The following is a 144,179-nucleotide window of genomic DNA, read 5'->3' as shown; positions in this document are numbered from 1 at the left end:
TAACGTGTTACATTTTTGGTTTTTGGTTAATGTAATTTTTTTTAATAACAAATATGTCATACCTACCTGCTCTGTACAATGGTTTTGCACAGAGCAGAGCAGCACAGAGCCCCTGCCTGCACTCCTGGTTTTCCCCCCTTGCTGAATGCCCCCATATCAAGCGGTTTGCTGTGGGGGCACTTGTTTGGGCCTGTCCATAGACACACACAGTGTGGCTCAGCCCCACCATTCCACCCTTTGTTTGCAGGATTTGATGGACAGCAGCAGGAGCCAATGGCTTCATGTTCAGGGAGGAGAGAGAAAGCAGAGGGAGCTGTTTGTGTTGGGCATAGTGTTGGATCAAGATCGGGCTCAGATAAGTATTTAGGGGGGCTGAGGGGGATCCTAATCAGAGAAGGTTTTATACCTCAATGCAGAGAACACATTCAGGTGAAAAAAAAGTATACCTTTACAACCACTTTAATACTGCTTTAGGTATGAAATATTCTAGACCAGTGTGGTTGTAAAGGCTGAAGGATTTTACCTCCATGCATTCTAAAAAATCTTCTATGTGCAGCTTCCCCCACAGCCCCCCCCTCTCTAATACGTATTGAGCCCTATTTCAATCCAGTGATGTGCATGAGAGCAGCAGCTCTCCCCGGTCTCTCCTTCCTCACTGACTGAGACACAGCAGCGGGAGTCATTGGCTACGGCTGCTTCAATCGCAACCAGTGAGGAGGTAGTGGGAGGCGGTGCGAGCTGCGCTCTGTATGTCTTATGGACACACAGAGGTGGCTCAAGAGTGAGCGCGCACAAGTGCCACCATAGCAAGCGGCTTGCTATGGGGGCACTCAGAAAAGGGGAGAGGGCAGGAGGGCCAGCGGGAGACCTGAGGAAGATGGTTTTGCACAGAGCAGGTAAGTATGACATGACTGCCTCTGTGATCAATCCCCCGGTGGGTGGGGCGAAACACTTCAGAGGGCATGGCCGGAGCGGTGGCTGAAGCCATCCCATACACCTGAACTCAGGGGTCTGTTGAGCGGAATCCATTTCTTTACCAAATTAGCAATAATGGAATCACTTTAGGACACCTGCTCCCTCCTTTCATCTGCCGGCAGGGTCATTTTTTTTTCCACTACCAGCTTGGAGCGGTGGTGTAATGTATTTTCACAGTTCATAAGTATGACATGATGTTTATTATTTAAAAAAATAATAATAAACACAAGCCTTAAATAACACTTTCACAGAAAAAAATCCCTTCTACTGCTCTCAGCCTCCTATCAATCTGCAAAAACACTTTTTTTCTGCTGTGATCTGACTTCTTTTCAGATCGTTCTCCATGGTCCCACAGTATATAAAAAGGTAACCACCCTCTTTTGCTCCCTCCTGAGATTAACTCTGGGATCTGTGGTGTGCATAGATCAGTGCACATGCTGCAACTAACGTGCACTGACAAACAGGAAGTGAGGGGGAAAAGGAGAAGTTCGGGAGCTCGCGGAGGACTTTACAAGGAGGCAGAAAACCAAAGAAAGAAACAAACAATGTCATGAATAATAGACTGCAGGACCATTGTGGATTTTTTTTTTGTAGAACAGGGACAAGTATGAACAAACTGGGATTTTTGAGTTTATATAATAAAAGAACAAATGTCAAGGAGTGGAAACTGCATTTATTTTTTTACATACTCCCCTACTACATTTATACACTTATCGCAGCGTGTAACTAATGCCTGGAAATCTTCGGCATAGAAAGATATGTCAGTACGCCTGAACCATCCTAAGACAGCCGGCTTCACTTTCTCATCATTGTGTTCACCGTTCCCACAGAAAGATTAATCTCTTGTGCGAATTCAGCACAGGTTCTGCGTCGATTATCCAGGATCAGGCGTTCCATGTACTGAATGTTCACAGGAATGACTGCTGTGGCCTGGGAATCACCACGGCCAGGATTGTCACTGACAGATGTACGGCCATCTTTGAAACATTTACACCGTTCAAATGTCTTAGTGCGGCTGAGCGTCTCATCACCGTACCGTGCTTGAAGTCTAATGTAGATATCTGCGGGTTTACACCTTCGAAACTTCATCACCGCACACTGTTCCATGCACTCACTAATACTGGTGTCTGCCATCTTGATTACCGGTCTCTGGAGTAGCCTGCGATATGTGCTCCACCTATCAGTAATAGGACATACTTGCCACTTACTACTGCATGTAGCAGAATGCCCGCCGCAGCCCCATTATAAGTCGCTGATCGCCGCCATTACTAGTAAAAATAATAATTAAAAAAATTCCAGTATCTATACCGCCATTTATAAACACTATATCTTTCATGTAAACCAATTAATTTACATGGTTTGGGATTTTTTTTTCTAGCAAAGACACAGAGCAGAATACATTTTGGCCTAAATTTATGATGAAATTTGATTTTTTTTATTTTTTTTACTGGACACGTTTAATAGCAAAAAGTCAAAAATATAGTTTTTTTTCTCAAAATTGTTGGTCTTTTTCTTTTATATAGCACAAAAAAATAAAAACTGCACAGGGGATCAAATACCACCAAAAGAAAGCTCTATTCATGGGGAAAAAGGACACAAATTTCATTTGGGTGCAGTGTTGCATGACCGTGCAATTGTCAGTTAAAATAACATAGCGCCATAACGCAAAAAATGGCCTGGTCAGGAAGGGAGGTAAATGCTCAGGAGGGGAAGTCAATACCCTGGATGATAGTATAAAATTAGTATGTGTATGTATGAGTGTGAGTTAGGAACCTTAGATTGTACACCCCTTGAGGGTTAGGGACCTTAGATTGTACACCCCTTGAGGGTGAGGGACCTTAGATTGTACACCCCTTGAGGGTTAGGGACCTTAGATTGTACACCCCTTGAGGGTTAGGGACCTTAGATTGTACGCACCTTGAGGGTTAGGGACCTTAGATTGTACACCCCTTGAGGGTTAGAGTCCTTAGATTGTACACCCCTTGAGGGTTAGGGACTGTTGTGAATGTACAATATATATGTATAAAGTGCGGCGTAAATTGACGGCACTATATAAGTACCTGAAATAAATAAAATAAAAAATTAATTTTATACTATCATCCAGGGTACAATCTAAGGTCCCTAACCCTCAAGGGGCGTACATTCTAAGGTCCCTAACCCTCAAGGGGCGTACAATCTAAGGTCCCTAACCCTCAAGGGGCGTACAATCTCTAGTCCCTAACCCTCAAGGGGCGTACAATCTCTAGTCCCTAACCCTCAAGGGGGGTACAATCTAAGGTCCCTAACCCTCAAGGGTCGTACAATCTAAGGTCCCCAACCCTCAAGGGGCGTACAATCTAAGGTCCCCAACCCTCAAGGGGGGTACAATCTAAGGTCCCTAACCCTCAAGGGGGGTACAATCTAAGGTCCCTAACCCTCAAGGGGGGTACAATCTAAGGTCCCCAACCCTCAAGGGGGGTACAATCTAAGGTCCCTAACCCTCAAGGGGGGTACAATCTAAGGTCCCTAACCCTCAAGGGGCGTACAATCTAAGGTCCCTAACCCACAAGGGGGGTACAATCTAAGGTCCCTAACCCTCAAGGGGCGTACAATCTAAGGTCCCTAACCCTCAAGGGGTGTACAATCTAAGGTCCCTAATTCACATTCATACATACACATACTAGGGACAATTTAGACAGAAATAAGACAATTAACCCTAATTTCACATCTATGCAGGTGGTGCCGCTGCGGATCCGCATGAAAATCTGTTCAGCCGCACCACCCGCACAGAGAATTGTGGACTCGCGGATGGGTGCCATTAGTTCTAATGGCACGCCACCCGCACTGGAAAATGCAACCGTACTGGGAACCGAGGTACCCCTGCGAGCTGAGGTTTCCAAAGAAGTGCAGGGACTTCTTTCCCTGCGTGTCCCGGGGCATGGGAGTCCATTCAAATGAATGGGCTCTCGTGCCCGGGCAAAACACAGCCCGTGCGGCCGCATAGATGTGAACCGGGGGTTAGACAGGATCCAAAATTAATCTACCAGCATGTCTTTGGAGTGTGGGAGGAAACAGAAGTACATGGAGGAAACCCACGCAGGCACAGGGAGAACATGCAAGCTCCAGGCAGGGGGTGCCGTGGCTAAGATTTGAACCAACGACCCGAGTACTGCCAGGCAGAAGTGCTAACCATTAAGCCACTGTGCTGCCCACATTATTATAAAATAATGTCCAGATACTGACAGTTACATCACATCTGCTTTCACAGACTATGGGGAACAAACGCAGAGGCTCAGTCTGTACACATTGTTACACTCTCAGGATCATAGTTTGTCTTTCAGATTGAATGAAATATTTAGACAACAGTGACTTGCGTTTACCTGCTCAGTCCGGTTTGCTCTGACCTTTGATGATGTCACAATATTCCAAACTGCCCAGAAACTCCGTGCAATGACTGAGAATCCCACCAAACCTCTCATTATTCCTCCAGCAGCCATTGTTAACGATCACAATCATCTCAGCAGCTCTTATTCTGCTATTTTTACCTTGTGCACCTTTTTTTTTTGTAGACTGGAGTTCACACTTGTTTCCAATTTAGATGAGGCTGTCAAATGTAAACAACAGCTCCTCTTAAAATAGCATTTTCTGGATCATTGGAAAAAAGTGAATAAAGTTGTCATATGTCTCCTTCCTTGCAGCTGAAACATCTCCAAACCTCACAATCCAAGTCTTGTGTCTTCTGTAAATGACTAAGTCACAAAAATCATTTTATATAAGAAGAATCATTAGTAAATCTGAATCAGTGCAGCACAGGGCTCCGTTAACTGCAGCTATGGGCACGGTATGACCACTCCAAGTCCGCAATGTACCAGTACGTCGGCAAGTGGTTCACTTTTATTTTTGTTGTTTTCTGCGTGACATTTTAATAAAGTTAGTTTACCAAAAATCTGATCTGAATCATACTACCCTCTGTGCTTTCTATATTCTCTCTAACTCTATCTCTCATTATAAAAACTTCAATAAAACAAGTCTGAATTAAAAAAAAAAAGAAAAGGGAACAGTGCGATGGACCAAGATCGGTACAGCAGCACAGCAACAGTCCCAATAGACCGCACTGCACCCCCGCTGCTGTGTTGCAATGCTGCGGCTGGTGTGAATAAGCCCTGGTTCACGCTGAGTGAGACTTTGAAATCTTCACTTGATGTAGTGCGATTTCAAAGCCACAGGTTAGTGCGATTTCATGCGTGACATCTGTGCGACTTCATGCAAATCACGTAATCAAAAAAAATAGTACAGGAACTTTTTTCCCAAATTGGCGAGACACCGCAAGTCGGAGTCGCACCTATTTGAACGGCACAAATAGGGTGTGGCTTGTCATGCGAATTGGAACTGTCATGACAAGTCGCACTAGTGTAACCCAGGGCTAAGCCCCCAGTCACACTGGTGTGAATTGTCATGCAATTTAATAGGTTTCAAATTGCATTACAAGTCGCACCCTATTGTCCGCAATGGAAGCGGTCAAATCATGTGACTTTGAAATCATGTGAATTCAAGTGAAGTCACGCGATTTCAAAGTTGGATCGGGTGTGAGGGTTTATTCCCAACCGGTGCACTGCAGTGTGTTTGTGAACGCATTCCCAACGCATGGCAATAACAAAAAAAGAATGGTTTCCTAGGAATGCAGTTCCCATTGGTGCATTGTGTTGCGCTGCGTTAGACCAGTGCTGAGTGTTTGGGCAGCACAGTGGTTTAATGGTTAGCACTTCCACCTATCAGTATTAGGGTCGTTGGTTCGAATCCCAATCACGGCACCACCTGCCTGTTCTCCCTGTGCCTGCGTGGGTTTCCTCCTACACTCCAAAGACATGCTGGTAGGATAATTGGCTCCTGTCTAAATTGTCCCTAGTATGTGTATGTATAAATGTAAGTTAGGGACCTTAGATTGTACGCCCCTTGAGGGTTAGGGACCTTAGATTGTACGCCCCTTGAGGGTTAGGGACCTTAGATTGTACGCCCCTTGAGGGTTAGGGACCTTAGATTGTACGCCCCTTGAGGGTTAGGGACCTTAGATTGTACCCCCCTTGAGGGTTAGGGACTGATGTGAATGTACAATATATATGTAAAGTGCTGCGTAAATTGACCGCGCTATATACAGTTGCAAGAAAAAGTATGTGAACCCCTTGGGATTACGTGGAGTTTTGCATGAATTGGGCATAAAATGTGCTCTGAACGTCATCTAAGTCACAACAATAGAAGAACACAGTCTGCTGAACATAATACTACACAAACATTAGATGTTGCCATGGTTTAATTGCACATAACATGTAAACATTCACAGTACAGGGAGGAAAAAGTATGTGAGGCCCTAGCTTAATGACTTCTCCCAGAGCTAATTGGAGCCAGGAGTGAGCCAACCTTGACTCCAATCAGTGTGATGATATCGGATGTGTTGCTGACAGCTGTCCTGCCCTTAAAAAACACACACCTGTTTTGGGTTTACTGGTTTCAAGAAGCACTGTCTGTTTTGAACCATGCCTCGCAGAAAAGAGCTCTCAGAAGACCTACGATCAAGAATTGTTGACTTGCATGAAGCTGGAAAGAGCTACAAAAGTATCTCCAAAAGCCTCGATGTTCATGTGTCCACGGTAAGACAGGCTGTCTACAAATGGAGAAAGTTTAGCACTGTTGCTACTCTCCCTAGGCGTGGTCATCCTGTAAAAATGACTGCAAGAGCACAACGCAGAATGCTGCATGAGGTAAGGAAGAATCCCAGAGTATCAGCTAAAGACCTACAGAAATCTCTGGCACATGCTAACATTTTTGTTGACACATCTACAATAAGGAAAACATTAAACAAGAATGGTGTACATGGGAGGACACCACGGAGGAAGCCATTGCTGTCCAAAAAGAATAATGAAGCACGTTTGAAGTTTGCAAAAGAGCACCTGGATGTTCCACAGCACTACTGGCAAAATATACTGTGGACAGATGAAACCAAGATTGAGTTGTTTGGGAAGAACACACAACACTATGTGTGGAGAAAAAAAGGAACAGCACACCAACATCAAAACCTCATCCTCACTGTAAAACATGGCGGAGGGAGCATCATGATTTGGGGCTGCTTTGCTGCCTCAGGGCCTGGATGGATTGTTGTCATTGATGGGAAAATGAATTCCAGCGTTTATCAAGACATTTTGCAGGAAAACGTATGACCATCTGTCCGCCAACTGAAGCTCCGCAGAGGATGGTGATGCAACAGGACAATGACCCAAAGCATACAAGTAATTCAACAAAACAATGGCTGCAACAGCACAGAATACGCCTTCTGGAGTGGCCCAGTCAGAGTCCTGACCTCAACCCGATTGAAATGCTGTGGCATGACCTTAAGAGAGCGATTCACACCAGACATCCCAAGAATATTGCTACACTGAAACAGTTTTGTGAAGAGGAGTGGTCCAAAATTACTCCAGATCATTGTGCAGGTCTGATCTGCAACTACAGGAAACGTTTGGTTGAGGTTATTGCTGCCAAAGGAGGGTCAACCAGTTATTAAGTCCAAAGGTTCACATACTTTTTCCTCCCTGCACTGTGAATGTTTACATGTTACGTGCAAATAAACCATGGCAACATCTAATGTTTGTGTAGTATTATGTTCAGCAGACTGTATTCTTCTATTGTTTTGACTTAGATGACGTTCAGAGCACATTTTATGCCCAATTCATGCAAAACTCCACGTAATCCCAAGGGGTTCACATACTTTTTCTTGCAACTGTAAGTACCTGAAATAAATAATAATAAATAAAAAGTACAGCAGGTATTACTTTTTTTCATCGTAATGAATGCAAATGAGCGCAAACCTGTGCAAACATGCATATACGAAACGCACTGCTGCTTTAAATAAATCATATTCCTTAAAACAAACATGCAAACTATACGAATGCATTTACATAAAATGAAACACAACGCACATATGCTGTGGTGTGAATATACCCTAAATTCATTATCTATGTATCAGTGCACTGATCATTCGAGCACTCGGGCATTGCCCGAGTTCAGTAGGGGGCCCCATGAGATGCCCCAGGTACCTTTCATTGGCTTTTTCATAAGTTTTTTTGGGTATGGGCGAGGATGCAGAGGCCCCATGAACCCCTATTGCCCAAGGGCCCCATGAGTTGTCAGTCTACCCGATTCCAATATATATGTGAAACTACAACAATGTATGTGGTTATCAGAGGGGAATCCTTTACATAAACGATAAAGAAAATTAAAGATACAAAGGGTAAGAAAAGAGTAACTTAAGGCTCGGATTACACTGGTGTGACTTGGGATCCAATTTGTGAGACCTCAAGTCGCATGACATGTGAAATCCCATGTTAGTCCCATGTTGGCCTCAGAGACTCCGCTCTCTCCTGGCTCTCGTCCTACCTATCCCAACGTTCCTTCAGCGTTACCTATAATGCTACCACCTCCCCCTCACTCCCCCTCTCTGTTGGGGTCCCTCAAGGCTCTGTCCTTGGGCCCCTTCTCTTCTCCATCTACACCTCCTCTCTTGGCCAACTCATACACTCTCACGGCTTCAACTACCACCTCTATGCCAACCACACGCAAAACTATCTCTCAACCCCCCACCTCACCCCCTCAGTCCCCGCCTGAATCACAAGCCTACTGAACGACATATCAGACTGCATGTTGCTCCACTTCCTTAAACTGAACCTCTCCAAAACTGAGCTCCTAGTCTTCCCCCCAGCCCGGACCCCACCCCCCACTGACTTCTCCATCACGTCCAACAATGCCACCATCAGTCCCACCCCGCAGGCCAGAGTACTTGGTGTCATTCTTGACTCCAATCTATCCTTCCAGCCCCAAGTCCAATCACTAACAAACTCATACAGACTCCACCTCCGCAACATCGCAAAATCCGCACGTTCCTAACCCCAGAAACCACTAAGCAGCTCATCCACTCCCTCATCATATCACGACTCGACTACTGCAACTCCCTCCTCACTGGCCTGCCTCGCCACAGGCTATCCCCGCTTCAGTCAATCCTGAATACGGCAGCCAGACTCATCCACCTTACCAACAGCTCAGTTTCCTCCACCCCCCTCTGCCAATCCCTCCACTGGCTTCTGATTGCCCAACGGATCTCATTCAAAATGCTAACATTGATGTACAAAGCTGTCCATAATACTGCCCCAAACTACATCACCGACCTAATATCCAAGTACCACCCAACACACACACTCCGCTCCTTCCAAGACCTCCTTCTCTCTAATTCCCTGGTCTCCTCCTCCCATGCCCGCCTCCAGGACTTCTCCAGGGCGTCACCCATACTCTGGAACTCCTTACCCCAATCCATCAGACGATCACCTACTCTCCTCTCCTTTAGGCGCATCCTGAAAACCCATCTCTTCAGGGAAGCCTACCCCACCCCCTGCTAATTCCCGACCTCCTCCACTCTTCCTACCACTCCATCCCCCACAGCTATTTCCTCCTGTACCACTATCCCCTCCCTCCTAGATTGTAAGCTCCAAAGAGCAGGGCCCTCGATCCCCTTGTGTATCGCATTATATTGTTATTGTACTGTCACATGTTCTGTCTCCCATTGTAATGTACAGTGCTGAGCGACCTGTTGGCGCTTTATAAATACTGAATAATAATGATAATAATGTTAATTAGCACGACTGACATCGCTCCAACTTTAGAAAACGTTCCTGTCCTACTATAAAGCGACTTCTATCTGACTTGCGCCCATAGACTTTAATGAAAGTTGCCTCCAAGTTGGATCCTCATCTATATTGATGTGATTTGGATCCAACATTACAGGAAGATTACCCAGGCAAAGTTGCATGGCATGAAAGTCGCTTCAGAGCCATATCAAAAGTCATACTCGAGTCACATCAGGTCATGAGCAAATCACCAGGAAGCCGCCCGACAAAGGCGCGACTTTCAGGTCGCAGTAGTGTGAAAAGTAGTGTATGTGGTTCTCAGAGGTGAATCTTTTCCATAAATACCTCTAAAGATACAAAGTAAAGTGTAAATGTCGTTTTCAGGCATCAGAGGGGAATCTTTCACAACATAAATATAATAAGGATACAAAGTATAACTAAAGTGAAATTAGGTTAAAAGAAAAATGTATGTTGTTATCATAGGGGAATATAATACATATACAAAACTAAAGATACAAAGTATAAGAAAAGTGTAGATTTCTTTGAAAGCGCAGTTATCAAAGGGGAATATTTTGTATCATCATAAATATAATAAAGAAGCAAAGTATAAGAAACGTGTAAATTTTATTGAAAGCGCAGTTATCAGAGGGGAATATTTTGTATTGTCATAAATATAATAAAGATACAAAGTGTAACTAAAGTGTGATTAGTTTTAAAAAAAGCATGTATGTGGGTATCAGAGGGAAATCTTTTCCACATAAAGATATAAATTATAAGAAAAGTTTAACTTTAGTGTTCAGGTATCAGAGAGTATAGTTATCAGAGGGGAGTGTTTGATATCATCTAGATATAATAAAGATACAAAGTATAATAAAAGTACAGATTTTTAGAAAGCGCAGTTATCAGAGGTGAATATTTTATATCATCATAAATATAACAAAGATATAAAGCATAAGAAAAATGTAACTTTAGTTTTCAGGTGGCACTAAGTAATTACCAGAGGTGAATATTTTATATCATCATAAATATAATAAAGATACAAAGTATAAGAGAAGTGTAGATTTTTAGAAAGCGCAGTTATCAGAGGGGAATATTTTATATTTTTATAGATATAATGAAGATACAAAGTATAAGAAAAGTGTAGATTTTTAGAAAGCGCAGTTATCAGAGGTGAATATTTTATATTATCATAAATATAATAAAGGTACAAAGTATAACAAAAGTGTAGATTTTTGGAAAGCGCAGTTATCAGAGGGGAATATTTTATATTTTTATAGATATAATGAAGATACAAAGTATAAGAAAAGTGTAGATTTTTAGAAAGCGCAGTTATCAGAAGGTAATTATTTATATAATCATAAATGAAACTAAAAGATACAAAGTATAAGAAAAGTGTAGATTTTTAGAAAGCGCAGTTATCAGACGGGAATATTTTATATCTTCATAAATATAATAAAGATACAAAGTATAAGAAAAGTGTCGATTTTTAGAAAGCGCAGTTATCAGAGGGGAATATTTTATATCATCATAAATAAAACTAAAGATACAAAGTATAAGAAAAGTGTAAGTGTAGTTTTCAGGTAGCACTGAGTACAGTTATGAGAGGGGAATCTCACATCATCAAAGATATAATAAAGATACAAAATAGAAGTTCACTTTGTAAAGTACAGTCACAGATGAGCTCAGTCATCCATCTGATTACCATTCCCTATTTTCCATTCATTAGCAGACTTGCCTCTCTTTTCACTTGCAATCCACCCATTTCTATTGTGTTTACTTGATATAAAAAGCCATTTCTGGGGGTGGGGGAGGGTGGTGATCCTCTAAAAGTTGATGTTTTGTTCCACTCACAAGCATGCTCTGTGGCCAGCAGACTACATTTCCCATCCTGCCTCACTCCCCCCCCCCCTCCTCCTCTGATCAATAGAGCTTATTTGAATAATCTGTGAGTTTTTTGGACTCAGGCCAATCAGCTGTCAGGAACTGATGATAAATCGCAATGCATTATTGATAATCATAATTACAGCGACATGCGCATTTCCTCCACCTGAAGGGGGGTGATCGGGCGACTCTTGGAATTTGGAGTGAAGAAGGACATAATTGGCACTGTTTGGCTCCTGATGCACGGACCATGTCGAGGAGGAAGCAGCCGAACCCCCAGCACCTCCACTCCGAGGGCCAGCACCAGCCGCTGGAGGCGTGCGGTGAGTACAGGGGCCCCCTCTTTACTTCTAGTTCAGGGAGCCTGACCCCCACCCAGGAGGATGACCATACAATACATGGCTGGGATGTGGGCAGCCATGGACGATGTGCTCGGCACGGCCACCGATCTCTGATTGTTACCTGCCGGCGGCACTTCGGATCTCTCGGCTGCAACAATGTAACAAGTTTTCTGGGGAACTATATCCGCTCCCGGCGGACGAGGAGCACTCGGGTCCGGGGATCGCTGGCTGTCCCATATCAGGACCGCTACAGGCTCCACCTGTACAGGGACTTCTGTGGATGGGGACACCAGACCCCCATGGAGGCTGCCTGTCCCAGCCGGAGACCCCTGCAGCTGATGCCATGTGACCCTGCAGGGATCTAGTAAGCGTGGATGAGTCCCTTGGACCCCCGGATCCCATGTCCTATCCAGCCTGCCTTCTATCCTCGTCGCCGCATCCCCTCTGATCATTAGTTCGTGCACTCCTTTCCCGATTAAATAACTACGACTTTTCATTTTCCTAATTTGGGGTTTTTTGTTTTTTGTTTTTTTTTTTTACTTTTATGTTCAACATTTTAATTGTTTAAAGGTTTGTATGATAAATATGTATTATTTATAATATAATTTTTTATTACATAAACTTTTTATATATATAATTTTGTAAAAAAAAATTTTTTTTTTCTTTTAATATGTTGTATATTTTAAAGTTAAAAAAAAAATTTATATTATCCCCCCTCTTCCTTCGCTTTTTTTTTTTTTTTTCTTGTATTCCTTATATCCCTATCTAATATAATCTAGTATGTACTTTTTTTTTTTTTCTTTTTTTTTTTCTCCAGGGTTGGTTTATTTGTGAACTTTGCACAGTAGGTTAATTTTTGTGAAGTTTTTGGTATTTTTTTTTCTTCCTCTAGACTCTAAGTGCATACATGTTTTCTTATCTTGAGATTGTGTTTAAGGGTCAGTTACTATTAACTCCAGAAAACTGGCTGGCCCAGGAGGTCATAAATGCCAGATTTTTAATGCACGCCTGTTTCCCTTTGTGCATATGGTTTGGGTGGGGGGTGGAGGGTGCTGTTTGCACATGTAAATCTTCTTGCACACTGCTGGGGTCCCACCCCTAATAGCAGTATAATCAAGTATTCTATTGCCAACAATTCTTGCCTGCAGATCCCCCTCTGGAAAGCTGTGTAAAGCTTCTGCTGATTTGAGGTTGCTAATGTGAGTTTTGAAGACCTTTTTTTTTTTTTTTTAATTTTCTTCTTTTTTTTTTTTTCTTTATTGCCTGTTTTTGACATAAGCTTTTAGGAAGAACTTTTTCTATTTTTATGTTCAGGTTTTACTGAGATGACTATTTTGGTGCTGCTGACTACTGAACTGTAAGCTTTGATTTTCTATCTTGTACTCTGGCGCCACCCTCAGGGAGACTTGATGAATAGCTGCAGGTAGTTTGTATTGTGCTTTCTTTGCCTTGTGCTGACCTAGATCCAGTCTATCTGAAATGGTTTACTGTTCAGTAACTGAACTTTTTTCTCATTTTCTGATTTTTCTTTTCACCAACTTTTTTTTTTTTTCTTTATACTCATTTACATTTCCATCTTGGACCCTCCTGTAAGAACAATGGAATCTTATTTACTCTTTTGAGCAGTTCTGGTGAGCAATTAACAGGTCAGGAAATCGGTAGGGGGTATGCAGGGTACAATGGTACATATTATACATTAGCATTTTAACAAAGGAAGGTCAGAAGTGGCTTTTTATAATCCAGCATTGGGCTAGTGTGATGGCCAGGAGTGTCTAGCTGTAAATTCTTTCTACTTTTGTCCAGTTGCATGTCTCCCACATATACAGTCTATCCTGTACTTTTGTCCAGTTGCACGTCTCCCACATATACAGTCTATCCTGTACTTTATGTCCAGTTGCGTGTCTCCCACATATACAGTCTATCCTGTACTTTATGTCCAGTTGCACGTCTCCCACATATACAGTCTATCCTGTACTTTATGTCCAGTTGCGTGCCTCCCACATATACAGGCTATCCTGTACTTTATGTCCAGTTGCATGCCTCCCACATATACAGGCTATCCTGTACTTTTGTCCAGTTGCATGCCTCCCACATATACAGTCTATCCTGTACTTTATGTCCAGTTGCATGTCTCCCACACATGCAGTGTTTTTTTTTTTTTTTTTTAATTTTCTAAAATAAAAAGTAGGATCCTCCCCAAAGGTTGTAGTAATAAGAAGTAAAAGTTGGCTCTGTGTACAGTATGTTGGGTTTAGGCCAATGTGGTCAGATGTTTGCCATCACCCTTCTGATATATTGATGCTTACAGACCAAACCTTTCACAGCAGGAGTTGGAGATCTGATGATAAGACACTTTGTGAACAGATGGCTCAACAGAAGTGTGCAATTCTTGTGTGAAAAGCTGCATTGGGGTGCCTGTACCAGTTCTACAGCTTAATAAAATTTTGGCAAGAATGGCAGACTACTGTAAGGTTGCATCTTTGACTTTTGCAGGTCTTTAAGTTAAATGGTGTATCAGGTCTGTTTTGAATGTGGGTTATGCATGGGCCTATGTCACTTAAAAGTTCTGGAGACTGTTGCGCGCTTGATGGGTAAACATGAGCATTGCTCTTGGGTAGGGTAAGGACCCCCTTGTGGACCAACGAGCCCTTTTTTTTGCTTTTTTTTTTTTTTTTTTTTTTTTTTTTTTTTTTTTTGCACTGAAAGTTTACCGGGAAACCAAATCTTTCTTTTTAGCTGTCCTCCTGTGACAAGGCTTGCTGCTGTAACCTTTGCCTCCTCCTGCCTACTGTGGGTGGTAAGCTGATGTCAAGCTTACAATTAGGGCTCCTGCAATTGACCTTGGCAGCAGGGTTTGTGTCTTAAACACCAGTATTAGTGTGAAGGGTAGTTTGTGACTGCTTTTGTTTATGATCCCCCCCAACTTGCTGGCGGTGATTGATTATATAATTTTTTTTATTTTTTTTTTTTTTTAAGGATTCCCTGATATTTCCTTGTAAGGTTAGTCAGTCAGTATTTTTTTTTTTTTTTCCTTGTAGAGAACAGCCACTTATAGCAACACATCTTTCTACATGATCAGCCCTCATGGGTTACATAGGTGTTTGACTAATCCATCCTAACACCTTAATCTGGACATATATTTATTATACAATTTTCTTCAATTTCCTTTTAGATTTACTTTCAACTATGTAGAGCAAGGGTTAACCTGATGGCATAGAAGTTTGAAATTGTTGGTGCTTGACCTCTTATTCTATGGCGTTGGTAAATCTAAAGCAAAATTGTACAACTTTTATAGTTGCCAAATACAATATGTTCCAAGAGCAAGCCTTGCACGTGTTTAGACGTGTGCATTACCACCATCATTGTGGCTCTGCTATTACTGTCCTAGAATGGCTTAAATTCAGTAAACACATTAGCATAAATAACAATAGCACTGTAAATTTTTTTTTTTTTTTTTTTTTTTTTTTTTTTTTTTTTCCTCCCAAAATCCATTTGGTGGTGTTTTAATCTAAACCCCTGCTGACTTCACTGCATTCTTCTAACTTATTGGATAACTAGATGCTGAGAGATAACATTCCACAAATTCAGGGGTGGAGAGATGGAAAAACAGTTGAACTTTCTGGTTCTCTGCTTTTATCATTAATGAAAAGGCACTACCCCCATCCCCCGTTATTTAATCATAGGCTATAGTTTTCATTCTGCTGTGTAGCCAAACGTTACTGTTCAAAGAGTTGAACAAAAACCCTAAACAACAACATGCATTAATTTCTATAATATAATAGCTGATTTGATTGTATATTTCATTTTATACTGTATTAAATTATATATATCTTTTTTTTTTTTTATTACTAGTTTTATTGTGTAGTTTGTGGGGTTTTTTTTGTTTTAAAAAGTGTGTGTGTGTGTGTGTATGTGTATGTATGTGTATATATATATATATATAATTATTATTATTATATATTTTTTTTTTTTTTGCACATCTTCATTTTGAAAGCATTTGGCAACTGAACTTTAGCTACTTGTGAATATGTGTGTACTGTACATGTAATTTATTTTTATTAGATTTGCAGGCCTCCTTTCCAACGGTAAAAATAATAAAATACTTTTATGCACTTCATAGCATTGGTGCATAAGACAACCTGCTGGCCTTGTGCTGTGTATGTCTTTCCACCTGTTGTGGTTGCATCTGATGAAACATGTCAGCAAGTCTAGTCTCACAATGCTTGCATATGTCTGCTGGCAAGTACACAATGTGGTTAAGCTATCCTTAGCCAGTCAGAGTATAAATGTTAACAGCCTTGTGTAGTTGGACTAATGAAATCTGATTTTTAATTGGATACCCTTTCTGCCAATTAGGCTCCCCCATATTATGGGGTGTTTTTTTTTTTTTTTTTGTTTTGTTTTGTTTTGTCCCCCTAGATTATTTTACCTTTTTCAGGGTTGTTTATCAATGTTGGATTTTTCTTTAGAAAATAGGCAATTAAACTGCTATAGTACCATCTATATGATGCCTACCGATTAACTTTTCAACAACACTGTGGTTAATGAAATGTCACATTTTGTGGTGTATAGTTGGTTGCTGGCTGCACTATCTCTGCTGGGATAACACAAGAACATTGCATTTGTTCATCTTCTATATCTTCTTTTATTTTATTTTTTTTTTTGTAAATATTTTATATTTTCAAAACTCAAATGTATTGATTAAAATAATAGGTTATTATATATATATATATATATATATATATATAAATTTTTTTTTTTTTTTTTTTTTTTTTTTGTCCTTCTCTATACTCTGCCTAATTTTCATTATTTTGTGATCTTACAGCTAAGCAGCAAGATTCAAGTGATGGCGTAGACAGTGAAAAGATTGTGAAGCGATGCAGGATGGAGGAGACTCATGTCTGTGACAAGTGCTGTGCAGAGTTCTTTGAACAATCTGAGTTCGTTGAGCATAAGAAAAATTGCACAAAAAATCCACCTGTCCTGATAATGAACGAGTGTGAAGGAGAATTGCCCTCGGAGGTCTACCCAGGGTCTATCCCCAAGAGCACCGAGGAGGAGATATCTGAGAATAAAGTGGTAAAGGGTGCTGGTGTTCCTGCTGAAAGGATGGAGGGGGAATCTGATTCTGTTAATAAAACAGTCCCTCGAGCAGCTCCGAAGGCTAATGGATTTGGCTTCTTGCCTAAAACAAATGTCTCCAACACTAATGTGACTTTACAAACTATCAATAGTACTAAAGCAGCTGTTAATCAACATGCATCGGATGGAACTAGTGCTCCAGCAAACAATGCAAATGCCATCCCAATGATCCTTGAACAACTAGTGTGCTTACAACAGCAGCAGCTACAGCAGATTCAGCTTACTGAGCAGATCCGTATTCAGATTGCTATGATGGCTCCTAATTCCCTGCATCCATCTCTAGCTGCTGCCACTGACCCATTGAAAGCACTGGGTGCTCACCTATCACAGCAGCTCTCTGCAGCTGTTGCTCTGATTGGACATAAAGCTGGAACGCAAAACCTTACTCTCGAGACACTTAAGCAGTCAAAGCTACCTCACGTCACCCTGCCTATTCCAACTTCTGGCGCTGTGCCGATCGCCCTTTCCAATCCAATGTTAAAATCTGAGGTCAGTAAGGTTATGCCCACTTCTGTGGCCAGGTTTCCAAACCCTGTCCTACCTCATGCTCCTGGGACTGTAATCTTCCAGAATCCACTCAATCTCCTTGACCCTAATAAGAAACTGAAAAGCAAATTTCCAGGTGTCCCTATGTCAGAAACTAAACTGATTGCAGAGGACCAATTCTTTAGACATAAGTGTAAGTTCTGTGGCAAAGTTTTCGGCAATGACAGCGCATTGCAAATACATTTACGTTCACATACCGGTGAAAGGCCTTACAAGTGCAACATCTGTGGCAACAGATTTACAACAAAAGGTAACTTGAAGGTTCACTTCCAGAGGCATAGAGAAAAATATCCACATATACGTATGAATCCCTATCCTGTACCAGAACATCTGGATAATGTTCCTACTACAAGTGGGATTCCATATGGCATGTCTGTTCCATTGGATGAGTCTAATGTAATTGTGGATACCAAGCCTGTGTTGACTAGTCTTCCCAATCCAGGACTAACTATACCAAATGTTTCCAGTATAGGTGAGTCGGGATCAACCTTCCCACTCAACATACAGTCCAAGCTGTCACCAGGCAGTGAAGGAGAGTCTGTGTCATCTGGAGCTGTTGGCCATGAGTCTGGCACTGATCAAAGTCTAAACTCTCCTCCTGCTAGTGGGTCCAGTGAGCAAGGTTCAGAAACGAGCAAGCTACAGCAACTGGTAGAAAACATTGATAAGACTGGTTCAGATCCCAACGAGTGCTTGATTTGTCATAGAGTACTAAGTTGCCCTAGCTCGCTGAAAATGCACTACCGCACCCACACCGGGGAACGACCTTTCAAGTGCAAAATCTGCGGACGAGCGTTCTCCACTAAAAGCAACCTTAAAACGCACTATGGTGTCCATCGTGCAAACACGCCTCAAAAGATGCATTCCTGTCCTATCTGTCAAAAGAAATTTACCAATGCAGTGGTCTTGCAGCAACATATTAGGATGCATATGGGTGGACAGATTCCAAATACACCTTTACCAGAAGATACATGTGAAGATGGGGAACTTGATCCTTTAGTGATTGATGAGAAGAACGGAGATTTGAACAGCTTGACAGATGAAAATGTTGATGACATTGACATGGAGGAAGACCCTGAACTTGCAGATGCTCCTTCAGGTTCTAAGCCCCCAACCCCGCAGAGTGATGGTCAAGTGGAATCTCCAAGCATGCCGCTCTCTGATCTTTCATCTCAGGACAATCAGATGTCTATGCCTCCTGGACTCTGCTTGCAAAGGCAAAACAGTATTAAATCAAGCGAGAATGGGTCAATGGAAAGTGATGGCTTGACAAATGATTCCTCTTCAGTTGGGGATCCAGAATACCAAAATGGTAAAAGTCCAACACAGTCTGAACTAAGGACTCTTTCTCCAACCAATAGCCAAGATGACAGTCTTCCTTCCAAGTCTCCACCTTCTTACAACGGTCACGATGTAATGGGTGTGCCGAACAAAGAGTCGTGTGAAAATGGCTCCGTTGATCCCGATGGTGACGGAGCTCTAGATCTAACAAATGGCAATCTAGTACGCAAAATTAAAGAAGAACCAGGCCTCCTTCCCAATGGAGGAGACTTAAGTAAGTAAAAGTGATGGGTTTGTCTATCTTTTGCTAATGTGGTTTTTATCTTGCTTGGTGTTGATGTTTTCATTTAGAAAGATGCATTACTTAAGAAATTTAATGCAAGCTCCAGAAGAAGACTGTGGTGTGTTTGGGGGGGGGGGGGGACTTTATGTAGAGCAACAACATACATCCCCAGTCTTTGGCACAATTCTGGTCAATCAAAATGGCAAAATTTAAAATGGCATGGCTTTTTTTCTTTTTTTTTTCTTGTAGCCACCTAAAATGCCTGAAATTCTATATGTCAAGAAATACAGTTCTAAAATGGATTTTTTTTTTTCTTTTTTTTTTTTTCTTTTTTTTTCTCCCTAGACAGGAGTCCAAATGTGTACGTTGGTCCTCCACCCACACTAATCAAAGTGGAAATGCCAGGAGATCGTCTTTTGGGCCCCACACAATTCATCAGTCCACCAAATCTTTCCCCCGGCCTAACACCACTCATAGTCCCTCCTCGCCGCACAGCAAAGCAACATATCTGCCCCACGTGTACCAAGAACTTTTCTTCGGCTAGTGCTTTGCAGATCCACGAGAGAACTCATACTGGGGAAAAACCTTTTGCGTGCACGATATGTGGACGAGCTTTCACAACAAAAGGAAACCTCAAAGTAAGCTTTAACCAACTTCTGTTCCCCCTGTTTTTGTTCTTTTTAAAGTCTAAAGGTACACTGACTTATTTCTTAATGTGTATCTATAGTCAAAACTCCTGCTTATTTCTATCTTCAAATAGTGGGAAAAAGCTGTTTTTAAAACCCTTCAATAATGAGGTCATTGAAGCTTGGATGACCAGACCAGTGTCAGCATGACTAGAACTCTAATTTTACAGTTGGGCCTTATTAGGAACACACAGGTGCACATTCTTTAGATCTCTAATCTTGACATCCACTGGGCATTGTGCATGGGAACTTTAAAATTATTGCAATTTCTGGTCTACAAATGTGGTTATTGAACCCATGTAATAACAGTGTTTTTGCTTCAGTGGGTTTTTTAAAAGGGGCTATGTCACTCTTTACTCATTTTAAAACCTAGTAATTTTTCTTTAAAGAGAACCCATTTCTTTTTTAAAATGGACTTAAAAAGTCAAACCTGCAAACTCTGCCCACAGTATTACCACAAATCAAACAATAAATGGGACTTTATTAATACTCACCCTCTGGAAATACTCAAAACAAGAAACCCTTAAAGTATGCATTTTATTAAACTGCTGGGGAGTATACCACTCATAGTCCCTAAAAACATTTATATAGTCAATCAGCTCAGCAACCCCTAGATTCAGACTGTCCATCACATGTATTGTATCTTATTATTTGCATAAGACCTAGCCATAACGGGAGGTGCTTGTACCCAATGTGTTTGGCCAGGTAGGCAGCTTCAGGGGGTCGTGGGGTGCTGCTGGATGTAGAAAATTTAAAAACAAAATGTCACTTACGGTGGTAGAGACCCCAAGATGGGGTAAACTAGCAAGCCCAGCTATGGATCGCAGGGACCATCAGATGGTGGAAGTAATAACCCCCCCATGCTAATTAAGCCTAAATTAGAAGGGGCATCCAATAAGAAAAGAGGTGCATCACATAGTGGCTCTTCTTACAAATTGCCTATACGGGGACATGTGCATCAGTAACACCACATATGACCAGCCACAGTATCTTAGTGTTGCCATTCCCTTGACATCTACTGGTAGGATGCTACATGGCACTGGTACATGGCCAAAGTATTGATGTGGTTTGACCAGATTTTGAAATCTTCTGTCAGTATAGTGTATTTTTTAACAGCCTTTTTTTGCTTTTGAGAATTAAAAATATTTTTTTTTGTTTTGCTCCCTGTGTAGGTTCATGTGGGAACTCACATGTGGAATAACTCTGCCCGTCGTGGGCGGAGACTCTCTGTGGATAACCAAATACCTGCCTTGCCAAATGACAGTAAGAAAGTGCCTGAGATCTTTCCAAAATATTTTGTTCCTCCTGCGGTCAACATTGATGCTACTGTTTGGAATCAGTATGCTACCGCTCTTAGTAGCGGCTTGGCCTTGAAGACTAATGAGATCTCAGTAATCCAGAGTGGTGGCATTCCTACATTGCCAGTCAGTAATGGAGGTCCTTCCATCATCACCACAGCTACTGTCGCTAACCTGGACGTCAGTCAGGCTAGTGCAAGTCAGACTATAGCCAACAGGGAAGAAAAAAGTGCGGAGAGTGTGCCAAAACACCAATTTACACACTTCTTGGAGGAAAATATAGCTGTGAAATGACCTACATGGTAGCAGCCAAAACGCGTAGGTGGACACTTGACAATAGGTGGCTGGAATTTCCTGCACCTTATTTTGGGACCTTTTTGGTGGATTTCTTTTAGTGTGCCCATGAGTACAACCCATCATTGCCTCCTGGCACCAAAATAAGACAAAATGCACCTCCAGAGATGCTGCAAATAATGCAAGGCTAATGTGTGGACAGCATTCCTTTTTTTGGGTTTTTTTTTTTTTTTTTGGTTTTTTTTTTTTCCAAAGGTCAAAAATGTTTACCTTTTTACAAACCAATTTCAAGCAGTTTTTGCATTATGAACTTTAAAATGTGAGAACAGTCCTTCTGCCTATGTCTGGATTTTCAGAAAAAAAAAACGTTAAGTTAAAAAAATAAAATAAAATGCGGGTACAAATTTTGGAATCTGCCATCCTCTTAATTTTAGAAGTAGATTTCAGAAATCTGGAACTGAAACATGAGTTTGCATTGCAGACAATGCGGTTTGGTGACTGCACGTGAGCAGACCATCCAATGTGGGTGACTGCACGTTCTCCGCGTATGCGTTAGGACTCGTTCATGTGGTTGCTGTCTGGGAAGAGTCGTAGGACTTGGAACACCTTATCACAACATTTACAGAGCAGTTGTAACAAATTGCTCTTCCAATCAGCTTTAAATGTTCTCTTTACAGTGAGCAGTATTATGTTTAGTCTACTTTTACAGGTGACCAGTAGTTGTTTGTGTTTTACGGTTGCTGTAAGAGTTGTTTAATTTTAAGTTATCTACCTCATTATTTTATTTCCTCCCTCTTGTTTAAATTCTACTGTAAAACTAACTGGTACTGGAAACACTCCAAGCACTGAAACTAGTTTCATGTTAGTTGGGTTACAAATCTTCCTCTTCAACTACTGTGGGGGGATTTTTTTTTCTTTTTTCTTTAAACTTGTATATGAAATGTTTTTTGGAGACATGTGACAAGGATATCGGACTTTTTTTTTTTTTTTTTTTTTGATCCTTCACTTTCTGAAAGGCCAAAAATACCTGCGCAGAGTACCAAAAATATCTATTGCACCTAGCTTGTCGCTTAAAATCATTGCCATTTTGTGCCTTTCTCAATGGACTAGTAACACTTTGAACATGATAGTTCCTGTTTACATTGTAAAGTTTAATGTTGCAAAGGCATTCCAGTGCCAAGATTCTGCAATGTGAATGTATGCCTTTTTAGGAATACTTTAGTGTTTTCGGCATCTACTGAATGTATTACTTGTTGGTTCCCTTTTTTTTTTTTTTTTTGTTTTTGTCCTTCTTGAAAATAAATTTTGGGATGGCTTTTTCTCATTGCACTGTCTATTAATGACTGGATAGTAAGTCTCTGGATTATTTTTTGTTTTACAGTATATGATGTTATCAATGAAAATGTAACTGGAAACTGTGTGGTGTTTTTGTTTTTTTTCGTTCTGTTTTATTTTTCAGGATGGCCCACAAATGTAATGGCACTTGCCATACCATACTGGAAACATTCTTCCATTAGCCATGTGATAAGGCCCTGTGCACACTGGATGTTTTACAGCTCCTCCTAGGGGTGTCTGGCTTTTTTTTCTTTTTTGGCCTCTAAATTCCCTGTGTCCATGCTCACATAAGCTTTTAGCAGTGTTTTTAGTGGCAGGAAAAACAAAACGCTGCCAGTGCGTCTACGAGCAACAGAGTTATGGGAGAAAAAGTGTTTGCTGCTTGATATTTTTAGCACTTAGGGGTTTATTCAATTTAATAGCCAGAATAAATTAAAATTCTGGTCAATGAGATAAATGAATGCCCAAATACCACTCTGGTTGGAAAGGGGAGGGCAGCTTATGACAAGATTCTAATGCTGGGGTGTGTGTTATGTTTATTATTATGATTTTATTTGTTTCCCCTTTCCCCCTCCTGTTAGGAGTAATGTCATTTTTCTAATATACCAGTGTGCATGAGGCCTAAGAAGAGTCTTAAGGCTATAGTCCTACTATATTCTCGACTAATTGGGACTTTTTTTTTTTTTGTTTGTATGTGAATTTTTAGGTATAATAGCAAAGCAAGGATGTATCTATAGTGTGAATATAGCCCGAAATTGTTTGCATGTTTTTGTGTATAAACTATGCCCTTGTTCTAGAAATTGAGCCAAATTCTCTTAACTGTAATATCTCACATGGTTTAATGTGTCTTGTCTCCTTTAAAGCTAATTGTCTTTTGGTTTTCTGTTTGTAAGAGCAGTGGCTGCTATGCCTCCTATTCCAAAGCCACTGGTCTTTGTATGTCCCTTCTGTAGTTCATTCTCCAGGAAACTGTGTTGCCATTCAACCCCACGGCTACCATTTTAAATTTAAAAAAAAAAAAAAGTACAATCTACAGAACATGCCTCTCACCCCACTGCAAAGCTAAGATAGGTCACATACAAGTTGTTTTTTCTTTTTAGCCTTGCCATAGTCTAGACATAATAGGGTCTGGGGACACACTGAAGAGAATGTGGGGGGATAAAGAAAATGCCATTATTGGTGCCACCAATCATCTCCTGCTGGTGTAGTGAAACAGCTTTTCTCAATTATCTAACTGCATAGTGGAGTATGCACTAATAACTTACAAAATTAGGAAAGCTTTATAACAAGACTTTCAAGAGGAAATAACTGTCTCTATCCTAGTCTTAGGTAGGGACTAAATGAAAAGATATGCTGTTTTTAATTTTATTTTCTTTAACTTTTTGGCCAAATGGGTTCAGAATTTTCATTTCGATGCACTGCTCCTTGTTTAAGTCTAGCGCCTGGGGACCATATGCTGATGTTCTCCTTCTCATGCTATGTATGCCAAGAATCAAACGTGGCTGCGGGAGGTGGAAAAGCTGCTTCACTGTTGCCTCCCTCTTTACTTATCTGGGGCACTGGCTGGGCCTGCGCATGCACCAGCTTCAACAACTGCTGATGGCTGCATTGCAAGAACAGGATCCGTAGAAGTTGGTGGCCAGGAAAAGACACCCACAGGCAGCCCCTGTTGAGATCCAACATGGGAGACTGTCTGTAAGCCATCAGATTTAAGACAGTCTGAATTCCTGGCATTCATCTTTAAAGTTTGGATAGTAAAGGTGAATTTTAAGTAGGGGTACTGTTACAGTTACCTTTTCGACTAATGTAACCATGTATCCACCATACCTGGCTGGCATTAGCTGTCAAAGGCGCCGCTTCTCCAGTGATCACAATTTTCTTCTGGGTCCTGAACGGAGTCACTGCTGCAGCTTACGTAAACACAGGAACTCGCTTGCTCCATATAGCTGCTGTTCCCAAAAACTTTGTTCTCAATTAATGTAAAGCATGCGGTCATTGTTTAAGGTGGAGACTGTGACATCACCATCCTGCCTCTTGACCTAGTCCAATTGGAGAATGCTTTCCATTGGAAAAAAGGCAAAGTGTTCTGTGAATGGTGCCTGGGCCAAGCAAGCAGACTTCTGGATTGGGAAGGCAGAAGGTCTGCCACAGGCAAGGGGTCTTAGAAGCAAGTGCAGATTACTGGAGTTACAGTGCCTTTTTATAGTGCTTTCCAGCATCCAAGTGGCTTGGTCTCATATATGCATAGTTACATTGCTCCAATGGACCCATTTAAAAAGAACTATACCTGAAATTCACCTTTTTACCAAAACGACAGCATGGTAGCAGTTAGCAATTGAGCTGTGACCAGTGGCGGACTGACAACTCATGGGGCCCTCGGGCAATAGGGGATCATGGGACCTATGAAAAAGGTACCAGGGGCATCTCATGGGGCCCCCTACTGATCCTGGGCCCTTGGGCAGTGCCTGAGTTTCCAAATGGTCAGTCCGCCCCTGGCTGTGACTACTTGCTCATGGGTTTCTATGGTTGACATTTATTTTCTGCGATAATGGTTTGTTGAGATCGGTTTCAAGAGATAGGACAGTTTGTCTAATCTTGCTGTAATGCATGACATCTTGGGGTTTATTTACTAAAGCTGGAGAGTGCAAAATCAGACTCACTTCTGCATAGAAACCAATCAGCTTCCAGGTTTCATTGCCAAAGCTTCATTGAACAAGCTGAGGTTAGAAGCTGATTGGTTTCTATGCAGAAGGGAGTCTTATTTTGCACTCTCCAGCTTTAGTAAATAAACCCCCTTGTGTCAAAAAGTACTGAGTAAAATTGGGCTCCATTCCCACTAGTGCAACTCCAAAGTAGAGGGACTTTAAAGAGTAACTTTGGATGGGTGGGACTTGGATGTGACTTCCCTTTTGACTAATGATAATGGACAACTGGTAACTGTATTACTTTCAGATGCATTTTTTTTTTTTAAGGGTTTACATTGCAATCTTGTGGTACGCCAAGTCCCTTGAAAGTCAAACCAAAGTAGTGCAGGAACCTTAATTGAAAGTTGTACATATTTGAACAGTTATCATTGAAAAACATGGGGTGCAACTTGTACAACTTTCCAAAGTCGCATGATAAGCTGCACAAATGTGAATGGAGCCATATAATTTTGACTGTCTTCATTATTATAAACAAATTATTATTTTTTTTCTAATCTAGAGCTATGAACGGAAAATAAAGCCGCAAGGTTTAGCGCTGGTGCATAAAACTTTGAGATTTTAGGTGTGGAAGGACAAGTACCCTTGCGCCATCCAGCCTGGCTGCCAGATGCCTGTTAATCTCTACAAGTGGCTGACTGTTACTGCAGCCCAATGGAGCACCCAGGACCAAATGGCCAGAACACGAGCAGTCTGTGCAGCCGGCAGTCATTCCTAGGCGCATGCTGCCCTGAACATGTGTAGCACTGCAATGCACCATCCTCCCGTGGCAGCTTTCAGCTCTTTTATAAAGTTTAACAGGCTTCTGACAGCAGGGCTGGATGGTGTGCCTGTACCATTGTCTTGCAACAAAACACTGGGCTATCGTGCATTGGGGCTAAACTTCCATTTGCACGAATCTAATAAACCTGAAGTGACATCATAAATTATCTATAGAATCTAATCCAGAGATTGCAACAAAAAAAGAAAATGTCAAGGAAGCACAGAGCTCTCTCCTGCCAACCACACTTTGTTTTTGCCTCCCTGCAAAGCAGGGAATAAAGACTGGCACATTCTTTAGTCAAAGCACCACACAATCAACAGATTAACATTTGCCAGGCACACAGTTAACCCCTTGATCTCTCTAGATGTTAACCCCTTTACCAGTCAATCCCCTAAATACAGTAAAAGTGTCTATTTTTTAGCACTGATCACCATATTAGTGTCACGGGAGATGTCAGTCAGTGCCCACAAAGCATGAGTGACAGATTGCCTTCTGCACTATCACAGTCCCACTATAAGTTGCTGATTGCTGCCATTACTAGTATAAAATAAAAAAAAATTCCAGTTTTTATACCATAGTTTTGTAGATGCTATAAGTTTCATGCAACCCAATTAATATATTATTATTATACAGTGTTTATATAGCGCCAAAAGGTTTGCTCAGCGCTGTACATTAAAGTGGGGGGACAGAACATGAGACAATACAGTAACGATACAATACATGAGGTGTTCGAGGGCCCTGCTCTTTCGAGCTTACAATCTAGGAGGGAGGGGGTAGAGGTACAGGAGGAAGTGGCTGTGGGGGATGGAGTGGTAGGAGGAGTGGAGGAAATCGGCTGTTAGGTGAGGGTGGGGTAGGCTTCCCTGAAGAGATGAGTTTTCAGGGTGCGCCTAAAGGTGAGGACGGTAGGTGACAGTCTGATGGATTGGGGTAGGGAGTTCCAGAGGTTGGGTTAAGTCCTGCAGTCGAGCGTGGGAGGAGGAGACCAGGGGGCTAGAGAGTAGGAGGTCTTGTGAGGAGCGAAGAGTGCGGGTAGGGTGGTATTTGGGTATCAGGTCAGTGAGGTAGTTTGGGGCAGCATTATGAATGGCTTTGTATGTCAGAGTAAGTAATTTGAATTTAATGCGTTGGGCAATCGGGAGCCAGTGAAGGGATTGGCAGAGGGGGGTGGCAGAAGTGGAGCTGTTGGTAAGGTGGATGAGTCTAGCTGCTGAGTGCAGGATAGACTGGAGCGGGGATAGTCTTTGTTGGGGTAGGCCGGTGAGAAGGGAATATACACTTAAGCCTGGTTCACTGGGCACTTAATTTGCGTTTCATGCAAGAAAAGGTGCATGCACCTTTTCAAAAACATACCCACAGGAAAACCGCATGGTCTTTTTGACTCTGCGGTTTTCATACGGTTCCCATACTCTTTCTGCAGGCTGAGATGCATGGGGGTGCAGGGGCGGACTGACCATTTGGAAACTCGGGCACTGCCCGAGGTCAGTAGGGGTCCCCATGAGATGTCCCTGGTACCTTTTTCATAGGCTTTTTTTGAGTTTGGGCAAGGACACAGGGGCTCCATGATCCCCTATTGCCTGTGGGCCCCATGAGTTGTCCGTCCGCCCCTGTGGGGGTGTTATTCCGAATTAATCCAAACCACGTGTATCTCCTAAGAGAAGCGCAATTCGGCTGTAAATGGTTGCAGGTGTGGAAGCATGTGCAATTCCCACACCCGTATCCAGCCCGCAACTTGTGGACTAGTGTGAACCTAGCTTTATTGGGATTTTGTTTACCAAAGACATGTAGTAGAATACATTTTGCCCTGCATTTCAGAAGAAATTAGATTTAAATTTTTTATTGGATAAAATTATAGCAGAAAGTAAAAAATTATTTTTTTTTTTCAAAATTTCCAGCCTTTTTTTGTTTGTATAAATAAAAATAATAAACCCAGTACTGATTAGATACCACCAAAAGAAAAATGACAAATTTCATTTGGGTACAGTGTTGCATAACCATGCAACTGTCAGTTCAATTAGCACAGTGCCGTATAGCAAAAAATGGTCCTTACAAATTAAGGGAATTCCTTGGGGAACCCCAGGTCACCAGAACTAGCGTCCCCATTTGAAAATGTCCTTTCTATCATGGGACAACCTAACATTTGGGGTTTTCTTTAACTTTCAAAGATAATGGTAAACAGAACAAATAGAGAGGGTGAATCTCCCAAATGAGAACACAGACAGCAATAAAAACCTATCCCTCTCCACTCTGTCCAAAACTAACAAAAAGTTCTGTCTTTCATTATACGTTAATGTTTGTAATTTACTATACATATTATCTTGTTGTTCTTTAGTACCCATTTACTCTAATTGTTTATTCACATACTGGACTATATGCCTACAGACTCCTTAGCCACTTAAGCTCTAGTACTGCCAGGCGGAAGTGCTAACCATCTAGCCACTGTGCTGCCCATAGACCGCGCATCTACTGTGCTAAACTTCTGACCGACTGAACTTAAAAAAAAAATAAATAAAAATGGACAAGTGTTCTAATCCCTCTTCACTCTATCCAAAACTCAAAGTTTTTTTTCGTTTAGTTATATTATCAGTCTATCTTCACATCTACAGTCTGCGTTTCTGTTTTCAAGATGTTTAGGCGCATTTCATAGTCTTTGTTCTTAAATGATGTGTTCAGCTTTAGTAATGAGCTCTGGGTATGTTTGGACTAGGATCCCAACCCCCATGTGTGAGCCCACCAGGAAGCTGTCACCTACATGGCCCGATAATCTGCATCCAGAGAATTCCTGCCCCTGCAGCTGTGCTTATACAAGGAGTGTGTATAGAGGTGGGGTGACTGTCCAGTACAGGTGACAATTTTGCGGTGGGTTTGAATCCTAATCCGAACACAGCTGAAGTCATCTCTGCTTAGCGTCTGGGGCGGTGTGATAGAACATAGCCAGGCCAAGTGCACATTGGCCTGTTCAGGGGTGGGTCTTAGAAGGTATACATTTGCAGTGATGATAATATGCATTTTCATGGGCTCCTAATGATTTCTATAGGTCCCTTGATACTTATCAATGGATAACAAAACATACCTAAACTATTCTCTATGATGCACCACAATGCATATGTGGGAAGCGGACCCAACACAAACAACTGGATGTACTTTGATGTGCTGTAACAGGTGTGTTATGACAAGTAGGTGTGAATACAGGGCTTTAATTAAACAGAATCTGCTGGGTAGGAGGAATGATCCCAGGTAAGGAAAAGCTTTGCTAACACTTTTTTTTTTTTAGGCAGGTGCAGGTTTCCTTCCTTCCTGTAGGTGGCACTGTATTATTGCACATGGCGTGGAGTCTGTTAGGGGAATATCCTCCAATCTCTTGGGAGAGAGGTCAATTGTCCAACTGGATGCTGTAATATCTCAGGCAGCCATATTGGGGTGGGACCTATAGGGTGACCCAGGTCATTTGGGTGCACCTGGAGGGAGTGGTAGGTCAGGGACAGAGACCCCACTGGTAAGGGAAAGAGTATAGTGCTGGGAGATTTTCCTGGAGATTAGGGTCAGATCAGGGATGATGCTTGCCTACAGGAAACATCTGGAAGAGTAATGTGGGGCTCTTCCCAGCAACATCACCGTGCCATCCCAGTATCACTGCAAACCACCACCTCTCCACCAGCAACCAGCCTCCAGTAATACAGGCCCAAGCCTGGGGACCCTGTATATACACCAGCTGCTATATTGTCTTATATCAGTGCCTACAAGATATGTCAATATTCATTATCACTAACCCATATCCAAGATAATTACAACAATCAAGGACTGGGCCTGGTCCTTTGCTGATTTGGTACCAGGAGTCTAGGCCCCGCCTACACACTGAAGTTATGAAAAAAATGTTTAACATACAAAATCTTACAAGGCATGGCTGAGTAGGGGGGGCCTTGCTGCATCAAAAAAGTCTCTCCCAAGAAGATATTTTATGGAAGATGGGTGTTTCCAAACTTAATGGTGCTACAATATCATGGTGATCCCCTTTTATTGGGGTGGGAGAGGCAGGTACCATCATCCCTATTCCATTGATGCCATTGCCATTAGCATACATACTGGCACTTTGCAGTAGGACAGGGTGAGAAGACATTGTGTCAAAAGGTCAGGGGAGGGGACAGGGGGATTCATGTGGTAGGATGGGGAGGGGACAGTGGACACCTTGGGATAGGAGATTGGAGGAAGGGACAACAGGCACCTGGTGGTAGAAGGAGCGCAGCTGGTACCTTGTAGTAGAAGAATAGGGGAGGGGACATCTTGTGGTAGGAGCATGGGAGGAGGGTACATCTTGTGGTAGGAGGGTGGGGGAGGGGACATCTTGGGGTAGGAGGATGAGGGAGGGGACATCTTGTGGTAGGGGGGAGGGGACATTTTGTGGTTGGAAGGTGGGTGAAGTTCCATCATGCCTCTGCCTTTGTGAGTCATGCTTGTAACTGTCAATCTTGCAATGCCTCATGGGACTTGTAGTTTGGCAACAGCTGGAGGGCCGCCAGTTTGACACCCATGTTGTAGAACCTCTTCCAGAGGACTGATTGGTTCTCTTTACATCTGACACAACATTTCAGTCTCCTTAGTATACTCCCCATTATACACAGACTATAGAAGTACAGAGATCCCTACAACAATGTCATGGCTTCCTTTATATTCCCTCCTGACAGCTTGGTCTCTGTTCCTGTGTACATTCAGCCAGCCCTGCCCCTGCAGAGCTGGAGAGACCGCCTCCTTCCTGGCAGAGAAAACTAAGCCCTCACCCTCTCAGCTGTGCGTGGCGTTTCCTCACACTTTGGGTGGGAGAACTGGTGGCCACACCCCTTTCAGGCTCACATTCAGTACCAACTAAGCACTGCCCCCAATGCATTGTTGCAGTCTCTGCTAGGAGGGGTCCTCAGGTACTTTTGGGGTGCCCCGCACAGTGCCTGTCTGATACAGTGTGGTGTTTTCTTACATCCTCTAAGACTCTATTATCATCTTAGGTTTTCAGCAGCAATTCCCACTCAGCCTGACAGCAGCACCACCACCCACTCTGGTTACCTCTGTGCACTGCGATAGGAGGGGTCCTTGAGTTCTGTCAGGGTGTCCTTCACAATTCCTGTCTGATGGAGTGTGGTATACCTAAAGGCAAATTTTTTGTTTTGGATAGTATAAAGACAAGGTTTCATTGCGATCTGTACCCCCGTTAGGGGAATTTAGTTTCTCTATTCGTCCTGTTTACTGTTATCACCAAAACTGAAAGAAAATCCCACAAGCAGGAATAGAGGGGAAATCTTCCAGTGCGGACACATTGCATGGGTTTCCTCTCACTTCCTCTTTGGTTATGGGACAGGAAGTAAGGGGAAATCTCCCCAATGGGATGCAGATGGCACAAATATGAATATTATAATTGTTTTTGTTATTATTGTTATTGGTATCATTATCTTTAACAATATTATTGCTTTCATGCTTGCAGGCTGTCTCTGATTTTCAGGATCTGTACCTAGATAGAAGGATTTTTGTCTGGGTTTGGTTCGAAACACCAATCACCTTCACCCTGAAGCCATTTTTCGGTTCTACAAACAACTCCACATTCATGTACTTTGCTCAATTCATTCACATTACAATGCAGTGTAGGCAACCCACGTTCCATGAGCATTTCCTGCTCTGCGTTCAAAATTTCCTGGGTGTGCGATCTGCTGCGGGTGTCAATATATGCCTTGGGTCTGTTCACACTAGAACACCGTGCGGGAATCCTGCGTTCCATTCCAATTTTTCCGAACCGCATTCAAATTGCACTTCCCTTCTGATCTGCAGCAGATATCAGCACAAAGTTAATGACACTCACAAACAGTTTGTTTGCCCACACCGGCTTGCATGGTACAAAAGTGGCATGCGATCCGTTTGCAGTGCATTTCCTACATTACTACATTAGGTACGGTGCAGTGCAGTGCAATGAAATGAATGGGCGGAAAACGCACTGCACAGAACTGCATGTGAATTGCACAGGAATTGCAGCGTGAATCGGACCTTAATAATGCCCCAAATGCAGAGGGGAGCCATAGGAAACCATGATAAATCGATTGTCATGCATTCCTGTGCGTCTGAAAAAATGCTAATAACGCACAGGTATGAACTTAGCCATAGTCAGTAAAGTTTTATTCAGATTCATCCACATGCAGTGCTGATCACCTGCCCATAACCACAGGTAATGGTTCCATGTGCAGATACATTTCTAACTGGAAAACATTTTACATTGGTTCTAAAAGCAGGTTTGTTACCGTAAAGCGATGATATAGGCAATTAAAAAGAAAAAAAATGTTAAATTTATCTGCTCTCTGCAGTAGCAGAGCAGCCCGATCCTTCTTTTCTCTTCTCGGGTCCCCCACTGGCGCTCCAGGCCCCTCCCTCTTGCCAAGTGCCCAGGCACTTGCTAAGGGGGAATCCTAGCAGGCTCGCTCCTGAACTTCTGCTTGGCACGTCCATTCACACACAGAGCTGCAGCTCAGCCCCGCCTCTGCTATCTCCTCATAGGATCACTGGCTGTGGTTGACAGTAGTGGGAAACAATGGCTCCCGCTGCTGTCTTAGCCAATAAGGAGGGAGAGACCCCTGGGATTCAAGTCTTTCCTGCACATCACTGGATCGGGATGGGGCTCAGGTAAGTATTAGAGGGGCCGGGGGCATTGCCGCACACAGAAGTTTTTTGCCTTCATGCATAGGATACAGGAAGGTAAAAAAACTGTTAGCCTTTACAACCACTTTCAGTATTTTTTTTTTTTCATGTTAAAGTGGTAGGTTTAATTTAGGTTTACAATCCCTTTAAATTTTTCACACGTTACAATCAGCATTTTTTTTACTAGAAAATTACCTAAACATTTGCCTTCCAGAAGATTTTAATCCTTTTATGACCAGGCTATTTTCTGCTATTCAGCAAGGCGCTATTTTAACTGGTAATTGCGCGGTCATGCAACACCCAAATTAAATTTATATAATTATTTTTCACAAACAAAGCTTTCTTTTGGTGGTATTTCATCTCCACTTTTTATGTTTTTATTATATACAGTGGAGATCGAAAGTTTGGGCACCCCAGCTAAAAATTTGTATTAATGTGCATAAAGAAGCCAAGGAAAGATGGAAAAATCTCCAAAAGGCATCAAATTACAGATTAGACATTCTTATAATATGTCAACAAAAGTTAGATTTTATTTCCATCATTTACACTTTCAAAATAACAGAAAACAAAAAAATGGCGTCTGCAAAAGTTTGGGCACCCTGCAGAATTTATAGCATGCACTGCCCCCTTTGCCAAGCTGAGACCTGCCAGTGTCATGGATTGTTCTCAATCATCGTCTGGGAAGACCAGGTGATGTCAATCTCAAAGGTTTTAAATGCCCAGATTCATCTGACCTTGCCCCAACAAACAGCACCATGGGTTCTTCTAAGCAGTTGTCTAGAAAACTGAAACTGAAAATAGTTGACGCTCACAAACCTGGAGAAGGCTATAAGAAGATAGCAAAGCGTTTTCAGATGTCAATATCCTATGTTCGGAATGTAATTAAGAAATGGCAGTCATCAGGAACAGTGGAAGTTAAAGCAAGATCTGGAAGACCAAGAAAAATATCAGACAGAACAGCTCACAGGATTGTGAGAAAAACAATTCAAAACCCACGTTTGACTGCACGATCCCTCCAGAAAGATCTGGCAGACACTGGAGTTGTGGTACACTATTCCACTATAAAGAGATACTTGTACAAATATGGTCTTCATGGAAGAGTCATCAGAAGAAAACCTCTTCTACGTCCTCACCACAAAAATCATCGTTTGAACTTTGCAAATGAACATATAGACAAGCCTCATGCATTTTGGAAACAAGTTCTGTGGACCGATGAGGTTAAAATGGAACTTTTTGTCCGGAATGAGCAAAGGTACGTTTGGAGAAGAAGGGGCACAGAATTTAATGAAAAGAACCTCTGTCCAACTGTTAAGCATGGGGTTGGATCAATCATGCTTTGGGGTTGTGTTGCAGCCAGTGGCACAGGGAACATCTCACGAGTAGAAGGAAAAATGGATTCAATACAATTTCAGCAAATTTTGGATGGTAACTTGATGCCATCTGTGAAAAAGCTGAAGTGAAAGAGAGGATGGCTTCTACAAATGGATAATGATCCTAAACACACCTCGAAATCCACGGGGGATTACATCAAGAGGCGTAAACTGAAGGTTTTGCCATGGCCTTCACAATCTCCTGACCTCAACATCATTGAAAATCTATGGATAGACCTTAAAAGAGCAGTGCGTGACAGACAGCCCAGAAATCTCAAAGAACTGGAAGACTTTTGTAAGGAAGAATGGGCAAAGATACCTCAAACAAGAATTGAAAGACTCTTGGCTGGCTACAAAAAGCGTTTACAAGCTGTGATACTTGCCAAAGGGGGCAGTACAAGATATTAACTCTGCAGGGTGCCCAAACTTTTGCAGACGCCATTTTTTTGTTTTCTGTTATTTTGAAAGTGTAAATGATGGAAATAAAATCTAACTTTTGTTGACATATTATAAGAATGTCTAATCTGTAATTTGATGCCTTTTGGAGATTTGTCTATCTTTCCTTGGCTTCTTTATGCACATTAATACAAATTTTTAGCTGGGGTGCCCAAACTTTCGATCCCCACTGTAAATAAAAAAAGACAGGAAATTTTGGAAAAAAAACAATATGTTTTTACTTTCTGCTATAAAACTTATCCAATTAAAAAACAAAATTAAAAAAAAAAATCAAATATCTTGATGCATTTAGGCCAAAAGGAATGCTGCTGCATATTTTTGGTAAAAAAAAAAAAAATCCCAACAAGTGTATATTGATTGGTTTGCACAAAAGTTATAGCGTCTACAAACTATGGTATAGATACTGGAACTTATGCACCTATGACTTTGGCGGGCAATCTTACACTTTGTGGGAACCAGTGACACTAATACAGTGATCAGTGCTAATAATATACACTGACACTGTACTAATGTTGCTGGCTTGGAAGGAGTTAACATCTAGGGGCAATCAAAGGGTTAACTGTGTGTCTAACAGTGCTTAGGGTATTTACTGTGTTGTGATTTTACTAAGGGATGTGCCGGTTTTTAGCCCATGCTTTTCAGGAAAACAAAAACCGGCTCATTCCCGCTGCCAGGACAGAGCTCCACATTGTTTACATTCACAGAGCTCTTTGCTTTCATCCTTGCTGATCAGCGGTCCCAGCCAGCAATCATTGGCCAGGACCCACTGATTAGTCACAGCACAGCCGGGGGTGGAGGGTGAGAACACGCCCCTTACCTGAAACAGCTGGATCACTTATTAGATACATAATCCAGCGAAGGAGAGCCGTCCTGCTGCCATACTCATATGTGTCCGGTCTGGGTATACATTAGTAGAATTGAATTCAACATTTTTCATTGTAAGAACATTAATTTGCTTTTCTAATCATTAGTGCAGAGATCTCCAAACTGTGGCCATGGGGCCAGATGTGGCCCTTTGCTTGCCTTTATCCAGCCCTTGGGACAATATCCCTCCCACTGACACCTACAATGGGGCATCATTTTTGCCACCAACACCAAGAATGTGGCACTACCCCTTCCACTGGCATCAAGGATGAGGCACTATTCCTCCCACTAACCCAAAATATTCCTCCACCTGATACTAAAGATGGCTCATTGTTTACTCTCACTGATGTTCGGTCATTTTCTACTCCAAGTGGCTCCCCAAAAGCCTGAAGGACAGTAAACTGGCCCTTTGTTTAAAAGGTTTGGAGACCCCCGCATTAGTGGGTCAAATTGATATTGTTCTCAACCGCAGTGAGGAGAAAATTAAAAAAGCAGGACAGTAAATGTTTCTAGAAAGTACGAATTTCTTTCAGTGTATGTGGTAAAGTCCATTCCAGGGGTGGACTGACAACTCATGGGGCCCCCGAGCAATAGGGGATCATGGGGCCCCTGTGCCCTTGCCCAAACTCAAAAAAGCCTATGAAAAAGGTACCAGGGGCATCTCATGGGGCCCCCTACTGACCCTGAGCCCTCAGGCAGTGCCCTAGTTTCCAAATGGTCAGTCTGCCCCTGGTCCATTCACTCCCAAAGCTGTTAACAGCAAAGAAAATCTTGAACTACTTTCAAATGACATTTGAATGCACTGAGAATTTTCATACAGATTTTTGAAATTCTAACAAATTCCCAGCTTCAGATCCCCCAATAACTGTATATTTTCTGACAGCAGAACAAAATGGCAGCAGATTGTTATTATTATACAGGATTTATACGGCGTCAACAGTTTGCGCAGCGCTTTATAAAATGAAGGCAGACATTACAGTTACAATACAATTTGGTACCAGAGGAAACAGAGGGCCTGGCTCGTTAGAGCGTACAATCTAGGAGATGCAATTTTTTATGTCGCATGATATTTGCGCACACATAATTTTAGGAAAAATGCGGCTGTGGGGCAGGGAATGATCTGGCCCAGTACAGGTGACAACTTCCTGGCAGGCTTGGACACGTGGGTTCAGGGCTTAGTCCAAACACCCCAGAGCTGACTAATGATGAAAATAGATCACCTTTGACCAAGACATGTCGATTGGCTGGTCTGCAAATTAATCGATCATTTCTTATCAGCTGTATGTACAGTCTGTGTTAAATGTCAGAAAATGGATCATCAGTACCGATCTATCAGTATCTAATCAATCGAATAGTTGATTGATATTGAACATTGATCGGCAGCAAAGAAAGTATCTGCATGTGTTGAGTTGTCTGATAATTCTGTTCATGAGGATGATCACTCTTTTCAAATTGTCAGAGACCTGACTGTAGGTACTGATTTTCCAAAGAAATTTTATTTTATTTATTTTAGATTTTCCAGGGAAATGGTGTATGGACAGAATTGTGTTCTGTAAATGCTGTCGTGTGCTGAGCCATTCAATAATTAATATTAAATTACAGTTTGCGCAGCGCTTTGCAATATGAAGGGAGACAGTACAGTCGCAATACAATACAAGGGGGTTAGAAGGGCCCTGCCCATGAGAACACACAACCAAATAATTTGATTAATAAGGAAATCGCTCATTTGTAATTAATCGATTTAGATTGCTCTTTGCAGCAAGTACGATGCACATTAGGTGCAATGCAAATTCCCTGTAATGCTCCAGGAGGACAGGTTCTCTTTGAGTATGTGCAGCTTGAACAGGTCAGAGGAGGAGCCAGGGAAGGTGCAGCCGCTGTATTGTCTATGAATGAAGGAGACAGGGCTGGCCTGTTCCCCCAGCAGTCCAGCCCCTGCTACTTGTCAGGCTGGAAGAATAGGAGAGAGAGCAGGAAACAGGACAGCACACAGGCCCCACCTTCCTCCTGCAGCCTCTCCATTCCAAGCAACATCCACAGCCTGCCAGCAGCCAAGATGACGGATAATATCCCCCTGCAACCTGTCAGGCAGAAGAAGAGAATGGACAGCAAACACAGGAGAGGGTAAGCAGACCAAGGTGGGTGGGGGTGCTGGGGGAGCCCTGTGTATACACACTGCCCAGCTGACAGGGGGACTGATCTCAGAGCTGCAGGTGTGGTGCTGGGCAGTGGGGACAGCAATCCAGGCTGGGTGGACTGGTACACATCACTGACAGCACACTGATTGCAGCACTGAGGTGGCAGCCCTTCTCATTTACAGGGAAAGCCCTTGTGAGCCTTCACTGTGTTCTGTTTGTATACAATTCTCTTTCTTTCTATGTAGCCATGAGGCCTGTTATTGAGCATGTAACCGGGAATATTTACACTGTAACATCAGGAATATTTACAATGTAACATCGGGAATATTTACAATGTAACATCGGGAATATTTACACTGTAACATCGGGAATATTTACAATGTAACATCAGGAATATTTACACTGTAACATCGGGAATATTTACAATGTAACCAGGAATATTTACACTGTAACCGGGAATATTTACACTGTAACATCAGGAATATTTACACTGTAACATCAGGAATATTTACACTGTAACATCGGGAATATTTACACTGTAACATCAGGAATATTTACACTGTAACATCGGGAATATTTACACTGTAACATCGGGAATATTTACACTGTAACATCAGGAATATTTACACTGTAACATCAGGAATATTTACACTGTAACATCAGGAATATTTACACTGTAACATCGGGAATATTTACACTGTAACATCAGGAATATTTACACTGTAACATCGGGAATATTTACACTGTAACATCAGGAATATTTACAATGTAACATCAGGAATATTTACACTGTAACATCGGGAATATTTACAATGTAACATCAAGAATATTTACACTGTAACCGGGAATATTTACACTGTAACATCGGGAATATTTACACTGTAACATCTGGAATATTTACACTGTAACATCGGGAATATTTACACTGTAACATCGGGAATATTTACACTGTAACATCGGGAATATTTACACTGTAACATCGGGAATATTTACACTGTAACATCGGGAATATTTACAATGTAACATCGGGAATATTTACACTGTAACATCGGGAATATTTACAATGTAACATCGGAATATTTACACTGTAACATCGGGAATATTTACAATGTAACATCGGGAATATTTACACTGTAACATCGGGAATATTTACACTGTAACATCGGGAATATTTACACTGTAACATCGGGAATATTTACAATGTAACCCCGGGAATGTTTACAATGTAACCCCGGGAATGTTTACACTGTAACCCCGGGAATGTTTACACTGTAACCCCGGGAATGTTTACACTGTAACATTGGGAATGTTTACACTGTAACATTGGGAATGTTTACACTGTAACATTGGGAATGTTTACACTGTAACATCGGGAATGTTTACACTGTAACATCGGGAATATTTACACTGTAACATCGGGAATATTTACACTGTAACATCGGGAATATTTACACTGTAACATCGGGAATATTTACACTGTAACATCGGGAATGTTTACAATGTAACATCGGGAATGTTTACAATGCAACATTAGGCGCATTTACAATGTAACATCGGGAATATTTACACTGTAACATCGGGAATGTTTACACTGTAACATCGGGAATATTTACACTGTAACATCGGGAATATTTACACTGTAACATCGGGAATGTTTACAATGCAACATTAGGCGCATTTACAATGTAACATCGGGAATGTTTACAATGTAACATCGGGAATGTTTACAATGTAACATCAAGAATATTTACAATGTGACAATGTAACATTGGGAATATTTAGAAGGTAACATTGGAAACATTTTGAGTGTAACATTTGGGAATATTTAGAGTGCAACAATCTGACTGTATGATCTTTGTACTATCCGCTTCAGATTAATCAAATATAATATGAGGACCTACCTACCGTACCAAATTAGACAGGCCCTTCTGCTACACAGCTGTTGGTAGATATAAAGGATCAGATTGTAACAATCGCATAACAATTTAATCAGATAACATTGTAACGTGTGTGTTGGGATTTATGGGTGGGAACTGAAGCACTCAATTTTTATATCTCTTGGGGACTGAAGTCAAGATCTGTCTTCCTTGATTGTAGAGTCTCACTTCTCCTGTGACGTTATTTTGAATGTGTAATAAGTAAGGGACAGGAAGGAGCAGTAGTAATGGCAGGTGAGCAAAGCTGGAAACTCAGAACTAGAGAACATGCCAGCCGTGAATCTGGTAGAGGTTAGCTTCAATAATGAAAGTTTTGGTGGGGTAATGCTTTAAGATTTACCTTAGAGCTGCATTGTAACTCTTGAGGGATTGGGATCTATAAGGTTGTAAAAGAATCATTCTCTGTCCCCATAAATCCTCAGTGTGTGTGTGTGTGTGTCAGTGTTCAGCGATGCCTGGAATGGGTTAAAGTGAACCTGTCATTACAGAAATGCCAATGCTTTCATTGTTAACTTGTGAAAATGCTAGTCGCCTGGCTGGATTTGGCTTCTGTACTTGAGGCAGAGAGCAGGAATAAGTAAGAGGCAAATGGAAGTCAGAGGTAATGTAGACTAGTCCCATTTCCCATGACAGGTGTGTGTTAATACCCCCAGGGATGAGGTGACTGGGGACAGACCTATCTCTTATTACCGATCACTGATGATCGAAGATTTGCTGTATTGGGGCAGCCCATATCTATGTGTATTGTTTAAAGCTGGTCATACGATAAGCAAAGTTCAGCAGATTCCTGAAGAACCAGGCGAAATCCGATACCTGGGTGGCCCTATCAACCCCCTCCCTATTGATGTTCTGAGCTGGACAGAAAATCTTTAGAAGAACAGCAACTGCATTCCAATGGATACAGCCACTGTTTAGGTACGCTGACAGCTGCTGGTGGCGGCTGTTCGAATTTAATAAAAGTAGACGGGGATTTGTCCATCTACATTGTGTACCATGGCTCAAAAAAGCGTCACCTTTTTCTCAATAAAAGGCCATCCTTGAGCTTCAGAGAGTGACTTTGCCTAGGCTGAGATGATGTCATCAGTCTGCTGCAGGCAGGAGGGAACATTTCCTTAGTCTCCTTTACCCCAGTGATCAGAATTCACCACTGCAGTTTTGTAGCAAATTATTATTATTATACAGGATTTATATCGCGCCAACAGTTTGCTTAGCACTGTACAATATAAAGGGAGACAATACAGCAAGAGGGATAGGAGGGCCCTGCTCCTTGGAGCTTACGCAAGGTAAGAGGAGGCAGCAGAGGCTCACTTATGTCAGACACTTGTGAACATGGGTAAGAACTTCACAGGACTTACATGATCAAACAGGGGAAGTAGGATGGTGATCCTGGATGATGCCTGAACAAAGATGGCTCCGTTGTTCTAGAGAAAAACGCAGAAGACATTGTCAGGTGGAACACTGTGATCTCTATGCACAGAGTAAGGATTGTTTACATTTCTACGGAAACGTAAGACTGCGAGGACCTTGTACTATATATGTTGAAATGGATTGGGATTGGGTCTCTTGCCAGGTTTTTAGTGCTTAATGTGATCGCAGCAGCACGGTTGTAAACTGGATTTTCTCGTTCCCTTCTCACTAAGTGCATTCTCAAGTATTCTATGAAACAATTACCAGAGACAGCCAGGGGCCCTGTGATGTGGTCACCAAGGCTGACCAGACCTTACAGTGACTGTCCTTGTCCCTATAGGATAGTCCCACGATCTATATAGAAGCCTTTATGTTGTGTATGTTAGTTTTTCCAAATTTGTGTTAGCTGTAGTTTGGATTATCTTTGTTTGAGAAGTCTGAAGGCTGGCAAACATACAGAAAGGTCACCTAGATGTCTTTGCTCTTTCTTTGTAATGGTTTTGTTATTAGTATGTTATATAGGTAGGCACAAGGGGTAATCATGGACCTTTAAGTACCACAGTGCTCGGGCTAAAGATTCTGTAATGAAGAACAGAGTCCATCTGGTCATTGTTGGCACAGTACTAAGTAGGGCACGGCTCCTCTGAGCTATATTATGGATATGATTGCAAGGAAGGTACGGACTTGTGTAGTTGGTGTAGTGAATCGGCCCACAGTAGGGATGTACCGATACTGTTTTTTCACCAACGGGTACAAGTACCGATACCTTTGTGGTGCGAATTGAGCCCTAACAAAATGAATGGGCTCCAATCACACTGCAAAGAATTGCATGCTATTTGAAAAAGAATGCTGTGCGATTCCTGTCCAAATCGCATGTGGTTTCCTGCACCGTTCCTGTGTTAACCCAGGCTTGTGATTTGAGTTCATGTAGGAGCGGTGCTGGAAACCTCCCTGATGATGGGTTCCACCAGCTCCCGCTTCCGATCCCATTGTGGACATCAGTGGCTGTGGATTGGGCTCCTCTTGCCTCTCCCATGGCTCTCTCTTCGTAGGCCCCAGCAGTTCCAGCCATCCACTGATAGGTTAAAACAAGTAAATAAACCTTCCTAGCTATGTACTAATGTTAGCAGCATAAGGATTACAAATCGTTAATGCTGATTGAGAGCGTTTAGTTCCACCTTAAGCTTTGGATGGAGTGGGGAAAGGATAAAACGCTTTGCAGGTTTTTAGTGATTCCTGACTCTCCACTGGGGCAATTTTCCTTCCCTATTTGTCCTGTGACCAAAGTCACCAAAAAGTGATGGGAAATCCAAAATCTGACCGTTGTCATTACAACATGTGGTGAGGGGAAGTCTATCAATGGGAACACTTGTTCTATTGAACACTTTCTAATGGGGCTGACACGGTTTCCTACTTTATCCAATCTGAAGAATAGAATAATCATTTGGTCCAGGGCAGGGTTTTCAAACATTTTGAACAAAGGACCAGTTTACTGTCCTTCAGATCTTAGGGGGGGCTGGACTGTGGCTAGTGACTGTAGTAAATGACCCATCGTCAGTGGGAATCCATGAATGATGTGTTTAAAAATATGGCCTAGCAGCTGTGATTAGTTTGTGAAAGAATAACCATTTGTGTCAAAGGAAGGAATAGTGTCCCATCATTAGTATAATTAGGAGGAATAGTGCCCCACCCCATTGGTGTCAGGGGAAGGAATAGTACCTAATTATTGGCGTCAGTGTCAGGAATAGTGCCCCATCATTGGTGTCAGTGGGAGGAATAGTGCCCCATCATTGGCATCAGTGGGAGGAATAGTGCCCCATCATTGGTATCAGTGGGAGGAATAGTGCCCCATCATTGGCATCAGTGGGAGGAATAGTGCCCCATCATTGGCATCAGTGGGAGGAATAGTGCCCCATCATTGGCATCAGTGGGAGGAATAGTGCTCCATCATTGGTGTCAGTGGGAGGAATAGTGCCCCATCATTGGTATCAGTGGGAGGAATAGTGCCCCATTATTGGTATTAATGGGAGGAATAGTGCCCCATTATTGGTATTAATGGGAGGAATAGTGCCCCATCATTGGTGTCAGTGGGAGGAATAGTGCCCCATCATTGGTATCAGTGGGAGGAATAGTGCCCCGTCATTGGTATCAGTGGGAGGAATAGTGCCCCATCATGGGTATCAGTGGGAGGAATAGTGCCCCATCATTGGTATCAGTGGAAGGAATAGTGCCCCATCATTGGTGTCAGTGGGAAGAATAGTGCCCCATCATTGGTATTAATGGGAGGAATAGTGCCCCATCATTGGTATTAGTGGGAGGAATTGTGCCCCATCAATGGTATCGGTGGGAGGAATAGTGCCCCATCATTTGTATCAGTGGGAGGAATAGTGCCCTGTCATTGGTATCAGTGTGAGGTATCAGTGGGAGGAATAGTGTCCCATCTTTGGTGTCAGTGGGAGGAATTGTGCTCCGTCATTGGTATCCGTGGGAGGAATAGTGCCCCATCATTGGTATCAGTGGGAGGAATAGTGCCCCATCATTGGTATCAGTGGGAGGAATAGTGCCCCATCATTGGTATCAGTGGGAGGAATAGTGTCCCATCTTTGGTGTCAGTGGGAGGAATTGTGCTCCGTCATTGGTATCCGTGGGAGGAATAGTGCCCCATCATTGGTATCAGTGGGAGGAATAGTGCCCCATCATTGGTATCAGTAGGAGGAATAGTGCCCCATCATTGGTATCAGTGGGAGGAATAGTGCCCCATCATTGGTATCAGTGGGAGGAATAGTGCCCCATCATTGGTATCAGTGGGAGGAATAGTGCCCCGTCATTGGTATCAGTGGGAGGAATAGTGCCCCGTCATTGGTATCAGTGGGAGGAATAGTGCCCCGTCATTGGTATCAGTGTGAGGTATTAGTGGGAGGAATTGTGCCCCATCGTTGATGTCCATTAAAAGAACAGTTCCCCATTGTTTGTGGGAGGAATAGTGCTTCATCATTGGTGTCAATTGGAGGAATATTGTCTCATTATTGGTGTCAGTGGGAGGAATAATACCCTGCCATTGCTGTCAGTGGAAGGAACAGTGCTTTTCTGTTGCTGGAAGGAATTGTGTCCATTCATTGGTGTCGGTAGGAATAGTGGCTTATTGTTGGTGTCAATGGGAGGGATAGTGCCCCAAGGGCCATTTAAAAGCAAGCATAGGGCCACAGTTTGGAGGCTGCTGGTGTAGGGGATGTTCTGATACTGAGTAATATTTACCTTAACCAACAATCCTACAACAGCTGGCAATCCCGGAGAAAAGTCTCCAGCAATAGACAACGGATAGACCTTCTATGTCACCAAATATAATGCAGGCTTGCAGTGGCTGACTTAAGCAAGAGGGTGGGGATACAATCGGTTGAAGATTGCTAGAAAGAGATGCTTTAGGGAGAGGAGTCATCACAACCAGAACCAGCGGGGATGAAGACTAGGATTCTGGAGTAAGTAATACTCTCCTTTAAATTACCCCTAGAAGAATGATCATTATAGTCGTGGAGTGTATGTATAGGCAAATGTTTAATCCTAGTTTTGGATACAGTTGGGAAGGGTTAGAACCTCCGAGAAGTTTTTATTGCTATCCATGTCCCCACTTTAGTGGGGACATGGATAGTGGGGGACAGTACATGCGACAGTACAATAACAATACAATGTGATACACAAGGGTTCAAGGGCCCTGCTCTTTGGAGCTTACAATCTAGGAGGGAGGGGATAGTGGTACAGGAGGAGATAGCTGTGGGGGATGGAGTGGTAGGAAGAGTGGAGGAGCTCGGCATTTAGCAAGGGGTAGGGTAGGCGTCCCTGAAGAGGTGGGTTTCAGGGTGCGCCTAAATGAGAGGAGAGTAGGTTATAATCTGATGGATTGGGGTAGTGAGTTCCAGAGGATGGGTGACGCCCTGGAGAAATCCTGGAGGCGGGCATGGGAGGAGGAGACCAGGGAGCTAGAGAGAAGGAGGTCTTGTGAGGAGCGGAGTGTGCGTGTTGGGTGGTACTTGGATATTAGGTCGGTGATGTAATTTCGGGCAGTATGATGGACAGCTTTGTACGTCAGTGATAGGATTTAGAATTTGATCCGTTGTGCAATTGGAAGCCAGTGGAGGGATTGGCAGAGGGGGGTGGCAGAAACGGAGCGGTTGATAAGGTGAATGAGTCTGGCTGCCGTATTCAGGATCGACTGAAGCGGGGATAGCCTGTGGCGAGGCAGGCCAGTGAGGAGGGAGTTGCAGTAATCGAGTCATGATATGATGAGGGAGTGGATGAGCTGTTTAGTGGTTTCTGGGGTTAGGAACGGACGTATTTTGGCGATGTTGCGGAGGTGGAGTCTGTATGAGTTTGTTAGTGATTGGACTTGGGGCTGGAAGGATAGTTTTGGAGTCCAGAATGACACCAAGTACTCTGGCCTGCGGGGCGGGCCTGATAGTGGCATTGTTGGACGTGATGGAGAAGTCAATGGGGGGTGGTGTGCGGGCTGGGGGGAAGACTAGGAGCTCGGTTTTGGAGAGGTTCAGTTTAAGGAAGTGGAGCGACATCCAGTCTGATATGTCGTTTAGTAGGTTTGTGATTCGGGCGGAGACTGAGGGGGTGAGGCGAGGGGTTGAGAGATAGATTTGTGTGTCGTTGGCATAGAGGTGGTAGTTGAAGCCGTGAGAGTGTATGAGTTGGCCAAGGGAGGAGGTGTAGATGGTGAAGACAAGGGACCCGAGGATGGAGCCTTGAGGGACCCCAACAGAGAGGGGGAGTGAGGGGGAGGTAGTAGCGTTCAATCTCTCTGTTTGGCTCAGTGACCATTGTTACCCAAACAGAATGTGATAGGAAATCCAAGATTTTAAAGTTGTCACAAGAACAAGGGGTGAGGGTAAGTATTCCGATGAGAGGGACACATGTTCTGGAGGGTAATTCACCTCATTTTATAGATCTCCTTTCAGTTCCTATTGCAGTTCAAGGACAGGAAGTAAGGGAAAATATTAATTGGGGCACAGACGGCAAAAAATAACCTGACTGTTTTTATCCCTTCTTTTCTCTACCCCCCCCAAAAAAAGGCTTTCCTTTATATACTGCACATTTAAAGCTGCTGAGGAAGGGAGAGACACATTTTACATTTTAGGCTTTAAACTATTCTACCCCTTAAGCATTAACCTCACCCTAACCATAACCTTACACTAAATATAAACCCTTTAGGTGAGCCTGTGATTGTTTCAGGTATAGTCTGTTTGTAATTTAAAATCCAGTTTATCCAGTTAGTGTTTCATACAACCTCATCCAGTCTTTATGAATACATGGGGTCCTGGATAGCCGACAGAGCTTCATGAACGTGGGTCACTAGATCTGCCCATCTGCAGTCTTGGAATCCATTATTTGTTGATATTCTCTGCCTGCCTGTCTCTGTATATGTGTGCATATTTAATGTATTAGTAAAAAATATATATAATATATAACTATAATTAAACATCCTAAATATTGCTGCCACCCACAAGCTGGGTGTCCCTGCTGTATAATTACAGTCATTTTGGAGTATGACTAGATCTGTAGCGGTCAGGTGTTAGCAGTTGGCGTGTTTGTGTAAGGCGTTCTGCCATCACTGTATATCATAACAAAGGTGTGCCTTTACCAGAAATATGGTGAGGTTCTCAAGTCCTCTCTTCTTATGTAAAGCTGCAGTCGTTCTGGATTTTGGATAGAGTGGGAAATGGTTAGAGCCTCTGTCAGGTATTTCTGCTACCCAGGACTCCAGTATAGAGATTTTCCCGTATTCATTATTCCAGGATCAACCCTTACTAGACCGTAAAAGAGGGAGAATCTGCAATAGGGAAATGAAGAATCATTTTTTAAAAATGACCTGGGTTCTACCGTTCCCCTACTCAGTTTAAAAAGAAGCATTTCTGGTCTGCTCCACATTTTTGTAAGTTTTGGGTATAGATATACTTTGAAGCTTAAAGTAGTTGTAAAGCTTACATTTTTTTTTTGTAAAATAATATATATGGTATACATACCTGCTCTGTGCAGTGGTAATGCTCAACGTGGCTACAGACCTCCTCTTCTAGGGTCCCCTACTGGCGCTCTAGGCTCCTCCTTTTTTTGGTGCGCCACCATAGTAAGCAGCTTGCTAAGGTGGTGCACCTGCAGGATTGTGCCTGAGCTGGGCTGTGTGTGTCCATAGACATACACAGCGTGGCTCAGCCCCACTCCTGCTTCTTTCCCACAGGAATTGATTGACAGCAGCAGGACTGATTCCTGTGAGGAGAGGAAGACACAGCAGCTCTGTGCACCTGGGCACAGCGCTGGATTGCAATAGAAATGGGTAAGTGTTTAGGGAGGTGAGGGGGCCATACAAATATTGGGACATATCTTACCTTAATGCAGGGAATGCAATAACTCCTTGGTGCCGAGTGTCGAGAGTGCGCACCTCATAGGAAGGTCCCAATCGCTACTTGCGGTAGGGAGCTCTCCGATCATGTGACCGCCATGACAGCCAATCATAGCAATCACATGACCCTAAACCCTGCCCCGCCTCCCAACCCCCTTAAAGGGCAGGAAGGCGTCAGCACCAAGGAGTTAAAGTGGTCTTAAAGGCTGAAGGTTTTTTACTTTCATGCATTTTATGCTCCCTCCACCCCCCCCCCCCCCAAATATTCCCCTGAGCCCCCTCTGGATCCAGTGATAGGCACAAGAGCCTCAGCTGCCCCTAGGTCTTCCTCTCCTCATTGGTTGAGACACAACAGCGGGAGTCATTGGCTCCCACTGCTGTCAATCACAGCCAGTGAGCCAATGCGGAGAAAGTAGGTGGCAGAGCCGAGACATGTCTTTATGCATCTTATGAATGCATAGAGCAGGGCTCGGGAGCGAGCAAGCCGGGGAAATTCCAGCTTCTGTAAAAGCAGTGCTTTTTTTTCTGCCCATGGTGCAGCAAAAACCTTCCTGACCCATAATGGCTCCTACCTCTGCATTGTATCTGTAGCTTGAGGCTGGTGTAGTCAGGTCTTTGCTACAAAAGGATAAAACTACCTAACCAACATGGCTGCTGCCTCCATTATTTGTCTAATAATTCTCTGACATTGGCGATATGGAGCTATTGCTATTGATGTACCTGGGCAGGTCTCCATTGCACTTCTGATGTAAGAGTCCACAAGGCAGGCAGTGTTCAAAGACATTGATTCTGGTATTAGGAGAACAATCCGCTCCGAACGGTCAGAGACATCGTTATATGAGAAGATGATTCAGCTGTTTCCTTGGCCTCTGAATGATGTCAGCGGCTGGTACCAAACATGCTGATCTTACAGGAAGACTCGGTGAAAGTAGAACTTCATGTTAATGGATTTGTAATGGTGTTTCCTATCTGTTCATTAATGTAAGTCTAGATTGATTTTCTAAGATTCTCCATCATCCCCCTTCTGCATCAAGGATCAGGATCCCAGGCAGGCGGGCGGGGATAGCCTCAGTACTTCTGTACCACCACAGCTAAGACAGCCACTCAGCACAATGCACAAAACCTGGAACACTGGGACTGAAGAGATGCTGGTGACTGCAGACATTGTGTCAGAGGATGTGCGTGTGTATTTTTATAAACTGTGTTTGTTTTTTTAATTTACTTTTACAGATCAGAGATTTTAATGCATCATCTATTCATTTACTTTAATATTCTGTGTTTTAAAGTGCAACTATGCATATAATTTTTTTGGATGTAAATTGAATAAGCTATCAAAGTAGATTAGACTTGGGTGGAGCAGGACAGGGACAGTGGGAGGAATAGTGTCCCATCATTGGTGTCAGTGGGAGGAATAGTGCCCCATCATTGGTGTCAGTGGGAGGAATAGTGCCTCATCGTTGCTGTCAGCGGCAGTAATAGTGCCCCATCGTTGCTGTCAGCGGGAGGAATAGTGCCTCATCGTTGCTGTCAGCGGCAGTAATAGTGCCCCATCATTGGTGTCAGTGGGAGGAATAGTGCCCCATCATTGGTATCAGTGGGAGGAATAGTGCCCCATCATTGGTGTCAGTGGAAGGAATAGTCCCTCTGGTGTCAGTGTGAGGAACAGTGCCCCATCGTTGCTGTCAGCGGCAGTAATAGTGCCCCATCGTTGCTGTCAGCGGCAGTAATAGTGCCCCATCGTTGCTGTCAGCGGCAGTAATAGTGCCCCATCGTTGCTGTCAGCGGCAGTAATAGTGCCCCATCGTTGCTGTCAGCGGCAGTAATAGTGCCCCATCGTTGCTGTCAGCGGCAGTAATAGTGCCCCATCGTTGCTGTCAGCGGCAGTAATAGTGCCCCATCGTTGCTGTCAGCGGGAGGAATAGTGCCTCATCGTTGCTGTCAGCGGCAGTAATAGTGCCCCATCATTGGTGTCAGTGGGAGGAATAGTGCCCCATCATTGGTGTCAGTGGGAGGAAAAGTGCCCCATCAGTGGTATCAGTGGGAGGAATAGTGTCCCATCATTGGGGTCAGTGGGAGGAATAGTGCCCCATCATTGGTGTCAGTGGGAGGAATAGTGCCCCATCATTGGTGTCAGTGGGAGGAATAGTGCCCCATCATTGGTGTCAGTGGGAGGAATAGTGCCCCATCATTGGTATCAGTGGGAGGAAAAGTGCCCCATCATTGGTATCAGTGGGAGGAATAGTGCCCCATCATTGGTGTCAGTGGGAGGAATAGTGCCCCATCATTGGTGTCAGTGGGAGGAATAGTGCCCCATCATTGGTATCAGTGGGAGGAATAGTGTCCCATCATTGGTGTCAGTGGGAGGAATAGTGTCCCATCATTGGTGTCAGTGGGAGGAATAGTGCCCCTTCATTGGTATCAGTGGGAGGAATATCGCCCCATCATTGGTGTCAGTAGCAGGAATAGTGCCCTATCATTGCTAATAGTAGGAATTCAAATGAAGGGAATTCTTTGGGGACCCCCACATCACCAGAACTTGTGTCTCCATTTGAATAATTCTTTTCTTTTACTTTTTCTGGGGACAATCCAAAATTTTGGGATTTTTTTTTAAATTTCGTGTTCAGGAGAGGGTGAATCTCCGTAATGGAGGCACTGACAGCAATAAGACAGCCCTCTCCATTCTATAACCAAAAAAAAAAAGGTTTTGCCTTTTAGTTATTTACATTAGGGTCTGCATAATGTTGGCCCTTCCTCCTCTCTCAGGCCTTGCCATGTTTAAAGAACTGGTACATGCACAGATGTTCCCAAGTGCAGGCTCTCCCCGCTCCAGACCATCCTGAACTCAGCTGCCAGACTCATCCACCTTACCACCCGCTCCACCTCTGCCACCCCCCTCTGCCTCTCCCTCCACTGGCTCCCGATTGCCCAACGCATCAAATTTAAACTCCTTACCCTGACCTACAAAGCCGTTCACAACACTGCCCCTAACTACCTCACCAATCTGATCACCAGGTACCACCCTACCCGTACCCTTCGCTCCTCACAGGACCTCCTTCTATCCTGCTCCCTGGTCTCCTCCTCCCATGCACGACTGCAGGACTTCTCCAGGTCCTCCCCCATCCTCTGGAACTCACTGCCCCAATCCATCAGACCGTCGCCTTCTCTATTCACATTCAGGCGCTCCCTCAAAACCCATCTCTTCAGGGAAGCCTACCCCACCCTCACCTAACGGCCATCCTCCCTCATTCCTCCTACCACTTCATCCCCCCCAGCCACTTCCTACTGTACCTTTACCCCCTCCCTCCTAGATTGTAAGCTCGTAAGAGTAGGGCCCTCTTACCCCTCGTACGCTGTCTGTCTTTGTTGTACTGTGCCATGTATTGTCCCCCCCTATTGTACAGCGCTGAGCAAACCCTTTGGCGCTATATAAACTCGTAGTAATAATAATAATAATAATGTTCCAAAGGACTCTACCCAGCCTATGGTACCTGGCAGAGCCCTGCAGCACATCTGCACCTAATGGGGGGTCGGGGTGTCTGACACTCTGAGATCTGGGTCCTCATACCTACGTTGTCTTTGCGTACATGTGGGAAATCCTATGTGTGCACAAATGTGCCAAGAGTCTCCAGCAGGTCCCCCGCCACATCTGCGCACCCGCAGAATCCATTGATGCACAGATGCTGGCAGAGTGACTTGGAGAGCGCAGTGTCAATCTCACCTAAATGAGAAAGAAGGAAGTGCTGCATTTACAGCACAAAAAAATGTTGCTTATTGGGTGAAGGTGTGCTTTTAAGCGATACAAAACCAATAAGCAATCGGAAGATAGCAGCTTCCACTCAAAGCTTCGCACACAAGTACTTTGTTTGAGACAGATTCACCTGAATTGCTTGCACACAATTGGCTGACAAAACCTTCTATGTATGTTGTTGTAAGAGGTAATGTTCTATTTTCTGGTCAAGTGCGGTGACAGGGTTTGTTGTACCACAATGACTGTTGTTTGTGTTTATTGAAATTCATTTTGTATCATTTCTATTACACATTAGTCCTGTAGAAGACCATGACCAGGGCTGATATTGTATTTGGCCTGCAACAGGGAAATAACCTCTGCTTGTATTCCAAATATTTCTACTGACCTGCGGGACAGGAATAACGAGTTGTTTATAGAGACCTCCTACAGCAGTACAGTACAGATGAGGTTTTATCTTATGACTTCATATTTCCAGAGTACAAAGATCAGATGATATGGGATGCCTTTGCTTTGCTGCAGAGAGCCCATCGCTGCTTGGTGCTGAAATAAGAAGAAAAACAAAAAATTTGACTTGCATGTATTGACCCCTTGACCTCACTCAGATGGTGACATTGATGTCACCCTACCTGTGCGGTTCGTTTCGTTCTGAATTGAAATTCAGACAAATTTTTAATTATTCGGAGATTCGGATGTATCTGAATTTCCTAATCACAATAGTAACGAATTTAAACTAATCCGAAATGAGGAAAATAAATTTTGTCTGAAATTCAAATCAAATTAGAAAACCAAATTGAAAACTAAATCCATTTAAAAAACAAGAAAAGAATAGAAAATAAAGCAATAAGATAGAAAAGAATACAAGGAGCAGGGTCCTCCTAACCCTTTTGTATTGAACTGTACTGTTGCTGCATTGTCTCCCTTTGAGCAAACTGTATATAAATCCTGTATAATAATAATAGAATAGAAAATAAAGGAATATAAACTAAAAGAATAGAATAGAACATAAAAATAGAATAAAATATAAGAAAGGAAAAGAAGAGAAAATAAAATAACAGAATAAAGTAGAATAGAAAATAGAATAAGACAGAATAGAAAATAACAGAATAGAATAAGACAGAATCTAGTCGCCTTCCGAAATCAGAATTTTGAAAAGAATAGAATAAAACAGAATATAAAAGTATAGCGCAAAACAGAACAGAATAGAAAATTAAGAGAATATAATAAAATTGAATAGAAACTAAAGGAGTTGAATAGAATACAATAGAAAAGAAAAGCACAGAAAACAATACAATGTAATAAAATAGAACATAACCATCTTCTGAAATTCGAATAGAGTAAATTCCAATGCGATACTTTTCGATTTGGTTGAATTAAATTCAATTTGACCGAATATGGAAAATCTGAATCAAATTTGAAAACGAATAAACGCAACTAACTAGACAAATTCTGAAAACGAATTTAACTAAAGTATTTAAATAACAAATCAATTTTTTTTTTGTTCTGCACACGTCTATTAGAAAACCTCTCCGTTTCCTGAACTCTATAACACAGAGAGTTGAGGTTCTGTAGTGGGGAATTCAGTAGAACTTTCACAACACTTTTTTGGCGGTAGTTGACTTTGGAACCTACGTGTAAGCAGCTGCTCCCAATAGAGAGCTAAAGGGTTAAAAGTTTTTTCTTTTGCTATGCTCATCCCCTCAAATTAACAAGATGGTCATGTTTTCTCACTGCCATGTGCTGTCAATAGGAACTGAGAGATTAGTTCCACATCAGGTCCACCTTCATTTTGATTGACAACGCAAGTCAGTGGATGGATTCAAAGGCTACTATTGGACTGAATAGCAGCTATGGATTTGCCCACTGTCATGCACTGTCAATAGGAACTTGGAGACTAGTTCCACATCAGGTCCACCTTACTTTTGATTGATAGCACAAGGCAATGGGTCAGGTTTGAAGGCTGCTATTGGTCTGAATAGCCTCTATGGATCTTCCCACTGTCGTGCACTGCCAAAAGAAACCGAGAGACTAGTTCCAGGTCAGGTCCACCTTACTTTTGATTGACAGCTCAAGGCAGTGGGTTGGGTTTGAAGGCTGCTATTGGTCTGAATAGCAGCTATGGATCTGCCCACTGCCATGTGCTGTCAATAGGAACCTGGAGACTAGTTCCACATCAGGTCCACCATACTTCTGATTGACAGTGCAAGGCAGTGGGCGGATTCAAGGCCTGCTATTGGTCTGATTAGCATCTATGGATTTGCCCACTGTCATGCACTGTCAATAGGAACTTGGAGACTAGTTCCACATCAGATCCACCTTACTTTTGATTGACAGCACAAGGCAATGGGTCAGGTTTGAAGGCTGCTATTGGTCTGAATAGCAGCTATGGATCTGCCCACTGCCATGTGCGGTCAATAGGAACTTAGAGACTAGTTCCACATCAGGTCCACCATACTTTTGATTGACCGTGCAAGACAGTGGGCGGATTCAAAGGCAGCTATTGGTCTGAATAGCATCTATGGATCTGCCCACTGCCGTGCACGGTCAATAGAGTTCCGCCTACCGCTGTTACAAAACTTCCCAGCCAGTTGCTTGTTGGTGTGATGGGCACAGTAGCTGGGGATGAAGTGAACACACCAGTATGGACACTCTGACCTCCGACTGATTCGTCTGCCTGTCAGAGATAGAATTGGGCAAAAGCGCCCACAACTGTGGTGCCGGGCCTGACCGTATTATAAAAAAAAATCCTTTATGATTTCCCCCCATTGTAACTGATAACCGTCATCACAGGCAGAGAGCACACGAAGAGATTAGCCCCCAAGATTTTTGGCAGCATCAACAGATATTTGTGCACTTACTGAACGTGTAACAAAAATGTTATATTTAACAGACCAAGGGGGACCAAATGAGTGAAGTTCACTGGTACAATTTACTAGCACTTTACGTGTCAAACCCTCCAAACTGTTTACTAAAGAGCTGGTGCGCAGATTAAACTGCCCTGGTCTGTGTCAGGTTTACTTAAAGGAAAACAGTGCGGAAGTTTGATCCTGGAACAAAACTTTCCCACTGCTGACAGCGAGCCACCTCGCATGACATGGTCTGTTGAGTGACTTTCTGTTGCGTTATCCCAGCCTGAAGCTGCCAGGTCACTGTGCAAACATTCCAGAACACCAGCGCCACATTATGCAGCCTAACAGCCGAGTTAATGTGCTTTAGTCAGGGTTGGTGAAATAAATTAAGGGTTTCACAGTCCATCCCAGGTGTATGCAGGTGCTTTTATGGTCTCACGAAACTTGTGTTGTCATTAACAGCATGAGAATAGGGCTACAAGCACATGGGCGCATTTGCCCATGCAGTGTAAACAGACTACATTTTTGAAGCTGACCATAGACATGAATGGGTGAAGACCTCTGTATGCAGCTATGCGCCGCATGTGCACAGAAGCAATGTCCCGAACGCAGGTAGTGTGTGTTAACCCATTAATGTCTATGGGTGGTTGTACGTAGCTCCAGGACATCCTGGGCACCTGAAATATGCAGCACATTTACACTGCACAGGCAAATTCACATGGGACATGGGGAGGCTTTTCTGTGCTGGGCGCTAAGTAGATATCTGCCAGAGCCATTATTGCCTTTTTTTTTTTTTTTTTTTTAACATGCTTCAGTTTACATTTTTGGCCTGAAGACTAGTTAAAACTTCAAAAACATTCTGCTGGTAATTCAGTAAAGTTCTAATAACACTGTTTTTGTGGTAAATACCTTTACAACTACATGTGCCTAGTTCAGGTAAGCATTTACATCAGTTTTGGAAACAAGCGACAAAGTAGTTTTAACTGCTGGCTCCATGGCAACGCCCGATTATTAAATTCTTAGGAGACTGGCGGTAATTAAGTGGAGGTATACTTTGCTATAGTGTTTTTGGGGGCCACTAGAAGGTTTATGTCATAATGTAGTAGTGTGCACAGCATGTTAGCACATGACATACAGTACCTGTCAAACGACACCCTCCAGTGTTGATGTGTCAGCACGTGGGCATTTCTCGGCCTTTAGACTAAGATGAAGGGTAGTATCTGTTTTTATCAGTGTCCAGTAGGGGTGCTCCACTGTTGTTCTGTCCTTTTGTTAGGAACGGCTCACTGTATAGTATTTCTGCTGGTAAAATGAGGACTATAATGAAGGTCTGTCCTGTAGGAACAGAAACCGTGGTGCTCACCGGGTAAGGTGGGCCATTGGAGCAATGCCACTGTGACAAACTGGAGAGGCCCAGTGCCTCTTGATTTGAATGGTGCTACCTGGTTTGGTCAATGGGCTGGGAGTCAGAGAGCCCGCGGTGTCAGTACCCCCAGAGAGTTGGCCGCTCCAGGGGTGCTCATGGTGTCACTTAGGCACGAGAAACCCACAGTGAGAACGGGCACATGGCTACGTCATCTATTGCTTTTTCTGCACAGCGCCTCTTGGGCTAGGCCTTTTGGTCAAGTTTGGGGCAGTTTGGTCAAGTTTGTCACTATGCACATTTGTCTGTTTCTTTTAATTTATATGGAGGGTATTGTGTCCGGGAGCCTTCCCCCAAAATCTAAAGGGGAGGATGTGTAGCCATTAGAGACAACCCCTCATCTAGTACTCGGTGGGCTTCAGCTTTTCCATACCTTTTGGCTTGGTGGACCATGCGTGTGCCTTGGTGGGCTTCGGCTGCCCAAGAGAAGAGGGGTCCGCCAGACCTTTTGGCTTGGTGGACCACACGTGTGCCTTGGTGGGCTTCGGCTGCCCAAGAGAAGAGGGGTCCGCCAGGCCTTTTGGCTTGCTGGACCATGAGTGTGCCTTGCTCCTGTTGTACCCCTGGGAGGGAGGAAGGGGGGTCAGGGTAAGCTCCTACTTCTTCGGGAGGTGGACTAGAAACACACCCTTAAGTGCACTTTTTTTGTGTGCGTTTTTCACATGCACTTTTTATGTTCACTTTCATGTGTTTTGTTTTGGTTCACCACTGTGGAAAATAAAGAAGACAAAAATAAAGAGCATCATTGTGTATGCGTTCCATCACTTCAGATGGAATTCTTTCTTCAATGCATAAAAGAAAATTTCAATTTAACACCTTTAAGGGTGAACATGTAAAGGTTTGAACTCCCTGGGTGTGAAGCTGAGAGGGCTATTTGTATGCAGTGCTGGGGAAGGAATGTAAAATTAATTGAGGCACTGTGGCAGTAGGAGGGGGGTTGTATTGTAACCCATGCTAGACAGATGTGTGCTTCAACAGCTCATTATGGGGTGTTAACCCAAATGATGTTTAGTAATGAAGCATCTAAAAACATTGGATTTAGCTTGCCATATGAGAGCACAGTGACATCTGAAACATTTGTCCTTTTCTGTATCACCAGATGCTGCTCTTGTATGGGATGCTGTGGTCGAGGAGAACTAAGGCCACGTACAGTGTGGCTTGGACACCCTGAGAAGAGAGAACAACGCTATCCACGGAATGTCATCAACAATCAGAAATACAACTTCTTCACTTTTCTACCAGGGGTAGGTCTATAGCTACTAACTGTCTTTTCCCACCTGGGTCACTCCTTCTGTTAAAATGGAAGTCAAGGCATTAGGATAAAGCCTCCACAGACTTCCATGAAACCCTTCCCTAATCTATCCAAAGCAAAACAAAATCCCTCTTAAAAATAAATCGTAAATCATTACAGACTTCATAACAATTTGTTTATTTTTCAATAGAAAGAAATATGAAGCGAATGTACAATCCACCCTATGATGAAATTTGGTAGAAGCTGCCCACCGCCATGCATTCACCCAGAACCCGGCTGAGGCAGAAGAGGTACCCACCTTTGGCGCTGTGCTGTGTGACTCTCCTGCCTCTGCACATCCGGCCCTGTCTTGCACTGTGCAGGACTGAGCTGTGACACTGACAGCTCAGTCCTGCAGGAAACACTGGGTGAACATGGCAAAACACAGAATAAAATTTGTAGGTAACCCAAACTGTTTTTTTAATGCTTAAATTTGTATTGCAAAGATGTGTTGCGGGGCCAGCAGGATTATAACAAGATCCCTTGGTCGGTACGGAGTTGGCTAGTGCAGCGCTTACTTCTTGGAATTCAGACATGCCCCACCTCATCCCCCCCCAAACCCTAATTCTTTTTTTTTTGTAGCTCTGAATTAAAGAGATCACGGTGAGAGGGGGTGCACTTTGGGCTTGGGTCCCTGAGGTCCTTATACCAGTACTGTAATCCCCAGTGCATTGCTGGATATGGGAGGGGGCTTGCCTAAAGCGGAAATAAACTGTATCTGAACACCACAAACTGAAAACCCTTTAAAAAATGTAAGTCATTTTAATATTCAAAGCAAACCCCAAATCCATCCATAGCTCAATGTTTTGTTTTGTTGAGAAAATCACTTTGAAAATGACCCCCCGCCTCCCATCATTTCTAGCCACAGCCATCATGAGTAAAGGCAGATTCTTTATGTAGCATTTACTTCCTGGAATTCCTCTACCCTTAGCTAAGAAAGCCCCTCCTCCCATTAAGACTCCTGAGATGTATGACATCATTTTGGACTAGGCCAGAAACTAGGAAGCAATTGAAGGAAAAAAAAAAGTTTTAAACAAGTAAATATAATGTCTTCCTATCTATTTACTAATCCTAGCTAGACATGTGCAGAACAAAAACATTTTTTTTGTTTTGTTTCTTTTTTTCAACAATTTTGTTTTAGTGAAATTCATTTAAATTAATTTTCAGAATTCGTTTAGTTTGGTTTTGTTTATTTGTTAATTTGATTCTGATTTTACAAATTTGGTAAAATTGAATTCAGTTTGACTGAATCAAAAAGTATTAAATCAACATTCTAATTTATTCTACTTGAAACTCGAATTTTGGAAGACCGTTTCTATTTTATTCTATTCTATTGTTTTTTCTAATATATTTTATGCTATTATTTTATGTTCTATTCTTTTCTTTTCTGTTCTATTTAGTTCTGTTATAGTCTCCTTTTCTATTCTTACCCTTTATTTTCTATTTTATTCTTTTCTATTCTATTTCTACAAATTTTTCATTATTCTGAAATTTGGATGTATCTGAATTTCTGATTTACAATACTAATAAATGTTAACGAATCGGAAATAACAAAACTAAATTTAATTTGAAATTCTAATCTAATCAAATTCAAATTGAATTTGAAAACAAGAATACAATAAAATAGAATAGAAAATAAAGGAATAGAAAAGAATAATTTTCTATTCTATTTTATTTTATTGTATTCTTGTTTTCAAATTCAATTTGAATTTGATTAGATTAGAATTTCAAATTAAATTTAGTTTTGTTATTTCAGATTCGTTTACATTTATTACTATTGTAAATCAGAAATTTAGATACATCCAAATTTCAGAATAATGAAAAATTTGTCTGAACATCTCCTAATACAAGCAGCATAAGGATTAAAAATAGTGCATGTTAATTGAGAAAGTTAAAGTTGATCTAAAGCACTGACTTGATAAAGATTTGTGTTTGGGCTATAGAGGTCCATAATGCAGAATTTTAACAAACGGATGGTGTACCCTTTTAATCATGTCTGTGATTTAAATGATAGGTTTTGTGTCAAGCTGGACTCTGCTATATTTTATCCTGTTTGCATTTTGTATTTGCCCATGCAGTGGTAAAACGCCTATAAATGGAACACATTTTTTTTTTTTTTTTAATTCGAAGGGATCCATTACACAGACACACACGCTGTGTGTTTACAGTAACACAATTAGTTTTGGTAGTCTTCCCTCAGGCCTGGAGCCCCCGCTGTGCTAGAAATGAATGAACCAGAGGACACATGTTGCACAGACTTTTGTTAGCGCAACTTAATTAGTGACCAAATGATCTTTTCCAGTTATAGATGATAAATCCGGAATCTTGGCATGGTTTCCAAATGGCAGAACTATGAATGCAATAAAAATGGAGTTTACTCGCCCTTAACATGATGATAAATTAAAACTTCTATAACTGCAGGCCACACTTACCCATTTCATAGGTGACCCCTGACCTCACAGCAGGCTCCCGATGTGGAATAATTACCACCCCGGGGCCGAATCGGCCATCTGTGGATAGAGTGTTGTGTATTATCTTAAACCTGGAAGCTTGCACGTTGAAGTAGGAGTTCTGACGCTTGATTTTGTGCCGCGTTTGTGGGTCCATCAGCCAGCGAGGTTAGAACAAAAATACAGGAGTAGTCTTGGTGTCATTAGTGTCCTGCTGCTTTCTGACACTCCAAGCTCCAGAGCCGTGACCCGGGGCTGTGGGGAACCCTAATTATCACCTTACTGGGGGAGGGCGCACAGCTATGGCCATAATCGATCACTTTGAGTTTTTATCTGTTGAAGTATTTTAAACAACTGGAGGGTTAACGTACTGCATCTAAGTAAACGCAAGACCCAGAGATTAGTAATACCTGATTTTTTTTAATCTCAATGTGTTGTCCATCTGACTGAATCCTAATCTACATTTTAGAGATATGGAAACCGTTTTAATATGCTAGGAAATTGTTTAAAGGGGACGAATCATCTTTTTTATATACAATGGGGATCGAAAGTTTGGGCACCCCAGCTAAAAATGTGTATTAATGTGCATAAAGAAGCCAAGGAAAGATGGAAAAATCTCCAAAAGGCATCAAATTACAGATTAGACATTCTTATAATATGTCAACAAAAGTTAGATTTTATTTCCATCATTTACACTTTCAAAATAACAGAAAACAAAAAAATGGCGTCTGCAAAAGTTTGGGCCCCCTGCAGAGTTAATATCTTGTACTGCCCCCTTTTGCAAGTATCACAGCTTGTAAACGCTTTTTGTAGCCAGCCAAGAGTCTTTCAATTCTTGTTTGAGGTATCTTTGCCCATTCTTCCTTACAAAAGTCTTCCAGTTCTTTGAGATTTCTGGGCTGTCTGTCATGCACTGCTCTTTTAAGGTCTATCCATAGATTTTCAATGATGTTGAGGTCAGGAGATTGTGAAGGCCATGGCAAAACCTTCAGTTTACGCCTCTTGATGTAATCCCCCGTGGATTTCGAGGTGTGTTTAGGATCATTATCCATTTGTAGAAGCCATCCTCTCTTTAACTTCAGCTTTTTCACAGATGGCATCAAGTTACCATCCAAAATTTGCTGACATTTTATTGAATCCATTTTTCCTTCTACTTGTGAGATGTTCCCTGTGCCACTGGCTGCAACACAACCCCAAAGCATGATTGATCCAACCCCATGCTTAACAGTTGGACAGAGGTTCTTTTCATTAAATTCTGTGCCCCTTTTTCTCCAAACGTACCTTTGCTCATTCCGGCCAAAAAGTTCAATTTTAACCTCATCGGTCCACAGAACTTGTTTCCAAAATGCATGAGGCTTGTCTATATGTTCATTTGCAAAGTTCAAACGATGATTTTTGTGGTGAGGACGTAGAAGAGGTTTTCTTCTGATGACTCTTCCATGAAGACCATATTTGTACAAGTATCTCTTTATAGTGGAATACAACTCCAGTGTCTGCCAGATCTTTCTGGAGGGATCGTGCAGTCAAACGTGGGTTTTGAATTGTTTTTCTCACAATCCTGCGAGCTGTTCTGTCTGATATTTTTCTTGGTCTTCCAGATCTTGCTTTAACTTCCACTGTTCCTGATGACTGCCATTTCTTAATTACAATCCAAACAGAGGATACTGACATCTGAAAACGCTTTGCTAACTTCTTATAGCCTTCTCCAGCTTTGTGAGCGTCAACTATTTTCAGTTACAGTTTTTTAGACAACTGCTTAGAAGAACCCATGGTGCTGATTGTTGGGGCAAGGTCAGATGAGTCTGGGCATTTAAAACCTTTGAGATTGACATCACCTGGTCTTCCCAGACGATGATTGAGAACAATCCATGACACTTGCAGGTCTCAGCTTTGCAAAGGGGGCAGTGCATGCTATAAATTCTGCAGGGTGCCCAAACTTTTGCAGACGCTTTTTTTGTTTTCTGTTATTTTGAAAGTGTAAATGATGGAAATAAAATCTAACTTTTGTTGACATATTATAAGAATGTCTAATCTGTAATTTGATGCCTTTTGGAGTTTTTACCATCTTTCCTTGGCTTCTTTATGCACATTAATACATATTTTTAGCTGGGGTGCCCAAACTTTCGATCCCCACTGTACATCGTCTTTGATAATAATTTTCAGGAGTAAAAATTAAAAATGTAACTTGTTTTATTTCTTTATGGGCAAGTTATATAAAGTGATGCATTTTAATATATGTATGTGTATGAAAAACCCTCCGCGCAATAGACCTCCTATGAGACAAATATTGCAGCTAGCATGTAATGTGTTCCCACATGTAAACCATAAATCAAAAAAATGCAGCGCAATACTATAAACTCAAAATACGGTGCTACTAATATCCAACGTGCGTAAACGAATAGTGAAGACAAAAATTGTGCTTAGTGACAATATTATGTGCTACATCAAATATATATCAACACATACACATGACCATCGGACCCTCCATTCACCCTTACGGACTGATGCGTGTAAAAAGACTCGTGTCCGTTTATACTTGCCTACCTCCAATCCGATCTGCTACAAAAAAAAAAAAGGAAGGTGGATCCCTTCTGGTTAGGCGGATCGGAAGGCAGAAAATGGAAAGCGGAGTCTGTTTTCTCCTGTCCGCCCATAGACTAGAGCCGGTTCTGTCCATGTCTGCTCTTCATAAACTGAGCGAACACAGACCTGTCATTCGCCCGCTCTGCTCAGCAGGGGATCAGCGGACAGATCCCTGTAGATCAAATTGGGAGTCCGCCACCATGAGAAAGGGGCCCTACCTAGAAGGGCTATGAAAAAATCTGCTAAACCTGATTGCAAGGGGGTGGGGTAAAACTCACCTAGAAGGTAAGCAGAGTGGACTTTTTAAGTTTGCTGCCTGGTTGGCATTAGTGGGTCCTGAATTGCTTTAACCTGTCGCCTTAAGTTGTCCTTTAACAGTCCAAAACAAAAAATGGGATTACACACAGGGCTTTCAATGTTGCAAAGAATAATATACAGTTATCCAAGACAGCCAATCAGATTTCAGTTACAGCAAATGTTTTTATTGAATTTTTTTAGACCATGAACATGAAGCTGGGAATTACCGGCAAACTCCAATGAAAAGCTACAGAAGACAAAGCAAGCGGACAATTTGATTTGATCTTTATTAGGCTTAGAAGAAAGGGGAGACATCAATGAAACATTTAAATACACTCAAGGGGGTGAATAGGGTTCAGGAGGGCAGTATTTTCAGTATCCAACCAAAATCAAGAACATGGGGACATGACCTCCAACTAACTGGAGGAAAGTTCAAAACTAACCTTAGAAAGTATTTGTTTACTGAAAGGGTAGTTGATGCTTGGAATAGACTTCCAGCAGAGGTAGTGAGCCAGTCAACCGTAAATAGCTTCAAACATGTTTGGGACAAACAGAGAAAAATAAACGTATAAAAAAAACAAACACAAAAAAAATAAACTGTCCACTTTTTGGCCACATCCATAAATATATCACATAAATGGGCATATGGCTACCTGCTCATCATTTTTAGGTGGATCTATGGCTAGTTTAACCTTCCATATACCCAGTGAGGTGACTGGCCTCAGGTGATACACAGAGATGAAACAAATTCTCCTACATAGGTTGTACCTGTTTATCTGCTGTCCTCTCTTCAACCGTTCAAAGTGCTGAACTTAGAAAGCTTGTCTAATAGTTCGGGAAAAAAGGGGGTGAATAGTTGAACTTACACTCTGCAGAGCTCAGTAAGGAGAGTTCTAAGAGCTGGTTGGAGGGAAGGGTTACCCCCCCCCCCCCCATCCCCACACACACACACAGCCCACAAGAACAGAGCTGAAACTGTCAATCTGCTGTAGGTTCCTCTCTGTCACCATTTTTCTCTTGGTGTCAGGAAAACTTGTCAGAAGTGATTCGTGCTGATAGCAGAGAAACAAGGCAGCAGACAAAAATCACACTCTGGACTGAGACCAGTACACAATATAAAGGGATATGCTTTGTTCATATTTCATATCTGCGGTTTACAACCACATTAAGACTCTGAATTTTGCAGCCATCTGTATAACTAAAGATTGTTTGGGTCCCCTGACTGTGCACTTTGATCTTTGCTTCATCATAAAACCATATCAGCCTTTGTGAATGTGAGTAATCTGAGGTTTAATAAGGTGCCAAGTAAACTGAATTACTGTCTTAGGAGAAGCAAGTGTCTGTATTGCAATTCATCAGGAAAATGAGAACTATCATCTGGTTAATTGCTGGTATTTACATTACATAAGATTTCTACAAGGTAGCAGGAGATGGTTTTGTATGGCTTGTTCAGTTAGTATTAACAATCTGGTATTTTTCTCTCTCATTTTTCAGATTCTCTTTAATCAGTTTAAATATTTCTTCAACCTGTATTTCCTGCTGCTGGCCTGTTCGCAGTTTGTGCCCGAGATGCGCCTGGGACCCCTCTATACCTTCTGGGTTCCTCTGGTGAGTGGATTCAAAACCTTCTCATTTCTTAAAACAGAAGTACACTGTATCTAAGCACCACAAACCAAAAACGCAATTTATTTCATTGTTAATATTCAAAACAACCCCCCCCTTCATCCATCCATGTGTCCGTGCTTTATTTTGATGAGAAGTCACTTTGAAAAACACCCCCCTAGCATTGCTGACTGTTGCCATCTTGAGTAAGGGCAGATGATTAATGTAGCATTTATTTCATGGAATCCATCTACCTTTAGCTCAGCATGCAGGCAGGAGGGTGTGTTTATTTGAGAAAACCCCTCCTCCAATTAAGACTCCTGGGATGTATAACAAAATTTTGGCCTAGGCCAGAAACCAGGAAGTAACTGAAGAAGAAGAAAAAAAAAAAAGTTCTGTAAAGTTTGAACTTCAAACGTTAACATTGCCACATTTGCATAGTAAGGGCTTAGAAACCGATATCTCCTGCAGCTGGCACAGCTAGAATGGGAGCTGTGGAGCCAACTACTGTGGAGTTTATTCAACGGTATGAGCAGCATGCCCACAATGCACAAGGGCTTTTAAACCTGGACTCTAGAGCAAAGGTGTGCACATTTTCCAAGCAAAAGGCCAATTAACTGTCCTTCAGGCTTTAGGGGGGCCAGACTATGGCCAGTGGAAGTAGAAAATGCCGTGGCATCAGCACCTCATCATTGGTTTTAATGGGAGGAATAGTGCCCCATTATTGATATCAATGAGAAAAATAGTGCCCCATTGTTGATGTCAATTAGAAGAATAGTGCCCCATTGATGGTGTCCATAAGGGGGATTGGTGCTCCAGCATTGGTGTCAGTTGGTAGAATAGTGCCCCATTGATGGTGTCCATAAGGGGGATTGGTGCTCTAGCATTGGTGTCAGTTGGTAGAATAGTGCCCCATTGATGGTGTCCATAAGGGGGATTGGTGCTCTAGCATTGGTGTCAGTTGGTAGAATAGTGCCCCAAGGGCCAGATAAAGGCAAGCAAAGGGTCACAGTTTGGAGACCACTGCTCTTGAGTAAACAATTATATAGACCGGTCACTGCTGCTGTCTCTCCTTGCACAGGGAGACTGGTCTTGTCTCCGCCCCCTTCTGTAGTTTTCTGCAGGCAGCCTGTAGTGAGTGGAGCTAGCTGGTTCCCTTCTTCAGCCGTCTGCACAGGCTATGTAGACCAATGATGATGTCACTGCTACATTTACAAACGAATATTTGGGTTTGCAAATGCATTTGGTGCACACATAATAGATTCATAACCAATTTAGAATTTATTTAAGTGAATATTTTTGTGCCTTGAGTTCAAGTTTTAACAATTTTGCCAAACACAATTGAAAGCTTGTGCATACAAACATGCACAAATCTTGTAATTTCCATTGTGGTGGGCAAAACAGCCATTGTTGGAGGTTTTAGAACTTTTACCAAATAAAGAATGAATAAATAGTCTGCATCCGCTCTCTTGGCAGGGGTTTGTCCTGGCCGTCACCATCATCCGTGAGGCCGTGGAGGAGATCAGATGCTTCATGAGGGATAAGGAAGTCAACTCGCAGATCTACAGCAAGCTTACAACGAGAGGTCAGGCTGGGTCCTTTTACTTCTATGTTTGTTCCTGTTTTCCTTTCCAAGGCTGAGCAAGGAGCAGGGACCTCATCTGGGCAAATTGCTGGTGACCGCTTGGAATACTGCTGTAGGTGCTGGGTGCTCTGCAGGCAGGTGAAATGTTTGGGATCTGTAATCCAGTGCATAGCTCTGCTGTTTGCACACCGGAATCTAGATAAGTCATTTTCTTTCTGCATCCCAAAACATCCACACTTGAAATGATACTGGGTCTTTAGCCTACAGACCTATATGAGGGTTTTTTATACCCAAGGGTATTCAGTAATAATAAGGCACAACACTTTAGTAATTATATAAATCTTTGGCCGAAAGTCTTGCTTATGCAGGCCACACATGGGTCGAATTCCGAACAAAGTTTTTTTAGAAAATCAGAAATTTCAGGTGTTTTGTAATTCAAAGGTGCCACCATTCATTTCGAAATTCAACCAACCAAGCTTTCAATTTCACCTCGTGTTGCTACAGAAAAAATTTTTCGTAGCTGGGAATTTTCTTTTCTTTCCAGGTCACAGCTCATGCTCATTTCTTTTTCGATAATATTTCTCGCACTATATTGATTAAAAATTCATTGATTTTTTTAAAAAAACATTTCCAACATGCCCAATCACTCAAATTTGATGGACACACAACCATTGCTGCGACCCACTAATGGTGCAAAATTCAAACAAAAATTCTTAGTTACGATTTTCGGAAGCAAATTTATTTGGAATTCAACCCATGAATGGGCTACATTACTGGCCTAACAAAATGTTCTCGAGAACCAAAAAAAAGAGCACAAATAAACATCCACACTGATAGAGGGGAGTAAGGAGTGTAACCAGCGGAATACCACAGCTATCCTGCAGCTGTCAGACAGGCATGGTCTGGAAAATCCTGCCAAACATCTTAAAATAGAAACGCAACATAAAGCATCTCAAAAGTGTAGACATGTTTAATGAAGCACAAAGCAAATCAAAACAAGTTCAGGAAAACAGATGATGTGAGAGTTGCTTATCTGTGGCCCAGATCCAGTCTGGAAAGTCCTTTCGGCCATGGCCAACAGCCAGTGCATAAAGATGATCTGTCTAAGATCCTGGGAATAGTCAACTCAGAACTAGGGGCGGACTGACAACTCATGAGGCCCCCGGGAAATAGGGGATCATGGGGCCCCTGTGTCCTTACCCAAACTTAAAAAAGCCTATGAAAAAGGTACCAGGGGCATCTCATGGGGCCCCCTACTGACCCCGGGCCCTCGGGCAATGCCAGAGTTTCCAAATGGTCAGTTCGCCCCTGCTCGGAACCCGCTTACACTGCTGTAGAAATCGCTGAAGTCCATAGCAATGAAGAGAGAGAATATGTCGCACTTCCAGTTCACAAACAGGTGGTTTCAGGGCCAGTTCCCCTTTTCTCAAGCCATCCTCAAATTGCTTGAGAAAGGGGAACTGGCCCCAAAATGTGTTAGGAAATGTTAGACTTCTTGCAGCAGTGAGTATACACATATATATATATTACCAATGGCAGCCGGCAAATATTATACAGCAGTCTAGTGCAAACAATAAAAAGACAAACTGCAATCAAATTTCCAGGTAAACCTAAAGGAAAAAATTAATGAATAAACAACAAAAAAAAGGATTAAAATGCTTGTCAGTGTTTATTGCTGTCTGCGCATCCGCTAATAAGATTCCTCCTCTCTATTTGTCCTGTTTACCATTATCATTGAAGGAGAATAGTGAAAAAACAAATCCCAATTTTTGGGTTGTCTCCAGAAAATTAATAGAGGGAAAATCTTCCAAGGGGGACACTAGTTCTGGTGACCTGGGGCTCCACAAGGAATTATCGGAATTTGCAGGGATTTCTTCTCGCTTTCTGTTTGGCTATGGGACAGGAAGTGAATGGAAATCTCTGCAATGGGGCACAAATTGCGAAAAAAATAAATGACTGACGGATTATAACCCTCCCTTACTCCCTTATCCACTTAACCTACTTTAAGATCATATAATTGCAACCTTGGGCTTTGACAGAACTTATTGGAGTAGGTCTCCCCTACAATACTATCACACTGAAAGTGTTGGGCCATTTATCAAAGTTCTTTACACTGTATTGCCCAGAGCGCCCAATCTGGGGGACTTGTGTAGTGAATAGTTTTTTAAAGTTGGATTCTGCTGCTGATGTCAACAGAAAGATTAATTGATAAATTACAACCAATAACACAAGACGGAGCCATTACAAGGTAAAGCTATACTTGGTAACAACAGGTGGCTAGGGCAGTTATCTACCAAGAGTGGGAAAATGGCAAGCAGCCTATTCATTTATTACCTAGCAGATGCATGTGGGACAGGCCAATCTGGTTTCCCAACACTCAAGGGTTGACTTACTATAGGCAAATAGACTGTTCACTTTGCAGGGGAAGTTGCATTTTACAAGGGAGTTTTCCCGAAAACTTGGGGTGAAGCTCTACTGATTTCCTTCACCCAATCATATACAAGCTTTTTTTTTTTCTTGCACATGATTGGATCATCTTTCCAAATTCAAATTTCATCACATTCATTCAGCTCTAGGAGAACTTCCCTTGCAAAGGGGTAATGCCCTTGAACATCCTTTTTGCCTTTAGTAAGTCAACTCCTTAACCTGCACTGGAAGAAATGCATAGGCTGCCATTTAGGACCTCTTATGATAGAACCAGTTTCTTGGCATATTTGTCCTCTGTCTTCACACTTTGAGGAGTATTTATAAAGCAATGAATGTGACGCTCGCATCTTCTGGTGCATGTGTTTAAAATGGCAGCTATAGTATACACCCAGGGTCACTTTTGGGCATTCATCCCTAGCCTCTTACGGCCCAAAACATTAGACCCCTTGGTGTACCATCTAGCCCTGTCCAAATGCAGCACCTTTCAGCCTCTGAAAGAGTTTTACAGGCTGTCAGCAACGGGGCTGGACAGTGCGCCTGTGCCTTCCTCCCTCATGAAAACATGAGGATCTCATGCACAGGAGCTAAACGCCCAGGGCATATGAGGCCTTACTCTCATAGATCAGAGTGCCCTTGCTGTGAAGGATCTCTAATACACTATGGGGTTGATTTACTAAAACTGGAGAGTGCAAAATCTGGTGCAGATCTGCCCAGTAACCAGTCAGCTTCCAGGTTTTTTGGTCAAAGCTTACCTGAACGAGCTGAAGTTAGAAGCTGATTGGCTCCCGTGCACAGCTGCACTAGATTTTGCACTCTCCAGTTTTAGTAAATTAACCCCTGTATGACCTGCACATCTGTTTAGAAATGCTCAGCCAGGACCTGGTTTCATTGCTGGTTTCATTGAGAACCATTTGCTGCAATGCAGTACTGAATGCTGGGGAATTTGTTTTTACATTGTAGATTACCATGGGCAGGCTTTCACCCAACAATACATGAATCTTGTCAGACTCTGCAAAATGTATTTTAATGTTTTGTTTTTTTGTTTTTTTTCAGGCACAGTGAAGGTTCGGAGTTCCGGTATACAAGTGGGGGACCTCGTTATTGTAGAGAAGGTACCCAACCCTTCATCAACTATATTTTATTAGATTGCTGTACATGTCTGTTATTTTGTTTTGTATTAAAGTGGAGATCAAAAAAAAAGGGAAGTTTTTTCTTTCCTCATTCAGTATATTTGGATTTCCCCGGTCCATTTGAGGGCAGCAAGGTGTGCATGTTCCAGGACATGTGGTTGTAGCCTGCATCGAGTCCATCCCCAAGCGCAGGAGCATTTGTGTTTGCTGGTTCTAACTATGTAACCACGCCTGATAGGTACAGGGAGTAGAAAGAAATGGAAAAAAGGCTGCTCAGGGGACCGGTTGTAAATCCAACCAGTGTCTTTGCCAGCATACTCCTCCATGCATGGAAGTACAGTGCCATTCCATCAGCTAAATGGAGCAGAAGAGGCGATAAGTAAAGGGCAGTATGAGCTGCTGAAGGAACAAGATTTTAGGCAGAACTATATTTTTGCCCTGCGTGGGGCAACAGGCAAATGCAGGAATTAGGTGGTTCTGGGTGTCTTGTTAAGGTGATCAGATACTTTGCATAATTTTTCACAATCCCAGCTTCAGGAGTGGAGACAAGATTGCTAACAATGGGATCTATTTAAAGACCAAAATACAGTAGTTCTGCCATTGAACAGGTGGTTTAGAAGTTGTTGTTTTTTTTTTCCTCTCCAGTGGTAAATATTTAGTCTTCCATGATTTGTGTCAGTTCATTTTAAATTCTTTAGGTATTAAATTTAAAAATATATATATATATTATTTTTTTTCACCATTTTATTTTGTAGAATCAACGAATACCGGCTGACATGATATTTCTTCGGACGTCGGAGAAAAATGGTAACTCGCCCAAACCACTTCTGAATTTTTCTGACCCAAATCCGGAATATGTGCTCATAGCAATAGCCACAATAAGGTTCCAGCTTTAGCACAGAATAGAGAGCCCAGAGTTGGTTAAATCCAAATTCTGTGCATATTAAAAAAAACAATACCACTAACTCATGTGTATATTTATTTCTATAAAACATTCATTTTCAGTGCCTGAATGAGTCTTGATTTAATTTTCCTTGATTGTCTGAACAGCAGCACTCAAACTGGTAGAGGAGGTCCAGCACCAATCAGGCTCTGCTGCAGTCCACGTGCTGATAGTGAACATGTTAAGAGAACAGAATGAGCCGGTCTCGTCAGTGTGCAGCTTCTACTATAGTCTCCTTTTATCAAACTGGGGAGTGTTTTTGCTCAAGCTGTGCTACTGTTGCGCTGCAGGTTCAGGACTTGGTTGTACTTCCTACTTCACAAGACTGGATGAACAAAATGACATATTCTGTGTGGGATAAACCAGTTCCTGTATGTGTGTTTCAGCTGTAAATTTAGCTCCTTAGAAACATTAAAAATCTTGTTTCTATACAGAACTTTTAGAGCTGTGCAGATTGAAGTTCAGGTTTCACAGCTAATTCACAGTTCACAGTAGTTGTTTAGCGGTTCAGGTCAGGTTCAGGTCAGGATTTTATCCTGTTCACACATATGTGGTTTAGAAACTGTTCCCATAGAAGTCAATAGCCTGTAATCTGCCATTAAACTCTCCAAAAAAACTCCAGCACCCAATCCAAGGAACTTCAGGATACACTATGGTGAGCAATGCTTTCTCAGGTGCAGCCCTCCACAGATCAGGGAATTTCCAGGCAACTGTAAAAAACACAACTGTGGCCCTAAATGACCAGACGATTCACAGATGGAACCTATCGTCCAGACAGGACACTGGGATGGTTCAGCTCTGAGGAAGGGAGCATGACTCCCGAAACGCGTTAGCTTTTGACCAGACGATTCACAGATGGAACATATTGTCCAAAGTTGAAACAATTATGTTACATGATTGCTGTTTTTAATTGCTTGTGAGTACCCATTTGCCTCTTTAAGATTGAATAAATTGTATGGTGGTAATGCTCAAGGAGTTTGTGCCCTCCTGTGCCTGTAAACCACACCTGAACCTGAAGGCACTGCTCAGAAATCGTACATGACACTTTTTAAACCGCACTGAGTCTGCACCGCCAGTGCACTGGACATATGTGAACAGGCACCATAAGAAGCAAAGTTTTTTTCTTCATGTCATGCAGATTGGATGAGGTTCAAACCGCATCCAATTCGCATATATGTGAACCGGCACTTAAAGTGGTTGTAAACCTCAGAAATGAAATATGAACATAGCATATCCCTCTATAGTGTGTACATGTCTCAGATAAAAGCACTAAGTGTCATTTCTGTATGTTGGTTCATTCCTCTGCTATCAGCATGAATAGCTTCCGACAAGATTTCCTGACACCAAGAGAAAAATGGTGATGGGAAGGGACCTCCAACAGATTGACAGCCTCAACTCTGTTTCTGTGAGCTGTGTGGAGGAGTGTGTGCCCCTTCCCTCCAATCAGCTCTATAAGCTCTCCACACTGAGCTCTGCACTGTGTAATTTCAGCTCTCTGCCCTCTTTTTTTCTGAACTCTCAGACAAGCTTTATAAATTCAGCACTTTGAATGGATGTAGAGAAGAGTAGACTGCATGAAAAGAGGTACAACTTAGGTAGGAGGATTTGTTTCATCTCTGTGTATCACCTGACGTCAGTCACTTCACTTGGTATATGGAAGGGTTTACACAACTTTAAAACTTTGCTCAATCCAAAGCATGTTTCTTATTTGCCGAATTTTGCCCAATTATTTGTTGGAATATCTATTTTTAATTTATTATATTGATTATTATATTTTTATAATTATTATTTCATTTATTTTTGTATTTTTAAGGTTCTGATTTTTACAGGTTAAGGTAAAAAACCTTTTCACTTTAGAACCACAGATCTCACATTCAACTGAACTTTTTTTTTCTGTGAGTTTGGAGATAGTTTTTGTAGCTTTTTCAATCAATTTCTTCAATTTTGCGTGTCATTAATTTACCCCAACATTCATATCCACACAGGTAGAGCTGAAACCTTAACCTTTTTTATGCATGGAAGTGTCAAGGTGGATGCTGATGACCCTGTCCTAGGTACATAATCCCATCCTTGGTGTCGGGAAGTCAGCATACCTGTGTGGATATAAATGCTGTGGTATTTTCCCGACACTCATTAGAAAAAAAGAAATGACTTGGAGAAAATTTGAAAGATCTCCAATATTATAGAACAAGTCCAATTGAATGTGACCAACTACTACTAGCTGTCAGGATTTCATTACCATGCGTGCTCTGTTGATATTTGGGCTTTTGCTTTAGTAAAATGTGATGTTTTGCAGTAGTGATTATCTGTCTTTTCTCTCAGGCTCTTGTTTCCTGAGGACTGACCAACTGGATGGTGAGACAGACTGGAAGCTCCGTTTGCCGGTATCCTGCACACAAAGACTGCCTACAGCAGCAGTAAGTGTTTTGTCTTCTCTGAACTTTAAAGTGGTTGTAAACCTCCAGTATGAAATATGAACAAAGCATATCCCTCTATAGTGTGTACTTGCCTCAGTTAGGAGCGCCATTTCTCACTGCTGCCTCCTTCCTCCAGGGCTGTGAATAAGGGGGTACCACCAAGTAGGGGGCCCAGGCCAGCGGGGGGATCCAGGCAGCTGGGTGAATCGGATGTAGGCAGGGTGATTGGAACAGCGGAGCGATTACTGGAACCGATCCCCTGTATGGCTCTTTCTGCAACAGCTGAAAGCTGGCGGGTTCTCCCCTTCCTCAGCTGCTGCAGAGAGAACCATACAGGGGATTGGTTCCAGTAATTTCCCCACATCACCCGCCTTGTGCACCGTATGTTTCCCCCTGTTGCCCAGGCCCCCCGTGTGCCCCCACCCTCACAGTGCTTACGGTTACCATCCTTTTGCCTCCCACCAGCAACTGCAGGCACTAGGACAAAAAGATCCTTCAGGGTGGAGAGTGGGGGAAGGTTCCAGTAAATATGTCACATTTACCAGGCCCCTACCTTTCTTGAATGAACACAATGAGCGATCAGTACCAATCACTCACTGTGTTAATTCATAAGTGAAGTATAGTAATGTGGGGGTTTTTTGGAGAGGGGGGCCCTGTCAGGTTAGCTGTATGGGGCACCGTAGTTTCTAACAGCAGCTCTGCCTTTCCATGGTTTCTAAAAGCAGCCCTGCCTTTCTCTGCTGAGTCACTTCTGACAAGTTTTCCTGACACCAAGAAAAAAAAAAGATGACAGGGGAGGGACCTGCAGCACACAGCCTGTGATTGACAGCCCAAGCTCTGTTCCTGTTTGGTGGGAGGTGTGTTTCTTGAATGGCTGTAGAGAAGAGAAAAAGCGACTTCTATAGGTAGGATTTGTTTGATCTCTGTGTGTCACCTGATGACAGTCACTTCACTGGGTATATGGAAGGCTTTACAACCACTTTAAAGGCAATTTTAAGGTGCACTCAATTCAAAGTTTGAAATTTAGGGAGAAACGCCCACTTGCCCCAGTCCACCCCAATTCCTTTTGTAGGTGATCTTTTTCTGAGAATCCCCTTGCCTTACCTGTTTGTAAAATAGCAAAGGTATTCACTGTACTGAATGGTGATTAAACTGAGAGAGGAGTACTGGAAGCAGAACCTCCCACCTGACAGGTGAGGGACACCATGAAATCTGACTGCAGCTGATGATACACTTGGGTAAGTAGACTGGCCTTTTGAGTTCAATGCAAACTGCTTTAATGCCAAAGTTAAATCTGTTTATATTTTACATTCCTCTCCCCCCCCCCCCCCCACCTTTAATATGCTCAGAAACTATGACCTTTATTAGATGATGGCAGGGTGCTATACATATCCTCCTGAAGTTAGAAACCTGTTGCTATGCCCACATGTGATACTGAACCTCCGTGGTTGAAATTGATCTGAATTCCACTGAATGAAAGGGGAGGGCCAGGGGCAGTCAAGCTGAGGAGGAAAGGGCTTAGTTGATGCCGGGCATCATCCAACCAGGAAGCGAGGTGGGCTGTATCTGACTTGCTGCTGCTTCTAATGAACATTGTGAGAAGCTCACAATGTGCAGTGAAATCAGAGTAAGCCATGTTATGGGCAGCACAGTGGCTAAATGGTTAGCACTTCTGCCTGGCAGTACTCAGGTTGTTGATTTGAATCCCAACCTCCTGTCTGGAGTTTGCATGTTCTCCCTGTGCCTGCGTGGGTTTCCTCCGGGTACTCTGGTTTCCTTCCACACTCCAAAGACATGCTGGGAGGTTAATTGGCTCCTGTCTAAATTGGCTCTAGTATGTGTATGTATGAATGTGAGTTAGGGATCTTAGATTGTACGCCCCATGAGGGTTAGGGACTGATGTGAATGTACAATATATATATATAAAGTGCTGCGTAAATTGACGGCGCTATATAAGTACCTGGAATAAATAGTAATAATACATGTCAGTCCAGGAGAGGAGCCGGTCCAACTGTGCAAGATGGAAGGGAAGGCCGGAGGTCAGCTTTAAAAAAAAAAAAAAAAATATATATATATATATATATATATATATATATATATAGTATAGGCAAACAAAACATTTATTCAATCAATGGTAATGTGTAACATAAAATAAGTAAAGAAAAAAAAAAAAAAAATACTCCTTAGTTATTATCTTTAGATAGATGTAGACCGAATGTGTCTCAAGCTCACATGACTTGCTTGAATTACCTCTGTGCCATAGTATACAGAGATCCCACAACTTCTTCCCCTCCATCCAGATGGATCACTTGAAGTTTTTACCACTTTTCTTTTAAATATCCTTTGATTTGTTTTGTCACTGACTAAGCTATTAGTTTGGTATTATTGGTGTAAGCACGGGTGCAACTTAAAGTGTCAGTGATCGGCTTCTCATCTGCCAGCAATTAGCCGTGCCCTTGGGGCATACAGATGTTTCACACTTGCAGCTTGTATGCGGTTCAGGAATCGCTGCATACGCTGCGGCTGTGGGCAAAAAAAAAAACACTGCGTACAGGGGTGCTTGTTAAAGGCTAAAGGTACTCGTATATGGGATATTTCACTAATCCGACCAGCGCTGGGGGAAGAAGAGAGGCTGTCATTCTGCTGTGACCAGACGTAGCAGAGCCTCTGTCCCCTCTAGGCAAATGATAAAAAAAAGCCCAGTGACGTAGCCGCATGTTCTGAGATCTCAGCATCTGCTGGTCCACACCCATACTATGAAGTGAATCATTGAATAGTTTGAATGTATTCATTGATTTTTCACTTTTTAATGTTGTACATTGCTGATTGAATACATTTTTAGTCTTTCAGGCTGCCTTCACTTTAGTTTTGCACAGTTATTATTATTATTATTATAATACAGTATTTATATAGCGCCAAAAAGTTTGTTCAGCGCTGAACATTATAGTGGGAGACAGTACATGAGACAATACAGTAATAATACAATACACGAGAGGTTCGAGGGCCCTGCTCCTTGGAGCTTACAATCTAGGAGGGAGGGGATGGTGGCACAGGAGGAAGTGGCTGTGGGGGATGGAGTGGTAGGAGGAGTGGAGGAGATCGGCTGTTAGGTGAGGGCGGGGTAGGCTTCCCTGAAGAGATGGGTTTTCAGGGTGTTCCTAAAGGTGAGGAGGGTAGGTGACAGTCTGATGGATTGGGGTAGTGAGTTCCAGAGGATGGGGGAAGTCCTGCAGAAGTCCTGCAGTCGGGCATGGGAGGAGGAGACCAGGGAACTAGAGAGTAGGAGGTCTTGCGAGGCGGAAGTGCTAACCATTTAGCCACTGTGACTTTGTCAATGTAAGGTATGCCCTAGAGATGCACTGATAAAGATACTGATCAGGGGCGGACTGACCATTTGGAAACTCAGGCACTGCCCGAGGGCCCGGGGTCAGTAGGAGGCCCCATGAGATGCCCCTGGTACCTTTTTCACAGGCTTTTTTAAGTTTGGGCAAGGACACAGGGGCCCCATGATCCCCTATTGCCCGGGGGCCCCATGAGTTGTCAGTCCGCCCCTGATACCGATATTGGTATCCATGCTGATACCGAGTATTTTCATGAGTACTCATACTCCCGATACCTTATCCCAGGGGTGGGCAACTGTGGCCCTCCAGCTGTTGGTGAACTACAAGTCCCATCATGCCTCTGCCTTTGGGAGTCATGCTTGTAACTGTCAGTTTTGCAATGCCTCATGGGACTTGTAGTTCTACAACAGCTGGAGAGCCACAGTTGCCCACCCCTGCCTTAACTGATACTTTGTGGTGCGATTTGCGTTGATGGACGCAAATTGCACCTCAAAGATTAGCATGTGATTTGAATAGGAATGCGATTCCTGTCCAAATTCCATGCGGTTTCCCCACTGCTCCTGTGTGAACCCAGACTTGTCATAGCCTGAGTTTACACAGGAGCGGTGAGCGAACCCTCCCTGCAGGCATCCCATGCTGGGTGTCAGAGGTAGGAGAGGAAAGAAAGCGGCGCGGATTTCAAATTCGGTATCGGCGAGTACTTGACCGAAAGCATCGGGACTCGCAGATAAAAAAAAAAAAAAACTGTATCGGTGCATCCCTACCCTGTAACTTTTTATACTTTGCAGCTTTTCTCTGCTTTTACCATTTGCACGGTAATTATTTTATTTTGGATTAAACTTTAGCTTGAAGCAGTCAATGCGACAGTTTTATTTATTTTTTTTTAAAGTTTTATGAATAAAATCTTACCATTGCCAGCACTCCTAGTAGTGTTTTACGGTTTGGTCCAACCTTGGTAACATTTCCTTTTGTTGGACTGCTTGGCCTGACTGTATATCTGCCAAAACAAAAAAATGAAATAAAAGAATTCATATACTGGCTACTATCACGCAGTTATTAACCCCACGCAGGTAGAATGCACACGTGTCTGCTGTATTGGGCCTTCAGGTGTACTTTTTTGCATTGCAGGATTTGCTGCAGATCCGATCGTATGTGTATGCTGAAGAACCGAATATTGACATCCACAATTTTGCCGGGACCTTCACTCGGGTGAATACTGACTTTCCCCTCCCCCCAGACTGTGTTTTAATGATATAACATTTTTCTGCTGTCATAGTTTAATTTATGACATCATCGCTGTTTCTCTTACCTGCCCCCCACTATCTGTTTCATTTATTAGGTGTTTGTAGTTTAGGTAAGTTAGGTCAGTTTAGGTAAGGGTTGTCGTGTTCATCTTCAAAGAAAACCTGCACTGAGAATAATACCCTGGCTGGCTGAAAATATTCACTAGGATTAGTCTACCTAATCCTTTAGATTTAGTACTTTGACTTAATGACCCGGAACAAATGTGAATGTTTTGACTTCACTTGCTACATGCTTGTTCCAAAAAATATTGCCAGAGACTGACAGTCATCAGCATATTCACAAAGAAGTTACCAATGGAAGTCAGCACATACAGGATGGATTTTCTTTTTGTGTGTGAATTTTGAGGTTGGGGGGTCCTCTAGAATTAAATGGAACACCTAGGTAAAGTGGAACTAAACTGTATCTGAGCACCACAAACTGAAAACACTATTTTTAATATTTTTAGCAAACGCCATGCTTTGTTTTTCATGGAAAAAACACCCCTCTAGCATTTCTCGCTGCAGCCATCTTGAGTGAGGGCAGATGTTTCTAGTAGCATTTACTTCCTGGAATCCATCTGCCGTTAGCTCAGGCATAAAGACAGGAGGGTTTGCTCAGTTGGGAAAACCCCCTCCTCCCATGAAGACTCGTGGGATGTATGACATCATTTTAGCCTAGGCCAGAAACCAGGAAGTAACTGAAGAAATGTAAAACAAAAAGTTTAAAACAAATAAATATAATCTGCCTTCCTATTTATTGACTAATACTAGCAGCATAAGGATTATACAGAGTTCATGTTGACTGAGACAATGTACAGTCAGGTCCATAAATATTGGGACATCGACACAATTCTAACATTTTTGGCTCTATACATCACCACAATGGATTTGAAATGAAACGAACAAGATGTGCTTTAACTGCAGACTGTCAGCTTTACATCCAAATCAGGTGAACAGTGTAGGAATTACAACAGTTTGCATATGTGCCTCCCACTTGTTAAGGGACCAAAAGTAATGGAACAATTGGTTTCTCAGCTGTTCCATGGCCAGGTGTGTGTTATTCCCTCAATATCCCAATTACAATGAGCAGATAAAAAAGGTCCAGAGTTCATTTCAAGTGTGCTATTTGCATTTGGAATCTGTTGCTGTCAACTCTCAAGATGAGATCCAAAGAGCTGTCACTATCAGTGAAGCCATTATTAGGCTGAAAAAACAAAACAAACCCATCAGAGAGATAGCAAAAACATTAGGCGTGGCCAAAACAACTGTTTGGGACATTCTTAAAAAGAAGGAACGCATCGGTGAGCTCAGCAACACCAAAAGACCCGGAAGACCACGGAAAACAACTGTGGTGGATGACCGAAGAATTCTTTCCCTGGTGAAGAAAACACCCTTCACAACAGTTGGCCAAAAATGTTAGAATTGTGTCGATGTCCCAATATTTATGGACCTGACTGTAGTTCTGCTTTAACAAACTAACTGTGCTTGTCATCGTAAGGTGAACTTTTGAACAAAAACAAATTCCACTTAAAAAAACAAAAAAAAGAGCTTAACAAAATGCAAAACGTGGTAAAAATGCGTGTAGAAAAACACAAAACGAACTGCGAAAGCACTGCAAAACGGACAAAAAGCAAACTGCATAGGTGTGAAGGGAGCCTTATCAGTTGCTGCTGTCAATGTGCCCCTCGCACTGATCTATTGAATGTATTCTGTCCCTACAGGAAGACAGTGACCCCCCAATAAACGAGAGTCTAAGCATCGAGAACACACTGTGGGCCAGCACCGTCATCGCATCAGGTGAGCACAAACGTTCCTGAGTCTCCGCAAAAGCATGTTAACAATTTAATCCCTTCATTAATTTGTCTGTAATTGGATATAATTGACTCTGCCATCGAGAAAATTAGTCGCACCAATTAGTTTTTTTTTTTTTCTCCTTCTGGATCGGGCTGACACCACAAGGGAACAAAGATGACAGCCAGTCTCCCCTGAGGGCATTTTATAACTGATGGTTGGCCAAAGTGATCTCCATCTCAGCTTTATCCTCACATGTGCTGGATGGACAGGAAGTGATTTTAATAATGAGAGTTAAAGGGCCAGCGGATCTAAAACAAAAGAGTTACTTTGTGTGAAGGAGCTGATAATTACATTCAGAAATGTGCAAGTCGGATTTCTCTGTACAGAAAGTCAGATGTTTGACATCGATATACCGGTCGTATGCCGTTCGCTATCTGAAATCTATAAAAAGAGTTAATGTAACAATATACAGGCGTACCTCGGTTTACGAACACCTCGGTTAACGTCCTCTTCGGTTTACGAATGAAAATCCATTGAAAATGATTCCTCCTTTTACAAATTTTTTTCGCAATACGAAGCAAGTTTTCCAAGGATGCATTGCGCCTGGGAGGTTTACAGCGCCGGCCCCGTGCCTTTAACCACTTCCAGTCCGGACACTTTTACCCCCTTCCTGTCCAGGCCAGCTTTCAGCGCTATCACACTTTGAATGACAATTGAGCAGTCATGCAACACTGTACCCATATGAATTTTTTTAGCATTTTTTTGAGTCAGATAAAGCTTTATTTTGGTGGTATTTATTCACCACTGGGATTTTTTATTTTTTTTGCTATGTAAATGAAAATGTCCAAAAATTGTGAAAAAAAGTTTTTCTTATAACATTTTGCAAATAATGAATATTTCATCATAAATCTTGGCCAAAATTTATTCCGTTATCTTTTTAGTAAAAAAAAAAAATATAACCCAAATTAGTTTGTAACCAAAAATTATAATTTTTAAACTTTTTTTGAACATTTTTTTTTTTATTTTTTGATATTATTTGTTTGTTTTTTTTACATACTGTCACCCATAAAGGCTGTAAAAGTAATCATTCTCCTTCTCTCTAGCTGCATTCTTGCAGCCATTGAGAACTACTGTGGGTGCTGTGATTGGTCACAGCTTGTCACATGGTACAAGGCTGTTGTGAACAGCCCTGTTGTGAATAGCCCTGTACCATGTGACCTCTGTGATCATTCACAGATTTCACACGTACTAAGCAATGATGTCAGAAGTGAAATCTTGCTTACTACTCTGCATGTGATCACTGATTGGCCAATCAGTGATCACATGATCGGGACCTCGCACAGAGGTCCCGTCCGACGATCGGTACACTGCCTTCTCGCTGCCTGTCAAATGCTCTCTGAAGAGCGATCCGAGCTTGCACAAAGCACCACAAGTATAAAGGAGGCCTTACTGAGCCGGTATAAGGAGAGGAGCAGCGCTGATCTGAGTGTAGCACAATGGATTTATCACTGACCAGCAACAAATTGCACAAAATAAGAGATAAACAGACGCTCATCAAAGAAAGCCACTATCTGCTGTAGGTACCACCGGCCATGGCCGCTTCACGCTGGGAGACACACTGGTAGAAGGATCCTTGGTGGTGCTGGTGGCCTCCAGCACTTCCTGGATGATCCAGAGGCTCGGTGGGCGTCACGCGTGATGTCAGGTATGCAGAAGTGGGCGTGGCACGCGTTCGGAGCATGAGTCCTCCTTCAGGGTATTGGCCTATCTGATAATATGCAACATTGACCCATGTTTACATGTCAAACACTTTTATAGAAAGCTGCTTTTAAGGATTGCATCCATGTATGTGTTGGGAGAAGCTGCAGTATTGGGGTTAGAAGAATATTTTTGGACACTTATGGGGTTTTTGTTTTCACAGTTATTTGCTCAAAAACGCAGAAGAAAGATGCAGGTGGGGGGAAGTAAGCAAACTCCACACAGTCCCAATCTGACAACACTCTTGCAAATAGAAGCCGGCAGCTGTCTGTACAGACACTGGCTGGAGGTAGAAAGCGCTCTCCTCCTCCTCCACTTATGCACACTTCAGTACTTGGCTGTGACAGATTCGTTCTCTCCCCCAACTTCCTCCTTCCAGTGCAACTCCTGTGTTCCTGTGATTGCCACTGCTGGCTTCTGAATACAGGAGCTGCATTGGAAGGAGGAGGAGAGAGAGCGCAGCTTCCCGGCTTTCTACTGCTCTCCTCGCTGCTCCCAGCACTTGGCTGACAGGAGTAGTGATGCTGCTGTCACTACTCCTGTCAGCCACATAGTTAGAATGACTCCACCCGCATCCCTGCAGTATACAACTGTGCCCAGGGCAGCTGCCCCTCTTGCTAACCCCTTGGCTCTGACTCAATCCACTCTAAATCATGAATTTGGTGGAAATGCATGTCAATCCACAAGCAAAACTCGCAAAGGAAAGTCATGTTGCCGCAAGACAATGCATCTGCCTAATGCTACAAAAGAGCACCTTTACACAGACGCATACAGCTAACCAGGTCCCAAAACAATCAGAACCACTAAATAAAGCATCTTTTGACTGATGTCAGAGTCGTGAAAAAGAGAAACACGACAGGAACAGAACACGTGCTCTATTAGGTTTTCATTTATCCTAATAGAAACCCCCATGAGAAGTGGAAAAAGAGTACTTAATTTAGAGTGCAAACTGGTGTTTTTCACTTTTTTTCAATTTATATGAAGTTCTACCGTAGTTCATATTTATTCTTCAAAGTACTCCTTTAAAATGTTTATATATAATATATCATAATATTATTTATATATATATGTGTGTGTGTGTGTATAATATATATATCTATGTATGCATGTATGTGTGTGTGTGTGTGTGTGTGTGTGTGTATATGTGTATATATATATATATATATATATATATATATATATATATATATATATATATATATATATATATATATATAAATAATAAATCTGGAGTGGGTATTTTATTTTCACCAGGGGGCGCCAACGCTCTATCCTCTCGGATCGACCCTGCGAGGATGGAAAAGCACATAAAGGGAATATGGAGTCTAACACTTTAATTTAATTGTTTCCTGGCGGCTCTGACTTGTATTTTCCCTTCCAGGCACAGTGGTCGGGGTCGTTGTATACACAGGCAGAGAGTTGCGAAGTGTCATGAACGCCTCCAATCCACGCAGCAAGGTACTTGATTAGGCTACCCGCCGAAACACTTTAATTTCCTATATCCGTTCTCCCTGGACCCTGCATTCACTATATCCGCTCTCCCCGGACCCCGCATTCACTATATCCGCTCTCCCCGGACCCTGCATTCACTATATCCGCTCTCCCCGGACCCTGCATTCACTATATCCGCTCTCCCCGGACCCTGCATTCACTATATCCGGTCTCCCCGGACCCCGCATTCACTATATCCACTCTTTTCGGACCCTGCATTCACTATATCCGCTCCCCCCGGACCCAGCATTCACTGTATCCGCTCTCCCCGGACCCTGCATTCACTATATCTGCTCTCCCCGGACCCTGCATTCACTATATCCGGTCTCCCCGGACCCTGCATTCACTATATCCGCTCCCCCCGGACCCTGCATTCACTATATCCGGTCTCCCCGGACCCTGCATTCACTATATCCGGTCTCCCCGGACCCTGCATTCACTATATCCTGTTTCCCCGGACCCCGCATTCACTATATCCAGTCTCCCACAGTGCACAGAACATGGAAATGCAATTGTTTTAGTAAATATAAATTGCTAAATACCTTTTCTCATTGGCAGTATATAGCAGTCTTGTGACTTCTATCAGTGTCTAGCAGAACACTGGGTAATATTGTAAGAGGATAATTAATTTTCCTTTGACTGTCATATGAGGCTACATGACCACTGGCCCTGTGCTGATCACATGCACCTTCCCCCCCCCCCCCCCCAAAAAAAACAAAAAACAAAATCTCTAGCAGTACACATCAAACTGAGCATGTGCAGACTTGCCACTGTTGCTCTGTACTATGGCAGATGGATTGGGGACAGTAGAAGGGAAGGATCAGAGAAGACAGGTTCAAACAGCCTTTTTACACAATTCGGAGGCTTAACCCCTTAGATTCCACAGTGAGTATAACTAGCATGCTTCACTGCATACACAGACTGATTGTACTGTTGGGGGTTTAGTAACACTTTAAATAAGAACTGTCAGTAGCCAAGCGTACCTCCATCTTGTATAGGAGAATTTCAGTTGGGTAGCCATGGTTCCACTTTCTTATTTTGGTCAGTGTTATGAATAATGTGGACTGTGACGTTTGTTGTTTTTTTTAATCTGTGCTCCGCAGATCGGCCTCTTTGACCTGGAGGTGAACTGTCTGACGAAAATCTTGTTCAGCGCTCTTGTGGTGGTGTCACTGGTCATGGTGGCTCTGCAGCACTTTGCTGGTCGCTGGTACCTGCAGATACTCCGATTTCTTCTCCTCTTTTCCAATATCATCCCCATCAGGTGAGAAGCAGAGCTAGAGATACAGCAATGACAGGTACTCAAAGCTACAGAAATGGGAATTGCACAAAGAGATTGTAACATGTGTGACCACCTTAAGACCCCGGTCACACTTGGTGGCCGGGGTGTAAAGTAGAACTAAAAGCAAACCTTTTTTTTAATGTATATATATTTTTTTATTTTGAATAGAGTAAGGGATCATTAAAACCCCTGTCAGTTTCTTTTTTTTTTTTTTGCTATCTCTGTCCCATTGAGGAGATTTCCCTTCACTTCCTTTCCCATACCCAAAACAGGAAGTGAGAGGAAATCCCTCCAAGGTAAGGGAATCCCACTTTGTCACCGGAATTGTTCTGTGTTTTGGAGACAACCCAAAATGAGGGTTTTTCTTTCACTCTTGGTGATAATGGTGAACATGGCAAATGGGGAGATTTCCCTTCACTTCCTTTCCCATGCCCAAAACAGGAAGTGAGAGGAAATCCCTCCAAAGTAAGAGAATCCTACGTTGTCACCGGAATTGTTCTCTGTTTTGGAGACAATGCAAAATTAGGGTTTTTCTTTCACTCTTGGTGATAATGGTGAACATGGCAAATGGGGAGATTTCCCTTCACTTCCTTTCCCATACCCAAAACAGGAAGTGAGAGGAAATCCCTCCAAAGTAAGGAATCCTACATTGTCACCGGAATTGTTCTGTGTTTTGGAGACAACCCAAAATGAGGGTTTTTCTTTCACTCTTGGTGATAATGGTGAACATGGCAAATCTCTCTAAACGGAGGGCACAGACGGCAGTAAAAATCTGAAGGGGTTTTAATCCCTTTCCAATCTATTAAAAAAAACAAAATTATAGTTCTTTTTTAACTGTACACTCTTGAGTATATCTAATGGTTCTCTTCCAACAAACACACATAGGCAGTATATCTTCTATGATTGACATCCAGTGTTGTCAGGGACCATCATTTTTTTTCCCCCACAATAATGGTCAACATGGAGCGTACATGTGTAAAAATAAGAGGGACCAACTTTTAGTTCAGCTTTGTTCAGTTGAGATTTAAAAATTAAAGCTAGCTGGATTTTGCCATCCACAGCTGCTCCATATTTGGGCTGTTCCAGTAATTTTTTTTTTTTTTTTGAGTATTTAATAAGCCATCACTTAGGACTCTGTGACCTTTGTTGCGGAGCTCATTTTGCTTCATATATAGTTGAACTCTTCCAACGAGCATTCTTCGTGGGCTAAACTAGAAGATTGTGCTCCTTGAACTTGTGGATGATTCCTTTGACAATCTTTGTGAAGAACATTCAATAAACTGTGTTCTTTCCTCTATTCCCAAAATGTTGTAGGTTTAAAAAAAAAAACAGGAAAACGTTACGGATTGTTTTATAAACCTATCTTCCATGTACAGGAAATATGTGTTTTCTAACATCAATTATCTTAAAACACCACAAAAAAAAATGGCGTTCTGGCAATGGTCTTTCAAGAACATTTGCATTCAAATTATTCTTCAAGCAATGAGTCTGAAATCGCAACCTGTAGCGGAAATCAAATTGCAGGTTTTGAAGCCACAGGGCACCTTATTCGTGCTGATTTCTGGGATTGGCACACGCCGAGCTTTCTGTACAGATGTACATGCCGCTTACTATCCTTCATGTTTTGCAGTTTGCGGGTGAATCTGGACATGGGCAAGATCGTCTACAGCTGGATGATCCGCAGGGACCCCAAGATTCCAGGAACAGTGGTCCGATCCAGCACCATCCCAGAACAGCTCGGACGAATCTCCTATTTACTGACTGACAAAACTGGTAGGAGCTGTGAATGGGATTAAGTATTGATCTGTTGTATTAATGCTAAACTAAACACAGCTAATTTATTTATTTCAGGTACTTATATAGCACCGTCAATGTACACAGCGCTTTACATATATATTGTACATTCACATCAGTCCCTAACCCTCAAGGAGTGTACAATCTAAGGTCCCTCACCCTCAAGGGGTGTACAATCTAAGGTTCCTAACTCACATTCATACATACACATACTAGGGACAATATAGACAGGAGCCGGTTTGCCTACCAGCATGTCTTTAGAGTGTGGGAGGAAAGCAGAGTACCTGGAGGAAACCCACGCAGGCACAGGGAGAACATGCAAACTCCAGGCAGTGCCGTGGATGGGATTCGAACCAACGACCCGAGTACTGCCAATCTCATGCGATTACGAAAAGATCCAGTAGGGGCTATTCTTCACATGTTGATGAAGTCCTTTCCTTTACTTTTACCCGTGGTTTTCCTTCACTTACAAAGCCATCCACAACACTGCCCCAAGCTACATCGCCTACCTCATCCACAGATACCGCCCAAATTGCCCACTCCGCTCCTCCCATGGTATCCTCCTCTCTAGTTCCCTCATCACCTTCTCCCATGCTCGCCTCCAGGACTTCTCCAGAGCCTCTCCCATCCTCTGGAACTCCCTACCACAGCATGTCCGGTCAGCCCCCACCCTGTATGCCTTTAGGCGATCTTTGAAAACGCACTTCTTCAGGGAAGCCTACCCCACCTCCACCTAAGAAGAACTGTACTTGAATCACCTCCACCAGATTATCCCCTGCAGCTATCACCTTTTGTATCATCTACCCCTTCCTTTAGATTGTAAGCTCCACGAGCCGGGCCCTCCTATTCCTTCTGTACTGAAAGTATTGTACTTGTACTGTCTCCCTTATATTGTAAAGCGCTGCTCAAACTGTTGGCGCTCTATAAATCCTGTATAATAATAATAATTTATGTATACATAATAGAAATTTTTTCAGCCGGTCTGATTTCCACCTCTCATTAGGCGTGGGCAAACACACGTGATTTCTGCTTGTCCATTATGGGTTACTTCCTTTTACATCTGCTAACCTTGCAAAAGTGTATGCTTGTGATATCATACCGTGCGTCTTTTAAGAGTTGCTTGTGTCGTATCTTGCAGGAACGCTGACTCAGAATGAGATGGTCTTCAAGCGACTTCACCTGGGTACAGTAGCATATGGGATGGACACCATGGATGAAGTACAGAGCCATATATTCAGTGTATACACACAGGTATGTACAATGAAATGTCCCTTCAGCTAATGGAACAGCTCTGCAGTTCTACAATAAAAAATTAAAAAAAAGGCAGCTAAAGCCAACTCCTAAATAACTGAACGACAGCCTACAGCTGATAGAAAATGGGACTTGTCAGGTGCAGGCGTGGACAGTCTCCGAGCGACTCATAGTAGATACATAATGGAAGACTCGTCACTTTCGGTATGTGTATAAAATCACCTCTTTTATTAAAATCATTCCTTTTAGGAATGTTGTATGGCCCTTGACTTGTACTCCCTAGCCTCTTCACACCCGCCAGTAAATAATAAATAAGATAAAGTGGTTGTAAACCTCAGACATAGAATATCAACAAAGCATATCCCTCTATAGTGTGTGCTTGTCTCAATCCAGAGCACTAAGTGTCATTCCTGTCTGCTGCCTCCTTCCTCTGCTATCAGCATGAGTCACTTCTGACAACTTTTCCTGACACCATGAGAAAAATGGTGGCACAGGGAGGGACCTATAGCAGATTGACAGCTTCAGGTCTGTTCCTGTGAAGGGAGGTGTATCCCTTCTCTCCAATCAGCTCTCCTCACTGATGTAACTTTAGCTTCCCACCCCCTTGCTTTTTAGAGCTGAGATATCCTGTGTAAATTCTGCACTTTTAGTGGATGTAGGGGAAAGACTGCTGTAGATAAACAGATGCAACTTGTGTAGGAAGATGTTTCATCAGTCGCTTGAGGGTGTACGACCACTTTAAAAATGAAAAAAATAAATAATAATAAATAATAAAAAATAATTATATATATCCCTTTATACAAAGAGCAAAGAAGGATTGGATGTCCTTTCAGGTTTTTACTGTTGTCTGTGATCCCAATGAGCAGATTTCTTTGACTTACTGTGTGGTCACTGGTACAAGGAAAATCTCCCTGAAGCAATAGAGGATCTAGTACTTCTAGCCAAGACTTTAAAAGTGTCTGTCTGAGTTGAGTTTCACCCCTGGTACACAACACGTTCTTGCGGGCCGCGTTTTGCACGAGAGCCCATTCATTTGAATGAACTCCCGTGCCCCGGGACACGCAGGGAAGAAGTCCCTGCAGTTCTTTGGAAACCGTAGCCCGCAGGGGTACCTCGGTTCCCAGTACAGCTGTGATTTCCAGTGCGGGCGGCGTGCCTTAAGAATTAATGGCACCCGCCCATGGGTCCGCATTCTACTGTGTGGGTGGTGTGGCTGCACGGATTTTTGTTCGGACCGACAGCGGCACCACCCGCACAGATGTGAACCAAGCCTTAGTGTAAGGGGGCACTGCAGATTTTAACTGTAGTTGGTGCATTAAATAAATAATTTCTTTTAGGTGTTTATATAGCACCAACAAAGTACATATTGTACATTGGTATCAGTCTCCGCCCTCATAAAACGTACAATCTAAGGTCCGTATCTCACAGACTGTACACACATGCACACAACATAACAGCATGTCTTTGGAGTGTGGGTTGAAAATTGGAGTACCTGGAGGAAACCAATGCAAACTCCATGCTAATACTGTGCTGGCCAGGATTCACACCGGGGACCCTAGGAAGAAGTGCAAACCACTAGCCACTGGGCTATATTTTTTTTTTTTTTTTTTTATGCTTTTAGTAATCTCTTTTTGTGCTTTGTTGTGGGAAGACCAGTTTCAGGCATTAAACTGTACAGAAGTACATTTTCATTGCTGGTTTGCACTTATCACTAACGCGCACAGTAGCTGCATGCAGAAACGATGCACGATGTGTGCTTGCAGACTTGATTATCTGCTAGTCTCCTATGACACCAGGGGAGCCCTAGATACTCCCCCCCCCCCCCCCCCCCCCCCACCTTGTTCTTTCTTGAACTGGTGCTGACTAATGTGGCCCATGCAGGGGTTGTACCCGGAGGGTGGAGCAGTGACTTGCACCTACAAGGCTGTACCTTTGACACACCACCAGCGCTCTGGACCTCCCAGTTCTGTTTTGGCCTTTTTTTTTACAATTTAATTAAGCGGCTGATTTTGGCTGCATATAGCAATAAGTGTTTCACTTGACTGTAGTTCTGATTCATTGCCTCAATTATTATTTCCATTCTGAGACCTTTTGACCTGGAAGTGAAACTCTTTTCTGCCTGTGACACCAGAGGTTAACAGAGCAGGAAATGCCACCCCGGTGTCCGCTGGGTGACCAGCCTAATTAAGTAATTGTCTAATTACACCAGGAGTTTTGCAGGCAGAAAAAAAAAAAAAACAACTAAAAATAGCTGCGCGATATTTCATGGAAATGTGCAGCGTAGGGGCATCTGGTTTGTGTTTCCATTAATCATATCCATAAAGGGCAATCCATTCCCGGCCGCAGGGTCTCCTACTCTTTGTTCCCGAAATGTGTTTCTAATGGAAGGTATAACCTGACAAGTTTATTGCGTGGATCTGATAAAGCTTCTGTTACTCACAGAAGATTCACTTATTACACAGATGTATCATGTATACAAATAGAAATGAGGGAATGTCCAGCCATTTATACAATATTTATAGAGTGTCACAAAATACAGAATCTATGGAGGTGACCCACACAGACTAACTGCACCTATTTTTGTATTACATCCCTGCAGCCCTCACAGGATCCACCAGCCCAGAAAGGTGGGACCACCAAAGTGCGGAAGACGATGAGCAGTCGCGTGTACGAGGCCGTAAAAGCCATCGCGCTTTGTCATAATGTCACGCCATCTTACGAATCCAATGGGGTGACAGACCAGGCCGAGGCTGAGCGCCAGTTTGAGGATTCCTGTCGGGTATACCAGGCATCCAGCCCCGATGAGGTATTTCCATTTATGTTACTCCTGTTACTCATTTTTCTAACATCTACATTAGGGGTGTAAAACTGGCAGCCCTCCAGCTGTGGTGAAACTACAAGTCCCATCATGCCTCTGCCTTTGGGAGTCATGCTTGTAACTGTCAGTCTTGCAATGCCTCATTGGACTTGTAGTTTGGCAACAGCTGGAGGGCCGCCAGTTTGACACCCGTGATCTACATGAACCCATTTTTTTCTGGTTCATTGAAGGGCACAGGAATTCTTAGACTGTCGGGTTATACTGCTGTCTACAGGCGAAATGAAAGCTGAACTCCAGGAATTCAATCACTTGGTAAAATGTGCAGGCATACCATGTGTCAAGTCCAATGAGGTGCATGCCACCTCATGGACTTATCTTTTAAATTAAAATCTGACAGTTTTATGGAACTCTGGGAAAATGGCTATTGCTACACTCCCAGGCTCTGAGAGGAGAGACCCTGCCTTCCCACAAAAGCATCTCTGCCCACTCCTCCCCTCTGCTGGCCATTCACAGAAGCCTTTGTATTTTGTGAATAAGTTCACATAATACAAAGCACTCTGTGATAGAGCGGGAGGAGGGGAGGAGTGGGCACAGCAGCTGCATTCGATTTGCAGCTGATGAAACTTAGACCAGAAGGCCCAGTGTTGTAGCTCCAGATGTGTAGCGATAGCCATTCTCTGGCATGCACCTCGTTGGACTTAAATCATAGCATGCCAGTACAATTTACAATGTGGCGGAACTCCTGGTGTTCATCTTTAAAGCGGTAGAAAACACTGCTTGGACCCTTTCAATAAAGCTTACCTGTAGGTACAAGGAATATCCCCTTAACATACACCGTTTAGGAATTATTCGCAGTCTTTGCAGCCAGTGATGTCACCACACGCTTGCGCTTTGAAGGAAGAGCATACTGATTCCGTCACAGTCAGAACTCTGCACCGCGGCCCTGACTCCCGCGTGCTTGCTCTGGAGTGATGCTATCGGGGCTCGGCCATTCAAATGGCCGGAGCCTGCAAACCCAGAAGGAAGACCTGGTGAAGATGAAAGTCCTGTCAGCGGTGACAATGCACCGCTGGAGGTCTTTTTTAGGTAAGTCTTTCATAATGTGCTAGTATGGTGAAATATATTGTTTTGTGGGAAAAAAAATGTTTCATATATTGTATATTTTTCACCCTCCTTGAAAACAGACAAAAAAAATTTTACAGCTTGACTGACTGTTTCCTGTGCAACCCAGTCTCAAGAAAAAGCAATAGAGCGTAGCTCTTGCATAGATTTTAAAATGATCAAATCAGCAGATTGACACGTGTGTGTCAGTCACTTTACATACCATCTCCTAGATTGTAAACTCCCAGGATCAGGGCCCTCCTAACCCTCTTGTATTGTTGCTGTATTGTCTCCCGTTATATTTTAAAGCGCTGAGCAAACTGTTGGCGCCATATAAATCCTGTATAATAATAATAATACCAGCACCTTGTTTGGAGATTTAAATCTAGCGATCTCATTTTCCCTTCAATTTCTCTTCCACCTGGAACCGATCTGTTATTTCATCCCCTGTCCTTGTCTGTTGGAATTGTCCGCCCAGCCAATCTGTCTGTCAGACCTTCGTGTGAAAGCAGCACTACAGGGTTGTTCTTTAGTAATCTAATATTAACATAACCAGGAAGGAGAGATTCAGAATTCAATAAAAAAAAAAATGTTTATTCAGTCTCTTCATACCTTGGCTTTTCCCAGCAGCTGGCATAAAATTCATTTCCTGTAACAGAAGGCAAGATTTCCTAAACTTGTTTCCTCTGCTGCTCGCTCCCTCTCAGAAGCCCTGTCTTGTGGAGGGATCGATTTCAGACCCCCGGGCAGAGCTGTCCTTCGCTACAGTAAATGGATACAATCCGATCGGAGATAAGGCGACTCCTAGGTAAACAGCGACCTGCAGGCTGCCGGATCCCACCTCTTCTTGAGGAATGGCATTCAGGCTGCTATAGTCAGGCCTCTACTGTTCTTATGGCAATAGAGATCATGCCAAGCCATGCATACGACGAAGGCACACAATTATTTCTGCTTCCCGGCTATGAGTTTTAGTATCATGTCCAGGGGCGGACTGACAACTCATGGGGCCCCCGGGCAATAGGGGATCATGGGGCCCCTGTGTCCTTGCCCAAACTCAAAAAACCCTATGAAAAAGGTACCAGGGGCATCTCATGGGGCCCCCTACTGACCCCAGGTCCTCGGGCAGTGCCCGAGTTTCCAAATGGTCAGTCCGCCCCTGATCATGTCACACTCCCTAGTAGTTTTTTAAACAAAGTACAATAAAGTACATTGTTAGTTGGAAGCTGTATATCATGCTCGCCTCCAGGACTTCTTCTGAGCTTCTCCCATCCTATGGAATTCTCTACCCCAATCTGTCCAGCTGTCTCCTAATCTACCTTTAGACGATCCCTGAAAACCTTTCTCTTTAAAGAAGTCTATCCTGCTTCTAACTAGTAAACCGACATTTATTTCCTCCATCAGCTCACCCCCCCACAGCTATTACCTTCTGTATCACTCAACCCTTCCTCTTAGATTGTAAGCTCTCAGGATCAGGGCCCTCTGTTTCCTCTCGTACCAAATTGTATTGTAACTGTAATGTCTGCCTTCATTTTGTAAAGCGCTGAGCAAACTGTTTGGCGCCATATAAATCCTGTATAATAATAAGAGGTGTGAGAATTTAATTCCTGGAATGGACCGTAAAAAGAAAAAAAAAAAGTTTGCTTACATATATTCTGGCGGCTGTTGTCACCTTCAAAGTAGTCCCCTTGAGAAACGATGCACTTTTCTAGACACCTTTGCCGCTGCTGGAAACATTCCTGGAATTCGCTTTGTGGAACGCTGCGCAGTATCATTCGTGAGAAGACTTCGGAGGGAGAAGTGCTTCTTTTTCTCCTCTTTATTGGGATCGTTTGAGAGGCTGTCTGGTGCACTTTAACGTGAGAGGAGGATACCACCGTTGTTGCTGACGGTTCCTGGATTATTGCATAAGGCCCCCATGGGATTTTGATCTTTGGTGTTGAGCGCCTTTGAAGTGTGTTGGCCCTTAGGAGGTGAAGGAGGCATTTTAGCCAGAGATGGATTATTTTATCAAGTTGATCACCTTTGCCATCACCCTTTAAGTTTTATATGGGAATTCATTATTGGACTTTTACATGCAGTTGTTTTTCGTGGACTTTACAAAATTTGTTGTGCTTATTCACATTTTTTTGTGGTATCCCTGCGCGCTCCCAGCACACATGTCCGGTACTCACAGAAAGGTCCCAATCTCCTCTTTCGATTGGGACCTTTCCCGATCATGTGGCAGTCACATGACCCTAAACCCCGCCCCGCCTCCCGACTTCTGAAACCCTTAAAGGGCCGGGAGGCACCTGAGCAAATGGATTAAACTTGCCTGCAACAAACCTAGATCTAAACAAAATTGAGGCAGATTTATTAGACCGTTTGGTCTTTTTCTGCTGCCTCTCTTTTAAGTGTTCATTTCAAACACATTCAGTTCTGATAATCAGCTGAAACATTTAAAAGTTCATCAAATACAGGTTACAATTTGTCAGTTGGGCCTTTAATTATAAGATACATTCCAATGGTGAGACCATTTGTTTTGACTCTTAATTCATAGGCAATTACTTTCAGGAAATGCAGGATTGCTGGGGGCTGGAATAAAGAGCCCTCCCTAACAGGAGAGGGTTAAAATGTTTGTGTAAGTCAGGAGCGCCCTCTAGCGTCTTCTTTTTTTTTTTTTTTTTTCTGTACTGCTATGAAGACAAGTTTTGCTCTCCAGAGGTTAAATGTCATCTGTCATTAAGTCGTCTTCTGGTGACCAGCTGAATAGAAGAGGAAAATAGAATCTTGGAAACTGACCACACCACAGATCTTAAAGAAATGTGGTTTTAATCTCTTCCAGTCTTTGAAATAAGGCTAATGATTAATCAGTCGTTTAAAGGGAGGGCTGTGCGATTTGAGCTGACGGGGCAAGAAAAAAAAAAGAGAGAGGGGGTATTAAAAATTAGGTGAGAAATTTATTGAGCCAAGAGGGGTGTTTCCTGGCTTGCCGTGATTGTATTTACGTGAAACATGTGGCATTAATCGAGCCTCTTCATCCTGTATAAACATCTGCATTGTTTTCAGGCTCAGGAAGGAAGCAGAGACATGTAAACTGTTGTACGATTAAACCGGCTCCTTCTCATTGAAAAGGATTAATCTGACAGGACATTAAATCAAGATGACTGATTGGGCCTCGTTATTACAATAAATCCCCCAGACACTTCAGAGGCTTGTAAGGAAAAATAAGAGGATTATGGAAAGTTATTAAACATGGATGCCCATATCCCAGACAGATATAGAGAAAGACAAACGCTTGATGTTTGTTATGTTCATTTGCGCAGTGTCAACAGATTTCACAGCACTTAAAGGGGAACGCCGCCCGTGTGATTGACATACATTGGTGCCCTGCCAGGAGAGTGAAGCCGTTCTTTCCTGTTGAAGCTTTGCAGTTTTCTGGGTCAGCTGCTGCTCATTGATCTGCGGACCTTCCAACTTCTAGTGCCTAAATCTTAAAATATCTAGTGTGCAGCGACTATGGAATATATAAAAAAGGGCATCAGTCACTGATGACATTTAAAGTAGAACTCCAGTCAAAACCATTTTTTTTTTTCTTTTCGCTCGGAATATAGTGTGGAAAGGTTCTAACGTTTTGGTGGTTTTTGCTGTTTGTGTTTCCTGTTGTGTCACCCGTAAGAGGAGCCGCTTACCACCTGTTTTTTAGGAGAAAGCTGTACTAAGAAAATACAGAAGGTGTCATCACTGATCTTTCCTGAAAATGCCAACATCCTGGCTGTCAGGACTTAAACGTGGTTCTAAAGGATGCTGTTTTTTTATACCTTAAAGCATTCTCTGCATTAAGATAACAAAAACTATGTGTGCTAGCCCCCCTCCCTCCTCCCCACCCTCCAGACCCCCCTTCCCCCGCAACCTCCTTATACTTACCTGAACTTGATCCGTGAGTGCAGACGTTCTCTCTCCCTCCCCATTGGTTCATGGACAGCAGTGGGAACCAGTCACAGCCAGTGGGGAGGGCGGGGTTGAGCTGTGTCTATGGAAACACACAGGCGGCTCTGGAGTGAGCCCATACAAGTACCCCTATAGCAAGCAGCTTGCTATGGTGGGCCAAGAGGAGGGATCGGGGGCGGGGCTGAGCCCATCACTTTAAAGTAGAACTAAAAGTAAAACCTTTGGAGAGTGTGAAGCTCAGTAGGATTTTGGGTGGAGTCCCTCCGTTGGCACACAGTATCCCTGCATCCACATTGCTTGTGTTGATGAGGGGATCTGTCAGTTTTTTGCAAAAAAAAAACAAATAACTGTGTATATACCCTGCTTTAGGAAGGTTTCAAACTCTTGTCAAGTTCCACTGGGAAGATTTCTTTTCACTTCCTCTCCATTTCCCTCCACTTCCTATCTCATAGCCAAAAAGGGAAGCGAGAGGGAATTGGTTGTCACCAGAACTTTTTCCCACCTGTGTCCCATTGGGGAGATGTACCTTCACTTCCTGCCCCAAAGCCACAACCAGGAGTGAGGAGAAATTTCTTCAAGGGAATACCTTAGGCCACCGGAACTAGTGTCTCCATTGGAAGATTTCTTCTCTATTCCTGTTCTGGTGACAACCCAAAATTTGAGATTTTCTTTTGCTCTCAGTGATAAAGGTAACCCGAACTAATAGAGAGAGTGGATCTGTCTAATGTGGATACACGCAGCAAAATAAAACCTGACGGGTTATAATTCCTCTCTGCTCCTTTATTTCTATTTATTGTGTCACTGCACTGACTGTGCAAATGCAGGGTTGTGACTTTTTTTTTTGCATGCTCATTCCAGATCCATCATTCAAAATATCTGGATATAGATCAGAGACAGCCAGGCAAACTAGCATTTTCAGAAAGGGGTCAGAAATGAAAGTCTGCACATTCTCTCTAATAAATACCTAAAAAAAAAAAAAAAAAAAAGGACCCAAATCAAACACAGAAAATATTTTTTCTTAGCCAGTGATTTCTTAAATATCATAAGCAATCCCTTACAAACAATCCAGTATTGTTGCCGGTTATGTCCCATAATAAGGATGTATTTCATAGCCTGTATACCTTCGCTGACCCCTGCAGTGACCTTTGACCTCTCCTGCACCTAGGTGGCCCTGGTACAATGGACAGAAAGTGTGGGCCTGACGCTGGTGGGAAGAGACCAATCCTCCACGCAGCTGAGGACACCAGGTGGCCAGATCATGAATTTCACCATCCTTCAGATATTCCCTTTCACCTATGAAAGCAAGAGGATGGGGATCATTGTCCGGGTAAGTGATTTTATTTGGTCAAAGCTCTTCACGTGCGGGGAATTAGACAGATTTCTGTAGTATGTGTTTGTTTACAGAACAAAATCTGCTTAGAATACCAAAATTATTTTCATTCCATTTTTTGGATATGTAAAGCATTGATTTGGAAAGTTGTTTTAATAAATTATTGTATTTTTATTATGAGTAGAAATTCCATACTGCATAATTGTTTTTTTTTAATACATAACACTGTAGCACAGCGGTGTCAAATTCCACTTCATCGCAGGTCACATCAGCATTATGGTGTCCCTCAAAGGGCTGATGTGTAACCATTGCAGCGCTATGAACAGAAGGTGCAGACTGGCACAGAGCGCTATGTATAGGATGCAGATTTTAGGGGTGAGCTGTGTACAAAGTGCAGGGTTTTAGGGATCCATTACACACAGAGTGCAGAGTTCAGGGGTACGTGGTGTACAGAGTGCAGAGTTCAGGGGTACGTGGTGTACAGAGTGCAGAGTTCAGGGGTACGTGGTGTACAGAGTGCAGAGTTCAGGGGTACGTGGTGTGCAGAGTTCAGGGGTACGTGGTGTGCAGAGTTCAGGGGTACGTGGTGTGCAGAGTTCAGGGGTACGTGGTGTGCAGAGTTCAGGGGTACGTGGTGTGCAGAGTTCAGGGGTACGTGGTGTGCAGAGTTCAGGGGTACGTGGTGTGCAGAGTTCAGGGGTACGTGGTGTGCAGAGTTCAGGGGTACGTGGTGTGCAGAGTTCAGGGGTACGTGGTGTGCAGAGTTCAGGGGTACGTGGTGTGCAGAGTTCAGGGGTACGTGGTGTGCAGAGTTCAGGGGTACGTGGTGTACAGAGTGCAGAGTTCAGGGGTACGTGGTGTACAGAGTGCAGAGTTCAGGGGTACGTGGTGTACAGAGTGCAGAGTTCAAGGGTACGTTGAGTAACAGAATTCAGAGTTCAGGAGTACGTTGGGTAATAGAATGCAGAGTTCAGGAGTACGTGGCGTGCAGAATTCAGGAAAGCCTTGTGTATAGAGTTCAGGAGCATGTGGCGTACAGAGTTCAGAGTGCATTACGTACAGAATGCAGAGTTCGGGAGTGCGCTACGTACAGGGTTCGGGAGTGCGCTACGTACAGGGTTCGGGAGTGCGCTACGTACAGGGTTCGGGAGTGCGCTACGTACAGGGTTCGGGAGTGCGCTACGTACAGGGTTCGGGAGTGCGCTACATACAGGGTTCGGGAGTGCGCTACGTACAGGGTTCGGGAGTGCGGTGCATAGAGAGTGCAGAGTTTAGGAGTGCGGTGCATGCAGAGTTTAGGAGTGCGGTGCATGCAGAGTTTAGGAGTGCGGTGCATGCAGAGTTTAGGAGTGCGGTGCATGCAGAGTTTAGGAGTGCGGTGCATGCAGAGTTTAGGAGTGCGGTGCATGCAGAGTTTAGGAGTGCGGTGCATGCAGAGTGGAGAGTTTAGGAGTGCGGTGCATGCAGAGTGGAGAGTTTAGGAGTGCGGTGCATGCAGAGTGGAGAGTTTAGGAGTGCGGTGCATACAGAGTGGAGAGTTTAGGAGTGCGGTGCATGCAGAGTGCAGAGTTTAGGAGTGCGGTACATACAGAGTGCAGAGTTTAGGAGTGCGGTGCATACAGAGTGGAGAGTTTAGGAGTGCGGTGCATACAGAGTGGAGAGTTTAGGAGTGCGGTGCATACAGAGTGGAGAGTTTAGGAGTGCGGTGCATACAGAGTGGAGAGTTTAGGAGTGCGGTACATACAGAGTGGAGAGTTTAGGAGTGCGGTGCATACAGAGTGGAGAGTTTAGGAGTGCGGTACATACAGAGTGGAGAGTTTAGGAGTGCGGTGCATACAGAGTGGAGAGTTTAGGAGTGCGGTGCATACAGAGTGGAGAGTTTAGGAGTGCGGTACATACAGAGTGGAGAGTTTAGGAGTGCGGTGCATACAGAGTGGAGAGTTTAGAAGTGCATTATGCATAGAGTGCAGGGTTCACCTCTCTTTCACAGGCTGTCCACATCTCTCTTCCACTCCTACTTTTCGACTGTGACCTGTGCACCTCTCTTCCCATCTCCCACCTCAGCACATATCTCCCTCCACAGCCCTCTCTGGCCCGGCTCTAGTACCTCCTGGCAGTGAAGGCTTTGCTGCCTCTCTCACTTGTAGGGAGATCATTGGTTGTCATCTGTTTTCGCCATAAGTGCGTATAGGGCAGGCAGGAATCTGTGAGAGCCAAGAGCCGCTGAAAGGAATGCTGTTCTTGTAGACTCAGAATGCTTCAATGCTTACAAGTGAGAGTGGAAAGGGGGAGTGAACGGTGAGAGCTGGAGGTGGTGGAATGGAGTTCTGCCATATTCAGGCTGAAAATAAGCCCCGAGGGCGAGGCCATATGAAATGGCCTGGTGGGCTGGATTCTGCCTGCGGGCCTTATATTTGGCACATGTGCTATAGCAAATATTTTTACCTGTTGCTGCCTGCATAACACAAATGTGCAGCGGCAAAAAGGTGGGTGTTAATGCCCATGTGCTGCTCATATGCATTGATTGGTGGCCAATGTGTCTATACTGAGAGTGTGCACGGAGGCCAAACTGCCAGGACCAGCTCTCGGTTCCCACTAATGATTGGTAGCTGCTGGGACTGCCTCCCAATCATGTGACCACTGTAACAGCATAGCCATTTGTAATGAAAGGATGAAGCAAATGGCGACCCCGGAGGACCAATCACTGCAGGGAGTGGGAAGTGGTTGCTTACCACTCCTAATGTTGACAATATCTTGAACATGTTTTTTTAGGAGGAGGAGTGTTATTTTTATAGAATAGGTGTACTTTTACACGGTTTGATGTTGTGATACTTTGTAAACATGAGAAAGTTCTAACCTGCCCCTGAACCCCAGAGGAGGAAGTGACTCACGCAAGGGTCTGCTGACATGCTATTTATGTTGGAGCAGCTCGTGAGGCTTTCTGGGGCAGCAATAATGCTCAGGAAACTGGCCCTGCGCGCCATTTCCTACATACATGTCATTAAACACCTTCAATAATAACAGCTATTTAACGGCTGATTACACCAGCAGTAACCTTCTCGCCTCTTATCTGGAAACAATGGCTTGTGTGGTGCATTGTACATAAACACTGCATCCCTAATTAAAATACCATATATGCCATCTCTACTCTGGTATGTAGAGGACGGCACCTCTGGGGCTCAATTGGAAAATTTTGGAATGTCCTTGACGACCATTTAGATCATTCTACAATAGGTGATGGGCGTTGTAGAAGTGTGGGGCCTATATTCCATCAATTTATTTATTTCAGGTACTTATATAGCGCCGTCGATTTACGCAGAACTTTACATATATATTGTACATTCACATCAGTCCCTAACCCTCAAGGGGCGTACAATCTAAGGTCCCTAACCCTCAAGGGGTGTACAATCTAAGGTCCCTAACCCTCAAGGGGTGTACAATCTAAGGTCCCTAACCCTCAAGGGGTGTACAATCTAAGGTCCCTAACCCTCAAGGGGCGTACAATCTAAGGTCCCTAACCCTCAAGGGGCGTACAATCTAAGGTCCCTAACCCTCAAGGGGCGTACAATCTAAGGTCCCTAACCCTCAAGGGGCGTACAATCTAAGGTCCCTAACCCTCAAGGGGCGTACAATCTAAGGTCCCTAACCCTCAAGGGGCGTACAATCTAAGGTCCCTAACCCTCAAGGGGTGTACAATCGAAGACCCTAACCCTCAAGGGGTGTACAATCTAAGGTCCCTAACTCACATTCATACATACACATACTAGGGACAATTCAGACAGGAACCAATTCACCTACCAGCAGGGGCGAACTGACAACTCATGGGGCCCCCCCGGGCAATTGGGGATCATGGGGCCCCTGTGTCCTTGCCCAAACTCAAAAAACCCTATGAAAAAGGTACCAGGGGCATCTCATGGTGCCCCCTACTGACACCGGTCCCTAGGGCAGTGCCCGAGTTTCCAAATGGTCAGTCCGCCCCTGCCTAGCAGCATGTCTTTGGAGTGTGGGAGGAAACGGGAGTACCCAGAGGAAACAGGGTGAACATGCAAACTCCAGGCAGGTGGTGCCGTGGTTGGGATTCGAACCAATGACCCGAGTACTGCCAGGCGGAAGTGCTAACCATTTAGCCACTGTGCCGCCAAAATGCAGTTTTATTTTTTTTTTATTTCAGGTACTTATATAGAGTTGTCAAGTTACACAGCTCTTTACATAGATATTGTAAATTCACATCAGTCCCTAACCCTCAAGGGGTGTACAATCTAAGGTCTCTAACCCTCAAGGGGTGTACAATCTAAGGTCCCTAACCCTCAAGGGGTGTACAATCTAAGGTCCCTAACCCTCAAGGGGTGTACAATCTAAGGTTTCTAACCCTCAAGGGACGTACAATCTAAGGTCCCTAACCCTCAAGGGGCGTACAATCTAAGGTCCCTAACCCTCAAGGGGCGTACAATCTAAGGTCCCTAACCCTCAAGGGGCGTACAATCTAAGGTCCCTAACCCTCAAGGGGCGTACAATCTAAGGTCCCTAACCCTCAAGGGGCGTACAATCTAAGGTCCCTAACCCTCAAGGGGCGTACAATCTAAGGTCCCTAACCCTCAAGGGGTGTACAATCTAAGGTCCCTAACTTATATTCATACATACAATGCCTAATAGACTTTAATGTCTTCTTGTCTCTAATGAATAATACTTGTTGATATTGGGGGGAGGGTGGGGTGGGGTTAAACCTTTTCAGAAGAGACATAGAGGCTACTTCTATACTTCTAATTCTGAAAATGCTAGTTTCCTGGGTTTCAGGTTTACTCTCTTGGTACCTGGAACAAGCCTTTGACTATAGCAGCCCTCATGGGTCTTTCAAGATTTGCTTTAAAGTGTTGCTAAACCCACAACATTACAATCAGTCTGTATATGCAGTAAAGCACGCTGGTTATACGCACTGTGGAATCTAAGGGGTTAATCTTTCGCATTGTGTAAAAAGGCTGTTTGATCCTGTCTTCTCTGATCCTCCCCTTTTACTGTCCCCAGTTCATCTGCTGACAGAACAGAGCATTGGGGGCCAGCTGTTGTGTATTGCTGGAGAGTTTTTTTTTTCTTGGGAGGGTGTATGTGATCAGCACAGGGCCAAGCAGCGCTGTCCAGACAGAGGGTCAGGGGTTATGCAGCCTCATAGGACAATCAGTGGAGAATGGAAATTTCTCCTATAAGCTTTAACCAGTGCTGTGCTGGACACTGATAGACATCACAAGACTGCTATATACGGCTGATGAGAAAAGGTATTTAGCAGTTTATATTGACTGAAATAATTGCATTTGCATGTTCTGTGTACTGTACTATGGGGAACCAGATATAGTGGATGAAGGATTCTGGGTTTAGTAACACTTTAATGTTCTCTTTATCTCAGAAGGATGCTCTTGTTGCCAGGAATTAGGTTCTCGCTATGGATTTTACACCTATACCTGAGCCTTATAAAAACCTGGCAGATCATTGATGATTTTCATTCTTTCAATTTTCCTGCCCAAAGCTGGTCTGGGATCCCCCCCCAGACCTGTGATTAACAATTGGGAGTGATGTTTATGGTTTTATAATCCTGCTAGCCAGAGGAAGTCACAGAGAGGAAAAAAAAAGCAGGTTGGGTCAGAGACTGCAGGTAACAACAATGGTGTCCCTGATATGTAACTTTTTTTTTCTCTCCATATGTCTGTCCCTAAAGATGGTGTGTATAATGCCATGTGTACTAAAATTAATTTCTCATATTTAAGCCTCCTTGTGTGCTGTTTTTTTTTTTCTTTTTTCAATCCAGGAAGACTCCACAGGGGAAATCACATTCTACATGAAGGGGGCAGATGTGGTGATGGCAGGAATTGTGCAGTACAATGATTGGCTGGAGGAAGAGGTAAGAGTTGGATCTGTTTAACAACACATATTTGATTGGTCATGAAAGCTGAAGTCAGGATGTTGCTATTCTGTCAAATGTCTGACTGTACACAGTCAGAAGATGGGAGACCACATGCAGGGTCAGAATTTGGCATATCTTCAAGCACATACATCGATCAGTCATAAGATTATGATGTCCCACCTAATATTGAATAGGTCCTCCTTTTGCTTTCAAACAGCCCTGCATGAACGCAGTAGACCTCTAAAGGTATGCTTTGGTATCTGACACCAAGCCGTTAGTAGCAGATCCTTCAAGTTGCGAGGTGGGTCCTCCATGGATAGGACATGTTTTTTCAGCACATCCCACAGATTCTCAAAGCATTGAGATCTCGAGAATTTGGAAGTTAACACCTTAACCTTGTCGTCATGTTACTCAGACCATTCTTGAACCATTTTTGATGAGTAGAAGGGCACATTATTCTGCTGAAAGAGGCCACTGCCATCAAGGAATACTGGGTCCATGAAGGGGTGGACTTGGTCACCAACGAAGTTTAGGTAGGTGTTACTTGTCAAAGTAACAACCACATGAATGGCCGGACCTAAGGTTTCCCAGCAGAACATTGCCCAAAGCATCGCACTGCCTTCGCCGGCTTGCCTTCTTTCCATACTGCATCCCAGTGCCAACTCTTCTCCAGGTAAGTGATGCACCCGACCATCCACATGGATAGCAGGACCGAAGGTTTCCCAGGAGAACATTGGCCAAGCCATCACACTGCCTCTGCCAGCTTGTCTTCTTCCCATACTGCATCCTGATGCCAACTCTTCTCCAGGTAAGTGATGCACCCGACCATCCACATGAATAGCAGGACTCGAGGTTTCCCAGAAGAACATTGGCCAAAGCATCACACTGCCTTTGCTGGCTTGCATTTTTCCCATAGTGCATCCCGGTGCCAACACTTCTCTAGGTAAGTGAGGCACCCAACCATCCACATGAATAGCAGGACCCAAGGTTTTCCCAGCAGAACATTGGCCACAGCATCACACTGCCTTTGCCAGCTTGTCTTCTTCTCATACTGCATCCTGGTTCCATCTCTTCGCTAGGTAAGCGACACAAACACACACGCAGCCATCCACATGATGTAAAAGAAAATGTGATTCATCAGTTGAGGCCACCTTCTTCCATTGCTCTGTGGTCCAGTTCTGATGCTCACGTGCCAAATGTAGTCACTTTTGGCTGTGGACATGGGTCAGCACGGGCACCCTGATTGGTCTGCGGCTACACAGCCCCACACAACAAACTACATTGCCCATTTTTTCTGCTTTCAACACATAAACTTCATGGACAACATGTTCACATGCTGCCTTATATATCCCACCCACTTTCAGATGCCATTTTACCAAGATAATCAATGTTCTCCACTTTACCAGTCAGTGATCATAATATTATGATTGGTCGGTGTAAGTGGTTATTTCAACTCCAGCATCCTTCTAGGTGTGCATGCTCCCAACCCTCATCTGTGGAGATGAGCAAGCAAATCTAAAACAATCTCTACTCTTCTTATGAACGACAGAATGTCTGCCTTTCCTTACCATGATTTCTTTACGATGAACTGCACATTTGCCAACCATTGCCTTTTTCTAGGACAAAAGATTACAGAAATGATTATTTTAGGACTGCAAGCTGCTGTCAACGATTCAGCCCGACTTCCATCGCTGAGACCTACAGGCCCACTAGGAGTTCTGCATTCCAGCCATTCACAGAACTTCTTGCATTCTCTTCAATAAATGCAAGGTGCTCTGTGATTGGAGAAGGGGAGATCACGACCGCCTTCAATCACAGAGCAACTTGTATTTATTGAAAAAATGCAAGATGTTTTGTGGATGGCGAGTGAGCACTCCAGCAGGAATGGAAGTTTCAGCACCTGAAGCACTTTCAGCTCTGTGTGGGTAAAGTTTTAAACAAGAATGCAACAGGCAGACATGGGAGAGGTTGCATTAAGGGTCATTAATTTATAAAGTGCAAATGTGTCAACTTAGATTTTGGCTGGAGTTCAGCTTTAACCTCTTGCCGTCAGCCTGCTGTTTATAAACGGCAGGGCGGTGGCAGTCCAGGGTCGGGTTGCCGTCCATAAACAGCACCTGCCTTTTCTAGCTGTGCGCGCTCCCTGGGAGTGCGCACCACCGCGATCCGGTGCCCGCTGTGTCCTCCGGACACAGTGAAACACCGATCGTCGGACGGGACCTCTGTACGAGGTCCCGATCATGTGATCACTGATTGGCGAATCAGTGATCACATGCAAAGTAGTAAGCAAGATGTCACTTGTGACATCATTGCTTACTATGTGTGAAATCTGTGAATGATCACAGAGGTCACATGGTACAAGGCTATTCACAACAGCCTTGTACCATGTGACAAGCTGTGACCACTCACAGCTCACTCAGTAATTCTCAATGACTGCAAGAATGCAGACAGAGAGAAAGAGAAATGATTGCTTTTACATCCTATATGAGTGTAAAAGCAATCGGTGTAAAAAAAAAAAAAAAAATCTTCATCACCCTCCACAAGTAGTACAGTGTCACCATGGTGACAGTGTACTGCTAGGGTGACAGTATGTAAAAAAAAAAAAATAAATAAAAAATAATAATATAAAAAAAATAAAATAAAATGTAAAAAAAAAATGTTTAAAAATTATAATTTTTGGTTATAAAACTAATTTGGATTTTTTTTTTTTTACTAAAAAAATAACGGAATACATTTTGGCTAAGATTTATGATGAAATATTATTTATTTGCAAAATTTTATTTAAAAAAACACTTTTTTTCAAAATTTTTTTAACTTTTTCATTTACATAGTAAAAAAAATAAAAATCCCAGCGGTGAATAAATACCACCAAAATAAAGCTTTATCTGTCTCAAAAAAATGGTAAAAAATTCATATGGGTACAGTATTGCATGACCGCGCAATTGTCATTCAAAGTGTGATAGCGCTGAAAGCTAAAAATTGCCCTGGACAGGAAGGGGGTGAAAGTGTCCGGACAGGAAGTGGTTAAGAACATGACCTATGTATCAGGTACGCTATAAGTACTGTAATGGTTAGCTTCTGACCTGAATCTGTTTTCCTCAGTGCGGCAATATGGCTCGAGAAGGGCTCCGGGTCTTAGTTGTGGCCAAAAAGTCCCTGACGGAGGAGCAATATCAGGATTTCGAGGTAAGATGGCTCAGAGTGCCAGGCTGATGCAAACGCAGACCTTGTCTCTAGAAATTAGGCTTATATTTCTACTAAAAGTTCCGATCTGCTGTCTTTATGTGGAACGTTATTGTGGGCATCAATACAGGTTCAGCACAAGAGATTTTAATGCTTTTAGGTGACCTCTACGCTATGTATGAATGCACATAATTCATAGGAAAACTAAGACAGAGTGTCGGGATGGGTAGAAAAGTTGTAAAAGTGTTTCTAAAGCCAAAAAACTTTCTTTTATTAGTTATGAAAAGCGTAGGGAAGGGAAAACAAACCTGGTAGGTGTCATTGCTATGTCTGTGCTGGAGAGATTCACCCTCTCTGTTTGTTCTGGTGACCGAAGTCACCCAGACTGAAAGTGAAGGAAAATCCAAAATCTGTGTTGTCACTAGAACAGGAAGAGAGGGGAAATCTTCCAATGTGGACACTTGTGCTGACCTCTGTCTCAGATGGGATGTTTTTGGAGACATTTTCTCTCACTTCCTATTGTGTCTATGTGACTAGAAATGAAAGGAAGTCTCCCCAATGGGACGCATATGGTAAGTTTTGATTTTAAAGATACTTTAAGATATCAGGTCATCACCGAACAGGCATCTCCAATTGTGTCTGTATAGATTTTGGACTGGGCGGTGTTCAAAGCCCTAGTTGATGAACCCTGGGGAAGAAAACTCTGTAGGCCACATTGGATAATTCTTGCCAAAAGCTAGTTTTTGTCCCCCAAGAGCTATCATGTCACTGGGATGTGTACACTGCACAGCACACACAAGGACATCACAATGCCTGCTCAGTCGCAGTGAATCTCTATCTGCAAACCTGACACTGGACTTGTGTCCACAGAGTGGGTGGCTTATAAGTCGCAGCGATTGTTGAAGTCAGAGCGTATTTTAAAAAAGGATTTAAACCTCTTTTAAGGAACCAGATCAGGACCTATTATTTCCAGACTTTGCAATTTGGATTCTAAGGTCAGGGTCTAGAAAACTGGAGGAGTTCATTATGTTTTCAGACTTAAGCAGCAAAATGTAATTTGTTCTTCTAGATTTCTGGCATTTTCTGCTTTGGCACTGGAATGCAAATGATTCTAGTAGTTGGGTACTAAACTCCAAGTTGCTGCTTTTGCCCTGTCACAATAGGTGCAAGCCGAAGATGATGCAATTTTTCTTTTTCCTTCTGCCAATTGCTCATTTCCCCATCAACATAGTCAGTATTGGTGGGGGAATCCCTCCTGCAGCGCTACTGTGTTCTGCCAGCAGGGAGCCTTCCTGGCCGGCAGAACGCAATGATTACTGCTAGCTATAATAGACATCTGCAGTCATCATATGTAGAAAAATCCAATATGCTGTCTTTAGATCGAAAGATGGATTAATTTGGGTACCACCAGCCTGCCCATAGATGGATCGAATCTCGTCCAGTCCCTGCTGAACCTGCCAAGATTCGATCCATCTATAGCCGGCTTTAGTCTCAGATTGGCCAGTTTTATCAGTAATAGATTTATTAACCTGATCTCGAGGTTTCTGTTTTTTTGTTCAGGCACGTTATGTTCAGGCGAAACTTAGTGTTCATGACCGCTCACTGAAAGTGGCCACCGTGATAGAGAGCCTGGAAATGGAAATGGAGCTGCTGTGTCTGACTGGAGTAGAAGACCAACTGCAAGCTGATGTCCGCCCTACTCTGGAGACGTTACGGAACGCCGGCATGAAGGTATGCAAATAAAGTGACTGGTCATAGTGCTGTGATAGCCTACATGTTCATGTTGATTACAAATACTCCTGTGATTATTGCACCAAGTCGAACAAACAGTGCTATCATATGGGAAGAAAAGAAGTACAGTAAGTAACATGTCCCTCTATATTAACAAGTAACCATCCAAGCAGCAATAGAGCGAAGGGTAGGCGAGTTTGTGCATCTAGGAAGTGTCAATTAATATATTAAAATAATATAAATGCCATTCACATCTATAGCAGGAAATTGTAAAGTGTGAACTATAATCTTCATGAATATTTTCACGTTTTTAAGATGGAAATCACATCTTCACCAATAACAGATTTCTTTGTTGCCTTCAGGTCTGGATGCTGACTGGGGACAAGTTAGAGACCGCAACCTGCACAGCGAAGAATGCACATTTGGTGACCAGAAACCAGGACATACACATATTCCGATCTGTGAGTATCCCAGGAAAGGACATGGGGTATGGAAATATTATAAAGAACTATTGTAGCCAGAGATTTAACAGATATACTTTGTACTATTGCAGGTCACAAACAGAGGAGAAGCCCACCTGGAGCTAAATGCATTTAGGAGAAAGCACGACTGCGCCTTGGTTATATCTGGGGACTCCTTAGAGGTATTTATACAGGACGTGTACTACAGAGCTCTGGTAAAGGAGACACTTTATATAGAATGTTCTCTGGTTCTCTTGCCAACTACGTCACTATGGGACACTGTAATGACCCAGGGGGAACCACAGCAGAAGCAGGTATCCAACACAACCGTGTCAGAAATGAATATCTTTTGGGTGGCTTTACTCAGCAATCAAGTGAAGATTCTATAAGCAGAGGACATTTTTTTTAAGCTTTTGGATTTGTTTTTCTCAGTCACTTTAAAGAGTAAGCTGGGAAATATGGTGCCTGGTAACCGCACATGTTATGACTGGCCTGTGTATAGAGGTGCAATAATGAGTGTCAGAGATTTTCCAACATATCAATTATGAAATGTGAGATCCCTCCCTGATTAGATTTAAATCTAATGGGTTAGTTAGGTAGGTTCTCATGTTTGCTGATCAATCTAAAGGAGATTGTAACATATGGCTGTTAGTCTTTATCCTTATTCCATTTGTCCTGCAGGTGTGTCTGAAGTATTATGAATACGAATTTATGGAATTGGCCTGTCAATGCCCTGCTGTCGTGTGTTGTCGCTGTGCTCCCACCCAGAAGGCTCAGATCGTGCGGCTGCTGCAAGAAAGGACAGGGAAGCTGACCTGCGCCGTGGGTATGGAGCTGTTGTCATCTTGTAGTTTTGTCACTCACCCTTGAGTATATTCAGCGTAGACTACAAGCTTTGCTGCGCTCTTGTTTACATCACTGGAATATAAGTATTGTAAAGGAGAACTGTTATGAGAAAAACATGGAGGCCGTTGTTAATGTGCTTCTGAAAAGTTTAGCTGCTCATGCCTCTAGAGCTTTCCATGTCTCCTACCATCTACACAAATGCATTAAATTAGATCTGAATTTCCGATCTTCATTATTTTTCCTGGGTAGTGACTCCCAGTATTGAAACCATAGAGTTAGCATGAAATCCAATTAACAAACATCTTTTAAAAATAATAGCAGAAATGGCAATAGGATTGCTGTACTCCCCATAAAATCCTTTTGTTGGAGTCTAGTAAGGGTTGCAGAAAGTCTTCACCATCTGGTTTTACTGCTACCAGGAGGACAGTAAACAGTGAGTACACATCCTGACTGACATTGAAGTTCAGAGTGGAAAGTGACAGAGGGATAGAAGGTCTGACTGATACCAACACAAAACTGTTGGACTTTAATTTCCAAGAATGGACCAACAACTTCAATGTGAGAGGTGGTGATACAGTTCTTAAATCCGAATAGCAAACTGGTAAAGGAGCTAGGGCAAGATCCTTGGATGCAGGAGGAGGTTTGATAGTCTGTGCGGTAAAACAGGAAGGGAGAAGGCGAGGAGCGGAGGGAACACTGTTAATGAGAGTTTAGTCTGTATTCCTGAAAAGGGCATTCTCTGCACCTAAAGGGCAAGCTACTGAAGGACCTGAAAGAAATAAACCTTCCCCCACTTATAAAAATGTCATAAAGACATTGTTCCTGGAACAACAGATGGTCCAGGCACTTGTTGGATGCAGTGTCTGCACATCAGCACTTTAACCAGAGTGCTCTGCATATTTGTATGGACAATAAAACCATATGAGAGATAAAATGAGATACTTCTAGCAGGCCATCACAGCTGATGGGTTAAAAGCATCTGATGTACACATTCAAATAGGAAATAATCTCACTGCTGTGCTGGAGACATCCTTATAAGGGATTTAGATCATCCTGCGAAAGTTTGATAAATTAGGATCACAGTCAGAATAGGGCAGAAGGTAAGACTCGCTAGCAAAAATAAGATCCTAAAGAGGGATTCTAAGTGTTGGTCAGTGGAATCCTTGAGTGTGAGGACGACCAATATGAACCTAGTGGTTTTCCTTTTAAAATGAATCACTGGCAGATTCACAGTGGGCATAGACCACTGTTTATTAAAAACTCTCCCAAATCCAGAATAAATCCAATAAATAATCCGTATATCTCCAAGATCTGTTAGGGTGCTTCCAATCCCCATAGAGGACAACCATGAAGAGCTGGTGTAATGGGAAGTTCTTTACAGCTGGAAGTGCTCTAAAAGACCTGAGAATGGGAATAGCAGGCTGAGTCAATAGCAGAAGACTGTGATTTCCACAAAGGTAGGCTCATCAGGAAGAAACTGAGATGCCCCAGAGTCAGAAATTGCCACTGCGACCAATTACCTGGCTACCTCTAAGACTGCAGGCAGATCAGCAATAGATTCTGCACTGGAAGCCATAGAAGAGTGCTTAGAGCTTCTGCGGTCATGACCAATGATGAACTGCGTTAATGTGGCCACAAAAACTGGAATGTAGTGGAGACCCTAGTTAATAAGGCAGGGGACTTGGCCGCAGTTGGCAGGCCAAGGAAGCAATGTACACCCTATAATCATAAGAGGATTTCAGACATTACCCTCAGAAGGTACAGAAACAACATCCCTGAAACCACTGGGAAGTAGGATCACCCATTACAGCAGGACTGCCCCCTTTGTTTCTAGAAACAGACCTGAGGATATGACGCAGTTTTCTAAAGTCCCACTTTTTGAATGGGCTGCCCTAGTAACAAAGTCTATTCTAATTGTAGTAGTGATATCATGGAGCAAAGAGGAGGGGATGTCCACAACCTAAAGAATGCCCAGACGTTATACAGGTCTGTGGGGGCCTGAGACTAGAGCAGACTGGTGCATTGTCCATTGCCTCCAAGCTTTCCCTCAGGGATTCAGGCTATGGGATTTGAACTTGGATGTACAATGCCCTGGCCATTGCTCTTATCCTCTGAGCTATTCATGAACACTCTGCTTTACAAGTAGAAGCAATTAAAATACGTGATTTAAAAATGACAAAAGACAGACCCCAATCTCCATCACTTCCACCAACACCAAACACCTAGGAGATCCTAGTTTTAGTGCTATGGCTTTGGAATAATTCCATTTGGTGGGATGACTAAGAATATACAATATTAAATGGCACTGTGTGACTTGTAAGCCATTACAGAGGAGGGTATTTTTCTGATCTGGAAATTCTAAGAAAACCCAAATGTTGAGCATTTTCTACACGTTATAGCCCAGTGATAAAGTGACCTGTAGACATTTGATCCAGGCTCTTCTGAGGGGGAACAGCAACCTCAAGCCACACTGCATGGACAGTAGACTTTGTTAATGGTTGGTGTTACTGGTCTTCTGTTTCAGACATTCAAACACACAAAGATACAAATGTCTATCACCTGGTTTGCCGGGCCTAATGGACACTGGAATAAGAGTGGAACTTGTATCCTTGTGGAAAGTGAAACAAGGACTCTGGATGACAATAGATCCATGATTTTCTCTATTTTTCATTGCCCAGATCCAGCAACAGGTGTGCAGTGAGTGCAGCTCAGTTCTGAGAACTAACAAATGTGTCGCCTGTCATTTGGTTTCAGGTGATGGAGGGAATGATGTGAGCATGATCCAGGAAGCTGACTGTGGGGTTGGTGTGGAAGGAAAGGTGAGAACTTCCAGCAATTATTATTTTATAAACAGATGATCCAATAACTGTCATATCAATTAGGTGTGCATACCTGTATTAGTCTACTACTGTATATCTGTACATCTGTACAGTGTTGATCCTTACAAAATTTTCAGCATTTTAACCTAAACATCTGACCTCCATCTTGGGGGAAAAAAACCAGCATAAATAAATATCCAGTTTGATGAAGCTGCTCCTGTAGCATTCCAAATACTGTTTCCATTTTTATTCCTGAAAGACAATCTCCTCACAGACCGATAACTGTGAGTGTTCTAGTCATAGCGCTACCCACTGTAATTTAACCAATTGATTCCCAAACGTACTGCAAAGGCAGCCAGGCACACAGCAACAGTTCACTCTTGCCAATGACTCTGGATCTGGAAAGTGCGGCGTGCACCAATCTTAATTTAATTTCCAAGTCCTCCTCTATGGAGATTGGAAACACCATAATCATATGTTTAATCCCCAAAATGCTAATTAGCCTTGTATTTGAAGAGGACTTTGCAAAAAAAAAATGTTCTGCTTTCACTGTGCATGCAGCAGTGTGCCACCTCAATAAACTGACCACCATACCAGTGATGGAGGCTCCTGTCTTTTAGGACCCAACTGATAAACAGTTAGAAACCCTCTCTTGGACCTGCACAATCCATGCCCAAACCTGCCCACAAGCGTGGCAGTTAGTTTACCTGCAAGGTCTGGAGCTCAAAATTTGCCAAATCCTCAAACAAGCCGTCATCTACATGACCACCAAAGTGGGGGGAATATTTTTACACTTCTGCAGACACCATGAATCTCCAATGCCTGGGTATGAGAGGTGTACAAGGCTATAAGCTATAGTTTTACATCTCCTTGGTTTCTTACCTTGAACCTTCCTGTGTCATAAAACAGATTAGCAGATCTCTATTGAGCCTTTTCTGGTCTTCTGGATCAAGGTGTTATTGCCCTTGTTCCTGTGGTAGAACAGTTTCAGGGATTTTACTTCAACCTGCTCAGCAATGTATCCGCCCTATCTTAGATCTCAAAGCATTGAATGTCTATATTCGAGCTCAGAAATTCCACAAGGAATCTGCCAGGTCTGTCATTTGCCTCTCTCCACCAGGGAGACTTTCTGGCTTCTGTGGACATCAAGGGCATGTACCTGCATATCTGCATGTTTTCATTGCATCAACTTTTAATATTCTTTCCTGTGGACGGCCTACAGTACCAATTCATAGATTTGCCCTTTGGCCACACACTTGAACCTTGGGTATTTCATCAAGGTGCTGGCTCCAATACTAGCCCTGCTGCACTTGTATGGCATACCCATTGTTGAATATTTAGACAACTTCCAGTTGAGTGCACATTATGTGCAGGCTTATCACTGTCTAAATATTACAACAGCTTGGATGCTTCCTGAACCTTCACTGGAACTGACTCATTGTTTGTAGTATCTTGGTCTAGTTCTTGGGACAGGTCAGGCCAGAGTGTTTCATCCACAGGAGAAAGCTCATAGATTCAAGCTCTTTAGTGCAGGGGTTGACGGTCTCTCCACTTTTGCAATGAGAGTCAAGGGTCTGATGATAGCTTGCTTTGAGACAATCTTTGATTGTCCAGTTTCACTCTAGGTCTCCTGAAAGCAACATTCTATTATCATGAGGCAAGTCAGCATAGTCCCTGGACAGGCAGATTCCACACAGGACTAGGTTGTCCCTGGCTTGGTAGCTGAGGAATCCAGCACTGGAACTGGGGAAAATCCTTCTTTCCCATCTTTAGAAGATCTTCATGACTGATGCCAGCCTGTCAGGCTGGAAAGGTGTCCATTGCGCCCTGTCAATTTAGGGAATTTTCTCCTGCTAAACATCCTGGAGCTTTAGGTGGTTTGGCTGTGTTTGCAACACATCACCATCCTGCTGGAGGGCCACCTGATCTGGATTCAATCAGACAATGACAACGCCAACCATTAGGGAAGAACCAGAAGTCTGCTTCTCAGGATCCAGATGAAGGGCATTCTGATGATTTTCATTGCCCCTCATCAGCCCAGGCAAATGTGGTACTCCGACAAGATAAGATTTGCAGTGGATCCTCTGTGGCCCTATCAGACTGTCCAGTTCTTCTGTTTCTAGGACTGACTTGCCTTTCTGCTTCACGATGGTTGGATATAAAGACATGACTGTTGAAGACCAGGTTCTGGGAGACAGGGGCATCTTTGAATCTGTGATTCCTACAATGTTAAAAACTACAGTCTACTTCTCGCAAGGTCTATTGTCAGATATAAAAAGCATAATTCACTCTGAGTGAGTCTCATAGCTTCCACTCTAGCAGTTTCTTTGTGACAATGCAGTCATACCATCTGGACTAGCGTTCGGCTCTTAGTACTAAAAAAGTGCTGAGAGGTGCAAAGGTTGGCAAAGTGGTAAGGTTTTTGTCCTGTACTATTTTGTTTCAGAGACCATTGCCTTTTCGCTGCTTAAGACCTTTGTACAGGAATCCTCCCAAGTAGCTTCCTATGTTTGTTCCCCTTTGAGGGATTTGAATCTTGTTCTCTCTGTGCTTCAGAAACTGCAGTTTGAACCCATTAGAGACACTCCTCTCTCCCTCTACTTGCACTCATGAGGTAGTATTTCTTGCCATCACTTCTGCAAGGTGCATGTCTGTACTAGTAGCCTTATTCTGCAAGGAAACCTTTTTCCCTGGGTTTTTATGACACCCAAATCCGTCTCTATACCCCTCAGCTCACTTCATCAGTCTCCACATGCATCACTAATTTACTAACAGACCTATCAGACTGGATGTCACACCACTTTCTGAAACTCAATCTATTCAAAGCTGAGCTCGTAATATTTCCTCCACCATGCATCCCTTCCCCTGACTTCTCTGTCAAGAATTATTATTATTATTATTACTACGAGTTTATATAGCGCCAAAGGGTTTGCTCAGCGCTGTACAATAGAATGAAGAATGAAGGCTCAACTATCAACCCATCCCCGTATGCCAAGTTACTAGGTGCAATCCCGGGTTCTGAACTCACAGCCCCACATATAATCAATGTAAAAAGTCATCCTCAACCTCCACCCACAACATCTCCAAAATAGGCCCCTTCCTAACCAATGACACCATAAAGCTCCTAGTCCACTCCCTATTCATCTCTCGCCTCAACAACTGCAACTCCTCCTTATTGGCTTACCATTACACAGGCTATCCCCCCTGCAGTCCATCATGAATGCTGCTGCTAGACTCATTCACCTGATAAACAGTTCAATATCTGCTACCCCTTTCTGTTGATCCCCTCCCCCGTTGGCTTCTGCTCACCCAGCAAATTAAATTCAAAATACTAACCGTAACTTACAAAGCCATCCACAACTTGGCCCCCAGCTACATCACTAACATGGTCTCAAAATGCCAACCAAATCATTCTCTTCCCAAGACCTCCTGCTCTCTAGCTCCCTTGTCACCTTCTCCCATGCTCACCTCCAGGACTTCTCCCGAGCCTCTTTTATCCTCTGGAACTCCCTACCCCAATCTATTTGGCTATCTCCTACTCTGTCCACTTTTAGACGATCCCTGAAAACCCATCTTAAGAGACCTATCCTGCCCCCACCTAATAACTGTAAATCTATTTTCTCTATCAGCTCATCCCCCACAGTTACTATATTACCTTTTTGTATTTCTTGACCCTCCCTCCTAGATTGTAAGCTCTAATGAGCAGGGCCCTCTGATTCCTACTGCATTAAAATGTATTGTAATTGTACTGTCTGCCCTTATGGTTGTAAAGCACTTTGTAAACTGTTGGCGCTATATAAATCCTGTATAATAATTATATAAACAAAAGTATAAAAATGATACGGAATTTGACTTACTAAAACTTATTTTAGAGATGCCCGCTTAATGGTTAGGGTTAAACTTACTTGGTCATAACTCAGAATTCTAGTCTTGCTAACACATTGGTGGCTGTGGTTGTTGGTGGCGCAGCATGTACAGAGTCTTCTGGTCCTGTCTGAGTTTGTGTGGTTTCTGTTGCAGGAAGGGAAGCAAGCATCCTTGGCTGCAGACTTCTCTGTCACTCAGTTTAAACACCTGGGCCGCCTCCTGATGGTACATGGAAGGAACAGTTACAAGAGATCAGCAGGCCTTAGCCAATTTGTCATCCACCGGAGTCTCTGTATAAGCACAATGCAGGTAAGAAATATAAAGCCTCTAGCTTTTCTAGCATTGATGCATATAAATGACTGTCTCTCACATTATAAGCACCACAGGTTTCACTTTGCTGGTGTTGTCTACTGATCTATAGGCTCCACAGGTGTCACTTGGCAAGTGTTGCTTCCCACTTTATAGGCTCCAATGGTTTTACTTGGCCAGTGATGTCTGATACATTATAGGCTCTACAGGTACCACTAGTACAGTGTTGTCTCCCATTTTATTGGCACAACAGGTGTCACTTGGTCGGTGTTGTATCCCACTCCGTAGGCTTTATAGATGTCACCTGGCCACTGTTTCCCACTTTATAGTCTCCAGAGGTCCCCTGAAGATTGAATGGGCCCAGCAGTATTTAGTGCACAGAAGTGTGGCAAGGCCCATGCTTTGACATAACATCTATTAAGTGGTGGAACAGAAATGTAATTAATACCATTAAAGTTAACACAACCCAGGGGCGGACTGACCATTTTGAAACTCTAGCACTGCCCGAGGGCCCGGGGGCAGTAGGGGGCCCCATGAGATGCCCCTGGTACCTTTTTTCATAGGCTTTTTTGAGTTTGGGCAAGGACACAAGGACCCCATGATCCCCTATTGCCCGGGGGCCCCATGAGTTGTCAGTCCGCCCCTGACACAACCCTAACTCAACACATAGTATCATTTAAAGTATATCTAAAACCAAAACACTTAGTTTTTATTTCTTGATAGAGCAGAGATGGGTTAAACCCCCAAGCCATCTGCGTCCCATTGAGAAGATTTCCCTTTGCATACTTGTCTTTTAGACAGGTATGCATGTAAGTAATCTCTTCAAAGTGAGAGAAAAATCCCTCTTAGTTGTCACTGCAACAAGTGTCCATACTGAAATATTTCCCTTCTATTTCTGTTCCAGTGGCATCTTAAAATTTTGAGTTCTACTCAGTAGTTACCAGGACAATTTGAGAGGGTTAATCAGCAATAAGAACCTGACAAGGTCGCTATTCCTTCCCTATGCTAACAAGCATTAGAAATCATTTTGTATTTACATACAGCTTAATAGCTATCAACTATGCATTAAAGCTCTAAGGTAAATCTCATCCATCTCACAAGGGGGAAGTCAAAACATCTATATCTTCGAACGACTTAGTACCCAACCTCGCTTCACATTTTGCCCCGTAGATGATGATATACTATCATTGATAAATGCTGACAATTTTACCACCCTGAACATTTACCTTTAAGTCTTAGGTCATATTGATGACATATGCTTTTAAAAATGGTATTTGGCACAGCGTGGCCATGTAGAGCTAGAGACCAGTATCCACAAATAGTCAGTTTGTAAACAGAAGGAAACGGTACAATCGAGGTGGTGACAGGGGGGCGGTATGCGATGACTAATACAGTTTAATAGAAGGAAATTCTTATTTCAAACAATGTTCTGCAGAATAAACAAACAGTCGCTGATCTAGATGTGAGCACACCAGAAACTGCTCAGCTTTACGTAACTAAAGGGGGAACGCTCTGACCTTGGTGGTCCTCCAATAACAATCAATTTATGATATCACTTTGAGGCTGCACTGATCTCATGCATGGCAGTCTATTGCTGACCAATCTGAAAATGCAGATAAGAAGCTATTCACTGATACAAGATGGAATCCACTACTTACTGTGACAGTGTGGTGCCCTGTTATGGTGTTAAAAGGTAGTCTGCAATAGGTTTTGGAGACAACTATCACACTGATGGTGCAGGTGTGTGCTGGGTTCTTAGGGTAATCAGAACTAGGGTTCTGCGCTCCACCTTCTCGAAGATTCCATGTGGTTTGCAGGGGAGCAGCCAGAGGCGTGCATATCTGCACCATGCAGTCTGGGACAGGACAGAGGGCAAAGCCGGAAGGCTGGAGTAGCAGGGAGCTGCAAGTAAAAGTGAGCTGACGGAGGATCTTGTGCTAGATGGTCAGGAGGGCCAAGGCATGGCTTTTTTTCTGTTGTGTTTAATAAAAGAGTGCCAACAAGCCCTTAAAATGCATTTCTGGCGTGAATGGGGCTCTCTGGTGAATGCTACATTAAAGTTAAAGAAACCCCAAACATAGCACTACAAGGTGACCCAAAGCAAACCTGTCATGGGATTGATATTTTTTTTACATTAACATGATTTAGCATTATAAGCATGCATATATCTAAAAGATATTTGAAAGCCTAACATTTCCTTTTAAAAACAAACATACAAATTCCCCACCATCCTTCTAAGGTGTGGCACCCTGCCAGGGTCTAAATAGAGGTTATGACCTAGGATTTTCAGCCAGGCAGGTTGAGGGGCTCCAGTGAGCTTGTATCATGGAGAGGAAACTGGCTTTTCAGTTTCCTCAGTTTTTCGTAAAGTTCGTTTTGGGACCTAGAGCCTGAATATTCCAGTGATCCAGCGGGGATGAAATCTCCAATCCCAGGTCCAGGTTTTGTGAACAGCCAGCATACTAATTGGTCAGGTGTGTGTTGGGCTTTATAGTAGTGACCCGACCATGGTTCTGCGCTCCACCCCAGCAGACAAAGGAGGTCACTGCCAGGAGTCAGAAGGGCTCCCCATGGAAGCCAAAGCAGCAAGTGGCTGCAAATTATGTGCACTGAGTTGTGTATGAAGAATATCTGTGGGAGGCAGGCAAAGAGCCTAAAGGACAAGTGTAAAACTGGCGGCCCTCCAGCTGTTGCCAAACTACAAGTTCCATGAGGCAGTGCAAGATTGACAGTTACAAGCATGTCTCCCAAAGGCAGTGGCATGATGGGACTTGTAGTTTTGCACAGCTGGAGGGCCGCCAGTTTGACACCCCTGGCCTAAAAGGTAAGGCCAGAACAGGAGTGCTGCATGTATACGCCGGGAGGCTGAAAGTATATTTTCTTTGGATGGAAATGCTGAAAATCCGTGAGGGAAACTCCTGGATTTTCTTTTTTGGAAGTTAGTTGAAATTTGTTTTAATAAAATTGGGCAAGGAAAGCCCTTAAAAGTAATTTAAAGCTCTGCTTGTTCTCACAAAGGGCTAGAGAATGTCAGATTGAAGGGGATCTAGGCTTCAGAAAATTTTTTCTCGAATGAGTTGTTCTGACATTTTGCAAAAGTCTGCTTTAGTCTCTGGGTCAGCAGCCTGCAGTGCAGCCTATTGTAGGGATACTACCAATAAACTACATTTGGACTTGAGCATTTCTGTATCATTCTCTCTCCTATCTATCTGAAAAGTCAACTAGAACTAGATCAAGCCGCAGTCTCAAGGATAGAGGAGGCCTGAACAACCTCTGTGTGCAGGAACAGGCATTTGTTTGGATTGGAAAGTCTGAGCTAATCAGGACTGTTGCCCTTGAGATAAATAATTCCAGAACTGCTCTTCTATTGCCCTCACCTTTCTCCATCCACAAAAGCAGGAACATTTGGCCAAATTCAATATTTTTGCATCTGCAGCAGCCGCACATGATTGCTGAGTCCACCATGTAATGCATGTCGCCAGAAATCTATGTGTGGCCTTGTCACAGAAACAGGACAATACATTGATTTAACATAAGTCCCTGTGTTGGCCTCAGGCAGAATGAATGCAAGTGTTATATCGGCGGAATGAATCGGCAGAGAAGACAAGTTCATCACTCTACAGCAGCCACTGCACAATACAGTTTATACTTTCACCCTATACTTCCTCTCATGAGAGAGTGTACCATTCACTCAGCATTGTTCTGCTTTCCGCTAACAATGACCTTAGTTAATCTCTACAAACCCAATCTATACAAAATGTAACAATATAATGTATACTGTGTAGATTTGGTGTTAGATATGGGGGACAGATCTAAAGCTGAACTCTTGGCAGTGATACAAACCAGTACTACAGTGTATCTGTTAATACATCAATAAATGTATTTTTTAATACAAGCAGTGTAATTTTGAAAATGACCAGGTATTCGCCTCGTGCAGTCTCTGTACAGCAAACATTGGACCGAGGAAGGAAGAAGCAGCACAAGGAGCCAATCGGTTCACATGCTGATAAGAAACATTCTAATACAAGGAGAAAGAGTTGGAGATGAGCTCATCGCTGTGCTGCTTCTCTTTCACTGTTCAGTCACAGGCTGGGGGTGGGTCCATGACAGCCTGTGCTCAAGTGGGTTGAATGATGCTGGCTGCCACTCAACCTGGAAGATTGAGGACATCTAGTGGTGGAAAAGAAGTACTGAAGCAGACAACTCTGGATTGCAGGTGAGTAAGTATTCAAGCAAAATCTGCATTTATTTTTCTCTTTGAATGGGTTATTTTTTTTTTTTTTTTTTTCCATAATAAATTTTTATTTGGTGTTACAAATATAGTTACAACAACAAAAAAACAAAAAATAGGACAGTGAAAAGCTACACAATATCACAGTATAGGTGCTGCGGTAAAGTTTAACAGACAAAAAAAGTAAATATTAAATAATTCCTAACAATCCTACTAGTTTCACGAAATAATCATTTTAGAGTATCCAAAAAAAGGTTAAACATAATAATATCTTAGGTTACAATTCTGAACCAGTGCGACCGGGGAGTCCAAGCTTTGTCAAATTTGGTAATTCTATCGTTTAGGTAAGCTAAAGATTTCTCATAGATGAAATGGGTCTGGACTCGCTCAATGACTTCTTTTAGAGAAGGGTCGGAGTCTTTTTTCCAGTGTCTAGTAATGGTAAGTCTTGATGCTAGAAGAATGTGTGTCACTAAGAGTCGTTAATGGATTGGATATGTATCTATATTTATATTCAAAATGGCTAGGGTAGCATCTGGTTGTTTTTAACATCCCAGTAATTTCCGATATCGTGTGGAAAACTTTATACCAATAGCTTCTAATATTTTTACATGTCCATAATATATGTAATAGAGTACCAATCTGACCGCAGTTTCTCCAGCATTGAGGACTATGTTGTTCTGAGAATTTAGCCATTTGGTAAGGAGTTAGATACCATCTTGTGGAGATTTAGTGCTTTAGGTCCCAAAGGTTAACACATCTAGTAGCTGAAAACGAATGGGTTATTTATTTTTTTTCATCCAGTTTCTAAAAATATATTATTGATAAATTTAGGTGCATCCTTTAGAGTGTAAGTTCTTATGTGCAGGGCCCACCCAACCCTCCTGTCTTGAATTGTATTGCAATGGTACAGTCTCCCTTTATTTTGAAAATCACTGTGCAAACTGTTGGTGCCATATACTGTAAATCCTGTATAAAATTAAGAATGTCCTGATTCATTCTCTCTCTGCATTTTTTGTTTTTTTGGCTTTTTTTTTTAGTGTTGATTGGACTGGGGAACAGTTGGAGCCCCGGCTGCTGCGTCCATTGACACAGACAGCGGGACTCAGCCCAATTTCCTGCTCCCTCGTCACTGGCTTTGATTGACAGCACTGGGAGCCAATGGCTCCCAGTGCCCCAGCAAAGCCAGCGAGACACGGAAGTGAGGGGAGAGAAGAACTGCAGGCATGCATGAGGGCTCAGGTAAGTAAAAGGGGGTTGGGGGAGGATGCTGATGCATAAACATTTGGGAATGGATTAAGGTAAAAAATGTTTAGGCTTTAGAACCACTTTAACACTCTCTCTTCTACATACAGAGGTGCTACTTGTAATGCCTCAAATATATCAATGCTGCAGTATATATATTGGTATTATTAATAACAGTGGATGGCTATAGTGGTGAATAGTAGCAGTAGAGAATAACATGAAATATTGTCTATGTAACCGTGCTAGGGACATTAGGATGAAAGCTCTACTGCCTCATTGCATTCAGCGTTCTCAGTACAATAATGTGGAGTCTAACTGTAATGGGGATATTTAGAGTGTTCCTCTGGTGCTGAGACAGGTGACTGGTAAAATACCAAGGGGTATGTCAGATCAGAATGCATTGCACATAATGCTGATTATGTAACTCTTATCATTTCAGGCCGTATTCTCCTCTGTGTTTTACTTTGCCTCAGTTCCCCTCTACCAAGGATTCCTCATAATTGGGTGAGTACATTATTATTTGAGCTTGACCGTTTCCAGATGAACTGTAAGATCATTCTAATCAATGTATTGCTAGGTGTTGCCAGCTGGACAGTCTGTCCTGTATAGCAATGTCACTAGTTTTTCTGACTGGAAAAATAACCGTCAAGGGAACGAAGTCCATTCACGACAGAGATATTGCTGAGGTGTATTATTTAGGTGTATTTAGGCCTACTAGCACATTATGGCAGACTCAACTTAAAACAAAGCCCCTTCATCCGGTCACCACTGACAGGGTTTCCATCTTCACCCAGTCTTGCAGGTTCGAGGGCTCTGGCCTTTTGAATGGCTGAGCCACGGAGACCGCACTTCTGCCCATGCCCACAGGAGCCACGGCTGTGGCACAGCGCTGTGAATTGATGGCATGCTCGTGCTGTCAATTCAGAGTGCAGTGCGCATGTGCCGTTGACGTCATTGGCTGCTTCCAGAGTGAATATCATTTAAACACTGCAAGTTTAGGAGATATTCAAAGTACCTACAGGAAGACCTTATTATAGGCTTGCTTGTAGGTACAAATTCATAAGCAAAGTTTACTACCGCTTTAACACCCCTATGCTGCGCACATTCGTCCATGGGGGTTGAGGTTTCTGTATTAAGAGCGTGCTCCCAGCACAGTTGTCATAAACCGCTCCTGTTCTCTGTTTATGATTGGGAGCTGGTGGGGTGGGAAACCAATTTTGTGACCGCAGTGATCAAGTAGTCCATCTCGCCACCTGTCTACCGGGAGGAGACGGGGAGTGAATAAATACTTAAGTATTTACTCATCAGACTCAAACTTCCAGGGTATGTCTGCTAGTAATGGCTGTTGGCTAAAAAAAAATAAATTCTAGTCTGGGATGAATTGGGACACTGATTGGGAGCCAGGTCTTCTCATCCAAAATTAGTACTTGACCTCACAAATGGGCACAAATTCCCACATAGATCCAAAATCCAAAATTTTGTGGAAAGCGTTGTAAGAAGAGTGAAGGGTATTATACTCATAAAGGGAGGCCAGCTCCATATTAATGCCCATGACTGTGGAGGAATGAGATGTCCAACAAGCTCATATAGGTGTGATAGTCAGGTGTCCAGAAACCTTTGGCCATAAAGCGTGCATAGTCCAAAGCCAGTGAAAATGCTGAATTAGAAACCATGCTAATTTATAAAATAACAGTTCATGTAAACCCAGATTGCAAAGTTCATTTACACCATTAGCCTTTCATGATTCTGGAGTGATGAGAAACATTCTCATCCTTCTTTTTGATAATGGTTGAACCTGTTTTTGGCAGCAATAACCTGGCTGGGAAGTGAATGGATTATGGCCGAGTTTTTTTTTTTTGGTGTAAAGAAAATTCTTTTTTTTATGTCCAGCATTTTAGTCGGGAAGGAGTTTGAAGGCCATAAAAGGATTAATTGCTTACTATTTTCATGTCTCTTTATTCCACCCTTCCTGACCGGCCTTGTACAGTATCACAGTTCGTGGCGAGGCCAGTCCACCCTGCCTATTTCTTTCAAAGAGCGCAGGCCTTTGAATCCGCAGTCCCTAGGGACATTCGTGATGTAATCAGGATAAAGAATAGGCCTTTGCCTTAACCCTCCCCAGCTCACACCGCTATTGTGCTGTGGGATTTCTGTCAGGAAAAGCCACACATGTGAGTCACACAAGGCAAGAAAAGATTTAATATCTGCATTTTCTTTTAATCAGATTTTATCTTTATAATCAAGGTTTATGCATGATCGGAGTCATGAACCTGTGCCTGGCCCTTGTTCATGAACATGAGCTCAGTACAAAGTTTCTTCCTCATTTGGATTCATGTTATATTTTAATACAAAATTCACTCTGTGTGTGGATGTTTTGAATAATAAACCATGATGTCCAAAACTTCCAACTGGAAATGGAGATTTATTTATCGGTTGCTGACAATCGCTCAGCAATTTATTAAGCAGGATTCACTTCTTTCTGGAATTTATTCTTCCTTCCAAGGTGACTGTATTGCCTTGAAACTAAGTCCCTTTACTCTTTACAAGGTCCTTGGTCAGGAATTCTGTTAAAGGGTGACAACACTTTGTCCTTGTCTCTCAACTGTGCTCGAACAGCGTCACACAGTCTTCCAGTGGAGTCATGGCCCACTGTTGTCACCATCAGGAATCCCGCCCTAAAAAATGCTGGAATGCCTAAAACCAGTACTTCCTTCTCAACTATTGGGGGCACAGGAAGTCTTTCACCTTCGGGTTATACTGTTGCTGACAGCAGGACTGGACCCTGGTAAACAAAAAAAAAAATGGATGGATATTTCACCTCTTCTGTGAAAAAGACTAGCCTCTACTTGTTAGCACCATTTTTCTTCAACATTTTTTCTACAGTCAAGACTGGGGTAGACGTTGCAGGGCTAGCCTCGAAGAGATTTTCGGTGACTGGGTTCTAGGTAGGTGCTTTCAAAACTCCATTTTAGTAAAAGGTACCTGCAGAGCATTTTCAAGGTTCAGAGCCACTGGCATTCCCTCTGCACTTGCCCTGTCTTTGAAGGCTCACTTGGAGAAGGGGTCAGTCAGGCAGAGCATAACCCAAGCACAAAGGTTGCTGGACACCTTTTCATTTCTATGTTCCTTGCCATTTTTTTTTTTAACTGCGAAATGGCTTAATGCTGTGGAATTGAATGCTGACATCATCCACTTAATGAATTGTTGCACGCTCTCTCCCCCCAACATATAGTGTTGAGGAAGCATCTCCACACTACTGATGCTGCTTTGCAAAGAGCCTTTATAGAAATTTAAGTTCCTAATTCTTTAACTTTTAAGAAATTATATTTACTGCAGAGGCAACAACAGTTTCCGTGCCTTCCCTTGCACATTGCCCTGTATCTTATCTGCCCATGGCCTCTGACCTGTTTGAAAAGGATTTTGTTAAAAAGTGGTCTACCCCCACTGTGGACCAGGCATTGGGGAGCAGACACTTGCCTCACCTCTGCAAAACAAGTTTCTGAACTGGCTGCCTTAACCTGCAAGAACCTTTTCTGGTTTTGCATAGGGACAAGGTGGTGTTGTGGCCCAGGCCTACCTTCTTATCTAGGATAGTTTTTGCATTTCACTTCAATATGGATATCTTTCTCCATTCTTTCTGGCTCCAGTAAACGAAGAAAAAAAAAATCCTTCCACTGGATGTGAATAGAGCTGTGAGAGTCTATATTTTAGCCACGTTCCGAAAGACTGATTTCCTCTTTTGTCTTCCAGAATGGTCTACTAGATTGGTGAATTGCTTCTTGGTTTTTATGGCATGGCGCAAGAACTTAATAGTAATTTTGTAATCTCTATTATGACCTTCTGCATGTATCTCTGAAATTGAGGCCTCTTTCCCAACATATATATATATTGAGGCACTGTCTATGTGCAGAACCCTTCATAACCATCTTCACTGAAGTGTCTATATTAAGACTTTCCATCAAGGTATGGGAGTGCTCGGTCAGCAGATAGGCAATTTCTAAATTGGGTTCATCATAAAGGAAGCTGGGGGAGTTTAGCATTACATTGATACAAATCATTGTTTACCATATAAACAACTATGTAACGTTTCTCTATGTTATATAAATGTGTGTCTCCTTTACGAATGTGCCGAGATCCAATGTTGTCTACAAGCTTCTTTCACTGTACCACGCCATTCCATCACGGTACGAATTAATCAAGACAGCTGACAACATCACCCTTGGCTAAGCTAATTCTTTGAAATTCCTCAAGCTGTCTTGAATTGACACTAGCAGTATTCATTGTAAAATATTTTCTTAGGAGTCCATTGATTGGACACTAGTTCTAATTTTGGGCGTTTATGATCATGCTCTCGGAAAGGTTTTGCTACAGAGCTGAGGGATGCTGGTAGTAGAAGGGGTTACCCTGGGCTGGCAGTTATTTTTTTGTTTTTTTGCCATTGTCCAGTCCACCTGTAGGCAGCAGTATAACTCTGAGATGAAAGAGTGCCTCTCTGTGACCCTCAAAGAACACTAAATAATGTGAAGTACAAAAAAATATCAATTGTTTGTGATACGCTGTGCTGTAAAAATGCAATTTCATGCAGTTCGGGTTTACATCTACTTTAACTATTACCAATAAAATACAGATACATAAAATAGTTTTGAAAGTAATTATTCCATTGTGCAGCTGGCTGATCAAACCGGACAGCTTGAAATACCATTTGTATCCAATAAAGCTGGTCTGCTTTTGCTTAATCAAAATTATACAGACAGCAGATCTGTGTAAAATGAACTCCAACTCTTGCCAATGTTGGATGACATAACATGTACGAGTGAACTGGAAGAGGAGGGGAAGCATAGTGTTGGTGTACAGAAACCCATGGTAACCAGAATACAGCAGTTCAAAACAGATCAATGAAAGCTCATTCCTGATTGCTTTCTCTAGGTCAGAGTGTGCCACTGCTGTAAGCATCATGCCGCTACATGCGTTTACCTGAACATATAAGATGTTCCTAGGTCATCAGACAATTTAATATAACTAGAGATTGTAAGTGCTAACGAGCCAGGCCCTCTGTTTCCACTTGTACCAAATTGTATTGTAACTGTAATGTCTGCCTTCATTTTGTAAAGAGCTGAGCAAACTGTTGGCGCTATATATTATTATTATACAGGATTTATGGCGCCAACAGTTTGCTCAGCACTTTACAATATAACGGGAGACAATACAGCAACAATACAGTTCAATACAAGAGGGTTAGGGGGGCCCTGATCCTTGGAGCTTACACTATATAAACCCTGTATTATAATTATAATAATAATAATACTAGAAAAGCTACAATTTGTGGGGAAATTGAAGTGTTCTTGCCTCCACCAGTAGTCTACAACTAGAGTGGGCAGAGTAACTGGGTGGAGTGGCTGGAGTAACTGTAAAAAGGTCAATGGTTGGCGTGAGTTGCAAACAAATGGTCATATTGTGAAAACTATCAGGACTATGGCTTAGCCGTGGACATTTTTCATGGCAGCAGGGATAGCTGAACCTTTTGATATAAGATTTGTGTAGGTGGGCTTGAAAATGAGGGAGTGATGGCAGTTTAGAAATCATGTCCTGATTTTTCAGCTCACACTCTAGCTTTTGTCAGCTCCCCACTCTAGTTTTGAACATTCCGCCATTCATTCCTATGGGACCAATTTCACCACAAAAATGCCGATATTTCGTGAACCATTCGGCCAAACGTTCCACAAAGTAATAGCACACCAATCGGGAACAATCCGCACGTTTCGGTATATTACTGTCTATGTAGTGTAAAATCTGAGGGAGGAGTTAGGGTGGCTATAATAATAAGAATATATATGTGAGATAAGAGGAAGTGGCCTTGCCATGCAAGAACACTTAATAATAATAATAATAATAATGTGCGGTTCGTTTAGTTTAGAATCAAAATTTGGACATTTTCTTCACTCGGAAAATTCAGATGTATCTGAATCTCTGAATTACAATAGTAACAAATCTAAACCAATTCAAAATAATGAAATTAAATTCAAATCGAATTGAATTAAAAAAACAAAACTGAAGTTGAAAACAAATTTGAAATATAAACATATTGCTGACTATTGCTAATTTCCCTCCAAGTCTGTGTGTGTATTAGTGTTAGAATATACAGTAGCTATCTTTAGAAATTTGAAGTTCGAAAAACAGAATAAAACAGATTATAATAGAATTGAAAATAATAGAAAAAAAATCAATTCGAATAGAATGGAAAAGAATAAACTGAAACAGAATAGATTGGAAAAATAAAATAGACAAGAATAGAAAAAGAATAGAACAGAATTAGAAAAGAAAGGAATATAAATAGAATAGAACATAAAAATGGGATAGAATAGAAAATAAAGGAATCTAATAGAAAAGAATAGCATAAAATAGAATATAACCATCTTCCGAAATCTGAATTTTGAATAGAATAGAACCAGCTATTCCTCACAATGAATTTGGATCGATAGATATATTCGATTCAAATCCATTGGAAAACTTTGAATCCCGTCGAAAACTAATAAATGAAACAAAAAAAAGGATTCGACTGAACAAAATAACCTAATGAATCGATCCGAAACAAAATAAATGTTTTTGTTCTGCACATGTCTAAGTACAACTGAACAAGAATATGTGATCTAAGAGAACTTCTATCACCTCAGGTATTCCACTATCTACACCATGTTTCCTGTCTTCTCTCTGGTTCTCGATAAAGATGTCAAGTCTGAGGTGGCTATGTTGTATCCTGAGCTGTACAAAGATCTACTAAAGGTAAGTGCTTCATTCATGAGGATCTTTCCAACATTTGCAGTGTGCAGACATTTGCTGATCTCCTGATATATCCAGAAGCTGTGCACAAACAGGCGCGTCTTTATATAAAGTGTAGTAACCTATAGCAACCAATCTGCCTTCGGTAACCTGTCTGGCTGCCACAGGTAACTAAATATTTTCTTTAACCTTTGAATGAAGCAGCAGACAGAAATGACACTTAGCGCTCTCAACTGAGACAAGTACACACTATAGAAGGATATGCTTTGTTCATATTTTAAGTCTGAGGTTTACAACCACTTTAAAATTCTCAGAGGAAGGAGGCGTGCAACCCAACACAACAGGTTTATTGGTCTGACCATTTTAATGGACCGTGCTATTCTAGTTACGGCTTTCAACACAAGTTACTCCCTCACTGGAGCTTCATTATTTAGCCAGATGACAGAGTCTATGTTTTTATGGCCAACTGTTAAGCCGTCTTCCAGGTCATTTGCTTTATGCACTTATGCCATTTTCTCCGGCCAAATCCTGCGGCTATACAAATGACATGTGCATTCTTGCTTACTAAATAAAAATTGAAAAAAAAAGAAAGTAAAATGAAATTTGGTGCCTGGAGTTCAGTTATAATTACCAAAAAAGGATGCAGCTGAATATTTTTAAACATGGATATGGAGATATCATACCTTCCTGACGGTTCCTCTTCTGTTTGTTCCAGGGACGGCCGTTGTCGTATAAGACTTTCCTCATATGGGTTCTGATCAGCATTTACCAAGGTACGTACATTCTCTCTCCTCGGGGTCTAGCAGAATCTATTACTTGACAAGACCTGAATTATTAAAAGTAATGTAGATCATTAGTATTGTATCTGCTATACAGCGCTTTCTATAATAATCTGAAAGTTAAGTCCTCACTGTGCTGAGATTTAAAAGATGTATTCTATCCATAATCGTGCGCATGGCATGTGCCGGTGTGTGTGTATATATGTATGTATGTGTGTGTGTGTGTATATATATATATATATATATATGTGTATATATATATATATATATGTATATATATGTGTGTGTGTGTGTGTATGTATATGTGTATATATTTGTATATGAATATATGTGTATATATGTGTGTGTGTATGTATATAGATAGATATATAGATGTGTGTGTGTGTATATGTGTGTGTATATATATACATACATACATACATACATACATGCACACATCTATGACTTGAACGATATTTACTATGACCAGTATAACTGATATTATTATTTAAAGTGAACAGTTACCATTTTCAGAAAAAAATATAAAAGATGAACTAATATCCTACACCCTCCCCTGGTCCCCACTCACTTACCTCCATTGGTGATACTGTTTCACAGTCCATGCAGCCTGGGGTTTGAAAACCGTTCTGTTCTCCCTGGTCTTTCTTGGGGGTTCTGGTTGGTTAGGGCTAGCATGTAACTGCGCTGACCAATTAGAACCGTTCTGATCTGCTCTGGTGTCCCTAGATAAAGAAGAGGATGAGCAGCATGTTTTTCAAACCCTAGGACTGCTGGCTGCGTGGACAGTAAAACTGTACTACCCACTGAAGTGCACAAACTGGGCGTGGGGGACTGGGGAGGGACCAGGGCAGTGGCCCTTTGCATGCTTTTACCTGGCCCTTGAGGATTCCTCCCACAGATATGAAGAGCTATTCCCCCCCCACTGATAAACATTGAATCGTTATTTCCTTCATGGGGCACAATTTCTTCCACCGATACCAATGATGAGGCACTACTTCTCCCACTGACTCCAATGATGGGACACTATTCCTCCCACTGACACCAATGACGGGGCACTATTTCTTCCACTGATACCAATGATGGGGCACAATTTCTTCCACCGATACCAATGATGAGGCACTACTTCTCCCACTGACTCCAATGATGGGACACTATTCCTCCCACTGACACCAATGACGGGGCACTATTTCTTCCACTGATACCAATGATGGGGCACAATTTCTTCCACTGATACCAATGATGAGGCACTACTTCTCCCACTGACACCAATGATGGGGCACTATTTCTTCCACTGATACCAATGATGGGGCACAATTTCTTCCACTGATACCAATGATGAGGCACTACTTCTCCCACTGACACCAACCATGGGGCTCTATTCCTCCCACTGATTCCAATGATGGGACACTATTCCTCCCACTGATACCAATGATGGGGCACTATTCCTCCTACAGACATCAACAATGGGGCACTTTTCCTTCCACTAACACCAGCAATAGGACCATATTTCTTCCATTGACACCAACAATGACGCATTATTCCTCGCACTGACACAAATGATGGGAAAATATTTCTCCAACTGACCTCAATAAAGGAGCAATATTCCTCCCACTGACACCAACTATAGGACATTATTTCTATCACTAATATTGGGTACAGTTCCTCTTCCTACTGACCACAGGGGCTATGTAATTTTTTTCCCACTCACCACAGTACACTGGCCCTTTATTTAAAACGCCTGGAGACCCCTGGTCTAGGGTATTAGTTAACCTCTTAATTTTTTCCTGCAAAGGTGAACTAACCCTTGACATGCTCAATAATTTCAGACTCACACCACCTGTAAATTGTTTTATTAGATTGCACAGTGGTGGGCTGAACCATCTGACAGCTCCGTCAGCTATTTCCCTGCAGTATTTTGTCTCCACCCCCAGCCCCCTGCAATGCCATGGCAAAGAAGTTGTCTTGCACATGGATCCCCAGGTGCTGTTCTTGAAATGTGACTCCATATTTTGTCACTCGGATCAAGTTAACAAAGTTCTCCAAGATGATGATGTTCAACTGCAGAGACAGCCAGTTGGCATTGCCCCTGAACAAGGAACAAGAGTGACCATCACTGGAAATGCAACCATGCTGGCAGAAATGACTGGTCATAGTGGCTTCTACAATAATAGACTGTACCCTGCAGCACGACTAGATTATACAGACAGCGTTGTTGCTCAAACTGTTTCAGTAACTCTTTGTCTCTCCCCAGGGAGTATAATCATGTATGGTGCTTTGCTGCTGTTCGAGTCGGAGTTTGTCCACATCGTGGCCATTTCCTTCACGTCCCTGATCCTGACTGAACTACTAATGGTAGCACTGACCATTCAGACGTGGCACTGGTTGATGATCGTGGCAGAGCTCCTCAGTCTGTCCTGTTACATCGCTTCCCTTGTGTTCTTACACGAGTTCATAGGTGAGAAACATAGAAATCTCAGCAAACCCAAGAATATCTACATTTATACAATGCTTATTTTGGAATCTGTTGTCCCATAATGCCCTCTGTGTATGCCGCCCTGTTGCCAAGCATTATATGTATGAGGAGGGGGGAGTAAGACACTTCACTTATTTGAAATGGCACTGTGACCACTGCAGTTTTGCTTTAGATCAACTTTTTGTTATCACTGGCTACCCAGGCATGAGTTTCCTCAGTAATCAAGGCAAAGAGCAGCGATAAAATGAAAAAAGCAACTCCCGCACAGCCAGCCCATTGTAGACTTTAAAACGGCCTCAGCCCATGATTCTCTGCCAAAGACTTGGCCCCTGACTTGCTTCGTCCAATGACCGAAACTTAATCATGGGCCCTATGATTAAGCTCTGGTGGGCGGAGCAAAACATGTCAGGGGGCCTGGCTTTGACGGTGACTCATGGGCTGAGGCTGTTTTCAAGTCTACACTAGGTTGGAATGGTAGTATGGTGCTTTTTTAAATTTTTTTTTTTTTTATACACATTCATCGTTTTTGGATAAGCACCTTTTGGCAGCCAGCACCTTTCTCCCTGGTGACTGCGGTAGTTTGGCTTCCCCAGCTTGAGCAACCATAACAAAGCGCAGCAACTAGATGACTGCCTACTGAAGCTAAGGAGGTGTTTTGCATGGTTGTTATTGGTTGCAGCATTTTTACATCTCTCGTTACATAAGTTATACTTTTTTTGTTTCATATTTTATAGTACTTTAAAATACCAGACATAGCATGGTCAGTATATTTTTCTTTTGAATTAACGATCTTGGTCAGAGGGAAAGAAACAAATCTGTTTTCTCTTTTCCCCCTGGTGGATATAAATCACCAAGATAACAAAGTGTTGTTTTGTGCGGTCTACAATCTGTCAGTCATCGTCTAGTATCACTCCACACCGCTTGCTCTATCTAAACCCACAAGATGTCTGTGCTGACCTCCCATGACCCCCATATCCTGTGACATGAGCCAGCTTGCCCCGCTCTTCCCTTTAAAAGCTGAGGGAAAAGATCGTGTCTAACACACACACACCTCGGCACACTCCTCTTTGAAATTAGGCACACTGCAAATACAGAAGCCGTTTTTACCAGGATAAACTCTGTAATGGTATTACCGCTTATGGGTGAGGTGGTTGTAGCGGTTTTGGTGTCCTTGGAGTACTGTCCATGATACTTTATTTGCACTAGCATCCAAATTTTCAGGGTGTTCCCTTCTTCAAGGTACTAATACTGCTTGGACCTTGAAGAGAGGGGGTTACACCCCAAAAGCTTGTCCTAAAAATTTGGATAGTATTCAATTGTTTTTATTGCTTATGGGGTTATTGGGCTCCAGACGGTCGAAGGGGTTGATGTTCTTCCTGTAGGTAAGTATTTTTCCTTTTCCATTCAAAGCATTGCATTTCCGGAAAAATGAAAAGCCTCCACATATCTCATATATTGTATCTGGTCGGTTTAAGAATAGCCCAAGCTAATAATATTACTGAAGTACACGCAAAGAACTGGCTTTCATCTTCAAATCAACTTCCGTGTCCTTCTGAAGCCACCATGAATCCCGTGATCAGTGTGTATGCAAAGCTTCCTGCCAGTTGACACTAAATCCCAGCACAGTCATTCAGCTGCCAAATGCTGCAACTTAAGTGGCCAGAGGAGATTCTGGATTGTGGGATTTAGTGCACTGACAAAATATTATAACATGTTCGTTTATTAACTTTAATAAAAATTTAAATGACTTTGTTGTAAACCTCTGAAAAGAAAAATGAACAAAGCATATCCCTCTATAATGTGTACTTGTCTTGATCAAAAGCACCTAGTATGAATTCTGTCTACTCTGCCATTCCTCTGCTATCTGCATGAGTTACTTCTGCCAGTCTGCCAACACCAAGCAATCCCAGGAGATGGCAATTGACAGCGTCAGCTGTGTACATTTCCCTATTAGACAGTGTGGAGGGGGATGGCTCCCATTCCCGCCACTCAGGTCTCAGATTACACTCAGCTCCCTGCTCTATGCTGTGCAGTGTGTGAGAACAAATCCCCACCCCCTGCCATCTGGACTGAAGGAATGCTGTGTAAAATGCGTGCTTTAGAAGGATGTAAAGGAGAAATGGTTGCAGATAAACAGGTAAATTTATGTAGGAGGATTTGTTTTATCTCTGTTTATCACCTGAGGCCAGTTAACTCACTGGGTATATGTAAGTTCCCTTTTACACTGGAGATCCAGTCAGGTCTGCCTGTCAGTTTTTCAGGCGGATCTGATCAGATGGTCCATGCATCTCTATGGACCATGTCAATTTACACCCACCTACTTCCAATCTGATCAGGTCGGCTAAAAAGAAACGGAAGAGGACCCATCCCCTTCCATCTAGGCGGACCAGATGCCAGTTGGGTGTAAACAGACAACATAGTCAGTTTACACTTGGCCACCCATAGAGCAGAACAGGCTCTGTCCAGGTCTGCCTTGCATAAACTGAGCAGACACAGACCAGTCAACCGTCCACTTTCCTCCGATCAGCAGGGGATCAGTGGACTGATCCCAGCCTGTGCAATTTGAAAGGGGCCTTTACAACCACTTTAACGTAAACAAAAATTAAAATTACGTAGCCATTTAAAAAAAACAAAAAACTGCTGGTAAATAAAGTGCAGGGACCTAGTGGTTCCTCCACATATCCACAGCAGCTTTTACTGCTCCCTTCTACTTACAACGAATGATGGACCATTCTGATCAGAAAAGCTGTGATATGTGCGGATTTCCCCCCTCACATTTGTATTGTCCGACAAATATAAAGGGCTGCCACAGTCACCAATAGGAATGTGTGGGAAGAGAGCACACACTCCTACTGGCCAGTGAAGCATCCTGCCTTTCAGGAAGCACCGGAGATTTGCCCTATCCGTCATCTTTAAAAAAAAAAAAGTGGATTGAATCAGGGGCAGACTGACAACTCATGGGGCCCCTGGGGATAGGGGATCATGGGGCCCCAGTGTCCTTGCCCAAACTCAAAAAAACCTATGAAAAAGGTACCAGGGGCATCTCATGGGGCCCCCTACTGACCCCGGGCCCTCGGGCAGTGCAAGAGTTTCCAAATGGTCAGTTCGCCTCTGCTCAGAACCTGCTTACACTGCTGTATAAATTGCTGAATTCCATAGCAATGAAGAGAGAGAATACCTCACACTTCCAGTTCACAAACAGGTGGTTTCAGGGCCAGTTCCCCTTTTCTCAAGCCATCCTCAAGTTGCTTGAGAAAGGGGAACTTGCCCCAAAATGTGTTGTTAGGAAATGTTAGACTTCTAGAGTTTCCAAATGGTCAGTCCACCCCTGGGTTGAATACAAAATGATTTCTGTAATCTGATTTAACCCTATTTTTGTGTACTGCAGATGTTTACTTCATCACAACCCTGTCCTTTCTCTGGAAAGTGACTGCCATCACGCTGGTCAGCTGTCTTCCTCTTTATGTCCTAAAATACCTGCGACGAAAATTCTCTCCCCCCAGCTATTCCAAGTTAACAACCTAGACCCATCAATGTGAATGCTGGAACCACCAATACCCAGTGTGCACTCCTAATGCTGCTTTTCTGAACAAGGGATAAAGAAAAGGACGTTTACATAAAACTTCATGAACATTGGCAGTTGGAAGATGATCAAGCGGTGAATGATCACTCTTTGATGGAAACAAACTACAGGGTTTTTGTGACTCCAGCCTATTGTAGTGGACCTTGACACTAAGCTGCAAAAAAAAACAAATTCCGACTTTGGAGATGTCTCTATCAAAATTTCACAAATGCCTCATCTATGGATGTCCATCACCGTCATCTTGGATATCTCAGAGTGGTGTCTAATATACAGATGTAGATTGGGTCTCAGTGATGTGACGAACATCAAATCAAGGAAGACATTTTGTAATTACCTCTGTTATGATCCGTTATTCCTCTCTGTTTGAAGAACATGGTCAGTAACACCACCTGTGCCCTCAATGTGTGAGAACCGGCTTATTGTGATCGTAATGTGAACAACTGTCAGTGTATTGTCGACACAAATTTGGGTTTCTCCAAACTGTACACTGTATGTCCAGCAGAGGACAAATGGGAACTGGCCACCTGAACCACTGGTCATATTTTTGTATTTATTTTTTTTAGTCCGTTAAGGGAAAATATCAATCTGGAATATAAAAAGGTTTGCTAAGTACTAAAGAAACTTGCTTATGCCAATACCTGCAAAAGGTAATGCAGGCCATACATGGTACGAATTCCGAACGATTTTTCGTCCGAAAATCAGAAACGTCATTCGCTCGGTAATCCGATGGTGCCATCATTGATTTCGAATATCGGCCGACCGAGTCATAAAGTTCACCCCATATAACAGGCAAAACTTCAGTTCCTTCCAGGTCACGGCTCATGCGCATATTCGTTTCGGAAAAATGATCGTACAATTTGACCATTGAATCGAAAATCAGTAGTTTTTCACAAATTTTCCAACATGCCCGATCACCGAAAAGGGGAGGAACCATAAAAATCGTCCAGTGCCATTGGCCCACTAACAGAGTGAAAATCGGCCAATTATTCTTCGGTCCAATTTTCGGATGAAAAATCGGTCTATTTTAAATCCATGTATGGCCGGTCTAACACTGGGATATTTGGATTCTCGTTTCTGTGCAGCTCCACTCAGGACTTCATTGCTGGGTAGATCTAAACCAGGAAATAGAGATCCCAAGATGCAGTGCAAGCTTTCATTGCTTTGGTATGTGCTGGAAATGCTAGCAATAGAGAGAGGGTATGCCTAGACACAACATTTCTATGGCTAGGTTCACACTGCTGCAATCACATTTTGATCCGACTTTCAGTGCAATTATGTGATGCAACTTGGATGTGGTTTGCATATTCAGAATTATGTTGGAATCGCACCAAAGTAGCACAGGACCCCGGTGCTGCACTGCATCGATAACAATTTCCCTTGTCATGCAATTCTGTGTGACTCAAATCACACTACTGTAAACCAGGCCTAACCACTTCAGGACCATGGATCTAAATCTGCTGTGCCCCCCACTGTCAGGAACATATGTTGAAGTGTTAATGGGTTAGAGTTTGATTTTAAAAACTCCCAATTTTATAAGTATATTCTGATTTTTAAGCAGCCTTTTATTTTCTTTAAAGTGTAACCGCCTTTTGACTGTGATTTTATATCTGCATTATATATGTGAATTTATACATACCCCTGCATTCCCTGAAACAAAAAATGGCACTGCAATGGCTTATGTTGACTGAAGATCCTCTTTCCAGCAGTGTGGCCTGCTACCTATGTTTTTGAGAAATGGCTGCACAGTACACACAGGGGTTGATTTACTAAAGGCAAATAGATTGTGCACTTTGCCAGTGCAGTTACACTCTGAAAGGGCGTTTGTTCCAGAGCTTGGTAAATGAGGGGAAGCTCTGCTGACTGATCTCATCCAATCGTGTGCAAGCAAATTTATATATATATATATAATTTTTTTTTTTTTTTTTTCTTACATGTGATTGGATATTCCAAAGTGAAATTTCACCTTCTTGACGAAGTTCTGGAGCAAATGTGCTTGCAAAGTGCACAGTCTATTTGCCTTTAATAAGCCAACCCCATAATGTCTCCAAGCAGCTCTCGTGATTGACAGCAACGTGTTCACAGAAAATCACGGTGTGGACAAAACTCTGGGAACCTGTACAGCATGCAGCTTAAGATAGGGGCAGACTGACATCTCATGGGGCCCCGGGCAATAGGGGATCATGGGGGCCCCTGTGTCCTTGCCTAAACTCAAAAAAGCCTATGAAAAAGGTACCAGGGGCATCTCATGGGGCCCCCTACTGACCCCGGGCCCTCGGGCAGTGCCCGAGTTTCCAAATGGTCAGTCCGCCCCTGGATAGGAGCTATCTTAAGCTGACAGAACAATGGAGTCACAGTAGAATAAAAGACAACAAATACAATCTGTAGCTTCTGGCGTAAAAACCGTAAGCATGGCTGTTGTCTATAGGATGATCACATGTTGGTAATGCGTAAGATCTGAATATTTATCACCGGGTGTAGTGGATCCTCTATATATAGAACCAAACAAGACAGGAAACAAACTGTTTTGTTACCTGCCTTACAACAAAAATGGGATTAGATTTTAAGGCTCGTCTCACACTTCTGCGACTCTGTTGTCGTGCGACGTGCTTGCAACTTGATGGCACTCAAGTCACATCAAAGTAGTGCAGGAACCTTTTTAAGAGTTGCATTGACTGGAAAGGTCACAATTAAAAAGAAAAAAAAAAGTGGTTTTCAATTGTCATGCAATGTTGCAGCAGCAGAGTGAACCTGGGCTAAAGGTGTTTTCATGCTGACAGGTTATTTATTGTAAACAGGTGAAGGAAGCCTGTACACAACTGGTAGCCACCTCTCTATTAAACTGAGAAGAGTGGGAGCTTGCCTTTTTCTATCTTCTTAAAGGATAGATTCACCTTTCATAACATGTTACATGTTCTACTCATATTCGGGGTGTAACATGTTACCATCACACTGACCCCTGCTCCCTGCTTTGAAAGCTAGCAGGGGATCTTCTTCCCCCTTGCTATCTGTCAAATTAAAAAAAAAAAAAAAGCGGCTGAGCAGGACTTTGCCAGCTTCACTCATTCACAGTCCTCTATGAATGAGAGACTACAAGTCCCAGCAGCCTTAGCGGCTGTCTGCTTGTAGTCCTCAAGGAACTACCACAGCACTGTGGAGCGCCGTGGTAGTTCATTCATTCTTCCTATCGGCATATCCGCTTGCTCGAACATCCCGTACGGACAAGCAGATATACTGACAAATCTGCAGGAGACCTGATCTACTGGTCACTGGTGCAATGCTTTACAGGCTCCTGCGGACAAAAACTATAAATGCACATTTTTTTACCTGCAAACAAAAGTGCATTTATTATATTTTTACTAAAAGGTGAACTTATCCTTTAAGTCAGAATGGTCAGCGAGGAGCCTGCTTTCTAAAGACCAGTACATGTATGGCATGCCTCCTGTGTCATCCAGGTCTCACTGACAGCATGGTCCTTGATGACCAGTTCAATGTAAGAAAAGTGGGTTGTAATCATTGGCAATGGGTCCCCTGGGGATAAGTTAACTGGTGCCCACTTGGTGCAGGTTATTATTTATGTAGAAATTTTGTTTAAGAGGGGATCCTTGTTTAGACTGTTTACCAGAGACCTCATCACCAACCTAACTCAGGCAAATAATCTGTATTGATAGTACATACAGAAATTCTGCTGCAGAGATGTGACTCCAATTAGTAGAGATATCTTTGCGGTAATACTACATCAAAATCGACAGCGCACAGAGTATTGGATGCAGAGCCTACAAAGCTGCCTGCACAGCCGCCCCGACAACTACGTCATCGCTGTGTTTTTGCAGCATGAATGAAACACTCATAGGATCAGCGCTAACAACTTCTGCATAGTAAGTCTGCAGTCAGATGCAAAGGTTCTCAGTGCTGGTCTTATGAGCGGTTTCCTCCTGCTGCTGAAACAATGTGATGAAGTAGGGAAGAAAGGGAACATGGCACTGCAAGTGGCTCTCTATCTGACACTTCTGGAAGTGTCAATTTTGCTGTAGGATTGCTACATAGATATATCTGCTGATCTGAGTCACACTGCTACAGCAGGCAGGGTTATGTAGAAAATACAGAATGCATGCCTGCCTTTAGTTTGCTCAATATCAGACAGTGACAGGGACTCTTTAAACAAAATGGCAAATTTGGGGGGGGATTTACTAAAACTGGAGAGTGCAGCTCTGAATAAAAACCAATCGGCTTCCAGGTTTTATTGTCAAAGCTTAATGGAGCAAGCTGAAGTTAGAAATTGAATGGCTACCATGCACTGCTGCACCAGATTCTGAGTGCTCCTATTTTAGTAAATCTCCCCCCATGGTGTCCTAATATGTCACAGGATACCTGTGGTCACTACACCATTTAACCTATGTCTGTGATATTCCCAAAACCATGTTCCCAAATTAAAGTTGTATTTATATTTATTTTGAGCATCGTTGCAGTATGAAAAATTCTTGCAGTAAATAGGAAACCTATAATATAAAAATGGCAGACGGTCATTGTAGGTAGATTGTCATTTGCATTGTATGTTTTACCTTTTGTCCGAAAAAGGGAAGATCAGTCTATTGTATCTTTTGTCAGCAGTGACATTTTTCACAACTATCAGAGTCAGAGACTACTACAACAACCAATTACTACAGAGGAATAACCCCGTTCTAATGCGCTTGGAACCAAGTGTGGTTTCTCTGTGCAGTGAGCCTGCCTTTCTGCCATCCTGCTGAATAATGCTCTATATTGTGTTACTGATTTGATTTTGTAAGCAGATGTATATAATTATAATGTGTATGATTTACTTTATTTATTGTTTTGTGGACTTGAAAATAACAGCCAGTTCAAAATCGTTAAAAAGGGACGGAGATGGAAATAAACTAACTTTCTGCAGACCTGTCTCTCGCGTTATTTCATGTGCAGGCCCATATGGACCTATGAGTAGAGAATTGCTGTTTGGCCATTAGGTGGCGCTTGAGAACTGGAAGATCCTTGGGCTACATGAATGCTAGAACCACTAAGCCCCAGAGTTCCCGACTGTCCCAGACTCCTGCTCAGTGGTCAGTAAGGCTTTTACGCTCTGCAAGATCCCGTTTTTTTTTATGTCAAGTGTGAAAAAGCCGACACTATTCTCACACTGACAGAGGAAACAGGTTTGGAGAATGAAGGCAGGAATGATGTCAAATTGCAGCAATTACGCAGCGGTTAAGAAGTCAACAAAGAAAGAGCAAATTAGATCTTTAAAGCTTAGTTACATGTGTTTTTGCGCAGGCCAACCCTTTCATTTGAATAGGCTGGCCATTTACAGGAGTTACATCAAAAGTAGTGCATGTACTTAAAAAAAAGAAAAAGAAAAAAAAGAAAAACAAAATTCACCACAATGCATGGTAATAAGTTACCATACATTGCCCCCCTCCCCTTCAACTGTAACTGACAGCACAATTCGCACAGGGTGGGGTAGAGGAGGATGCCATTGAATCATAAGAGCAAGCCGTACTATTTCTTGTTCATACTTATCTATATTACATCCCTAAAAGAACCTGTGACCACACACGGGCCCTGATGGGCTTCATTCCCCTCTGATGTCAGCGCCATCAACAGAAAAGCTGGCTATACGCTGATAGAATTCTGAAATAACGTTCAAACGTTTGTCTGAAAATTCTCAGTACATTCGATGACTTGATTAATGTTGTTCAAACGTACTTAAAATTTTTCTTTGCTTTTAAAGTGCTTTTTAACTCTCATTTTCTAAATTTGGATTGGTTTTTTTTTATGAGAGAAGAGCTCCTGTTGGTCTCTGTCGTAAATACTAGCCCCTGCCTTTCTGTTGTCATGCACACTGAGCGTGTGCAGCTCAGTGTACATTTGTGGCCCCTACTCTGTGCCTTAGTGATATGACCTTACATTCAAGCAGCCGAACAGACAGAAGGAAGACCAGGCGAAGACGGGACCAGTGGAAGCAGAGATGGCACAATGCTGAAAGGCACATTACACCCACCGGCCACTCTATTAGGTCCACCTTGCTAGTACCGGGTTGGACCCCCTTTTGCCTTCAGAACTGCCTGCGATCTTCGTGGCACAGATTCAACAAGGTGTTGGAAACATTCCCCAGAGATTTTGGTCCATATTGATATGATAGCATCACGCTGTTGCTGCAGATTTGTTGGCTGCACATCCATGATGCGACTCTCCCGTTCCACCACATCCCAAAAGTGCTCTATTCAGGGGCGGACTGACAACTCATGGAGCACCCGGGCAATAGGGGATCATGGGGCCCCTGTGTCCTTGCCCAAACTCAAAAAAGCCTATGAAAAAGGTACCAGGGGTATCTCATGGGGCCCCCTACGGCCCCCGGCCCCTCGGGCAGTGCCCGAGTTTCCAAATGGTCAGTCCGCCCCTGGCTCTATTGGATGGAGATTTGATGACTATGGAGGCCATTGGAGTGCAGTGACCTCATTGTCATGTTCAGGAAACCAGTGTGAGATGATTTGAGCTTTGTGACATGGTGCATTATCCTGCTAGAAGGAGCCATCAGAATATGGGGACACTGGAGTCGGAAAAGGATGGACATGGTCAGCAACACTACTCAGGTAGGCTGTGGTTAAACGATGCTCAGTTGGTACTAAGGGGCTCAAAGTGTGTCCAGAAAATCTCCCCCACATCATGTCACCACCAGCCTGAACCGTTGATACAAGGCAGGATGAATCCATGCTTTCATGTTGCTATAAGGGAGGATACAATCAACCACAAATGTTACTGAGGTGAAATCCTGTGGTCTAAATTTACTGCCCAACAAGCTGGACATTTTCTGCCACATGAGACTAAGGACATACACTCACTGGCCACTTTATTAAGTACACCTTGCTAGTACCTAGTTGGACCTCCTTTTTGCCTTCAGAACTGCCTTCATTCTTCATGGTGTAGATTCAACAAGGTGTTGGAAACATTCCTCAGAAATGTTGGTCCATATTGGACATGATAGCATCACGCAGTTACTGCAGATTTGTCGGCTACACATCCATGATGCTAATCTCCTATTCCACCACATCCCAAAGGTGTTCTACTGGATGGAGATCTGGTGACTGTGGAGGCCATTGGAGTGCAGTGACCTCATTGTCATGTTCCAGAAACCAGTTGGAGATGATGTGAGCTTTGTGACATGGTGTATTAACCTGCTTGAAGACCAAGAGAAAATTGAAATAATCCCCTGGGACTTTATATGGCAAAAACCACAATGAGTATACAAAAGATATAAAACAGTACTGTTTATTACAAAATATTAGCATGATAAAACGAATCAAAAGATTTGATATAGTGAATTGCAATACAATGGTTCATAATTGCCATAGAGAGCATACACAGTGTGCATATAACCTGACAGTCTGTAATACATCAACGGGCAAATGGGTTAACAGCCCAAGAGAACTTGTACAGTGATGTTGTCCAGACAAAACCAACGCGTTTCGGAACTCCTGTTTCCTTCTTCAGGGACTAAATATGTCAGGTCTAGAACATAACAACGTAGCAAATAAGTGTGAACAGCATGATATCACTTTAAAAATATGTGAAAGAAAGCTGATTACTCAAACACTTACAAACTGTATCGCAATGGATAATAAGTAATAAATATTCATAAAGAATACTTATATTTATTTATGGCTTCTATTACACTTCATAGATCCCCTTATTAGCTGCTGCAGTGTGATCCTTGCTGGTGGATGGTCTATCGGGGCGTCTCTGCCTGCCCCTCTCCTTGACATGTCACTTGGAGAGCATCCTCACTCAATTCTTTATGAATATCTGTTACTTATTATCCGTTGTGATGCAATTTGTAAGTATTTGAGTAATCAGCTTTCTTTCACATATTTGTAAAGTGATCTCATGTATTATGCTGTTCACACTTATTTGCTACATTGTTATGTTCTAGACCTGACATATTTAGTCCCTGAAGAAGGAAACATGAGTTCCGAAACGCGTTGGTTTTGTCTGGACATCATCATTGTACAAGTTCTCTTGGGCTGTTAACCCATTTGCCAGTTGATGTATTACAGACTGTCAGGTTATATGCACACTGTGCATGCTCTCTATGTGAACTATGAACCATTGTATTCCAATTCACTATATCACATCTTTTAATTCATTTTATCGCACCAATTTTTTTGTAATAAACAATACAGCTTTATATCTTTGTATACTTATATCTTTTGTATCCCAGGGGGATATTTCCATTTTTTTTCTTGGTCTTTACACATTGGCCTGTCGGAAAAACAGTCAAAATGGTGGGACATTGTACCATATTGTTCATTTTTTGCATATCCTGGTGGAAGGAGCCAAAAGAAGATGGATACACTGACACCCGGAGTGGTCTGCTGCTGTAGCCCATCTGCTTCAAGGTTCGATATGTTGTCCGTTCAGAGATGGTATTCTGCATTCCTTGCTTGTAACAAGTGGTAATTTGAGTTCACACATATTTTTACCACTGTTCAAGGTCGAGAGACTCCCAATCTCCAAACACAACTCCTGTAGGTGCCAGCCCAGCTGGTGTGTTGCACAGATGAGAACAAAGGAAGTCCGATCGGCTGCACTCCAAACAATCCACGTTACTGAGCCAAGATAAAACCAATACAGACTGTGGAAATACAATGGGGGACTGGCAGGTAAACATGTTTCATACTAAATACAGCGCTTATTCATGGTTATTTGAGTTAATGTTGCCCTTCTGTCATCTTGAACCAGTCTGTCCATTCTCCTCTGACATCAACACGGCATTTTCTTCCACACAACTGCCGCTCACTGGATATGTTCTCTTTTTCAGACCATTTCCTGTAAATCCTAGAGATGGTTGTGCGTGAAAATCCCAGTAGATCAGCAGTTCTTGAAATACTGCCCGTCTGGCCCCAATAACCATGCCACATTCAAAATCACTTAAATCCCCTTTCTTCCCCATTCTGTTGTTCGGTTTGAACTGCAGCAAGTCCTCTTCACCATGTCTAGATGCCTAAATGCATTGAGTTGCGGCCGTGTGATTGGCTGATTAGCAATTTTTGTTACTAAGCAATTGAACAGGTGGACCTAATAAAGTGGCCGGTGAGTGTACTTTGCTGATTAAATACATTTTTAGTCTATACTATTCTTTAAGGCTGAACTCCGGCCTTCACCTTAGTTTTGCACCGTTTTACCGTCTCCTCTCCCCCCTGTATGTACTGTATGTCAGGTTAGGCTGCCCATACCTTATACAATTTTCTTCAGAATTTTGCTTTAGATTTACCAAAAACCATATAATATGAGGTCAAACCTAAACAACACTTTCCATTGTATTCAATTAGGCAAGCTCTTGCACTACCTAGTTGATGATAAATCTAAAGGTAATGAGACAGAAAATTGTAGAGTGTATGGCTAGCCTAAGTCTGCTTCTCGGGATCCTAAACCTGGATACATAACCTAGCACAAACATGGAGGCCCAAACTTCACTGGCTGCATGCTTCTTCCTGGTCCATTATTTATAAGGTAGTAAAACCAGGAACAGAATGACAGCCCTGGAATATTTACCTTTAAATTCAAATCAGCATTTACAGCTGTTAGTTGGTACTCATTCAGTCTACAAGTCCAAACCGAAAAGCCACCACCAATGGATTGCCCCTGGAGCTACAAACCCCTGGACTATCATTTTCATCCTTGCCATAGTGTATAGTGAGTCAGCAAACTGAACAAGGATGCAGTCAGGGAGGAGTTGGAAAGCCTTGTTTGCACATACTTGTTATAAGCCAGTGACTCACTCAGTCATGGCGTAAAGGTATAAAAAAAACAAAACAAAACACAAACAATGGCATCTGCCATACCTATTTTTTTTTACACGGTCCCTATCAAGAATTGGTTGAATCATTCAGCGGAGCCACTGCTTATGTTCCTAATCAAAAGACTTTGCAAACAAGTAGAACTCTAGTCAGTAAAGGTAAGAGCTGGTACTTTAAAGCAGAACCTCACAACTTCACTCTCTCAATCACCATTGGCTATTTTTAATTTTTATGTTGCTAACATTACTCAATAGACACAATGATATATTATGTTTACTTGTTTTTAAACTTTTTTTTTTTACATTTCTTCAATTACTTTTTAGTTTCTGGCCAAACTGATGTCATACATCCCAGGAGTTTTCAGGAGGGGAGGAGGGGTTTTCTCAGCTTAGTACACTCTCCTGCCTACATGCCCGAGCTAAGCGAAGATAAATTCCAGGAAGTTAATGCTACATGAATCATCTGCCCTTACCTAAGATGGCCACTGCTACAAATGCTAGGGGGTGTTTGTTGAAGAGAAACCTCAGTAAAATAATGCATGGAGACATAAATGGATATGAGAGTTTACTTTGAATATTAAAATGAATGAAAGTGGTTCTAAAGGCTGAATGTTTTCTATCTTCATGCATTTTGTGCATGAAGGTATAAAACCACCTGTGTGCTGCTCCCCCCCGCAGTCCCCCTGATACTGACCTTATCTGCCTCTCGATCCAGCAATGTGAATGGGAGCCTCAGGTCTCCCACTCATTGGCTGAGACACAGCAGCGGGAGCCAATGGCAATCACAGCCAGTAAGGAGAGAGTGGGGGGGAGGGGGCACAGCTGAGCTGAGCTGCGGCTCTGTGTGTCTTATGG

General features: G+C 42.8%; 2 protein-coding genes across 2 annotated transcripts; both read left to right on the top strand.

Moving 5' to 3' along the window:
* Positions 1-11,751: 11,751 nt before the first annotated feature.
* SALL4 (spalt like transcription factor 4) lies at positions 11,752-22,696 on the top strand. Its single transcript, XM_089664235.1, has 4 exons — positions 11,752-11,824; positions 16,668-19,085; positions 19,440-19,732; positions 20,953-22,696. Exons 1-4 carry the CDS (start codon positions 11,752-11,754, stop codon positions 21,370-21,372), a joined length of 3,204 nt encoding a protein of 1,067 aa, XP_089520361.1. The 3' UTR covers positions 21,373-22,696.
* A 14,721-nt stretch (positions 22,697-37,417) lies between these two features.
* ATP9A (ATPase phospholipid transporting 9A) lies at positions 37,418-138,424 on the top strand. Its single transcript, XM_089664234.1, has 28 exons — positions 37,418-37,655; positions 56,527-56,671; positions 63,543-63,656; positions 65,127-65,235; positions 68,716-68,774; positions 69,548-69,599; positions 72,058-72,152; positions 76,622-76,702; positions 78,498-78,573; positions 81,710-81,786; positions 82,923-83,083; positions 84,732-84,874; positions 86,034-86,146; positions 88,746-88,952; positions 95,158-95,319; positions 101,120-101,212; positions 104,318-104,401; positions 105,959-106,129; positions 106,492-106,590; positions 106,683-106,772; positions 107,272-107,416; positions 110,191-110,255; positions 114,276-114,431; positions 120,347-120,411; positions 126,579-126,687; positions 127,400-127,457; positions 129,715-129,918; positions 133,325-138,424. Exons 1-28 carry the CDS (start codon positions 37,420-37,422, stop codon positions 133,459-133,461), a joined length of 3,306 nt encoding a protein of 1,101 aa, XP_089520360.1. The 5' UTR covers positions 37,418-37,419; the 3' UTR covers positions 133,462-138,424.
* Positions 138,425-144,179: the final 5,755 nt, after the last annotated feature.

The sequence above is a fragment of the Staurois parvus genome, unplaced genomic scaffold (assembly GCF_062004578.1).
Source record: "Staurois parvus isolate SC_StPar_1 unplaced genomic scaffold, SC_StPar_1.0 ptg001862l, whole genome shotgun sequence".
NCBI lineage: Eukaryota > Metazoa > Chordata > Amphibia > Anura > Ranidae > Staurois > Staurois parvus.
This window is presented reverse-complemented; position numbering and strand designations above follow the sequence as displayed.

What these genes read in the sequence shown, in the direction of transcription:
- SALL4 (XM_089664235.1), top strand. Translation starts at nt 11,752, where the DNA reads ATGTCGAGGAGGAAGCAGCCGAACCCCCAGCACCTCCACTCCGAGGGC. An exon ending in CCAGCCGCTGGAGGCGTGCG is followed by an intron (nt 11,825 to 16,667) that starts GTGAGTACAGGG and finishes GTGATCTTACAG; the next exon opens with CTAAGCAGCAAGATTCAAGT. An exon ending in TCCCAATGGAGGAGACTTAA is followed by an intron (nt 19,086 to 19,439) that starts GTAAGTAAAAGT and finishes TTTTCTCCCTAG; the next exon opens with ACAGGAGTCCAAATGTGTAC.
- ATP9A (XM_089664234.1), top strand. Translation starts at nt 37,420, where the DNA reads ATGAATGAAGGAGACAGGGCTGGCCTGTTCCCCCAGCAGTCCAGCCCC. An exon ending in ATACCTTCTGGGTTCCTCTG is followed by an intron (nt 63,657 to 65,126) that starts GTGAGTGGATTC and finishes CTCTCTTGGCAG; the next exon opens with GGGTTTGTCCTGGCCGTCAC. An exon ending in GTTCTTACACGAGTTCATAG is followed by an intron (nt 129,919 to 133,324) that starts GTGAGAAACATA and finishes TGTGTACTGCAG; the next exon opens with ATGTTTACTTCATCACAACC.